This window comes from Arvicanthis niloticus, chromosome 1 (assembly GCF_011762505.2).
Source record: "Arvicanthis niloticus isolate mArvNil1 chromosome 1, mArvNil1.pat.X, whole genome shotgun sequence".
Taxonomy (NCBI): domain Eukaryota; kingdom Metazoa; phylum Chordata; class Mammalia; order Rodentia; family Muridae; genus Arvicanthis; species Arvicanthis niloticus.
This window is the reverse complement of record NC_047658.1, coordinates 143,481,256-143,603,151: the sequence shown is the minus strand read 5'-3', so window position 1 is coordinate 143,603,151 and position 121,896 is coordinate 143,481,256. Positions and strand designations below refer to the sequence as shown.

The window sequence follows — 121,896 nt, the reverse complement described above, 5'->3', positions numbered from 1 at the left end:
CTTCAAAAGTGAGACTTAGGGATACTTGTACCATCACTCTCTTCTTATGGAACACTGAGGGCTAATTACATACAAGTCATTAGCATATGGAAATATAAAATACACTACTTTTTTTCCTTTTAGAGAAAAAAAATACGACTAACTGGAATTTGGAAACTTAACAAGAATGTTTTTATGACATAGAAAACAAAAATATATTTCTCTTTGTAAGTTAAGCAGACTGATTTTCATGAATGAATTTTAAGGACTACCAAAGTCATACTGGATGGTGTAGACACCCAAACACATCTTACCTTCATCATGAATCATCTGAGCAAGTATGGCCACAACACTCAACATTTTACATTTATGCTGCACCCTGTCACAATTGTAGACTCAACACTACACTGTTCTCTTGCAATTACGATTTACTGTAATCTCAATGAATTACCATGCTACCCAGAAAACAAGTAAACAGTTTATTAAGAATTAAGTGAGGGCATGGAATGTGATACAAGTAGACACTCAGATGGGCAGAATACTACACACACATACACACAAATTAAATTTCACTTCAAAAAAAAAAAATCACAAGGCAAAATAAAAAGCAATTCCATCATTATAAAGTAAGATATTTCATGCAAAGCACTAAACCACACCCCCAAACTCCCAGCTCCCAATAAACATTGCCATGCCAGCATACTGACCACAGTGGAAACACACATAAGCAATGGGTTAGGAAGTAACACAGCTTATAACCAGACCATGATTTTACATGAAAAACAACTCCAGATCCACACAGAGTAACATAGGCCAAACTCTGAGAAGTTCGTAAATACAAATCCCATGAATTTCATTACCATAACTATAAAACCCAGAAGCTTACAGAACCTGAAAGTTTTATATAAAATTTGGCATACTCCTTTTATGCTCAAGAAATGATTTTAGGATGATATCTGTAGTTAGCAGAGAGCTGTATAAAAGCATTTCCAGGTCAGGATTTGACCTCTTAACCCTTGACCACAATTCACATCTTAGGAACAACTACAGACACACACCTCTCTTAACTCATAGGATGGGAAACTTAATTTCCGAGCAACTTTATGTACATGTTTCTATAAAGGACCAGGTAAAATTAAGAGAACAAATAAAATGTAAAACAAAGATAAAGTGATACAGAGAGTGAAGAGGACATCTTCATTTACAAAAACTTAAGTGGATAAAAATCTCTCCTTGATTTCTGAATGTACTTCTGAGTGTACTCTTACTGCCATGCAGTAAGGCAGGCCTTCTCTGCAATGCAAGACGCTAAGTGTAAGGCTTACATTAGAGATACATTAGAGAATAGTAAAATGGCCTTTCATGGAAAGTAATCTCTTCCACAGCTGCCATACTGAATTTAAGCCCGTGACAATGTTTTTCCAACTGGGCAGAATGCCTTGACAGAAGGAGGAAGCACTGGGCTTGCCCATTCTAGAGGCTACCCACAGACACATACACTCACATCTATGGTTTTACATTGTGTTTACTCATGATAAATACACTGGCTATAAATATAACCATAAGATCAAGAAAAACTTAAAATAAAAAAAATTTATCCACTCCGACTTGCTATGTCTTCATTTTAGATTTAAGGTAATTAGATCTGACTGGGAAATTATCCATGATTGCCTTCCCAAGTCTGAAATGTAACTTCCACTTACAGTTCACGATTGGAGCACTAAGTGTTCAAAAGCTGGGGCTTAGCATCTTCAAAACCTGGAGGGAGCTCTGCTCTGATGTTGAGAACATCAGAGTCCACTCTAAAGCAAGACCCAGAGTTTAAGGCCATTGAAAAGCTTCTCTAGACACAAGTCCCCCATCACTTCACACAGAGCTCTCTGGAATGTGTGCCTTGTAGACACAAAGGCATCACCAATTAAATTCCCAGAGTATTCGTAAAATTCTTAAATGAGAAAGATTTCTATTGATAGAGAAATGCTCCCATCAGCAAATTAAATTTGGTAAGTCAATATTTCACCCACTAACTCTCTATTAGCAACCGAGCAGCCTCTGGAATCAAACGTAGCGATCACTCAGGTGATGACAGATGAAACACAGATGAGCAACACATATGAAAATACTCTGTAAACCGCTGCAGCTCTAGAACAGTTTATAGTACAAAGCAATGTAAATAAATATTGGGCTAGTACAAAAGCTCTTATTTACATTTTACAAGTGAAACTGTATTCAGTGTAAATGCTGTGTTTTAAAGAACACAGTACTGATTAGTAAAATGAGTTCTGTTGAGGGATTACCATTTTTGTTAGAATCAAATGCATGACGTATAAAAGATTCAAGTTAACTGTTTATAATTTAGGACAGACAAGCCCAGTTGAACCTGGAATGGCATCTGTTAAAGTGCTGAGAACAGGGAACACTCAGAAACACTGTACACTGTTAAAGCTTCATCAAGTCACAATGTTAGGCTTCTTTCACATTTTATCGTTTTGCCACAGGCCTGTAATCAGGATGAATTTTTTTCCCGCCAAGGAGTGAAACTTCAGAGGCTATCAGCTGCTTCAGGACATGATGTTTGGGGAAACTGGTTTCAGCCATCAACCATACCTTCAGGCCTTACAATCTGGTAAGTAATTAGATATTCAGGGTAAGCCTGGAAAAGAAAAGATTAGTTCAAATATTGGCAAGTGTGTTTTAGTGGGTGTTAAAAGACGCCCTTGAATAAGCATTCCTCCCCTTGAGCCCTGTATACCGCAACTACCTAGGACATTTCTCTAACTCTTCCCTGCTTGACTCCCACCTTCCAGTTCTCTTCAAACCCTCATTAGCAGGCAGGTGAGATTTAAATACAAGTTTGTCTGTTGTCAGTAACTGAAGGAATTCTGCCAACTACTTTGACTTAGAATGCTAACTTACACTCGCTTTTTATTAGGTCTTTGTCAATTACTGAAGGAAAAAAAAAATTACACAGCATTGCTATGTTTTACAGAAAAAAAAAAAAAGAAAGAAAGATCCAGTATTGACTAAAAAATTGAATAGGTTAGATATATCAATGGTTCTTTTCTGATTTTGAAAATATTCTTTAAGATGATTTATTTATTTATTTATTTATTTATAGTTTATGCACATCGATGTTTTCCCTACATGCATGTCTGTATGAGGGTATTAGATCCCCTGGAACTGGAGTTACAGAGAGCTGTGAGCTGCGTGTGGGTGTTGGGAATTTAACCTGGGTAATCTGGAAGAACATCTAGTGCTCTTGACCAATGAACATCTCTCCAGTCTGATTTTGAAAATCTTATGATAAACATGTTATTTGTAAACTTTCAAGCCTGAAATTACCCCAATCCCTACCCACCCAAATTTAGTTAAGGCAACACGTCCTGTCCATGTAAGAGCCATGTACTGTCAAAGACGAACAAATATAAGTGAATTACCTGTTCTCCTCTGTAAATAACATATTCAGCTAATGCTAGGCCATTTACACTGGGCCGGCCAGTGACCGAGTGATGGCCAGGAGGAGAATGAGCCATTTTCATTGCGCTGAACTGCAGGAAAGACTTTCCTAAGGTCACTCGACAAAAGAGCAGCTGCCTAAAACATGAAAAGGGAAATTTCACCCTGAAAACAGATGACACAGAAACCCAGAACATCAAAGCTTTACGTTCATAACATATTTCCAGACAATAATAGCTTAGGGGAAATATAAGAACATTGCTTATTACTAATAATCTTAGCCACAGAAGACAAGTAAAATTTAAGTATTCAATTTATAGAATTTGAAACTCTGTAGCCCCCCAAATAGTACAGATTTGTGACTCAAAACAGAAATGGTAGTAATTCATACCCAGAAGGGATTTCCTAATATAATACACAAGCCTAAACTTACTGGGAAAATAAAAGACATTAAGAATAAAACAAGTTGGGCATAGTGAATCCTAGCACTCAGGAGGCCAAGGCAGGAGGATCACTTCATGTTTGAGGCCAGCTTGGGCGACACACTGAGTTCCAAGACAGCCTTGGACAGTGTGTCTCCACACTCCCCAAACCCCTGCACACCAGGTTCGTGCATGGGAGAGACAGACAGAGACAAGATAGGGAGGAAGAGTACTGGGACTAAAGGCATGTTCCACCACGCCTGGCTGTTTCCTCCTGCTGGAGATAGGGTTTAGGTGTGCTGTCTAGGTCCCCTCTCTTCTGTCAACATAACCAGGCAGTAGTAGTTGCACACTATCTTCCTGGCTCTCCTTAGCATTCTTTATGGAGAACCAAGTAATCAAAAGGAAGTTGTATTAAACAAATCAAGTGCTCAGAATCATGCTGGCCCATTCAGATCCTCTGGTAAACATTTAGCTTTATTGTAACTTGTGAGGAGACAAAGTTTAATCTGCATCCCTCAAGTTGTCAGGTATGCCTCGCCCTCCATGTTTCTCAAATATGTAATTAGTTCTGATCTAATTATTACTGAAACAAGTAATAAACAATCTCTCACCTGTGACAAATATAACATGATCTATCTTTGTGAATTGGACATCCAGTGCCACCTCCAATTCCATATACATATTGATTGCTTTTGGAAGAATTCTCAGCAAAATAAATTCCAGCTCCAAACATGCCACCTATGTATGCATGCCTTTCATCAAAGCCCTTATGGATAATTGCATTCACAAAAGGAGACCCTGAAATACAAACATGGGCAACATCAATTCAAAAACAAAACCAAAGGTTCTAAGAAGTTAATTTTAGCTTGCCATTGTTTTTAGACAGGGTTCACTGTGTAGTCCTGGCTGTCCTAGAACTCACAGATCTGTCTGCCTCTGCCTTCTCAGTGATGGGATTAAAGGCATGTGCCACCATTGATTGGTTGCCATTTTTTAATTAAAATAAAATTACGTAATTCTGTATTTCTGTGTGGTGTTCTGTGCAGGTGTCCACAGAGTCAGAAATTACAGGTGGTTTGAACCGCCCAATGTGGGTGTTGGAAACCTAACTGCAGTCTTATACCACAGCAGTGCTTGCTCTCCCCCCCACCCCCAAATCAACTCTGCAGATCCTAGCTTGCTATTTTTAGAGCTAAGAATTCCTTGTGTTAATTAATGATTCCAATAGGGTGGTGGTTCAGATGCCAAAGGATAGACTCAATTAGAAAAACAATAGATTTTTTGAAATTCTAATACAAAACTTAATGCATTTCAGAGTCAAATACATACAAACCCAGGACCAAGGGCTTCACAGCTCACTGCATATAGCACTAAAGACATCAGGTCTTGCACCCTTGCTTTATCCCCATTGTCAGAAGTACCCAAGCAGCCTGCCTCTTCTTCTTTTCCTTGTACCTCTTCTTTTCGTCTGCTTCTCTTTCATCATCTGCTATAGAAGATTCCAAGGGCAAATACTGCCCCTCTGCTGTCTTTGCTAAGAGAGGCTTAGCCAAAACTGCACTGAGCCCGTGTAGAAAGTGTGTGGGGAGTGTGAAGTGTGCCACCATTTCAGAACTTACTTCTCTCCTTCCATCATAGATTTTGGGGATGGAACTCAGGCCATCAGGTTTATGTGGCAAGGCTTTTACAAGCCTAAGCCATTTCACTAGCCACCAACAAGGTAATCTTAATTTACAAAAATGTTCGTTTGAAGGTATATTAAAACAAAAGAAACAGGATATGAACACAAATGTAAAAGTTACAAAAGTGTTATCTTTATTAAGAGGAGAAAAGCTATACTCTTACACAGGGCAGTGTGAAAAACCTACCATGAAATAACATCCTTTCATTCGCATGGTTGTGGTTTTCTTCAGAAACTTCTTTTCTCCGGTGTGTGTATCTTTCCCACAATTTCTTGTTACAAACCTTCTGAATCTATAAAAAAACAGAAAATTTAAATAATACCTTTTATCTTACCAAAACAACAAAACAACCCACAGGACTGAAAAGATAATCAACTCCCATAAGTTGTCCTTAGACCTCCACATGTGGTTGTGCACATGCAATTTGTGTCTAGACGAGTTTATACACATGTAACAATATTTTTTTTTCAAAGAGAAAGACTACATGTGGCCAGAAGGGACATGAATACTTGAAAGTTTCATGAAATACTTCAATTTTAAAATTACTTAAAATAGGAAGTTAAATAAAAGTCACCATTAAGTCATTACTAAAATACCTCAGCCATGCTAAATTTTGTAGAAGCATGAGACAGAGCACCAGCACCCGGTTCTCCTGACTATCCAACTCAAAATACCATAAACATGACTTGAAATAATCTCCCACCACACATTCTTTTCCTATTACTCTCTTTCCCTTCCAATCCCCACTTTTGTCTGGAGAAGACCTAAAGATGAAAGCTGGTCATTTGGATATCACTATGGTCCAAATGGATGTTTCTAGTGCTAAGTGCTACAGCCCCCTGGTGGTCCCTAAGAGGATGCATGAGAGTTTCGGTTTTAGTATTGGCTCAAACAAACAAAAAACCTCCACAAAATGACTCAAAATATGGGTAACACATGTAATCAAGAACCATAACTGGCATAAACAAACTTTTATGTATAAAATACAGCAAAAATAAAGCTATTCTAGTGCGTGTGTGCACACACACAATCACTAAATATTGTACTGAAATGGATTCTTTTCATATTGAACATAGAAATTTAGGAATCAGCCTCTTCATTCCCTGCTTAAGTGACTCCTGCTGCCTGAGAGTAGATGGCAGTAGATACTGCCACAGCACACAGGGAAGACTTGGTGTGCAGTAACCTAAAGAGCGAGCGCATCACTTCATGCTATCAATAATTTTTATTTCTTCTTCTTCTTCTTTTTTTGAGTTTCTCTGTGTAGCCCTGGCTGTCCTGGAACTTGCACTATAGACCAGGTTGTACCCAAATCCAGAGATCTGCTTACCTCTGCTTCCCCAGTGTTGAGATTAAAAGCATGAGCTAACATGTTTAACCTAAAAATAGATGAATCTTTAAAAGGTGGGCATGGTGGCCCACGGCTCTGCTCATAGCCCCATGGCCTAGGAAGGCTGAGGCAAGAGATTCTAGACTAGCCTGTGCAGACAGTGAGATTCTTCCCCCAAAATGAACAGAGTTTTTGAGAATTCAAATTGTGGAGGAGAGTCTCCCCCTCCACAGTCGCTGAAGCCACGTCACAAAGCTACTGTGCTAGACATCACTATGTTCTCATCAATCTTACTTAAGACTTTGGGCTGTGGAAATAACAGTCTTGGGAAACCTGCTTTCAGTCATTTGTTACCTTGAGAATATTGTATCTGTTGAAGATGCCGCCTGCGTGACCTCCATCTCTGTGCTCTCGAACAGTACTTTGCATCTGATGGAAAGTAATTTAAAACATACACATTAGTTTTGTCTTTTCTGACTCATTTTTTGTTGTGTTAAATTCATTTGATACTATTTCTGAGAATTCAAAATAGGTTTTAATATTTTTCTTGAAAGGACATAATTCTATAAATTTACTACCTTTTTTCTTCTTTTGAGGCAGGGTTCTTCTGTGTAGCCCTGGCTGTCCTGAAACTTGCTCTGTAGACCAGGATGACCCTAAACTCAAAGATCCATCCACCTGCCTCTGCCTCCTAAATATTGAGTTTACCATGAGTATATCTAGAGAAATTTATAGCTTATAGTTTAAAACATGTTTATAGCTGAAGTTATATTATATAAACTAATAACAAAGAGAGTGTAAAATATGTTAAAACAAAAGCAAAACAAGGATTCAATTGTGCTAACATTAGCCTAACAAACGCAACATATTTTCTTGGACTTATGAGTTTAAAAACTAAGTCTTACTCAATTTTGTATCTGTGTTTAATTCATACAAATAAGTACATAAATCAAAGTGTAAAGTGTACAGCTGGTTGTAATGGTGTACAACTTTTAATAAAAACCACCAAGGCAGAGGCAGGTGGATTTCTGAGTTTGAGGCCAACATGGTCTACATAGTGAGTTCCGGGACAGACATGGCTATATAGGGAGACTTTGTTTCAATAAAACCTCAAGAGGGGGTTAGGGGGTGGGGGGCTGGATTGGGAGGGCACTCTTCAAAGATTTCAGTGGACTGAAGAATTTTTTTGGAATAAAATTTCTCATGCAAGTATTATCTAAATGTTGAGTCCTGCCTGAGATTCCTCATGCTCTAATTGCCTTCAGAGGGAGTGAACACTAGCACATTTTCAAATGACAGCAACCTTCTTTCCAACAGAATTCTGGTTCAATATGAACTGAAACAGCAATATAAATTATCTAAATAAGGTCAGCTGAGAGCCGCATTATAAATACTTTCAAATTTTCAAGGTGGTGAAAAGACATTTTAAAAAACAAAATGCATGTCCAAATAGATCTGCAAAATTCTAGGAAAGAGCAGCGGAGCCAACAACATGGTGGTTAGATCCATCTTCTTATCCATTTATTTAAGTGTGATGAACATACCTCTTCTTCCACAGACTGAAATTCTTTATCATCAGGAGACAGATCTATGAGAATTGTTCCACTACCAGAGTTGTTTAGAGTTAAATATGGATTAAGACCTATGAAATGAAATTTACAAGTAAAAACACTGCCAATAAATCAGCCCCGAGCCAAAATAATCAGATGATCTATTGGATACTATCAGTTCCCCAAAATCTTAGCTTCATCCTGACTTAGACTTATAGGAATGTAAAAGTGTAGGCAGTCCAGGCACACATCACCCACGTTTCTCAGGAGTGCGCAGGACTCTAATATAGGCTTCACATGTACCAGTTGTTCCTATTAATGCCCCTTTCTCTATCAGGATCAAACCCATGATATTCAGACTACTAGTGTGTGTCTATGTGCCTGTGTACACAGAAGCCAGAGGTATCTTCAGTTCCCTCAGAGTTGCGTTAGAGGCAATCATCTAGCTTTTTACTGTTATAAGGGTTCTGATATATGAACTCTGGTTCTCATCAGTGTGCAACAAGTACTTGTACACACGAAACCATTTGCCCTCTGTACACTAATTTTTAAGATTCTTTAAGAACCCCCCCAAAACAAAAACAATAACATATTTATCTATTTACTTATGAGTACAATATAGCTGTCCTCAGACACATCAGAAGAGGGCATCAGATCTATTACAATGGTTGTGAGCCACCATGTGGTTGCTGGGAATTGAACTCAGGACCTTTGGAAGAGCAGTCAGTGCTCTTAACCACTGAGCCATCTCTCCAGCCCAAGATTCATTTTATGTGTATTTTTGTTTGCATGTTTGTGTGTACAACATGTGAATCCCTTCAGAGGCCAGAAAAGGACATTCTGAAACTGCCATGGGTACAGGGACCCTAACCAAGGTCTTCTATTGTTCCAAAGTATCTGACACTCTCATCTGACTTTCTCCAGTATTGAATGCAGATGGTGGTGCTCACTCATACATACAAAACAACAATTTTGAGCCCTATTCTTGGCCATACATATATCCCCCACACCCTGAAAACTCTTCATTATACAAATAGAATTTTTTTCAACTCCACTTGCATACCTCCTATTTTAAGATATTAAAAAAGATTATTCCTCTTTAGATTGGCAAACCAAGTGACAGGTTCTATCCCAGACCTTCATAAGCATGCACTGTCACACATTCCTTTCCTCACCTCACTCCTTTCCTGTCCCTCCTCCTGCTGCTCTTTCCTTCTTCCAGTCTCACTTTCTGTTTTGTTTTCCCCCTTCTTTCTTTTTCTTTTTTGCAGGTGAGTGTGGGGTGTTAGTTTTTCAAGATGGAGTTTCTCTGTGTAGTCCTGGCTGTTGTTGAACTCAAGAGATGTGCCTGCCTCTGCTTCCCAAGTGCTGGGATTAAAGGTGTGCACCACTATTGCCCACTTCCTTTCTAATTTTATGTAACACATTTTCCACTACCCCTCTTGTTCCTCCCCCTTCCCATCATCCTTTTCCTACTTCCATGCCACACACACAGATTTAAATCTGTGCTCCACATGAGAAAACAAATGGTATTTAACTGTGTCTGGCTTATTTTAAGTTAATAACCTTCAGTGTGACCTATTTTCTGCAAATGTCATAATTTCATTTACTATAGCTGACTAGAATTCCATTGTTTGCATGTATATGTATGTATGTACACATTTTGTCTATTCACCTGTTAATGAACATATAAGCTGGCCCATTTCCTAGTTCTTGTGAATTGTGTAGCTATAAATATGGATGCAGCTCTCTGTTGTGTCTCGGTTTGGGTTTCTTTAATTATATACCCAGTGGTGGTCATGGTCAATCATAATGGTCTTTAGCTTTACTGATGTGCACAGTGGCTGCACTAGCTCACACCCCTATGAGTGCTGTATCAGCATTTCAGCAAATCACCATTCCTGTTTAATAATAAAGGTAAAACGTGAGTTGACTCAAGTAATTCACAATTTTTACCTAACTTTAGTACACACAAGTGCTAACATCTGTTACGTGAATGTAATTTGCATTTTCCTTTAGCTAAGTGTTATAAAATATTATTCTTTTTTAGGACTTTTGCCCAGGCTGTTGTAAATTTAGCTTTGGAAAACATTACTTTATCTTGTGGACTGTCACTTAATCATTCCTAGCATGTGAATATGAGAAAGAGACACCTATGGCCCAGATCTTTTAAAATCAGAATACTTGCCAGGCAGTGGTGGTGCACGCCTTTAATCCCAGCACTTGGGAGGCAGAGGCAGGCGGATTTCTGAGTACAAGGCCAGCCTGGTCTACAGAGTGAGTTCCAGGACAGCCAGGGCTACACAGAGAAACCCTGTCTCGAAAACCAAAAACCAAAAACCAAAAAAAAAAAAAAAAAAAAAAAAAAAAAAAAAAAAAAAAAAAAAAATCAGAATACTTTCATCAGGAAGTTTTAAGTATTAGCAACCCTACTAGTACGTTTCCCATTAAAGAAACTTTTCATAGACTTCTAAAGTATTATACTGAGGGTTGCCCTTATATAAACAAACTCAACCAGTTATTAAAATGAAGTACCTTGTTGTCCAGAGATCAGTCTTTCAACCCCTTTAATTAGCTTGTGCCGATGTCCATAAGCATTGATTCCAATCTCTTTCAGCTCCTTGTGGCCCATCTCAACTAGTACATCCAAGGTAATCTTACAAAAGAAGATGAACTATTCAGGATGCTTACTCATTTGGTAGATATTCATATATTGATAGCCTCAAAATATTCATGTTTATTTCACATTATTTTCTTTTAAGATATATTTTATTATATGAAAGTTTGTCTGTCTGTGCACGCTATACCCTTTGGCCAAAAAAGGGCATCACAACCCCCACCCCAATGACATTATTAGAAGACAGTTGTTACCCACCATGTGGGTTCTGGGAATCAAATCCCATGCTACCTCAACAGCCTCATTTCACATTATTTTAAATAACCTTTATAGAAAACAAGTCATTAAACTAAAAAAGTTGGAATAAAATAAGTTGGGTCATAAATGTCCTTTCAAACTCATCTTTCTACTGTACTTTTCATCGTTCCACATCTAATCCTTACACAGTGTCTTGCATGGTTCCTCCAGAACCTCTGCATCACTGTTCAAACTCTTACCTCAATTATTTTACCATCATGAAATTGAAATAATTAATCCTGTTTCATTTATACAGCTTCTATAAAGCCATTCCTAATAGTGTCCAGTTAAGAGTCAACTTTTCCTTCTTTAGCTTTACTAGAATCTTTGTAAGACGGAAATGTCTCGTGTTTCTCTCCTACCTCCCTAACTAGATTGCAGGTTATGCAGGTTCAAGTTTACAGAACTCATTTTCTGTGAACAATGAAGACAGCAATGGCAACAACGTAAATACTGTAGGGGCCAGTGAGAGAGTTAAGAACACTGCTCTGTCAGAGGATTGGGGTTTGGTTTCCAGTACCCACATGGTGGCTTTCAACCATTCATAACCCTAGTTCCCAGGAATCTGAGAGCCTCTTCTGACCTACACAGCACCAGGCATGCATGTGGCACACATTCATGCAGGCAAACACTTATACACATTAACAAAATTTTAGGATGAATAAATACATGTATTCTGACAGAATACTTTAAACTGGGGCTACTCAGAAAAGCTCAAATATATGGCTGGCACATTTCCCTTCTTGTCCATAGTAGGTAGCAAAGGACTGAATCAGGAACTATGTTATTAAGGAGGATGCTCTATTTCTACACATTGGTCAATTTTTACATAATGTGCTTATTAGCAAGACTCCAAGGTCAAGCCATATGAGGAAGTGACTGATTTCCAGTCTCTTAACTCTCAGAGCTATAGTAGACAGAACACTATTACACTGTACACACAGCATCCAGGAAGCCCAGGGTTCAGTGCCCAGCACTAAACATAACAGACACCCTTCAAAAAAATTTCCCAATAGCTTAGAAGGTTTAATTAATTTTAAGCATTTTCTAGATTTTTCTATTAAACACTAAACTAAACAATCGAATTACCTACTCACCTGTTCTCGCTCAAATATATCCATTAAATGCTCAAGTCCAAGGTTCCTTATGAACTGAGTTATACTGAAATCTATTCCTGAATCTGGGAGGAATAAAATTTCACATCAGAGTATTGTACAATGACACTGTAAATATAAAAGACCCACGGTGCTACAGCACAGCAAGAGTACTCACAGCCATTTACGTAATACTAAAACTAGCAAGAGTCCTACGAGCTGTGCAGCCCAGGCTAGCCTGGAACTTGATGCTTGCCATTCCGGCCTCAAATTCAGACATCCACTGTACAGGCGTGTGCTCTCATGCTCAGCTTAAACAGTTAACTGGCTGTGGGCTTTCTCAAGTTTAAACATTTCTTGTTTTGTTTTCATCTAAAAATTTACTTTTCGCTTCATCTTTAAAAAAATGAGTCTTTCAAGACCAAGTCTTTAAACTGATGAAAAAGGTTTTACGATGTTGTATGGAGTACAAAGAATGTGGCAGGTAAAGGCTGACGTCTAGAATGGGTCAGGGCTGGTAAGATAGCTCAGTGGGTAAGGCACTTGCTATGCAATGCTGACAACCTGAGTTCAGTCACTGGGAAGGAAGGACAGAGCGATTTCCAGGACAGTCAGGGATAAACTGTCTCAAAAAAAACAAAAACAAAAACAAAAAAACAAACAAACAAACAAACCCAAAGAGAAAACAAATGAAGAACCTTTGACACAGAGTTGTCATCTAATTTCCACATACATGGCACAGTACAAGTTTGGATATATGCATGTGCACGCACACAAAATAGCAAACAATAAATAAATAAATAAATAAATAAATAAATATCAGCACCACATTCATGAGTTTGTGATTTGAAAGGCGTTTCTGTAGGAATTCCATTTATATTATTAATAGATGAAAATAAAAGGTGACTATTCCCAGGCTATTTTAACTTATTTCATATAAAGAGTTGTATTTAAGAGTTAAAGGACAATTTCCTACCACTATGACAAACATGAGCTACAATGTGAGTTACAGTTATTTATAAAAACTCACCCTCTTTTCTCTCCAAACTGGCAGCACCTTCTGTTGTACTTGAACTAACTACTGAAGACAGTTCAGAAAAACTCCCAGATAAGTTGTCAAGACTGCTGGCTGCAGAAAGGCTGGATGGACTGGATGGACCTGAGGACAGAGCATCTGCAGTGGCTCCGGGGCTCCTTACACCACTGAGCACTTGAGGTTTATAGCACGTAGGCAGAGCAGAGGGTGGCATGGCTGCTGTCAAGAGAGCGCTGACATCATCTGCCTAGGATACAGTACAAGGAGATGAAATCTGTCATAAACATGGTTTATAATTCTTCTATGCCTGATAAGATGCAATAAAAATAGGATAAAACCTAGCAAATTCACACCAAGTCTATTACCATTCAACACTGAGAAATACTAGAAAATCTTAAACGTGAAACAAATAGGCTGATACCCAGCTAGCTAAATTGTCACTAAATATAAAACACAATTCAGAACACCCTTTCTAGATTACCATTAAACAAAGAAACTGGCGAATGTTGCCAAGTGTGAGGAACAAAATGCCAATTCTGAGATCACAACTGAAATGCACTGAAATTACAGAACTACTATCTAAAAAATCAACCCTATTATAATTAACTCTGACATTAGCAATTCAATCTATACAGAACTTTAGCAAACAGACCCATTTGTATTTTTTTAGAAAACAGTGATTTATTACTCAAAACCAAGAAAATCCTGTTTTTTTGTTTTGTTTTTTAAAGATAATTTTAGTCAAACTGTTAGGATGAAAAAGCCTCTATATTCAGTGTTATATCCACTTTACTAATGACATGCAATTATTTACAATGCTCAAATAAGAAACTAAGTAATGGGCTGGAGAGATGTCTCAGTGGAAAGGGACTGCCCGACGGCCTGAGTTTAATCCCTGGTACCTACAAGGTGTAGAGACCAGACCTCCCACAGTTACCCTTGACTTTTATAGGAACACTGAAACACATTCCAATCTCCTCTCTCTAATAAAAAATAATGTTAAAAAGAAGCTAAGTAATCACTAACAGAGATGTTTCTGGGTTATTCATTTAGTATCTACCCCCTTATCTTTCTCTTTCTCCTTATCTTTTGACCCTATGGTTTGTGTATAGTATTTGTTGACATATTTAAAAGACCATTTATTGGGTACATTTTGATATGTGAAGCTATTTAAAGGCTTTAGATATTATTACAATGCTTGCTTCTCTAATTAATCTCTTGTAGATGTTACTTCTAAACTTTAGAGGCTAGGCAACTAGAAAGACTGTAACTTGAAGTGGTGGAGGTTGGAGCAGGTCACACTCATTTCACTCTGAAGCTCATGCGTGCTTTCACTCTCTCAAAACCTTCTTGAAAATTTTATTCTGTGGGTATATATGATATATATACATATATAGGTATATATATAGGTATACGTATATATCTCATATATATAATATGATTTGTATATGTGTATGAGTGTGCAAATCAGTGCATGTGGAGGTTAAAGAAGGCTTAGGTGTGGATCCTCACTTTTGAGTTCTCATGCTTGTGCAACAAGTGCTTTACTCAGTGGTTCATCTCCTCAGGCTCTGTGCATATTGTCTACAGCTTTCTATCTTCCTTGACACTAATTCTATTGAATGAATCAATGTTTTGGGAGGAATAAATCTATATGCTTACTTCTAAACCAGCCTGGAACCAAAGAGACATTTCCAAGAAACCCCCATGCAAATATGATATGGTTAGTCTGCCTGGAAACATCGCTTTACATCTGAATGCAGACAAAATCAGTTTCATTACTCCAATTGGTTGGAATAAAGTAATCTCTCTCCATAGAACACGCTATCTTTTCTAACTCAAAATGTTTCTGGCAGGGTGTGGTGGCACGTGACTGTCATCCCAGCACACTCAGGAGGTAGGCAAGAGATGCATGCCAACTGCTGGAGATGGGTCAGCAGTTAAGAATAAATGCTTTTCTTCCAGAGGACTCAGATTTAGTTTCCAAGAAGAACATCAACTGGTTTACAACCTTCTGTAACTGTAACTCCAGTTACAGAGTATGTGACACTCTTGGCCTCTGCTGGTACCAGCATGCAAGTGGTACACACACACACACACACACACACACACACACATTAAAAAAAAAAAAAGGGGGGGGGATAGGTATGAGACTCCAGGCCAGCCGTATAAACAACAAGTTCCAGGCCAGCCAGGACTTCATAATGAGATCTTGTCTCAAAGACCCAGGGAGGACAAAACTTTGCTTCCTTTCACTTTACTGCTCTGGTTAATGACCTAAGTGGCAGAGGCAAGAAAGCACTCCTATTCCAGTGATTGACAGATTTGGGAACTACAAAGGAGGCTCTGTTATAAGCAGCCATGAAAAAAGAAACACCTATAGCTTATTTTACAAACCTTAAAAACCTTTTATGCATTAATTTTATTTATTTTGTGTACATGTAATGTGTATAGCTTTATGTGTGCCAAGATGCATGTGTAGAGGTCAGAAGACAACTTATGGAAGGCAGCTCTTTCTTCTATCAGGTGGGTCCAGAAATTGAACTCAGGCCTGTTAGGCTTAGCAGCAAGCGCCTTTGCCAACTGAACCATCTAGCAGGCTCCCACGGACAGCTCTTATAGGGTAAGCAATAGCCAGTGGGAAGAAGCAGTGCGTTAGGAAAGAGGATTTGAGACTATACCTTGAAGGCAATGCCCTTAACCGAGGAAGTTGGTTAAGACCTTCAGTCTAGAATGTCATGCATTGGAACAGCATTTACAGAGGATCTGGGCCTGTTGTTTCCCAACTGCTGTTTGTTTTCAGATACCCAAAGTATTATTTAGAATACAAAACTGATTAATAACTCTATTATCTACATATCACAATAACAAACAATTCCTAAATTTAAATTTGGGCTAAAACCATATTCACTATGCAGACATTTTATACATGTCATGTGAACTTTCTAATTTTTCAAAGAGCCCATCACTTACTGAAACTAAATCTAAAGGTGTTTGTCCTTCTTGGTTTTTAAGAGTAGGATCAGCTCCATGGGCCAACAATAAAGCACAAAGCTGTGTCCGTCCCTTTTGGGCTGCTTCGTGTAGCGGTGTGAAAGCCCACTTGTCCGTGGCATTGACACACGCATTGTACTTTATCAGTAAAGCTGCTACGTCTACATGCTGTAAAAGAAAACACTACTGTTACAGGAGGAAGTAGTTTATGAAACTTTACTTCTTAAGAAACTGGTTCTGACAGGAGGAGGGGAGATGGAATTGGGATTCCTGGGTTGGGGGGAAATGGGGAAAACATCTGAAATGTAAATAAAATATCCAATTTAAAAAAAAAAGAAAGAAAGAAAGAAAGAAAGAAACTGGTTCTGAGCTGGGTGTGCACTCAGGAGGCAGAGACAGGCAGATATCTGAGTTCAAAGCCAGCCTGGTCTACTACACACAGTGAGTTCCAGGACAGCCAGAGCTATGTAGAGAGGCCCTGTCTCAATCAAACAAAAGAAAACAAAACAAAACCCGGCTCTGTACCTACTCTTTTATTTTCAAATGTACTCTGGAAATGAAAAGGAAAGCTATTTCTACTCAGCACTGTAATTTATGGGTAGTTGCTTCAAAATTACAGTTCAGCATTCAATGGTTTTTAACTAATTCAGTATACAACTCCATTACTTCTAACTGATTCTTGTAGTATAACTGATGAATATCAATTTACAAAAACTAGCAGCCTTCCTTAGTTACTCAAACTAGACCCCTGACAATGGCCAGTGCTGATCAGAACCTCAGGGTTGCTGGGAATCAGTAAAAAAAAATTATCTGAATCTCTAAAGATTCTTATGAAACCTATGGGTTTTCTGACAAACACACACAGACACACACAGACACACAGCCCAGTATTTCATCAAATAAGAGCCAGGTGCCAAGTATACTCCAGTGGAAGACAGAGATAGACTGCCATGTCACAGGCCATGCTTATACAGATTAATAATTAAAACATCTATGTTGTATAATGTCTTATTTCTTTGTGAAACAAGGAGCCACACCAAATTCCATGTGAACCGTGTGACACCCACTTTGAAAACCATTTAGGTTTTTCAAGATAACCCAGAACTTACTCCATATGATGCTGCATTATGTAAAGGAATGAGTCCTCCTTTGTCCTGGGCATTCACATCAGCTCCATGTTGTAACAAATACTCAGCAACTTCCAAATTATTGTAACCAGCTAATTCAGGGGAAAAAAAAACAACATCATTTTCACTTGTAAATGTAGGAAAAAAAAAAATCACATACCACCCATATATCTAAATATTTATAAATAGATATTAATACATTTTGTGTAAATCTCATTATTAGTATTTTACATTCTGGAAAAAAATCTTCCATTGGACTAAACTATTAGAAGCTTCTGTTGTTGTTAGCCATTGGTTCTGGAGACCTACCAAGTTACAGAAAGATTTGCCTATTTTTCCATTTAAAATTTTCCTACTAAAGGCCTTGTCTTTATGGTTGTTACATATAACATGCTAAACTCAAGTGTATGATCCAAGGGTAAAAAACCACAGGCACCCAATCATCTATGTGCAATCAGGAAGCATCCTTTCTCAGGAGGCTGTAGAGACAAGCTTAGGAGATCTTGCTCCCTCTCTGCAGGTCAGTAGAGTAAGTTCAGCACTGCTAACTAAAAATCAAAGAATAAGCTTACTACTTTGAAAGCATGACACAATCTATTACCTGTCAGTCAGCTCAGCAAGCTCTCTTATGACAAATTGTCTCTAGATACATAATTAGATAGAAAGTTTGTAATTCTCTAATATAAAAATGATAATGGTTTTAAAAGTTTTATCATGCTAATTTTAATGCATGTCATCCCTCTGAAGGATTTGTGTGTGTATATATATGGGTAAGTCATGGAAGTGAAAGGTAAATACAGTGTTTGCCCTATTGCTCTTCACTTTGTTTGTTTGTTTTTGAGGCAAGTTTTCTCTGTGCAGCTTCTAGTAAAATTTTTTTTTTCCTAGCCTGGGATCAAAGGCGTGCGATACACACAGCTGTTCTTACTGAAATAATCAGTACTGCAGGAAGTGAAATTCAGCTAATGGCTTAATGCGCGAACATACATACTAGGATAGAATGACAGCTTTGACAGATAATTTGACTTGCATCTTTTAAATTCACTTAGAGGAAATATTTTAAACAAGAATAAAAATAAATTATAGGCCTGCTAAAATGTCTCAGCATGTAAATGTGCCTGCTGCCAAGCCTGACAACCTGAATCTAACCCCTGGAACCCACATAACTCTAGCAAGCTGTTCTCTGACCATAGACACCATACCAAGCCCCACCAAAAAAGTAAATAAAATAAAAATTAAAGTAATCTTAGATGTCATCTTCTTAAATCTAGTTTCCCGAATTTACCTGCCAAATGTAAAGGTGTAGAATGTCGACCTTGGGTATCACGGCAATTTACATTATCAGGTGAAGACAATTTCTTTACTCTGGCTAAACAACCCTTCTTGGCAGCATCTAGCAAAGCTGCATCACCTCTAAGTAGATCTTGAATATCTGTATCTCCATCTTTAACGAGATCCAAAGGAGTATTACCATCTCTGTTTTTCTTTGTAGGATCCGCACCATGCTAGGCATGAGAAAAGAGGGGGAAGAGGGATGGTAGGAAGTACTTAGTGTTTTGTCAATGAGAAAATAGTGAGAGCAAAGATTGCTATTGTTATTATTATTAATGCTTAAATACCAGAGGCACCAGGAACCCATTAGTAAGTAAGTATATCTAAGAACAAAATCTACAGTGAAAGTTTATAGCTATACAATTTTAAATTTAATCATTATTCTCTTTGACAGTCTCATGTATCCCAGATTGGTCTGAAATTTGCTCTATGGTTGAAGATGACCTTGACCCATTGACCTTCCTGGCTCTACCTCCTACACAATGGTTTATGTGGTGCTGGAAATACATCCCAGGGCCTGTGCATGTTAAAGAGGCACTCTACCAACTCAGATACATCTGAAGCCCCCATATTACAATTTTATGTGACCACTGACAAACATGTCCATTGTTGACTGAATTACCATACAATGAGAGGTTGCAATTTTCCTTTTTTAAAAAACAGGGTCTTAACTGTGCAACCTTGGCTAGCCTCTTGGAAACTAACTCACTCTGTGGGCCAGGCTGGACTTGAACTCACAGACTCAGCACTCACCTACTCTGCCTCCCAGGTTTTAAGGTGCACACCATCACATGTAGCTGCATTTTTCCTTTCTACAAATATTGTAATTTGCTGTAATATTTACAGCAAAGTATCAGTATCTATTAGACCAGCACCATCACTTCATAGAAGGTTAAACAAATTGAGCTTAAAAACCACATAATGAATCAAGTAATTTGAGGTCAGATTACCAAACAGCAACTAGAACTATCACATGATAGGTGGCTATTAAATAAATCCCATGCTGATAAATATACATGTAGATTAAAATATTAAAATGTTCATGACTTTTTTCGAATTTAGATTTTGAAATCTAGTTTTAGTATTAGAAAACTTTCTTTTTCTATTTTCATTGGTTTAAGACTCCTATTAGTATTATCTGAAAGACAATCTGAGGATTTTAGGCAACTGCACTGTTCATAGCAAGTACTTAAGCTTACCTGGAGCAGAAGTTTGCATATTTCATATTTTCCTTTTGCCGCAGCTTCATGTAAAGGTGTGAACTTCCACAAATCAGCCACATTAACTACTGCTCCATGCTTGACAAGAAGCTCTGCAACTTCATAGTGTCCATAGGAGCATGCATTGTGCAAAGGGACAAGACCTCTGAAAAGTTAGGCAAGTGGATTAATTTCAGTAGTTAGACTAACCAAAGACATTTATTTCTTGAACTAGGTGAGAGTATTCTGGTCATACTCTGTAAAGCTTAAGTCTACGGAAAGCAGAAGACTTTTTGGGGGGTGGGGTGGTCAAAATGTCTTAAACACAGAGAAAATGATAAACATTCACATATAGTATTGTGTATTTTTTAAAAAGTAATTTCAAAATGAACAAAAAATTTAGCATAACCTCAATGAACAATGAAAACTTTCAGTATGAAAGTCACAAAAATGAATTTCCCATGGCAAATATAAAATAACAAGACATAATACAAGTTAATTTTAATGTAAATTTGAACCATCTGCATGTTTTTTTGTTGTTGTTTTTTAAAAGAAAGGGTCTCATACTGAGCCAATACCAGTCTCAAACTTCCTCAGTGCTTGGAGTTTAGGTGTGTACCACCATGTTCAGCATAAACTATTAACTGAAGTTAATAAGTTATCATTGACCCAATTTTAGAAAATAAATTATATGTTAAAAAAATGAAGTAGTTTTACAATTTATCATAAAAGTTTTCTTGTACTTTGCCAAAAAGGTCCAATAAAGGTATGGTAGAGACACATGGCAGGTGTTCCTCACCCTTTGTCTTTAGCATGCACATCAGCTCCATGCTGCAGCAGATACTCTACCACAGACACTCTGTTGTACCCAGCTGCAAAATGAAGTGGTGTTGACTGGCGTCCTTCAATGTCTCTGCAGTTGACACTCTGAACAGTACAGAGTTTCTGTAGGATTGAACACAGCATACACATTCATTTCTCATGTTTTGTTTTAACATAATTTAACAGAAAATTTAAATGTCTGCCTTATTTTCTTATTAAATAAGTATTTCAGAAACTATTCTTAGTCCAGCTTTTCATTTACTGAGATTTCTTCTGGTCCTCTCATGTATGATTACATTTTCTACTTTTTTTTGAAAGGTAGTAAACTTTACTACTTACACCCTGATAACCTAGCTTCAAAGACTAACTGTAACTTCCATTTGGTGGTAAACACAGGTGGTAGTAGCACATTAGATCTCAGCAGCACAGAAAAGAAAAATTCAGAGTCCCATATCCACATCTATAGTCGGAATCTGCATCCTAAGCCAGGTGTGGTAGTATATACCTGTTATTCCAGCATTGGAAGATGAAGGCAGGAGGGTTATGAGTTCAAAGCCAGCCTGGACTCCATAATACTTTCCAACAAATAAATAAAACCTCACAGCAAATCTACATTTTAATAAGATCTATCTATAAGCATATTAAAAGTTTGAGATGTCATAATACTGTAGACCAGTGGGTCTCAATTTTGATGTACACTGGCCTAATCTCCACATTTTGTTAAGTCTGTGTTTGGGGTTGTAAATTTGCACCCCACCAAGTTTCTAGGTGACTTAGTGGTCAAGGGACCACATCTAAGTCAATGACTCATGCTGCACTATAGATAGTGAACAAAGGAAATATTTCTGCTTATATGTGATCTTGAAGAACTAAGGAAATAGTCACGAAAATTATTTTGCTGTGTTCTTTGGTTCAGATGAGTAAGTCTAGCTCAATCAAAAGTAATACCCCAAATATTCTTGAGAATTATGCAAAGGATTTGTGAGAATATAGTTAACAGACCACAATGCTTAAAGAGTCAAAAGAATATCAACATAAAAACAAAACAAAATAAAAACCAGGTAAGTTCAGTAAGCCCCACTAGTAGGTTTATCCCAAAGGGAACCACTGAACTGGCAAAGCCCTTGAGTCTATAAAACACATTTGCTAGGTTTGATGAATGAGGTTCCGGTTCCAAAGCAATGTTTTAGTGGGTCTGAGTGTTCTCACTGTGAACCAGCTGTTGGCCTATGTGGTTAGTTACTAAAGATCATTTTAATACCCTTCACTTTACTTTGTCCACTTAATACAGTCAGGTTGCATGAGTTAACATCACCTAGGAGACAAACCTTTGGCATGCCTCTGGGGGAATTATTTAGACTATGTTAATCAAGGTAATTAGACCCACTTTAACTGTGCATGATACCATTCTATGGGCTAATGAATCCTAGATTGAATAAAAAGAGAAAAATGAACTAAAAATCCACATTCTTTGGTCTCTGCTTCCTGACTGCAGATGTAATGTGAGAAGCTATCTCAGGCTCCTGCTGTCATGCTGAACTAAACTGTAAGCTGAAATAAACCCTCCTTTCTTAAGTTGTGTTTGTGAGGTATTATAGGTATCCAGAAAATAAGGTAATGGATGTCTTCCTTAATACAATGGCATCATTTTGTTTTCTGAGTCCAATTTGTATTTTAAATTTATGTCTTCTTCTAGGCTCCTTCTCAGAGGAATAACTTTGAAAACAAAGTTCATACTTTTCAAAACAAACAAACAACACTTAAAGTAAAACCAGAACCACCACCTAAAACAACAAAAGGGGAAACAAAGCTGGTCTCAAACTAACGATCTTCCACTCAGCCCCCCAAATGCTATGGAGAAGCCACCACTACTGTTAACATTTAGTCTTATGCTTGTTAAATACATTATGTTCTGTAAGTAAATGAACATTTACAATTCACCAGTCTCTTTACTCTCACACACATAAAATCATCTAGTTTAAGCCGGGCAGTAGTGGCGCACACCTTTAATCCCAGCACTTGGGAGGCAGAGGCAGGCGAATTTCTGAGTTCGAGGCCAGCCTGGTCTACAGAGTGAGTTCCAGGACAGCCAGGGCTACACAGAGAAACCCTGTCTCGAAAAACCAAAACCAAACAAACAAAATCATCTAGTTTAAAATCAATGCCTCTAATTTTATACCACACAAATCACTTGACTCATGAAAAACAAAATCAGAAAGCCTTGTTACATGTGATATCTGTGTTATTTGCATGTGAGTATCACGTGTACTCCTAAGAAGAAATTTCAATAAATAAATTCAGGGCTGGCAAGATGGCTCAGCTGGTACAGGTGTAAGCTTGGAAACCTGAGGATGGTCACTGGAACCTCTGTAAAGCTTGAAGGAGAGAAAGCACAGCATGATCCTCGCAACACTGAACCCATTTAAAATGTCAGTGAATAAACTTTCAGAGCTCTAGAATGAGTCCAGTATTTTAAGTCTTTTTTATCATTGTTGAGACAGAGTCTCATTGTGTAATGCTGACAGACCAATTATGTGGACCAGGATGGCCTTAAACTCATTCACGCCCCAGAGTGCTGGGATTAAAGGCTTGTCTAGCTTATATATCTAGACAAGCTTTTTAATATCTTTTAGGAAAGATATTAAAAAAGAAATCTATATAAACCTATAGAAAATCTACTAAGTAGAAATTCAACAAAATTATTTCAAATAGCCATTCTACCACACAATATAAAACTTAGTACATACAAGTGCTCTCTCAAATTTAGAGTAGTCTAGTTTTGAAAAGTCTTTAAAGAGGAAAAAAAAAAAAAAAGGCTTTCTCCCCTGCTAATTTTAAAAACTGAAACATTTAATGCAGCATTAAAGATTATTTAGTTCATGAAATAGATAAATCAAATTCTGGTTTATATTACTTGAATTTTAGTCTTGCTCTTTCAAAACATCAGGCTTTTGGGTTATTTCCCTAGACAGACATTTCTGTACAGAACATGAACACACAGTACTAGCAGTAAGACACCAATGTGTGTACAGCACAAGTCTAAACAGTATCTGAGGGAAGGTGGCTCTGGGGAGACTGCTGCTGGGATGGGACAGACAAGAAACTGGATGTTCTGTGGGAGAAAAGAAATTTCCAGCCCAGCTGGGCATGACCGCTTGCTCTGAGCAGCACCAACACTGTGCTCACACAGTACAAACAACTGCTCCACAGGCAGATGGGTGGTGGAATGAGTGAGTCAGAAGGAGCCTGTGCACAGAAGGGTACTTGGCTCCTTTTGTTTGTGTGTCAAATATAAACAGTAGTAGAGAGCAACACAACACACTTTCTTTTTTCTCCTGGTATTGCTTTTAGACAGGATCTTCCTAGATAGCTCAGGCTGTCTTTTTAACTCTTAAACCTCCTGTCTCGGCCTCCTTAGTATTTGGAAAATAGGTGTATACTAATATGACTAGTACATATTTCTCCTTAAAATGTCTTTATTAACAACAAAAAAAGGTTATTTTATGTGTATGTCTGTGCTCCACACCCTGTGTGCCCAATGCCCATGAAGGTCAGAAGAGCGTGTTGCATCCCTGGAACCAGAGTTATGGTAAGGCTGATTATAAGCCACCATGTGGTTGCTAGGAACTGAACAAAGGGCCTCTCCAAGGGCTTTAGTGCTTCTAAATTCTGAATGTTTTCTCCAGCTCCTCATTCTCCTGTTATAGGGACAAGGGAGTTCTTTAAGACAATTGCATTTGATACTACACAAAGAACATTAAATTTATGAATGTGCTTATCTTCTAAAATGTATATGAAATATTCCCCCATATAAACTAATGCCCCCCTCATTGGTGTTTATTTCTTACTGTAGAGGAATTGGTATTTTTATCCTTTAATAAAGCTCTTTGCTGTAACAGCACAGATTAAACAATGCCAAAAAACCCAACTAAAAATTAACAAAAAACTGATTGTATCTTACCTTTACAGTCTCTACATCACCAGCCTTTGCAGCCTCTAGCAGCTGTCTGTCTGCCTCTGAGTGACCTAGTGAGACACCCTCTGAAAAGAAAGAAGAGTGGTCAATTTCCATGTAGAAGAAAGAGCAAACTTCAAGGGTCATCTTTTACAAAAGCATTTTTTTGAGTTTGCTTGCTTACATAGTATTATCACAGGGAAAAACACTAACTAATGCTAACAAAACTTTTGAGAATACAGACTGAGCCAAAGATATACATATGCTAACTATAAAATGTCATTTAAGCCATATAAAGAAACATAACCAAAATGAACGGTTCACCTGCTTTATAACCAAGCCATGTGTAAGCATTGGCAGAAATCTAAATATGGTTCTGCCATTAACTTGTTTTCTGAATCAGCACAAATCACTTTAATTTCCTGACCCTCAGACATTTTTCAAATTTAAAGAGTGAAGTTGGATTAGCAAGTAGCTAGTCATTTTCAGTTAAAAATTCTGGAGTATGCACAACAAAGGAAGTTCCAGGTAAAGATTTAATTATAAAAATTCAACCTCGAAAGAACTAAAAGAAAGCAGAGATAAATCTTTACATCTTAAGATAAACATGTAGAACAGCATATCAAAAAAGAACCAATGGCAAAACTCCTATAAAAAAATAAAATAAATAAAGCCAGAAGCAAAATGCAAAGACTCACACTGTTAACATGACATCAGAAGAAGCACACATACCCAAGGTCTAAAAATAGAATAAAGCAGGCCCAGTGTTTAGAAGAAGTATCACCAGGACTGCTACAGTTAAAAAAAAAAAAAAAAAAAAAAAAATCCTATCTTTTAATGTTTTCCCTGCTCTAAAAAACAGCTATTAACAACTCCCCCACCCCACTTTGGTATGGTGGGTGTGCATTGCATATCCAAGGGAGCAAGCACTGAGCTTATAACCTTTCAACCTCAGCCTCTCCAATGCTGCTATTAGCAGCTTCTCAATGCTCAGCTTCTTAGACTTGAAAGAAAGAGCAGGGTGGGAGTGGGGGTGTGGGAGGAGAAAAGGAAAGGAAAGGAAAGGAAAGGAAAGGAAAGGAAAGGAAAGGAAAGGAAAGGAAAGAGGGAAAGGAAAAGAAAAGAAAAAAAGACGAGACAGGGTCTATGTAACCCTGTCTGTCCTAGAACTCAGAGTTGTGCCTGCCTCCGTGACCCAAGCACTAGAGTTAAAGGTGTGTATCACCATGCCTGGCAAATCAGCTTTATAAACGTTAAAACTTGAGTGCCCTATATTTATACAGAGAAACTGGGCAGAATATGCTACTGAACAAAAGTCATAATTATAATTTAATGACATTTAAGTATCAATACAATGAGCTAAGAATAAGTTAAGAAAGCTAACAATTCTCAAAAACTTTATTACCAACTCTTACACAGCACACCTGCTATGTGAAGAATCTCAAAGGTTAATCTTTACCACAGAATGTCACGGAAGCTCTTATTACCTTGAAGCAGCTGTTGCACATTTTCATTTCCCATTTGCAAGGCGGTGAAACCCTGAAGGGATATGATGTTTGGATCACACCCATAGCTCAGGAGCAGGCGGCAAGTCTGTAGATGACCACAGTGTGCAGCTCTGTGTAATGATGTCTGTCCAAGACTGTCCAAAGCATTAACCTTAACAGACAGAAAGCACTGAAATTAGCATTGTGGTGCACCACCTAAAATCATCCAGTTGTTTACTTAATATTTACTACTAAAAGTCTCATTAAAAAAAAAAACAAACAAACAAATCAACTGTCTAGTGCCAAAGTAGGCATTTTTTTCTCAGAACTAGAGTACAAATTCACCATTCCATGAAGACTGGTATCAGAATGAAGATCCAACTTAGAATGTGGGTTGTCAAGTATAATAAGCTTATATTTAAGAAAGTTTAAGTTATGTTTAGGATTAAAGTGTTTATAACATTGCCCTATTTAGAACTAGACATTAAATGAAAAAGCTTCATCCATGAAATTTTATGGGTCATTGAGGTACAGAATTTTTATGATTGACTCCAAGTTAAGCAACAGCCAGGGACAAACAAGTCCAGAGCTAAGTATTGAAATGCATCATGTAGAATATTTATTATGTGAATAGCATACTGTATACCCACACCAGAATACTTGCCAGCAATACAAAGGCACTGTTGACATGGTGATCAATCTCCAAATCACTAACCTTACACCAGAGAGTACACATCTGTGACAGATAAACATCAGAATAGCTGTGACTGTTAGGAGTAGAGACTGTCTGTGATGAAGCACTGCTGTGGGTTGAATTCAGGGCCTTACACATCGAGACACTCTACCATCCAGCTCTCCACCACTTGTTTCCTCCTTAGCCTGTCTCCTTAGCCTGTCCTTTAATAGGTTTGGGTGCACCACTGCACACATTTGTTACAATTCAGCAAATATACAACCAAGACTTGCATATTTCACCCCATATAAATTTTGTACTTAAAAAAAAATAACTGTATATAATCATCCAACTCAAGTGATGTATATACACGGAGTATTTAGTATGTGCACAGTAATCTTCAAATGTGTCAAGAATAAGACATGTTGATGGATATATGACACAGCTTGTGAAAATATCCATGTACTGGGCACATAACTATTTTTTTGTAAAATTCTTTCAATTTGACTATATCTTGAAACTCTTCACAGTAAGATAAGATTACCTCTAAAACCATCATTTCCACTCTGCCTCCATACCATGAAAATAATTATTTAATAATTAACCAATCCTATGTTCACCAGTGTCTTTTGAGACACTGGACAACTAATATTCATTCATGCCATCAGAGAATCCTTAAAGTGGATGCAGCAAGAGCTCAGTGAGCACAGAGCTAGAATACGGGAGTCTGTGATAACAGAACTGAAGCCTATCACAAACACTCAGGGCAACCTTTACTCACATTCCAAATCATATTTTTAAGTAATACACATTAGGGTGAATAACATTTGTTGGTTTGCCTGGGACCTCCTCAGTCTTCACACTATGATACTGTCTCAGTAAGTCTAACTACTTGGATTCAAGGTGTGTCTGTATACTCTTCAAAAGTAATGTGCCATACGTAAGACAAAAGCAGCCGACAGGAAGGCACAGAGCAGACAAATGAGGATGCCAAGCAGTCAAGCAGAAATGAACTTTATTTTATTCAGTAACTTACAGTAGGAAAAAAAAAATCACGGTTATACATTAACAAGAACTTCCCGAAATTAGAGATTAGGACACTAAAGGTAACAGAAAAAGAAACTGAAAATGCTAAGTGACTCCTTGAGTGGGTAGAAATCCAAGGAAGGACAAGAAAGAAAACTGACCTGCAGAATCCAGCGAGGAAAAGGCCCCAGGCCACTCAGGGCCTCTGTTCTTTCTTTTCCCTCACTCACAGCAGCTCCATTTCTGTACTATACTAAACTTTCACTAAAATTTTTCTTTGAGGAATGTAAAAGTCTTTGGATTAAAAACTGGAAACTATTAACTGTCATTTCTGCCATGTATTCCTATTAAATAATATTAAATAATAATAATAATAATAACATTATTATTATTATTATTATTTGTGTGTGTATGTGTGTGTGTGTGTGTGGGAATATGAGTGAGTGTGTATGAGTGGATGGAAGCATGTGTAAGTCAGAGGACATCTTTTGGGACTGAGTTCTCACCTGTACCTCTGCTAGCTGGCTGTTGATCTGGCCAATTTCCAGTCTGTCTCCCATGTAACAGGAGGAACTGAGATAACACATGCAGGCCACCACATATGGCTTTTCACATGGATTTTAGGTGATCCATTAAGGTAGTTAGGTTTGAACAGCAAGCGTTTTGCACACTAGACTATTTCTCTGGACTCATTACTAATTATATTTTAAAGTTACTGGGTAAAAAAATGACTTACAGCTTTGATGCAGTGTTATTCAAGGAGTAAAGTGCTCTGTATACAAATGCCAATTAAAGAATGTTAATTTATCAGCATGGTTACATATGTTGTTTTTAGTCAAATTATTTATTTGCATTCATTCAAGTTCTTTGTCTTAGTTACAGAAATGGTCAAAGTGCAAACTCTGTACTGGTAAGTAAGAGGGGTTAGCATATTACCCAAGGAATTTCAGATGTGATCAGAAAAGCAAATTAGGGTAACACTGGTTTCATGTTGAGATAAGAGGTGTCTGATTGTGTAATGTTAAGAAAAAGTCAAGGATAACTTCGTTTAGTGGATTAGAAGTGGAAAGAAGGAGGGACATAACAGAAATAATGTACATATGAATAAATGCATACATTTTCTAACAGTAACAAAAACTGGGTTTGGTCCACAGGATTTTTTTAGTCTGTCTCTGTGTATTGAGACATGCATTCGTGCATATATATACACCCCCCCCCACACACACACACTTATGTAAAAGTCAAGAGTATAGCCTGGGGTATGTAGCTCCTCACCCTCTACCTTGTTTGAGACAGGTTCAGTACTGCACACACCAGGCTAGCTGTCCTGCAAGAGTTTTATCTCTGCCTCCCATCTTGTTACTACCTCCTGCTTCCTGGGTTCTGGGGATCTGAACTCGGGTTCTTACAACTGCATAGTAAGTACTTTACTCCCCAGCCTGGGACTGTTTTAAAATGTAAACTAAGAGGAAAAAAAAAAAGATTTTTGATAGCGTGACTAATTTAAGGAGCTAAACATCCACTACACAGAAAGTAACTCACTGGATTACCAAAGATGACCAGAAATGGTGTATACCTTTGCTTCATGTTTCACCACCACTTCAACAACATCATTGTGAGCATTCTCAGAAGCCACGTGCAGAGGAGTCAAGAATCTTAAAGACAAAAGCCAGCCACACAATAAGTATGTTTTATGTACCCTAAATAAACAAACAAATAAAATAATAAACAGAACTATCTACTGGGTAAAAGTGTACTTACTCTTTTGTCTTTTCGTTGGTGTTTGCTCCCTTTCTTAGCAGCAGTTCACATATTTGCTTTCTTTTGGGATATGGAGACGCAGCAGCACAATGCTAAACAATTCAAATTGTAGCATTAATCAAGGACCACACAGAACCATTTTCACTTTAACAACACTTGTGCTTCCAATCAAAGATAATAAACACAATGTAATTTCTTTATTTTACCCGAATTTGCTCCTGAAATATTTTCTATTGGAGAAATCTGTAGTAACTACAAATTCCAGCATGGCAGAAAAATCCTTCAGCTCAAATAATATGCTATTAAATATTCTGGTTATACTTTGTCCTGTATTTTTGAAAAAGCCACTACTGATAGGATAAAAAATGTTACATCTAAAAGGTTAAGATTCAAGTGTTGGCATTTCTTCTTCTAGTGCTAAAGAGCGAATCCACGGCTTCAGAGATGGTAGACAAGTGCTCTACCACTGGACTGATAATCCTAGTCCTGGGTTTGTGCTGTTACATGAAGACAGCTCCCCCAACTGTTTTGTTCTGAATTTTGCTGGTTGAACAGCACAGATGATATAGCTGCTGAACTGAGGATCTTCCTAATCTAGTTGCCTCAGCAGAACAAGGAGTTTCAATTACCTGTTTGGTACAACCTGAATGGTTTGTGGCTGCAGCACTTCTGAGTATCAAGGAGGGAAAGAGACAGGAGGATTTGCCTTTTATTATCTATGGTTATGGCACAAATTTTTACAGTCTTAACATCCAGAAAAATACTCGAGTATAACAGGTATTCTGTCTGATTGCTAACTGAGTAAATCAATGTACACAATTTGTTAGAACCAAAATCTGAAAATTGTGGGTTACAAATTCTGGTTAAAAATTTAAAGCAAAGTTGTTCTATACATTTAAGTATATATAGTGATCGTGAAATCTGTTCTCCTGTTATTAGTTGTGAACTGTCAGTTTCTCATAATTGTATTCCTGATTCATTTTTTGATATTGCTGCAGTCACCAAAAGCATTCCTTTACCATCAAAAGAAAACCCCAAGTCTAACTGGTACACAACAGTTCTTTTGACACACTAAGGGTACTAATCCAAGGACATTTATTCTGAGTACAAAACCTAGAGATTGTTTATTTCTAAGAAGTCTCTATTACATACACCACAAATGAAACCCCTACTCTTCTGTATATCCTAGGGAAGGGCCTGCAATCTCTAGAGTCCAAGAGACTGCCCCTGCACAACTACCATGAACACTTGAATCTTAGCATGTTTTAAGGTTGAAGACATGATGTTTTATAGCAGGATACTTAGAGGAAACAACATACAGTACAACATTCTTTTATCTGTACTGTTTTGCTTTTATACCCGAGGCCAACTATGATCTGATATTATACAGCAAAGTTCTAGAAATAAACATGATTCTGAGGAGTGTGATACAATCCTGTACAGTTACACTGGGATGTGAACCACATCTCTGTCCCAGTACATACAGGCTATGTATGCTGCCCATGCCTTAGTAACGGTACAGCTGTTTGTTATCACTGGATCAACTGAAAAGTAACAGTGTTTGTGTTCAAGAAATGCTTATTCTACTTAGTGCCTCTAAAGTACAGGGGTTGCTGGCAATTATGGTATGCCAAGAAGCTGTAATCATTTGTTTTAACTGAAAAGTTTCAACTTAGTAAAAACAGATACTGTATGCGGAGGTTTACTAAGAGCTACTGGTATGATTGTTAATCTTACTGTACATAATAAATAAACTACTGCAAATATGGATGTGGAAGAAAAAAATGATTTAAGTAGGGTTTCTGTGATTTTGGGCAATGACTGGGGAGTTGCAAGATATCTTCCGCAGATACAAATGTATTAGACTTTCACACTAGAAAGTTTTCCATGTTAATCTTTTTGAGCTTCCCCATACCATTTTAATACTGCTATGGTTTTAAGTTTTTGGTTAACATTTTTATTAGTCTAGAGCTTTATTTTCTTTGGTAAGTGGCAAATTTCAGTTTATATTAAGACATAGGAAAGAAGTAAGTTATTTACCAGACAACCTAATTCACTTATTTCCTTCTATCTAAGGAACATTCTTTAGTTTATACAACAGAGTTTTACTATTTTCTGTTGGAATTGCTACTCTTAGGGTAGCCTGTGCCTTCCCTGTATTTCACCACCGATCTCTGATAGCTCTGAGACTTCACTAGTCACAACTACTTTATTAGTTTCAGAGGTCACTTCCCTCACCCTATCCCTGCCTGTTTAATTTTTGAGTATTGCTAGTGTGGTTCAGGCTGGCTTCAAATATGTGGTCCTTCTACTGTAGCTTCCTGAATCCTGGGATTACAGGCACACACTATCACCCCTAGTTTGTTAATGAAAATAACTCTTACTTGATTCAAACTTGTGGAAAACCACAAATGACCAATTATATCTTACATCAATAATAAAAATTTATATAAAACATGCAAAGACATGGACAATTTTTTTCTCTAGATGGGTTCCTAAATTACTAATATGTGTTTTTTGGAGAGATGAGGTTGTCTATTTTACTACATGACTTAAATTCTTGTTCTTTATAGATGGGTAACTGATTTTAGTTCAATGTGGTAACAAATGCTTATTTCAACATTTGACAGGCTAAGGCAGGACTATCACATATACAAGACCAATTTCAGCTAATATAGTAAGATACCAGACTCAAAAATCCAAAACAACAACAAAAACATCAATCAGCAAACCAAAAAACAAAGGAGTATTTTAAAAACAGTGCCATCGCTAAAGTCAGACATTATGACTACTTTTGGGTTATTGTATTTTAAAAGCTTAAGTTTGAAACATTACCAGTGCTGTTTCATGTGTTTGAGGATGTTTGAAATTCACCATTTCCAGAGAAAGATGTTTTTTGATTCTTGTAACATCAGCTTCCCGTGCAGCTTGCAGCAACGAATGGCCTTTAAATTCATCTAAACAAAGAAGCATTTACATCTACATGAAACTTGTAGTAATAAGGCTTGCCTTGAGCAATACTAATATTTTTGTAATTATTTTCAAATAATCTCCAAATATCCAGATTAAGTCTCAAAATTAGTAGTATCATTACTGATAACAATAATTAATAACAGACACAATGGCATTCTAGTTCCCCTTAATTTATTCTCAAGTATACATAAGCCATGATGGATCCATGGTCTGTTGATATTTTCTAATTGGATTAGAGACATCATCACTGTTACCATCTATTCCCAGAGTATTCTGAAACTTTACAAAAGGCGACCATAACCCCATTAGTATACAGTGGTAGAAGACAGTCTTGCTTATACCGATAAGATAACTGCAGATCAAACACATTGGCTTGTCAAGTTTTTCACAGGATGAACAAAATTAAAGAATGTATTTCCTCAAAGTTTCTCTGTTACTTATCTGACTTGTGAAAACCTAATTATCATTACTGCTGTAGAAGATTTAAGTTTAGATCACGCTGCTCATTTATTTATATTTAAGAATACTACATCTGAATCAAGTGCTTATTTCTTCTCTTTTTTTTCTTTTCTTTTCTTTCTTTCTTTTTTTTTGGTTTTTCGAGACAGGGTTTCTCTGTGTAGCCCTGGCTGTCCTGGAACTCACTCTGTAGACCAGGCTGGCCTCAAACTCAGAAATCCGCCTGCCTCTGCTGCCCAAGTGCTGGGATTAAAGGCATGCGCCACCACTGCCTGGCTAATTGCTTATTTCTTATCGTATTTACTTTAGCTACACAGGAAAACCACACAATTTGGACAAAGCAGTGAACAATATTCTATGTCACAACCCACAGACTGTATTTACAAGACAACAAACCATTCTCTGAACAGAAACTAGAAAGTTCAAAACATATGAGTAAAATTCAAGGGGTATAATTTACAGTTCTTAAATGGAAAAAACTAGCAAATATATTTTTACACAGTATCTAAATTATTAATTATACTAAAAAGAAGCAGATACCCATCTATAAAGAACTTATTTTACTCTTTAAACATTTTCAAAAGTAAAACTAGAAAGGAAAAAAAAAAAAGCTGAGTCATTTATCTTAGCTGAGTATCAAACTTTTTCAAGACCGGACGAAGCCTGGACTGCCCTTGAAGTCATCTGTATCTGCGTCTAAGTGCTGCCAAAGGTGTGTGCCACCACACTCATCTTGTGACTCACTCTTATACTTACACGATAATCTTTCCTTCAACTGTGCCGTGGGGGCCAGGTCTATAGCACTTTTATTGTGACAGTTCAGCAGGGTTGGATCTGCCCCGTAACTGAGGAGAAGAGAACACACTTCAACCCTGTTCTTAGAAGCTGCCTCATGAAGAGGGGTAAACTGCCACAAATCCATTGCATTTACACAGGCACCATGCTGGGGAAGAAAAGACATAGTTACTGTTCAATTCTTAAGGGAATTTAGACTTACTAACACTGTGTAGTTCAACAATATGCAGGCTGAAAAGGGTCTTCTGAAAGAAAACTCCCTATCTCTTGGGAAGTGTAATTTAAAAACAGAAGCTCAACTCTTAATGAAATAACTTAGTGAATTTTGACAAATATATATCCATTCTATTACATAAGATTTTTATGTTACCACAAAGTGTTTGCTATGTTTCTTTCATTGGCAATTTTTGCCCCATTCTTTTAGTATCTCATTTATGTGTTCCTGAATTTTATAAAAGTAAAAGACAGTAGACCATTCACATTCAGCTTCTTTCACATCAATGTCCCTGAGACTCACACTGTATCACTAGTTTGGATTGCTGGTAAGCTTGTCATTACACTGTAATTTCCTTAGCCTGTTACTGGACAACTGGATTGTTTCTGGGAGAGGGAATGACAAGCCTAAGGCAACAGGGAGAAAGACGGCCTGAAATAACAAGATTCCTTAATGTGGTTTATACTTCCATTAGTACAGAATTAAAATAATTTTAAAAATAGTTAACATCTGGGACCCCCAGACAGTTATTAAATTTAACAAGCTGGCAAGCCAAGGACAGGTAAGATTCTGCATAAAGCCTTACCAATGTAAGACAGAAGTACATTGCTTTTGATAATGCATTCTTGTCAGAATGACCTAAGACAGGCTCAGTCTTCTTTATGCAATTAAAGAGGGGGAGATGTGGAGAGCTTTTGAGGCTGCCTGGCAAGAATCTGACATTGGCCAAGGACAAGGAAATGGGCTACAGGCAGGAATCTTAAATCTTAGGCTAGAACAAAGAAGTAATTACAGGCAGAAATCTTAAATCTTAGGCTAGAAATAAGAATTAGGCTTCAGGCATGTTTGGACTAGGACAGGAAGGTAGGCGCGGATATTTTGGTCATTCTGATAAGCCCTTAGAAATAATGATTAATGGGAGTGATCACAGGACTCTGTTTACTGCCTTGCTTGTTCTTTGACTATGTGCGTCTATCGTATTGCTAGTTCCTCAACCTAGAACTGACCTTAATACTTGCATAAAATTAAAATGGTATAAAAGCAAAAAGGAGGAGGAGAGATGGGATGGGGGGAACTGGGGAAAGAAGATAACATCTGAAATGTAAATAAATAAAATATCCAAATAAGAAAAAGAAAGAAAATGCCGGGCGGTGGTGGCGCACGCCTTTAATCCCAGCACTTGGGAGGCAGGCGGATTTCTGAGTTTGAGGCCAGCCTGGTCTACAGAGTGAGTTCCAGGACAGCCAGGGCTACACAGAGAAACCCTGTCTCGAAAAACCAAAAAAAAAAAAAAAAAAAAGAAAAAGGAAGAAAGAAAAAGAGAAAGAAAAAGAAAAGTTAACATCATACATTGTATTTAGGCAACTTAAAAGTTTTAGAGGTTTTTTTTTTTGGGAGAGGAGTGGGTAAATTTAAAAATATGTGTTTTAATTATGTGTCTCTGCATGTGTCTGTGTGTGGGCACTCGTATCAGTACAAAGGCCCCAGATGCCTAAAGAGGTACTCAGATCCCCTGAAGCTGGAGTTAAAAGGCTGTTTGGTGGTGCCCAATGTGGGTTCTGGTTTCCAAACTCTGGTTTCTCTAAGACTGTGTACGCTCTTAACCCCAACCATCTCTCAAGCCCCCAAACTCTAGAATTTTTAAAACCTAAATTAGACACCACATCTTTTGTAGTATTTTTGTGAACTTAGGTCTTTTTTGCTGATTAGATATTGGCTATATTAGCTATTAGCACAAATATATTTTTACACAGTATCTAAATTATTAACTATACTAAAAAGAAACATATATTAGGTTATATTAGATATATATTATATCAACTGTATATTATACATTAGATATATCAATATTAGATATTGATAATATTGGCTTCAACTGAAGCTTGCTCATATTTATTCTTATAATTTTCATGTTAATCTGCCAATTTTTTAGATACCCTTTTCCAATTTTTTTATGTTCAGAACTTTACTGTAAATAGCTCACAAATAACATTATTCAGTGAAACTAGCCAGACCCAAACCCATAGTCTCAGTGATCTACAGTTAGAATGCCCGTTCTGAAGCTATGGAGCTTCACAATGGACTTTATACTTTCACCACCAATTATATTTTTATGTACATAACCGTCCCTTCCACACACATAAAGAAAAATGAACAACAGAATTAAAACCAGAAAAACAATTAGCTTTATGTCCTCTAATTCTGTGTCAAGCCAACATTAAAATCAGGATCACAATAAAGTTACAGACAGAACATTCTGGAGTCTATAAGACTTTCTGACATTTCCTCCCAAGCAAAAAAAAAAAAAAAAAAAAAAAAAAAGCAGTCAATACTTGGGTAGAGTTGTTTAATTATGAATCTCACAGAATTTTCCCCTCCTCAGATCAGACTACTTGCTTTCTTGCACTTGGAGGCTATGCAGATCAAAGGTGAGAAAAATGTCTTGCTATACTTCAAAAAATATTTTTTGTTTGCAGTACTTTGATATACTACATATACCTGGCTGGCCCCAAACTCATAGAGATCCATTTGTCTCTCCTCTATAATGCTGGGATTAAAGGCTTGTGCCAATCTTGTTACTCTTCAAAAAATTTTTACAAGTACATTTATTGTAAAATGTGTGCGTGCGCACACACACACCTCACAGTACACATGTACAAGTCAGAAGACAACTTAGGAGTTAATTTTCCCCAACCATGAACCTAGAAGTTGAACTGAGGTAATCAGGCATGGCAGCAAGGGGCTTTAAGCACTGAGAGATCTTGCTAGCCCCTCCTTGCTATCTCTGTGTTTGCTGGTGTCATACTTCCTCAATTAACTCAGGGATGTGATTTGTTACCCTTTGCTTTTGGGTATAGCAAGTGTTTTGGTCGTGGAATGCAGTCACTGAATAAATGTCTTCTAGCCACTCTTAAGCAAGGGATGTCAACCTGGTGTTTGCCTAGGATCTTTGTACATATTTTCAATCTTATTCTAGTAAGCCCTTGCTCCCTAACCTCAGGTAACAGTCTGTCCCCCCTCACCCCCTTTGGTTTTTCAAGATGGGGTTTCTCTGTGTAGCCCTGGCTGTACTGAAACCCACTCTGAATACCAAGCTTGGCTTGAGCTCACAGAGATCCACCTGTCTTTGCCTCCCAAGTGCTGAGGTTAAAGTTAAAGGTGTGCCCCACCATGCCCAGCTTAGATACACCTTTGTATGACCTCTTCAGTGCTACTACTTTATATTTAACATTGTATAGTACCTAAAAAATCTGAAGGAAGCCAAATGCTAGCTTATCAATAATCTGCATTATGGTTATAACTATCCCACTTTCTATCAAGAATAAACTGGACACACTATACATTTCAAATCATTTTATGTACTTATAAGAAGTAATTAGGCACAAAAGAACTAACCTTGACCAGAAGTTCAGTTACTTCATAATGACCGTAAGAGCAGGCATTGTGTAATGGCACCAGGTCACTACGATGATGAGAAAAGAAAGCCTGTTATTACAGAGTCCCTAAGTCTAGAGCAATCTACAATTGTAATTCCTGAGTCTCTTTCAAACTCTTATTTCTTTTCTCCCTACTACTACTGATTACTTATTTGGGTCTATATAATGTTACTAAACTCTATACTTCTGAAACAACCTCTAAACCAATTTATTCTCTAAGCTCTAGCCAAACATTACAAAAATAAATCCTTTATAGGTATTTTTGTTTTAATACTATTGTTCTTCTTTGCTTTTAAGAGATGGTTCTAACTTTTTAATTTTTCTCACTGTGCATCCTTGGTTAGTCTGGAACTCACTATGTAGACCAGGCTGGTCTTGAACTCACAGACATCCACCTACTTCTGTCTACTTAGTGCTGGGATTAAAGGTGTGCCTGGTTCTAAGTTAACATGACACACACAAGTATCTGAGCTTCTCTCTGGTCTTATAATTCCTTGTATATTGGAGCATATACTGTTCCCAGGTATAGACTTTCTTCTCTTGTTTGGCATGGCTCATATTTATATGTTTTCCAGATTGATTCTGAATACTAGTTAGGTCTTCTTTGAAACATCTTTTGAAACTCTGTAAGGGAAATGCTATAATCCTCAATAAACTGAAATCAAATTCTTTCGTAATGTAATAGGACTCCTACAGAGCAGAACCTTGAAAGTCTGGCTTCCACCTTTATGCTTGTTCCTCTCCCCTTCTTGGAGATCAGCGTTATTAACTGGTACAACCACCCCAGAGCAGCCTCTGCTCACACACAGCTCTTTCCTTGCCTGAATACCAATCTCACTGCCATTCACTAAATACTTCTGCTTGAGTTTCCACATATTCTCATAAAACCAAGAATTCTAAAGGTCAGCACAATGTCTTCTGCCAAACCACTTCCCCTCCTGTGCTTCAGTCTAACTCACTTAGTTTCAGATATAAAGGTTTTCCTTTCTTTATTGCTCTCTTGTGCTTCACTTCCAGATTTCACTATTTCTACTCTTCCAGTACAGCACCCATCCACACGCTCCTTTTCATTTTCTCTGCAATCACCGTTACAGATCTTAGCTCACAAAAGCTCACAGTATTCAGTCTTAGATAGTGCCCTTCTTAGTCTCCTCTTTCCCCAACTAATCCAACATGTATTATCCCAGAATGCACTCCTCCTTAAGCTCCTTTGAGGATTAACCAATCATCATTCCTCATCTCAGATCATTAAATGCTTACAACTGCAGAACGCTGAATTTCTTATGTCAATACACCAAAACTTCTAAAACTTGTGGAATTCTTGTTTGTTTACATGTTCTCTAATTCTCTTATTTGTCCCATGTGAATCATCTGCTTTATCCAATTTAGTTTGGTGTATATGTGAATAGTAACTAAACCTAGGCCTCTGTGCATGCTAAGCAAATGTCTGACCACTGAGCTACAATCTCTTCCTTTCACAAGAGGCGAGGAGGGATATGAATATCTTACTAAGTTGTCTAGAACTTGTGATCTCCCTCCTTCACCCTTGCAGAAGCTGGGATTTTAAGCCTGTGTCAAAGTCAGCTTGGTTACTACATCTTTTTTTTTTTTTTTTTTTTTTTTTTTTTGGTTTTTCGAGACAGGGTTTCTCTGTGTAGCCTTGGCTGTCCTGGAACTCACTCGGTAGACCAGGTTGGCCTGGAACTCAGAAATCCGCCTACCTCTGCCTCCCAAGTGCTGGGATTAAAGGTGTGCGCCACCACTGCCCGGCTGGTTACTACATCTTAAATGTACTATAATTTCCTATAGAATAATGTTCCCAAAACTCTTGCTTTCTGTTTGTCTGCTGGTTTATTTTTGAGTCTGGCTTCCACAGAGCCTCAAACTGCTTTGTAGTTGAAGATGACCTTCAACTCCTAAGCCTCCCAACTATACCTATCCAAGTTATATGATTATAGGCATATAGTATTACACCCTGCCCTGAACTCTGCTGTCTTGAAGTGAACACTGCCTTAAATTCAAGCATACATCCTAAAGGATTTTTCAATAACTCCACCCATCAGTCTCTACTTATCAAATATGAGGCATATTTCATAAGCTATGTATTGTATTATATTGTATGAGTGGTAGGCCTACTGTGTTATAATTCCTTATGGCCTGCAGGACAACCTGCCTGTGCTCAATAAATACCAACAGTTTAGCAACAGAAAAATGCTTTATAAAGGTAAGTGTACCACAAGGACCCTAACAAGGCCTGACTTGTTCAAAGCTTACCCTTTATCTTTAGCATGGACATCAGCTCCATGTTGCAGTAACAGTTGCACAATTTTTACTCTGTTGTATCCTGCCGCCAAATGTAACGGAGTTGACTGAAACAGTAACCAAATAAACTAATGAAATTCACATAATGGCCAGATAAAATGTCTGAAAAGGTAAAAACCCAAACATAAAACAAGAAAATCTAACCATGTGTTCATTAAACAATCAATTTGGTTTTATAAGATTAACATACCATATCAGAAAGCATAACATAAAGAAAACACCAGAATTCTCTTGAAATGTTCCAACTTATACAATCCCATTACCAGATGATATAAAATCAATCACAAAGCAGTACCTTTCTGCCATCACTTGCATGGCAGTTGACATTCAATGGTGTAAGCAGAGCCATCATTTTTTCCTCATTGCCACTCCTAGAAACACATTGAAAAAAATGTTATCAGTAGTTTATACTCTGTATTGTGACCATCAAAACAAACTCTTCTCTTAAAGTATGCTTATGGCATTTTTTTAGATGAGGTCTTCTACATTCTGTAGCACAGATTGTCCTGGAACTCTCTTGTCTAGGCCAAGTTACCCTGAACTCATAGTAGGCTTACTGCCTCTGCCTCTCATGTGTGGAGATTGGAGATTACAAGCATGGGTTACTACACTTCTTTTTAAGTGTGTGTGTGTGTGTGTGTGTGAGAGAGAGAGAGAGAGAGAGAGAGAGAGAGATCAAAAGTATCAGATGCTCCTGGAACTGAAGTTAAGAATAGTTTTAAGCCTTTGCAAGTGCTTCTAATCACCAACTCACCTCTTCGTACCCTCAAAGAGATCCATCTGCCTTTGCTTCCACAATGTTGGGATTAAAGGTATGCACCACTATGTCTAGAAAAAAATTTGGGCTTTTTTTTTTTTTTTTTTTAATGTGTATGAGTAATCTGTCTGTGTGTGCACATGTACATGCATGCCTGGAACCTAAGGTTTTAGGAACCATTGGAACTAGAGTTACAGATGGTTGTGAGCTGCCATATGAGTGCTGGGAACCACTGGGTCCTCTGCACTAAGTGCGCCTTATCACTGAGCCATCTCTCTGTCCTCTCACTGTCAAGTTTTCACAGCACATATATGTAACAGTAGTACATACCTGGCACTTTCCAAGAGTTCATCTTTCTTATAGTCACCTGTGAATTGGGGGAGGAGAGCATAATCAGAAATTTTCAAAAAAAAAAATTCAGTGATAGTTTTATGACTACAGCAACTATAAAAACAGCATACATAAATAAAGCAAGGTCCAAAATGAGGTATTAACAAAGCAGATGCAGAGTTAGGCTACCAGTAAACTTGCCTTTCCCCCTAAACTAAGTATATTATGCTAACTAGGGGTGGGGCACAATCTACTACTTCATTCAAAATCCAAATGAGAAAGTGTAACTCAACAGTATAATAGGAGAAAACCCACCTGTACACATGAGCTCTGGGTTCAACCCCAGCACCAGTTCAAACCCAATTCAAACAAAATCCCCACCCCACACCATAACCTTACATAGCTTAAAATTACTTTATAATAAATATTTAAAAATATTAATTATAATAATACTTTATGGGGATAGTTTTTATATTTACAAATGAATACAAACAGAACTATAAAAAATTCAATAACTTGCTAAAAGAATATCCAAGCTGAAGACTACACTGAATTTATATTGACTTGCTCAAGTCAAAGAATAGCAGAATAGGAAAGAAAGAAAGAAAGAAACAGAGGATTGACAATTACAATGACAACATGCTTTCCACAAGTCTTCAGGGACTAAATTTTCTTAGCAATGCCAGAAGTAACACAAAATGTAAGCACAAAGGCTAACAGTAGACCCTCAGGCCTTTGCCTTTTAGATCAGACATAATACTAACAGTATGCAACAGGTAAGAATCCAATAAATATGGCTGGAGGGATGGCTCAGTGGTAAAGAATGCTTTCTTTGTTGTAGAAGACTCAAATTTGGCTTTGAGCACCCAGTATAACATAGTCCCAGGGCTCTGACACCCACTCTGATAGCCTTGGGCACTGCACACACATGTGGACATACATATTCATTCTCTATCTCTCAGACTTCAATAAATAAATGTTTGTAAAAAGAATCCATAATGATATGGCAATTGCTTAAATGGATAGCATACTGGATAAAGGCAAAATCACAAGAGATAGGTACAGTTCAAACTAAGCCTGCCATCTAACCAGATCTGTACTCATGTCAACAGATTCCAAGGAAATGAATTATAGCTATAACAATCATACCCTTGGCACTGAAATGTGTCCCAAATCTCGATTTAAAATGACTAGAAGAAAACTAGTGCTTTTTTAAAGGATCCATTAAAAAAAGATTACACTAAAAGTAAAATAGTATATAAAGGGGTACATATTGTCTGAAAAACTTAGGAGTATTTTAAAAATTTCCTGAATACCTGAAGCAACACATGATTATCATACCCTGCCCATGAAAACAATGGCAACTTTAAAAAAAAAAAATTAAAAAAAAAAAAAAAAAAGAAAAGAAAAGAAAAACTTTATCTCTCTCTTTTGGGGGAAGAGGTGGTAAAGAATTACTTATATATATTTTGTATACAAGGTATAGTATAGCTGTCTTCAGACACACCAGAAGAGGGTATCCAATCCCATTACAGATGGTTGTGAGCCACCATGTAGTTGCTAGAATTGAACTCAGGACCTTTGGAAGAGCAGTACGTACTCTTAAACACTGAGCCATCTCTCCAGCACCAAGTTTTACCCTTTTAAGGCAAGATTCAAATTCAGCTGTTGAGACAGCAAAATAATAAGTGAACTGACAACTGTTTAAAAATTCTGCTTGAGGTCATTAATTGCAAGAGGCAGTCTGTCTACCTAGCCCATCTAGGTATTTTCATTCTTCCTGAAATAATCAAAGAGCACACATACTTACCAGTCAGAACAGCTTTGGCTGATGGGTCTGCTAAATCCAACGCTGTCCGGCCATCTGTATTTCGGATGGTAGGCTCAGCTCCATGCTGTAAAAGCACTACAAAAAAACAGCAACACTACTTTTTAAAATGGTTTCTTAATAGAAACCAGTAAGATGTCTCAGTGAGTAAAAGCATTCGCTGTGTAAACCTCATAATCCATCTAAAGGTAGGAGAGAACCAAGTCCATAGGGTTGTTCTCTGACTCCATACACGCCCTCCATATCATATAGACACATATAATAACAACAACAACAATAATAATGATAACAACAACAACTACTACTTAAAACAAAAGTCTCAGTACAGAATTCTCAAACTTTTTTTATCTTAATAATATGGTAGGGGCTGGAGAGATGGCTCAGTGGTTAAGAGCACTGACTGCTCTTCCAGAGGTCCTGAGTTCAATTCCTAGCAACTACATGGTGGCTCACAATCATCTGTAATGGGATCTGATGCCTTCAGTGTACTCATATAAATAAAGTAAATCTTAAAAAAATATATATACATATATATATATATATATATATATATATATATATATATATATATATGGTAAGTTTTTAAATTTAAGAAAATATAATGGTGGTGGTGCCTTGAAGCTCAGATTTGGGAGGCAGAGACAGGCAGATCTCTGATTTTGAGGCCATACTGGTCTATAGAGTGAATTCCAGGATAGCCAAAGCCACACAGAGAAACAGTGTATTGAAAAATAAAAATTAAAAAATAAATACATAAAATAATCAATTATTTAATGCATTTAAAACATGGCAAATTTTCTCCATTCAACGGAAGGTTGTTCTTGACTGTACATTTTGCTGGTGACACGTGATGAAGGATGGTAAGAAGTATGCCAGGGGAAAAGGGAAAACTGGTTTAAAAGCTTTTCTAATTTCTAGGAGCCCTGTCTACACTAGACTCTTGTATCATGAAATGCCTAATGCTATATATACACCAAGCACAGAGGTATTGGATTTAAAAACTATGTGAATACAAAAGCATGCATTGTGTGCACACACAGAAGCAAAGAAAAAAAAGAAAGGTTGTTGACTGTGGTGGTGGTATACACGTTTAATACCGGCACTCGGGAGGCAGAGTCAGCTAGGTCTGTGAGTCAGAAGCCAGCCTAACTTACAGTGAGTGCCAGGCAGTCCAGGCTACATAGTTGTTTTTTGTTTTCTTTTGTTTTTTAAAGAAAGAAGATGGGATAGCAATATTATTCTTCCAACTGATCCTGCAAGGTCATTAGTTAGCTTTCTACTTGTTAAAAATACTAACTTAACCAACAGTATGAAGATCTCAGAGCTGGCCATTACTGGCACCATACACTTCAAGGTACACTAGTTAGCCATAGGCATCAAGTAGCTAAGAAGACATAACCAAGCTTAGTATAAAATATTCTTTGCCAGCAATTTTTCTTCAGAAATACCTGAACAGAAGGATATATGACTGTCAGCTGAGGTTTTGGTTTGTTGTTGGTTTTTTTTTTTTTTTTTTTTTTTTTTTAAGGTTAATTACATTGAATTTTGAGTTCAAATACCAACTCTATAGCCTTGGTTGGCTCCAATCTCAGAGATCTGCCTGCCTTTGCATCCTGAGTGCTGGCATCAAAGGCACTAACATATCTAGCTACAGACACTCGAGAAAGGAGCCTAATGCTAGCATAGTCTACTGTTACTAGTATATAAAGATATGCCAAGACTTCTACTTATAAATGAGGAGCTGGTGGAAAACAGGCAAACCTATCAGGAATTCCTCCATTCCTGTTTGCATATGGGAAAATATATACACATATAGTGCAGTGGTGACTGAACCCCGGGTCCCTTTCGTGCTGGGCAGCACTCCACCACTAAACTGCTAGTTTACCCTGACCCCATTTTCACCCCTGCTCTTTGATAAGGTTAATTTGTAGTTCTTGCTACACTGTAACTCAAGAGAAATGGTAACATGTAACTTTAAGCTTTCTACTAGCTATACTAAAAACTTTAACATAGTTAACCCAGTATAGCCAAAATCTTCAGTATCCTCATTATAATCAGCATAAAATTGAAACATTTGACATCTTTTTGTACCAAGACTTTGACTACAGCATGAATTTTTCTTCTTATAGTACACCTCAATTTGAACCAGCTACACTCTTAAGTCCTCAGCTACTATAATGGACTCTATAGCTCTATAAACTGTATTTAGAAACTATGTATTACAAAATTAAAGCTAAAAATGTGTGAGTCTGCTGAGCAAACGTTAATCCCAGCACTTGGGAGGCAGAGGCAGGTGAATTTCTGAGTTCAAGGCCAGCCTGGTCTACAGAGTGAGTTCCAGGACATCCAAGGCTATACAGAGAAACCCTGTCTCAAAAAAGAAAAACAAAGAAAGAAAATAAAAGTGTAGGTCTGAGACTGAGGTACCAGGAATGTGGTTCAAAGAACAGACTGAGCACAGGACAGTAATTGGCTACAGTAACAACACAGAACAAAGCAAAAGTTTTCCATTAAATGCTTCTTTACTGGGTTGTCTTACCCAGGTTATTTTCTATCTTCTTACTAGTCTTCCTGACCTATCCACCCCACCTAATCCATATCAATATTACTGTGAGCTGCATGTAATCATTCAGACCAGTAACCTCAGCTTCTTTGAAAGGTGGAGGCAGAAGAATGGCAAGGTCAAAGCTGGTCTGAGCAACTTATATATTCCTATATAGTAACAACAAGACTTTCAAACCACAACTGGAGTTCTCATAAAGTCCCTTCCTGTTTTCCTACCTTTTCTCCAGTACAAAGATGCCAGAAAGTTGAGCCTTGAGGCCTGAATCTGGTTAATTATTCTAATTAGGTTTTTGTTACTGAGATAAAACGATGACCAAAAGAAACCTGGTCTTTGGAAGAAAGGGTTTATTGGGCTTACGGATTACACTCTATCATCAAGAGAAGCTGAGGCACAAACCTGGAAGCAGAAACCTAAAGGCAAGAACTGAAGCAGAGACCATAAAGGAACACTTGCTCACTGTCTTGCTTAGCTACTTTTCTTACAAAGCCCAGACTCACCTGCCATAGCGGGCTTCCTGCCTCCATCTACCACGCCTTTACTTGGTTCTTTTGTCTGTTTGATTGATGTTTGGAGACAGGGTTTCTCTATGTAGCTCTAGCTGACCCTGAACACAGATATCCACCAGTCTCTGCTTCCCAAGTGTTAAAAAATAAAGACATCCACTCCCATGCTCAGCTACCTTTATTTGCTTCTTTATGCATCTTACCTCTCAAGAAAACACAGGTTTCTAGAGGATGATTTTTTTTTCTATTTCTCAGAATTTTAAGATTTTAAAAACAGACAATAAAATGGTTAGATTGAGGGCTAGAGAAAAAAAAAAGGTTAGATTAAATCATAAACTTAAACTTACATAAACTTAAATGTAAGTTCAGCCTGGTAAAAAGATGACACTAGATTCAGAATAGTTATAATTTCTATAAAATTCTGAAAAAGAAGTAAAGGCTTACCAATGCAAACATCAATTTTTCCTTTAATTGCAGCTTCATGGAGAGGAGTATAATTCCAATTATCACGAGCATTTGGGTCTGCACCATGTTGCAAAAGAAGATTGACTACTTCAGCATGACCAAAAGAGCATGCGTTATGAAGAGGAATAAGCCCCCCATCATCACGTGCTTGCACATTTGCACCATTCTGAAGCAGATATTCAACTACATCCTTCCGTCCAAAACCTACAAGAAAACAAATTTACCAAGAAAAATATTTTAGAATGGGAAATAACAAGTTTAACAATTTAAGAACTGTTGAAAATGTGATCTGAAATATATACAACTAACCTTAATGTTTCAGCCAAAGGTCTCTCCCTCTAAGTAACCACCACATCTTAGTGTTCTTAGTTGCTGCTGCTACTAACATCAGAGAAACTTCCAAAGCGGGCCAAAACCTCAAACCCCAAATGATTCCAAACTACATAACATTTCTAATTGTAAATACCAAGCTCTGCATATTAAATGTGCACACATTTTCAGACACTTCATGTATATAACAAGTATCTTTTAAGTCTTGTAGATCGAACCCCTTTCTGCTCCAGCAAGAGACCTTGACACACAACAAAGCAAGATAAGACCAGCTTATGCTCCTAAGACAAAGGTGTTGTTTATGTGGTAAGACTAAGGTGAAATGTATGTCTTTATTTTGCTATTTACACAACAAAAAAACTCTTTCTAGGTAGAGGTTCTTCTTTAGATAGGTACTAGTCTGCTCAAACACTCCCCAAACCAAATGAAGCAAAAAGTCTGGTAACAATTATTCTGTTTTGCAGATTTAGTGCCAATGAAATACTATTTATCATCCTCATACTATTAATACTCAATACCTTTAAAAATTATTTGTGAAATGAAAGGATTTGGGGCATATGCTAAAGCATGTGAGGAAGTGTAAGTGTGTGTGTGTGTGTGTGTGTGTGTGTGTGTGCGTGTGTGTGATGTATGTGCCTGTCAAGACAGGGAGAAAAACCTAAATTCCTCTGTCTTCTAAAATTTCTCCATAATATTTTCAGAATCATCGAGTCTGAATGTAATCCTTTTACATGATGTAGACAAAAGAATTGCATGATCTTTCCAGGTTGATAGGAAACTGAATGCAAATGGAAGAAACAGGGCTGAGGAGATCAGCTATTTATTTGGGGGGAGGGGCAGCAGGGAGAAAGCAGAGGGAGTTTTCCAGTATTTTTTTGCAGGGAAAATGAGTATCATGTGTCTTTTTGAGCACGCCCACCTCCCACAGATACACTCTCTGGTGAGCACAATCAAACACACCATCATGCTCCCACACATGCACAAATGGAGTTCAGGACACTTCTCTCTTTATTTCCCTAAGCTGAGCTAGTGATCAGCCAGCCCAGCCACCCTCCTCTGCTCCCCTACTCAGTGCTGCCTGTTTCTCTTTTTAAATTGGAATGCTGGGATCTAAACTTTGGTTCTCTCATGCTTGAACAGTAAGTGCTTCTACCACTGAGCCATCTATCTTCCTAGCCTCCCCCAACTCCTTTGGCTTTTATAGCCCAGTCTAACCTTGACTTTGCTATGTAACCAAATATGAATTTAAACTTCTGATTCTTTCATCCTTCCAAGTGCACCACCATGCCCTGTTTGTGTGAGGCTGGGAATCAAACCCAGAGCTTTCTAAATGCTAGAGAACTAAGCTACAGTCTCAGTCTTGTCTTCGTTGCTAGATTCTCCTCTCTCAACAAGGACACAAGCTTGAGGAAAACACATTGTTGTGCAAGAAGAAACCAAAAGTATCTGGTTTTAGAGATAAAAGAGCAAATCCTCATGACAGTGATGATATATACCAACTAAGTAATCAGAGGGCAGTTTAAAAAGACCCACATGACTCACAAGGTAGTGTTTATAGTCTGTCCTATAGACTTGTATTTTTCAGACAGCAGATTTCAGTGAAATCTTATCTATGAGTCCAGTAACTTTATACCATGTTTACTGTCAAATACCCAATGGTGGCACATAGCTGGCACTTTTTTAATGAAAGAATGAAAATTAAAAGAAAATACTGTATATTGGAGCCCCTTGAGAAAGTCTGAACGATACTATTATAGCCTATCACTAGCACTGAAGTTTGTTCAGGGCAATCACTATGGGGGTATGCAATAAATGCAAACAGTACAGAAAACAGGAGATAGCCAAGTCAAGATTTGCCATGGCTACTGTCCCAACCACATGGCATGAGCTGAGTGCCCACAGTAAGACAGGGTAAGTGGTTAGGCTAGGTTGCATTCACACACTATGAGGCTTTCCTCCCATTCACTTTCCCAGCCTCTCACATATTCTTTTGATTATTGCTTTTTGCACGTATTTTTACTTATATCCCAACATTATTTTTAAAAAAGATGTTATTTACATATTCCTTTTTTTCTTTTATTTAAGGTCTATTAATATTTTAGAAATTATCATCCATTACTAAACACTTTCTTTACTGGAATATCAAAGTTTAACTAGTTCCACCATGATCTGAAAAAGTTGGGTAATTTCCCAATCTTTTTACTATTGCATACAACACTATAAATAACTAAAAAGAGAAGAAAGAGAAAGTCAATAGATTCCACTGGCTAATCTGATTTGAGATACAGAATAAAACAGGGTTTGTGGGGTGTGCTAGCTAGCTGGTTTTGCTGTTGCTGTTTTGTCACCTTGAGAAACGCTAGAATCATCTGAAAGGAAGAAACTTCAACCAAGGAACTGCCTCAGTAAGACCTGGCTGTGGGCTTGTAGGGCAGATTCTCAGTGATTGATGTGGGAGGGTCCAGCCCATTGGAGGTAGTGCCACTTGCCTGAGAGCTCACGGTCCTTGGTGCTATAAAAAGCAAGTTGAGCAAACCAGTAAGCACACTCCTTCAGTTCCTGCCTCCAGATTCCTGCTGTTTAAATTTCTGTCCTGACTTTCTTCAGTAATCAACTGTGGTATCAAAGTATAAATAAAATAAAGCCTTTCCTTCCCAAATTGTTTTTGGTCATGGTGTTTTATCACAGTTATAACCCTAACTGAAAACAGTAGGTAAGATTTGATTCTGGAAATGCTTAATTAGAAGTGCTCATGGGATAAATGCCCAGTCAGTAGCAGTTTCTGTGGATCCTAAACTCAGGAAACTGGTCCAGGCTGGAGATAGTTATTCTGGAGTACTAGCTATAAAGCCAGACATGAATATTACTGAAGCTAATTAGAGAACACTGATATTTTGTTATATTGTGGGAAGTCTACCTAAGTCCTTCCTCACTTTCTCGGACCTTTGCTCTCCCTGTCCTCCATCAATCTCTACAATCTATCTCTGTTAGAGAATTCCCTGGAGTCCATCCAAACACTCATTTCTTCCACTCACAGAAAGTCTTCCTCCTGAACTCACATTCTCAGCTCTGCTCCTCCATAACCCATCGGTGAGGTTTATCTCCTCTTTTCTCAAATCCAGACAGCTTCTCCTTCCTTCTCACAGCTGCTTTAGACAAGGTCCCTTACAAAGGCCAGTCCCAAATCCAAAGGACACTGTATTTGACTAGACACGTCAGCAATATTCAACAGCTCACTACTTCTTCTGCCTGAAATACTTTCTCTAAAAAGTCTGAGGAGTCAGGATCCTGGCCTTCCTGTCCCATTTAAATATTTAACAAATTGTAAGAAAATATCAACTATGTTAGATACTTTTCTGGTATATATCATAAACCAATAAGTAAACTAAATCTTTGCTTAAAATATATTTTATGTATGTATGTGTGTGTGTCCCTATATATATATATGTACACCATATACATACAAGAGCCCATGGAAAATGGAGGAGGGCATTAGATTCTCTACAACTGGCATTATAGATGGTTGTAAGCCACCTCATGGGTCCTCTCAAAGAACATCAAGTGCTCTTAACTGCAAAACCATCTCACTAGCTCAACAAATTTCTGCTTTTGAGGAGTTTCTTTTTTATAGGTATAGGAAATAAACATAAAAAAATAAGTAATGCTAAGGGGTAATGAAAACAGAGTAGGATGGGTAGTGCTTAAAGTATGTATGTGGGAGAAGACTGTAAAGTTAACCGCTGTCTCTGTAGCTATCACTAAGATGTTGATGAAAGACTCAGACATACTGTAACAGTGGGTGCAGTAGCGAGACAGCAATAATATAATAAGAGTTAGGGTAGCGGGGAAGGACAGATAAAAACACCAGGTGAATGACAGGGTGAAGCCTAGCACCAGGGAGGCAGAGGCAGGTGGATCTGAGTTTGTGGCCAGCCTGGACTACAAAGTGAGTTCCAGGCCAGCCAAAGCTACACAGAGAAACTCTGACTTGAAAATAACAAACCAAACAAAACCCAAAGAAACAAAAAAAAAAGATACCAGGTGAAGACTTGAAGACCACACAAGTTTGACCTTTAAAAAAAATACTGTGGAAAGTGGGAGTGACTACAGGGTTTTAAGCTGTTAAGTTATAAGACATGTCCTACTCCTCTGGCTGCTGTGTTGAGGGTTAAGTAGGTAAAGTAGATGACAGATATGATGGCTTGTATTATAACCTGAGAGAGCTGCTCGGAGTGATGAATGTCATATTCTGGATACTCTAAGGTAGAGGCAGCACAGCTTCCTAATGGGTGAGATGCGGGGTGAGAAAGACTAAAGGTGAGTGAGACTGGGAGAGGAGTCATACATGACCATGAGGTTCAGCCTGAGTAACGGGGGTGAGGGTGGGTAGGTAGGGGGAGGTCATCAACTGAGATGTGGGAAAGCTCTCTAGTGTGACAGGGATAAAGAGTTGATGCTCTGGGTGTTGGAGAGATGGCTCAGCAGTTAAGAGCACTGGCTATTCTTCCAAAGGACCTAGGTTCAGTTCCCAGAGCCCACATGGTGGCTTAGAACCATCTGTAACTCCAGTTCCAGGGGCTCTGACTCCCTCTGCAGCACACCTGTTGCACAGACACACACTTAGCAAAACACCTATACAAGATCCCTCCACCCCCCACCCCCCACCCCCCAAAAAAACCCTTAACATCTCAGAGGCTTGCTGTCTCCTCTTCCCAATATCTAAATACTAGGATTCTGTGAGATTCAAGTTTTCTATCCCCCTTTTAGATGATTGTATCTATTTTATGGCCTGCATATCACCTATATATATAGTCCTTAAATTGAAATTTGCAGTCTAGACTTGTTACCTAAGTTCTAGAATGTTTCAACTCCATCCTTCAAAAGCATCTTTAACTCAACACCTCAGCTTTTCTACTCTTCACCGACACTGCCCTACTCCAACCACCCCAACTTCCAGCCTTCAACAGTTTCTTTCAGAAATGGCCCTCTCATTTCTACTCTCAACAACCTTTATAAAACAAACACCATAGGCCAGATGTGGCAGCACACACCATTCTTTTATAGATTTTCTTCTTTGTCTCTTTTCTAACAGTATAACTGTTAGACATCACATACTATGAAGGACACTTCGTATTGCTGGTTAGTTTTTTGTCATGTTGACACAAGGTAGACACATCTGGAAATCAAAGAAAATGTGTTCATCAGACTGGCTTATAGAGTGTGGAGGGCATTTTCTTATTTTAATTTTTTTTCCTTCCTTTCTTTTTTGGATGTTCCAGACAGGGTTTCTCTGTGTAGCCCTGGCTGGCCTGGAACTTGATCTGTAGACCAGGCTGGCCTTGAATTCAGAGCTCTGCTTGCCTCTGTCTTCCAAGTGCTGGGATTAAAGGCATATACAACCACTGCCCAGTTGGTAGGGTATTTTCTTGATTGATGGTTCAGGGCCCAGCCCATTTGGGTATGTGGTTCTGGGTAATTTAAGAAAGCTAGCTGGATGAGCCATATAGAGCAAGCTAGTAAGCAGCATACCTATAGTGTCTGCTTTAGTTCTTGCCCTCACTTCCCTTCTTGATCAACTGCGATATAGAAGTTGAAGCCAAATAAATCCTTTCCTTCCCAAGTTGCTTTTGGTCACGATATTTTATCACAGCAACAGAAAGCAAACCAGAATGCTGGAGAAATGGTGATAAACAAAGATATTTATTCATGATTCTTTCACTTCAAAGAATTAAGAGTCCTGGATCTCAGTGCTGTGTTACATGTAATCTCTGTCCTCCGGAAGTTTAAGGTAGAAGGATTACAAATATAAAGGTAGCCTGTTCTTAGTGAGACTATGCAAATCAAAATCCCCACCATAAATACCACCATCCACAAAAACAAAACAAACCAACAAAACAAACAATAACCCCATCATATTATGTCATAGTTTTACTTACTCCCCATGGATACCGAGGCTAAAACTCAAATAATTCACAGTGAATTATACAGAATGCTGGATGAACTGGCCTTTGGCACTGTTTCATGCTCTCTTCTCTGTCCTAATTGTGATCCAGTTTCCTTTGAGTTTGTCAAGTATATCAGGACTTTGAGAAGTGCTGTCCTACTCAGAATGTTCTTCCAATGTACATCCTTCATTTATTGTTGTCTATTTAAAAGTCACCATCCAAACAGGGCCACCTCTAACCAGCCATTTGGCCTACCTGTTACCACCTAACACTGTCTGTCTCTCTTTGCTAAGATGAATGTACCAAAAGAACAGGGCTGTGTCTTTGCTGTGTTTTGGCATTTACTAAAATCTGTAAACTAATACATGTTTACTCATCTCCTAGTCTGTATCATTCGTCTTTCTTTCTGTACAGTGTCTCAGCGTCTGGCTAGCTTTAAATTCAATCTCTTCCTACCTAGCCTCCTAGGACTGATTACCAACATGAACTACCAAAACTAGTTTCTGGATGCTAATCCCATAAGGGACGAGGACTGTGAATGTCTTAGTTTATCATTTGTTTCCTGGAGTCCTTCAGAGGATGAGATGTTTAACAGTTTGTTGACGTTTGCTTAATATACCACCATACGAGAAAGAAAGCTAAGAATGAAAACTAAGAATGGTTCTAATAAGCCAAGAAGGAAAATTTCAAAGAGACAGAAAATTTACTGCTATGAGGTCTGGCCTTCTCTCACCATCACCTCTTGGCATTATGGGTACTTTGTTCTACTACTGCTCCCCTGCTATATTTTAGTACCCACCTGAAGGAAATACTTTTAGAAAAGGCGTTCTAAATTGGAGAGTAAAAGAAGAGTCAGAATAAGAGAAAATTAGTTTAGTATCCCTCTTCATTGTAAAGTCATTTAATATATGTACTTTTAGAAGAATGATTCTTATTTCTTCACTGGTAACAGACATTCATAAATATGGTTACATAAAGGCCAATTCGCACCAAAAGAAGAACTTAGTGAAAAAGAAAAGAATCAATTCATATCCTTATCTGTGTAGTTGGAGGCAAGAAAAAGAGATGGAAAAGGAAATCTGTTCTGTGTAATTGTTTCCTTAGAAAGGTTTCTTAAAGATCATATCTATCAGAAGTACATAACCTAGTCCAATAATAAAAGGCAGCTAACAGAAGAAAAACACCTGTTTGTGCAATTTCTTTATCACTAATGGAACTTAATTCCCATAAGGACTGACAACTGATTGACTAAATTAAGGTTGTTTTTAAAAAGTTTTTGGAAGGGGTGGAAATACAAAACCCTTTTTCATTTTCTGTAGCATGAACACATCTTATTCCTACTGACAAATCTCGAAACTCCTTAATTAAACCTCTAAATTTAACTGGCTATTTTAATAATTTTTTTCTCTAAAAGAATGAATTTGTTTCTCTAACCCTATAAAATAACAACACAAGTAACTGCTTGGTCAGGCAATTATCAAGTACCACCACTTACAGATGAAGATCCAAAAGCATGCTTACATAAACACAAATGCTAACTCACAGAGAAAATGCTGGTGGGCATATTTACTTAAAAATAAACACGGCTGACTGAGAACATAGCTCAGCAAGTGCACATGTGTCTAGTAGAGCCAAGGTTCTGGGTTCCATACCCAGAAAAGGAAAGAATTCATTAGTGCCTCATTAATCTAATAATTTGTATTTTAAAATGTGCAAGGCCATCTTTTTAAAAGCTCCTTATTTTTTTATGCAGGGTTTAAATGTAGGACTTTTAAAACTGTGACGTAATATCAATTCTTCAGTGACTATCTTAGTACTCTGTGTGTATGGTAGGTTAGGGGTGTGTGTGTGTGTGTGTGTGTGTGTGTGTGTGTGTCCGCGCGCGCATGGGCGCACCAGGCATCTTCATCTATGGCTCTCCATCTTATTTTTGAGACAGGGTCATTGCACTGACCCTGGGGCTCATGGCTTTAGCAAATAAGCCCCAAGGATCCTTCTGGTTCCACCTCCTAGTGCTGGGATTATAGGCATGCATCAATACAACTGCCTTTTTATGTGGGTGCTAGGGATCTGAACTCAGGTCCTCCTGTTGGCAAGGCAAGCAAGTACTTCTCCCTAGCCTCTTAGTAATTATTTTACGATTTCCTTTTTACATTTTAGTTTCTTAATCTTACAACCTGTAACTAGCAATATAGGTGAATTTTTGAGTGGCGAATTTCTCTCTATATTTAATTTCCCATTTCAAGCTCAACAAACAATATAAATTACATGTAAACTATTCTTTGCTATGTTGAGGCAGGGGTAGGGGCTAATCTACCTCATTCAGAGGTAGAACACTTGTCCAGCATGTGTAAGGTCTTAGATTCCATCCGAGTGGGTGGGGGAAGGGTATGCTGGGGCAGAGCTGAGGGTGGGATGGTGTGGGAGCAACAAGGTCACATCATAAACCTGCACCTCAAAATACTACTATTTTCAGACATGAACTCACTAATACATCAAATTCTTGAAAGGTGGCAACTAAGAACGACCTTGGCTATTTTTATCAAGGGAACATAATCTAAGTAACATTACCCCTTTGGATTATCTAGCAGTTGGTTGTGACCATTTGCCAAATAGGTTGGCTAAATGGTCAAGCAAGACAATTCAAATTAGCTGAAGAAAGGCAACACTGCTAACAGAGATTTGACTTCATGCTCTCACTTCTCGCTGCCACAGGCCGTTTCTAGTCCGCCCAACTGTGGCTTTCCCAAACTTTTCCCTTTGGAAATCAATTAAGGAAGCATGATTCCTGACATCACATACATTTTAAAATAGGGACAGGTCAAAGAAAACACACCTACTTACAATTAGTAGAACTTTAAAATCAATGTCTGTAAACAACAACAAAAAAAATCTGTTTCATGTTCTTTTGTCATTCCTGCCCCAAAGGAACACAAGAAACTAAAATGTTTCTTTTTATAAAGAACTGCTAAACAATAATGATGCACACTGTGGCAAACGTTACCAAGCTATGAGGACCTTATTTGATCATGAGGTTAAAAAGTTACCAACTGACTTTATTAACATGAATAATCAATAAGCTGGTTCCCATCCCTGGCTGTTTCAAATACCTCAACAAACAAACTTTAACACTCTGATATCGTAAAGAGAACCCAGTAGTTAAAAGTAATTCCAAACTATCTACAATAATCTCAGGATGACTCAAAATGAGTCTCAAAACCCTAGATCCAAGCTTAACTACTTGTTCTGTCTTGTCTCTCACCTTACTTTCCACCCCAACAACTTGTGCGGGAATGTGGCAGAGGCCACCCACATTCAGGCTAAGTACATCTCAGGTCTCCCAAATTTGCCTATTTCCGGTTTTAGTCTCTCCAGAAACCTAATCCAATTAACCCTAATGAGCCAGTAGCCAATAAAATAACTCCTAAATTAAAAATTCGGTTTACGATGGCCGCTAGAACTTAAGGGATTACTAAAGAGTTCCGATGCAACTTGCAAAGATAGGTCGATTTTTGAGATTAATTACTCTTTCAAATCACAAGATCTACTAAGCCTTTCTTGTGTGAGAGGCCCTTCAGGGTAGCAAGACCGGAAGTCGGTGCAGGTATTGTTGATACAGTAAAACAAAACAAAGCTCGCCCCCTCCCAGCACACAAGCAAACAAACAAACAAACAAAAACCCACCCCCCCCCCATCATAACCTCAAAAACAACTTCCCGAGAGCACGCTCTCCCCACCCTCATCACCATCCCCGAGAGCGGGTGGCCAGGGTGAGTCCCGGGGAAAGGTCGGAGACAGGGCAGCGCCGCGCGGCTTGCGGCCTGCAAGCCCGAGCCTGCAGGTGGGGCGTGCGGGAGGGGACGCGGGGCCGGCCTTTACCTGCCGCGAAGTGGAGCGGGGTGGACTTCCGGCCCGCCGTGTCGCGGCTGTTCACCTTCTCGGGCGTCACCAGCCTCTTCACTCGCTCCACGTCCCCGTTGCGGCAAGCCTCGAACAGCTCGCGGGCGGACGGCTCTACGGCCTCGGCCACCGCGCTCGCGCAGGCCGCGCCCCCGCCGGCGCAGCGGCGGCCAGACATGATCCGGGCCGCCGCCGCCGCCAGCAGCAGCGCCAGCAAAGGCAGCAGGAGCCCCGGCCCCGCGAGCAGGAGGGCGAGGCCCCCCGCAGGAGACGCGCTCAGGGCCCGGGCCGCTCCGCTCCCCGCTGTCACCAGAGCAGGCGCAGTCCCATGGCCGCGTCGCCGCGCGCCCCCCGCTCGGCTCCGTGAGCCCCGGCTGCCCCACCGCAGCGGAGGCAGCGCGAACCCGCTCGCCGAGCCCCGAAGCGACGCAACGGCGGAAGCAGCCGAGACCACTCCTGCCAGCTCTGTCGGGTCCTGGGAGCGCGCGTGACGTCGGCTCGCGCGTGCGCAGTGGCTGCACTCCGGCCGGGCCAGTCTGGGCAAGCGGGGCCGCGCGGAGGGGTTTGTGGGAAATGTGCAGCGAGAGCCTTTGGTTGCGGAAAGAGAAGGGGCTTCGGCCCACCGCCATCTTTACGGAGCCTCTGCCGAGAACGAGAGGGCTTGCTGCCTTCTCTTTTTATTAAAGCCTGGACTTCTCAAGATGAGTTTCATTGTTCATACACTGAAGACGAATCTTTGGAAGTTTTGTTCTGCTTATGCATTTTCTTTTGCAAGTTTTAGCGTGGAAAATGTCTGTAATTTTCCTTCCATACCTTCCCCTGGGAGATTTCTCTCCCTTCCCCCTCCCGTCATCTTTACAGTGTCTCTTCCCTTAACCCTCCGCATCTGCTTTTGTTTTGTTTTTCTTATAAGCCTCTTTTCAGAAATGAATCCGTTACTCTTACTGAGAAGTTTGGATGAACGGCCCCAAGATAAATCAAGAAAGCGAAGAAAGTTAATCTCCATTCTAAAGCAACAACTGGGGGGGGGCGGGGCTGATTAGCTACATTTCCCATAGAAAAGTATTAGCTCAGTGCTGACTAGAGGATCTATACATAAATCAGTGTTGTACCGGATGTGGCCGAGGTGCTGGTACACTGAGCATGCACATCAAGAAAGTTTTCTGAACTTTTTCACTTTCTCCCTGTGATCAAAGAATACAAGCGCACAGTTCTTTCGTGTTTATTGTGTTTTATAAAAAGCCATGGATGTGTTTTGTAGAGCCAGGTATGGGGAGGTGGGAGGGGTGCCTCGGCAGGCCCATGTTGAGGCATCCCTTCCCACCGAGATACCAGCCCTGCGGGTATAGTGTAGAACAGAGTTTATTTAAGGGATGGGAAGGGGAGTTGAGAAAGGATAGAGGCAGAGAAGGACAGAGAAAGAGAAAAAGAAGAAGAGAGGCCAGCCAGGAACACGTGGAGGGGGTGGGGTGGGGAGAGAGGGAGAACGGAGTTAGGAAAAGAAGTGGATAAACAGCCAGGCCTACCTGGCTATTGCCAGGTAACTGTTGGGCAGATCCTAGAAAAAATGCTAAAAGTGTCTAAGGTAGTGACATCTTTGTGTATGATCTTGTTTCAGGAACCCAAAGGAGAGGAATATAGAGATTTTGCTTTCAAGAAAGTGCTGGCTTTTGGCACGCTGACAAGCATTTCCCCTGTGAATTGACTTAACCTGTTTTTCAGGAAATCCAGTTTTTGTTAGGGAGTGTTGACTCACTTCTGTGGGAGAAAAGCAGGGGCAGTTTTTGAGCATTTTAGTAAATGAACATTCTTATACGTTCATTCTATTATGTTCTTAGACAAGTGTACATTTAAATTGATGCCTACTAATAAATAACTATTCATGAACATACCTAATGATTAGAACATTACTAGTATGATTGCCTCATTTTTCTTCATTTCATCGACTTGCCAAATGTATTCCCAATTTTTATTATTTTTATTTAGTTATTTCTGCTTATGTATTTTCTTCCAATATGTGTATCTAAATAACATCATACAGCAAAAATTTACTCACTGGTCCATCTCCCCAACCCTAACTTTAAAAAAAAAAAAAAAAAAACAAAAACCACATGATTACCAGAGAAATGCAGTTAAAAACAGATTGGGATGGCTATTCTAAAGCAAGCCAACAGCAAATAACAAATGTTGGTGAGACAGGACAAACTAGAATCATTTTGGACTCTTGATGGGACCATAAATTATATATTTATTATAGAAAACATTTGGTAGTTCCTCACAAAACTAAACATATTTGAACTGGAGAGATGGCCTAGTGGTCAAGAGCACTGTCTACTCTTAGGACCTGAGTTCAATTCCCAGCACCCACGAGGTAGTACACAATCATACAGCTCCAGTCCTGGTATCTGTCACCCTCACCAGGCACAAACATGGTACAGACAAAACACTCAACATAAAATTAATTAAAAATTAATTAATTAAGAATTTCAACATAGCTTCTCCCGTGTGACTCTGCCCGAGTCTCATGGGGGAAAAAAAAAAAAGAATTTCAACATAAAGCTACCATCTTATCTACTTCTGGGTATATATAATCAAACAATTTGAAACTGGGATCTCAAATCGTTCCACAGTCATGTTCATAATACCATTCTCACAAAGGCAAGGAGATATGAACAATCTAACTGTTCCATGAGTGGATGACTTTAAAGTGTGGTAAATGCATATCATGGAATAACATTCAGCCTTCAGAAGAAAGAGGAATCTTATCATGTGCCCCGACGTAAGTGATTACTGAGGACATAATGTTAAGTAAGATAAGACAGTAAACAAAGACAAAACTGGTTCACTAGTATTCATGCAGAGAGCTGCCTTAGCAAAACACCACAAAATAAATGGTTTAAATTCCCTTAAAAAAAAAAAAGTTGATCAAGATGTTGGTTTGGTTTCCTCAAAACCCTTTTCCTTGGCTTATAGATGGCTACCCCTCACTGTACCTCACATGATCTTTCTTATAGATGGCTTTCTTATAGATGGCTACCCCTCACTGTACCTCACATGATCTTTCTTATAGATGGCTACCCCTCACTGTACCTCACATGATCTTTCTACTACATGCACATCTTGTTTTCTGAGCACATTGAAGCTTCATTTTTTTTTTAAAGATTTATTTATTTTATGTATGTGAGCACACTGTAGCTGTCTTCATACACACCAGAAGAGGGCATTGGATCCCATTATAGATGACTGTGAGCCACCATGTGGTTGCTGGGAATTGAACTCAGGACCTCTGGATGATGCTCTTAACTGCTGAGCCATCTCTCTAGCCTGAAGCTTCTTCATTGTTTAAGGCTCCCAGTCAGCTTGGATTGTAGCTTACCTTGCATGACTTTTATAGTTGTCCTGGCTATAAGCAGTTAGAAATAACAGATATAGCTGTTGTGTAACAATTTCCTCAAAACAAAACATCCGGTCTTAGAAGGATGCCCCTCAAGACACGGGATATAAAACATTCCATCCTTTAGAAAAACTCCTTAAACTCAGGAAGTTCAGGACACATAATTGGTTATCTTCAGGAAGTATCTGAAACGGATTAGATTCACTAGGCTCCTCCCTTCCCCAAACATAAAAAAGTTGTAGAGACAATGTGGTGGTTTGAATAAGAATGGCCCCAAATAGGCTCATATATTTGAATGCTTAGTCATCAGAGAGTGGCACTACTTGAAGGGTTAGGAGATATGACCTTGTTGGAGTAGATGTGACGTTGTTGGAGGAAGAGTGTCACTGGGGGTGGGTTTCGAGGCTTCAAAAGTCCATACCTGGCTCGGTGTCCTTTCTTCCAGCTTCCTGTGGATCCAGATGTAGAACTTTCAGCTACTTCTCTAGCACCTGTCTTCCTGCATGCTGTCATGCTGTCCACCATCATAAAAATGGACCAAACCTCTGAAACTGTAAGCCAGTGCCAATTAAATGCTTTCTTTGACAATATTTGCTATGGTCATGGTGTCTCTTCACAGCAATAGAACACTAAGATAGACATGTTGCCTGGGAGAGGCTCAGGCCACTGGGGCTGTTTGAAAGATACTTTCTAACCTGTTGAGCAGCCTAAACATTGTCCAGTGAGCTTCAGATCTCCAGCTTTCATGAGCTGTCACCCATGCTTGGGTGGAATTTTGGTGACGTAACCATCTTTGAGTTATTTCCTCTCCTGTAAATGACCTCTCACCCACATTCCTATAAGTAACTCTCTCTTGTTGGCTTGCCAAGTTTGATTTTGGTAGGACCTTTATTTTGGTCTGTGTGTTCATGTCTTCCTGGGAATGGTGTCACACCATAGTAGCTCCACTGTTAAGTGTGTTTGCCTAGCACGCATGGACCCCTGTGTTCAATGTCTAGCACTAAACAAAGTGTGACAGTGTCTGTCTAAATCAGATAAGAAATTCAGAAGTTCAAGGGTTTCTGAAGCTACACCACAAGTTAGGTGCTAGCCTCGGATGCACCATATGGCATTTAAAAAACAACAAAGAAATAACTTTATTTAAAGACATTTCCCCAAATATAGTCACATTCTGAAGCTGTCAAGATTAGGGTTTCAACATAGATGGGGAAGGAACACTGTTGGAGTGCACTGTGTGCAGGTTGTCTCTGTATATTCAGTTGTTGACTGCTGTACCTGCAGAGAGCTGAGTACTGGCCGGATTTTGGTATTGTTACTCTTATGGCTCATCACCTGCCTCAGTATTTTGTAAACACTCTTCCTTCCTTACCTGTTGATTGACTTGATAAAGAACTGACAGCTGATAGCTAGGCAGGAAAGGGAAGGCAGGACTTCCAGGCGAGAGAGTGTCTCTGAGAGAAGAATCAAGGAGCTGGGTATTTTGCCAGCAGACATGAAGATTGTCAAATGTACCAGGACTGAGAGACGGGTGGGTCTAGGATAGTAAAATTAAGTTAGATAAGCTAGCTGGGAGGTAGCCCAAGCTAAAGGCCTAGGCTTTTAATAAGTATTTAATAAGTATTAATAAGTTGTCTTGTTCTTGCCTTCTTGTTCCCACTCTGTCCTCTCGCCCCTTTCCCCTCTCTTTCCATTTCCCTTCCTGCCCCCCTTTCCATGCTCATGGCTGGCCTCTACTTCTCTACTCTTTCTCTTTGCCTTTCTCTGTCTCTACTTCCCTCCCAACTCCCCTCCCTGAATAAACTCTATACTGTAAAAAAAAAAGTATTAATAAGTCTGTGTGTCATTATTTAACTGCTAGTGGGTTCAAAATATCCTGTTATAGAGCATGATTCATAACATAAGATTATAAAGAGGCCAAATTGACGGAATAATTGTTAGGCACTAGGGAAGGGATGAAATGGGAATATTTAATGGCCATAGAGCATTTTACTTAGGGTTCCTATTGTTTCAACGAAATACCATGACCAAAAAGCAAGTTGGGGAGGAAAGGGTTTATTCAGCTTATACTTCCACATTGCTGCTCATCACAAAAGGAAGTCAGGACAGGAACTCACACAGGGCAGTATCCTGGAGGCAGAAGCTGTTGTAGAGACCATAGCAGGGTGATGCTTACTGACTTGCTTTACCTGGCTTGCTCAGCCTGCTTTCTTATAGAACCCAGGACCACCAGCCCAGGGATGGCACCACCCACCATGGGCTGGGCTCTTCCCCATCAGTCACTAGTTGAGAAAATGCCTTACAGCTGGATCTTATGGAGGCATTTCCCCAACTAAGGCTCCTTCCTCTCTCATGACTCTACCTTGTGTTAAGTTGGTACGCAAAACCAGCTAGCACATAGAGTTTCAGTTTTATAAGATGAAAAGGTTCTGGAGGGCAACAGATTGCATAACAATACTATTAAAGTATATGCTATATAATTTGGTGAAGATGGGGGGCAATAAAGTTGAATACATCAGTCTATTTATGAATACTCTAGTGTGAGGCTCTGATTTTGATCCTTAGAAGAGGGAAGAGGAAACGTAGGGGGCAGGGAGGAAGAGAGATGAAAGAGAGAGAGGGAGAAAGAGAGAATGAAAATGTACTAAAGATGTAGTACTTCATTGTAGGCTCATGTCAGCTCTGCTTGGGGTGGCAGGAGGGGGAGGCTCCACCGTGGTGCCAGGGCGGGTGCTGGGTCATAAGAAAGCACCAAGACACCACTCCTGGGGTATCTTTGGTGTGGGCAAGCTGGAGCTGGTTCAGTGGTCCCCAGGCCTGTGACAAAGTTGGGGTCATGGGATTCTCAGATTCTTGGACATCCAGGTGCCACTAGGAGTCTCAGAAGAGCAGAGAATGGAGATGGGGGGGGGATACCCCTGTGGGCTGGGGATAGTGTCTAGCCTGGGGCCTGGGGAAAAGGGAAGCTCCGGCTTGTCCCACAGGGATGTTTGTCCTTAGCTTGGCGGAGGCAGGCTTGGTGATGGTCATGGCTGGAAGTGCAGAGAGGTCTTCTACGGGAGCTTGGTAGTCGAAGGCCTTTTTCATGTCTCCCCACAGTGGAGCTTGATGAAAAGAGACAGTCCATGGTTCTAAACAGTTTATTGTCATGACAGAAAATGGATGCATAAAACCATACTTCACTTCTCAGTGTGAGCCTGAGATTAAATACCTTTTGCCGGAGGGATGTCTGGGAAGGGAGGCTTATTGGCTAAGCCCTCCAGGCCTCTAGGTACCTCATTAACATGGAAAACTCTGTTTTGAGCCTACATGACCATAGGATATGTTTCTTTTATGTGAGAAGCATGGCACATGTTCCAAGTCAAGAGTCTGGCAGGGAGCTGGGAGTCACCTAAGTCTCAGATGTGTGCCCACTGAGTCTCCAGGTCTCCACCTACTCTACCTTACCAAACTACCTGGCATAGTTTTATGTCCCACACTTCATAAACATTGACTCTTACAGCTTACAGTTCTGGGCAGTGGGAAGTCTCAGACGAGGGTACTGGGAGACATGGCGTCTATCCCCTGAGGTCTGCTCTCTATTTCTGTCATGTCATCTTGTTATGTAATCTAGAGAGGAGCAATACCAAACTTCAGTGTGCTCACAGGAAAGAAGGGTTTCAAGGCCATCCCAGCCTCTGTGAACAAATATGTGGTGGAAAGGTGGGAAAGATGGAAAAGCGGCCAGTGTGTGCACTATGGAGAGAGTCGGAACTGGAGAGGTGGTGGTGGTGACAGGTGAGAGAGAGAGAGAGAGAGAGAGAGAGAGAGAGAGAGAGACAGAGAGAGACAGAGACAGAGAAAGACTGAGAGAGAAAGACAGATGGAGACAGAGAAAGACTGAGAGAGAAAGACAGAGAGACAGAGGGAGACAGATAGAGAGAGACACAGAGAGAAAGACATAAAGCATAAAGACAGAGAGACAGAGAGACAAACAGCACTGAGGGGTGGGATAGTGTATAGCAGCCTGGAGATAATGCAGACTCAGACTTAGCTCCTGAACCTGCCACTGGTCTCAGGATCCCCCTGGCTCTGGGCAATGATGGAGGTCCACGATGAGGAAAGATTCACTTCCTAGATCGGATCTCCTCAAAGGGCCGTTCCAATCCTTGATGCCACTGGAGGCCATATTGGTGTCTATGCTCCGTGCTGCTTCAGACTGCCATGAAGCTTGAGGTCCATGTGGGCTTATTCAATCTGTGCTGATGACTGTGCCCTGGTGATGTCCTCAGGCATTCCTGCCTCCAGGCCCATGCTGATATGACTGGCATGTGTAGCCACCTGAGGCCATGGTGAAGTCTACAGCTCTTACTGGCCTCCATGCAGCCAGTAAGAGCCAGTGCCGTGATGAACCTGACCATGTGGTTCTTGGGCATTTGGAACTGGTTTGCTGAAGGAATTGGAAGACTGTGGAACTTGGTAAGAAAGAACCTAGAAGTCTGTGAGCAGAGCTTAATGAGTCATTCTGCTCCTGTAAGTGACCCTTTTACCCTGTGAGAATTCAGATTTATTGGAAAGGACAGAGCCTGAACTGAGAATGCAGCTATCAGGGTTCCCTGCTCAAAATCAACCACCTAGGAAAGCAACCTTGAAAATTCAGCCAAACAAAGCATACAGAGACCCCTACAGCAGTGGTCCCAGGGGCTAGCCTCTGCCCCAAACTAGAAAGAACTATGGCACTGGTTTTTCAGGCATGGATGACACATGATTGGGGGTATAGTGAAGCCTTCTTCCAAGGTTCCTGAGAGTGTCTGTGACCATGCAGTGCATGTCAGTGTCAGGGCTCCTAAAAGGAGGCCCCGGGACCCACTGGGTAAACCTGGAAAGGACAAGTTGAGATTGCAACAGAGATGCCAGGATGGAACAGATGCCAGCATCATGGACCATCTACTGAGGAAAGCTGTAGGCACAGTGAAGGTTGCCTGAGAGAGGCTGTGGGTGGCCCAGCTGGAGGAAGGAGCCTCCCATGCCTTTAGAACTCAGTTGATCATTAAACCCAGGCTGTTGGATGTAGAGCTACAGAATTCGGACTTTGCTCTGCTGGCTTTTGTTCTTGTTCTGCCTAGCTTTCCCTTGTCATGTTCCATTGCTCCAGGCTAGAACAGGAATGCTTACTGTATGGCGTTGTGTATTGGAGCTTTGCAACTTACCTTTTAATGTTATAGTGGCTCACAGTCAAGAAATCGCACTGGGTGTCGTAAGAGACCCGTCTCAAAACTTTTGATTAGTGTTAGGACTTTTAAAGTCCCCAGGAGTGAGTTTGGATTTGAATACATCTTGCACCATGGCCATAAGGCTATAGGTACCAGGGAGTTATGCTTTGAATGTGAAATGTCCTTCAAAGGCTTATGAATTTAAACATCTGATCTCCTGCTAATGGTTAGTGCGGATGGTGGAGGTGGGTCACTGGGGGTGGCCTTGAGGTCATATAGTGGCCCTACTTCCTGGCCTTTCTCTGCTTCCTGTGTGACCAGCTGCCTCTGGTTATGGCTGTCATGCTTTCCCCATCTCAGTGGACTATATCCCTTCAAACAATAGGCAAAAACAAGCCCTTGCTCCCTTAAATTATTTTGTTTTTACAGTGTATAATAATTTTATTAATTTTTGAGAATTTTATACAGCATACAGAGTGAGAATTTTATATATGCATACAGAGTACTTTGCTGTACTTACCCTTCAGTCCTAGCTCCTCCTGAAGGTCTCTCCTAACCAAATCCAACTTTGTGTGCTCTTTTGTTTTGCTTTTTAATGTTTTAAAAATAGTTTTAGGTTATAATATAATTACATCATTTCTCCCTTCCCTTTCCTCGCTCCAAACTCTCCCATAAACTCCTGTTCTTGCTTCCTCTCAAATTCATGGTCTTTATTTCTTTAATTGCTGTTATATTTCTGTGTTTCTGTGTGTGTGTGCGCGCACACACGTGTTCATAAATACATAAATAACATCCTCTCAGCCTGTATATTATTTCTTGTATGTATATGTTGTGTCTTTTTAAATTAATTATTTTATTTATTTATATCCCAAATATCGTGCCCCCTTCCCTGTCTCCCCTCACAGTTCTTTCCTGAGAGGGTGCCCACCCTGGGCATCCCCCTTCCCTGGGCATCCAGTCTCTACAGGATTAGGTACATCCTCTCTCACTCAGGCCAGACAAGGCAGTTCTCCACTACATATGTGCCAGAGGCCTCAGAGCAGCCTGTGCATGCTCTTTGGTTGGTGGTTTAGTCTCTGGGAGCTCCCAGAGGTTTGGGTTTATTGATACTATTCATCTTCCTATAGGATTGCCATCCCCTTCAGCTCCTTCAATCCTTTCCCTAACTCTTCCATAGGGGTCTCCAACCTCAGTCTAATGCTTGAGTATCTACATCTGTCTCAGTCAGCTGCTGGTAGAGCCTCACAGAGAACAGCCATGTTAGGCTCCTGTCATATATGTCTTTGGATCTGGGTTATGTCCATCAGGATGATATTTTCTAGTTTCATCCATTTGCCTGCAAAATTCATGATGTCTTTTTTTTTTTAGTAGCAGAATAATATTCCATTGTATAATAGAACCACATTTTCTGTGTCTATTCTTCAGTTGAGGAACATCTGGGTTGCTTCCAGTTTCTGGCTATTACGTACAAATAAGACTGCTAGGTACATAGTGGAGCATGTGTCCTGGAGATACTGTGGAGCATCTTTATGGTATATGCCTCGGAGAGGTATAGCTGGGTCTTCGGGTGGATCTATTCCCAATTTTCTGAGGAACCGCCGGATTGATTTCCATAGTGGTTATACCAGTTTGCAATTCCACCAGCAATGAAGGAGTGTTCTTTTTCTGCATTCTTGCCAGCATCTGCTGTCAATTGAGTTTTTGATCTTAGCCATTCTGATTGGTGTAAGGTGGAATCTCAGGGTCGTTTCGATTTGCCTTTCCCTGATGATTAAAGATGTTGAACATTTCTTTAAGTGCTTCTCAGCCATTCGAGTTTCCTATGTTGAATATTCTCTGTTTAGCTCTTTACCCCATTTTTAATTGGGCTATTTGATGTTTGGAGTCTAACTTCTTGAGTTCTTTATATATTTTGGATATTAGCCCTCTATTGGATGTAGGGTTAGTGAATATACTGGCTGGTTTTGTGTCAACTTGACACAAGCTGGAGTTATCACAGAGAAAGGAGCTTCAGTTGAGAAAATGCCTCCATGAGATCTAGCTGTAAGGCATTCTCAATTAGTGATAAAGTGGGGAGGGCCCCTTGTGGGTGGTACCATCCCTGGGCACCTGGTAGTCTTGGGTTCTTTAAGAAAGCAAGCTGAGCAAGCCAGGGGAAGCAAGCCAGTAAGTAACATCCCTCCATGGCCTCTGCATCAGCTCCTGCTTCCTGACCTGCTTGAGTTCCTGTCCTGCCTTCCTTTGGTGATGAACAGCAATGAGGAATGTGTAAGCTGGATAAACCCTTTCCTCCCCAACTTGCTTCTTGGTCATGATGTTTGTGCAGGAATAGAAACCCTGACTAAGACAGTGAAGATCTTTTCCCAATCTGTAGGTTGCCATTTTGTCCTATTAACAGTGTCCTATCTATTATAGAAGTTTTTTAGTTTCAAGAGGTCCCATTTATCAATGGTTGATCTTAAAACCTGAACCAGTGATGTTCTGTTTAGGAAAATTTCCCCTGTACTAATGCATTTGAGGCTATTTCCTATTTTCTCTTCTATTAGATTTAGTGTATCCAGTTTTATATTGAAGTCCTTGATTCACTTGGATTTGAATTTTGTGTAGGGTGATAAATATGGATCTATTTGCATTCTTCTACTTGCAGACATCCAGGTAGACCAGCACCATTTGTTGAAAAAGCTTTTTTTTTTTTTTCTCCACTGTATAGTTTTGGCTTTCTTTGTCAAAGATCAAGTGTCTGTAGGTGTGGGGGCTTATTTTGGGTCTTCTATTCCATTGATCAATGTTCCTGTTTCTGTATCAATACCATATGTGTGGTTTTTTTTCTTCTGTAGCACAGTTTGAGGTCAGGGATAGTGATTACTCCAGAATTTTTTTTTATTGTTCAGAATTGTTTTGGCTATCCTGGGTTTTTTGTTTTATCATATGAAATTGAGAATCAGTCTTTCCATGTTTGTGCAGAATTGTGTTGAAATTTTGATGGGAATTGCATTGAATCTGTAGATTTCTTTTTATACCACACCTACCAGTCCAGTTTGTGTTGCCTATATACTCATGGGTGTGAGATCATCTGCTGGAGTGGTGGCTGACGTAACAGGGAGGCTCACTATTTTAAAGAAAACTCCATTCCCAGAAGCCACGAGTCATCAATAGCACCTCAGCTAGAGTTGGGGTTTGTGAGCCTCTCCCTTTTCCATGTGGCTGTTGACTTCCAGTTTCCAGTTGACTGGTTTATCTTGGGTAGGTCTTCTGCAGGCAAGAAATTGACTAACTATGAGAAAAAAAAAAAAAAAGCTTTTTCAACAAATGGTGCTGGTCTACCTGGATGTCTGCAAGTAGAAGAATGCAAATAGATCCATATTTATCACCCTACACAAAATTCAAATCCAAATCTACTGTGAATTCAAGGATACAGAAGTCTTGTCATGTATAAAGACACTGGCTGCAGTCCTGCTTGACCTTCCAGTCTTCAAGTTTTTCTGCTCCCTCCTCTGTAGTGGGAATTTTGGTTTCTTTTAAAACCCAATTATAAGGCTGGAGATGTGACTCAGCGGTTAAGAGCACTGATTGCTCTTCCAGAGGTCCTGAGTTCAATTCCCAGCAACCACATGGTGGCTCACAACCATCTGTAATGGGATCTGATACCCTCTTCTGGTGTGTGTCTGAAGACTGTGACAATGTACTCACATACATAAAAAATAAATAAATCTTTTTTTAAAACCCCAGTTATATTATGCAACTATGTTTTTGTTTTAATCCCAGGTGTGGGATATGGGGCTGCTTCAGATTATTCATCACCGCTAACTATGATTTGTCTCATGCTCTAGAAGGGATGTACGTTTTGCCAGCTGCAGATAGTTTACATTTGGAATTCTGAGGACTCCTGAGAGGATATAAATTTGAGAGCCCTGAGAGGGCTGGAGGAGGCTGCTGTTCTCAGTGTTGCTGTGGTTTCTCAAGTGTTTGTGAGCAAAGAGATGAGAAGAAATTGGATGCCTTGATGATGAAGATTGGACTTGCCCCGAGGAACTTCAGGCTCCTCATCAGTAGGAAGCAGTCTAACAAGATCAATGCCCCTTTCCCCTCTAACCTTCTTTCTCACCTACCTGGTGTTGGTGAGTTGGAAGGGATTGGAGTGGAGAAGGGTGGTAGGTAAAAGAATCCAAAAATGTAGCTAAAAAGTATGGTTATACTCCTCCATGGTGTTTCCTGAACCTGAGGAGAGGAAATGTAATATGGACGTCTCATTTGGGGCTAAGCACCCCTCAGATTCTTTTGCTCAGCACTTTGATCAGTTGTAAGTTTCTAAATTAGCTACCATCCACCACAAAAGGAAAAATCTCTGATGAGGTTTGATAGCTGCACTACACTATGGGAATAGAAATGCAAATTTAGAGGGCAGTGGGATACTGTGTCCATTTAGCAAAATAATAGTAGTAGATTCAACCCTGGGGCCTGTGAGCTCCCCAACTATAGGTTCTTGGCCAGCTTTACAGTCCCATGAGTGTGTTTCCTTCTATACAATAGACCTTAAATCTAAGCAGAAAGTAGTTGGGGTTACTCCTACGACATAATGCCACTGTTGTACCTATGGGCATACTTTTCCATGCTGCTCATTATTGTAGCTCATAGGCTTTACAGCTGGATAAGACTGTTGATTCCCACTCCCTAATATCTGGCATAGCATCATCCAGCATTATGAAAGCAGGAAGGAAGCTTCTTGGTCAGTACCAACTTGATTTCTTCATACCCTGTGACTGAAGTGTGTGGTGTCTTTGGTGTCTTCAAATAGGGTCATACAGTCATGCTCTGGTGGGAAACCAACACCAATAGCAATAGCTGTGTTACTTGGCGGGGGGTGGGGGGGAAGGAGTATCTCTGGGACACCCCCCCTTAAATTGCTTCTTGTCAAATATTTTATCACAGCAATGGGAAAAGTAACTAAAGAACCCTCATGTCTTAACTCTCCAAATGACCCATTGTATTGTTGCATTGAGGATTAAGTTTCAGCATGAATTTTGGAGCTGATATCATCGTTCAGATCGCAGCAGCATCTTTCCCTATATTTACAGTCTCTTTACAGTTATTTAGTAAAATGCCTGTTTGTATCCTGGCCATTGTTTATTGTGTTTGCTGTTTGTAGAAATTCTTCAAGTAATTCGGATACTAATCCTTCATCAGTTATATTTGTGGAAAATAAATTTTCCAAAATTTTTCATTTATTCTTTATTCACGTTCCCATTGAAAAGATGTCTCAGTTTTTAATGTAGTTAGGCTTATAATATTTTCTTGTAGAATTTGTGCCTCTGTTAAGGTGTCTCCGTTACTCCAAGGTCATAAAGATACAATTCTTTTGGAATGGAACTCCAAGGTCATAATGATTTCATTTCCTTCTGGACTGGCAAAACGGCTCCATGGGTAAAGGCTTTTACAGCCAAGCCTGAGAACTTGAGTTTAATCCTCAAGTGGGAGGAGAGAACCATCTCCTACAAGCTCTCCCCTGACTTGTTTACTTGCATTGTGGCACACACGTATGCCCTTACCTCTCAAATAGCTGAGCAAACAAATAAAAAAAATGTTTTAAAAAGATTTAAAAATATTGCTAAGAGCTCTAATTTTTCCCTAGAAGTTAAAGTTTCCCCTTTTATACTTAAGTTATTAACCATTATGGACTTGATTTTGGAGTATAATATGAAATAAGTATTCATTTTCTTTACTTTCCCCTCACAATAATAGAAAATCTCCTAGCACCACTTATCAAGTGCTCCCATCTTAAGAGTGCTACAGTCCCACATCAGACTTCCAAAGATGCAGGACTCTGTTCCAGATGGCTCCATTAGTTGTGCATCACACCCTCTGCCAATACCACATCAACTTAATATTTAATAGCTGCCACTGACCACTAATCCTTAGTAACACCGGTAACAGTGATAAAATTTTTAAATTTAAATGAAAAGTAAGCAAGTAAATATTTTTTTCTGAACAAGATGACTAATATTTTTTTTTCATCAAAGATCAAGGCATTAGACACTAAGTAACAAAACTTTGGACTGGGAAGAAACAATTGTATCACCTGGTGAATTCCATTCAATAGACTTTTTTTTATCTTTACATACCTTTGCTGTTGGAGATAATATATAATCAAAATGCCAACTATGAGACACAGTAGCCAATCTCTTCTAAGTATTAAAACAATTTTTATAAACCAATGCTTTTCCCACACCCTTGCTTATTGCTGTTCTATTTACTACAATGAGGAAATGGAACATATATGTCTATCAATGGATGAATGGAAAATGAAAAAAATGGTACATAGATTGTGTTCAGTTTAAAAAAAATTAAATCCCTCAAATTTTCAGGAAAATGGATGTTCTTAGAAAGAATAATATTAAATGAGGTCACTCAAAATTAGGAGAAAAAGAAAGAACCACATGTTGTTCTTACGAAGATCCTACCATATATTTATGGATATGTGTGTGTCTGTAAATGTGGACACAGTAAAACATTCAGAATGGAGACCAAGAAAGGATGATATTGGGTAATGAAGATGGAACACAGGCCAAAGAACACATGAGGAGCAAAAAGGGATAGGAGGCAGGTCAGCTGTCATTTTTTTCCTTTTAAGGTTATTTTCATTTTATGTGTCTGAATGTTTTGCTTGCATGTATGCTTGCTCATCATGTGTGTATAGTGCCGAAGGAGGCCAGAAGAGAGGGCATTAGATCCCCAGGAACTGGAGTTACAGACCATTGTCCATTGTGAATCCCCACGTGGGTGCTGAGAATGAAACCCAAGTCCTCTGGAAGAGCAGCCAGTGCTCTTAACTGCTGAGCCAGTGCCCTGGATTCATCCTATGCATTTTTCTTTCTTTTTCTTTTGGAGTGGGTAAAAGTATAATCCATAGTGAAAGTGTAAACTGTAAGTGACACTCCATGGCTTCATCTAACTTTATAGAAGTGTTTATTTGAGTGGCTACCTTAATCTAGTTCCATGATGTCATATATATAAAATGTATGATATATATCTGTCAAAAATTATAAGTATATATGTATATAAGGTATATATATGCCTTAAAATTTTTTATTTTATGTGCTTGTGTGTGTACTTGTGTGCATGTCTGTGTGCCATGTGTGTGCAGGTGCCAGCAGAGGTCAGAAGAGGGCATTGGAGCCTGGAACTGGAGGTGCCGGTGGTTGTGCACCAGGAGGCTGCTGAAACTGAGCCTGATCCTCTGCAAGATCTGCAAGATCCGTGCGCATCCTTAACTTCTAAACCATCTTTTCAAGCTCCAAGAACAAGTGCTTTTTGATTTGACAATATAAACTGTTACCCAAAGATGATTTAAAAATATTACCTGCCGTTTACGGATCTTCTGGTTATAACCTCATACTTTACTTTCTATTTTTAATTTTTTAGTTGGAATTCTTTTAATATTTAAATACAAAAAGTGAGCGCTGACTTCTTTTTTTTATACACATGCAGGTCTGAGAGCCGAGGAAATGAGTGCCCGCTCTGTCCACAGTCCCCCTATGGCTAAAGGTACAGCCAGCCTCTCTTCTCTCCTGGCACACATAGGATTCCCAGTAACTGGTTTGTGCTGTAGCTGTAATGAATTTTATCAGTCCCACATTGTTTACACGTCCTAGCATTTCCATTCTTTAAAAAAAAAAAAAGTCCTTAATGGTCAGGGATGTTTACTTCTTTCCCACAATGGGCTTGTAAGAACTTCCTTAGGAGCGATTTACTAAAGGAACAGAGTGGAATAACCTCCACATGGCTGTACTCCAGCTTCGGAGTGAGAACAGGAAGTAAGTGATGGCGTTAGGAAGGGCACAGGTGCACCTGGGGTCTCTCTGTGAGAAACGGAGAAAATTCCCACCAGGTTCAAATAGATCGATGTGCCAAGGTTAAAAAAAGAAGAATAAAAAGTTCAAACAACCAGCAGTTCAAACACAAATGAATTTCAATCTTCTCCTACCAGGACAAATACCACAGCAACAATCTAGATCTTTCCGGGAAGTGGAGGTAGAGCCCCTAGCATTCCTCCTGACAGCCCTGTGTTAGGCCCCAAAAATATCAGTAACTTTTCTGTTTCAAGAACAACAGAGAAACCAGGATCAAGAAGGAAGTGGTCCTAATGCGCAAAGCTGCCCTGGAAAATCTGTACATCTTCTGAGCCACAAAGATTGAGAGATCAAAGGTGGTTTCAGCGATTGATCAGACTCTCAGGAAACATATCTCCGTCAGACCACAGAGTCTCTCCGACAGCAGCGGCATGGCTGTAGACCTGTTTGTTGTTGTTTTGTTTGTTTGTTTGTTTGTTTTGCTTTTTTGTTTTGTTTTTCGAGACAGGGTTTCTCTGTGTAGCCCTGGCTGTCCTGGAACTCACTCTGTAGACCAGACTGGTCTTGAACTCAGAAATCTGCCTGCCTCTGCCTTCCAAGTGCTGGGATTGATTAAAGGCATGTACCACCACTGCCCGGCTGTTTTTAATTTTTTCAAGTTAGGGTCTTAGCCATGATGAAATATCTGACAAGAACAACTTAAGGGAGAGAGGATTTGTTTTGGCTCATAGTTCAAGAGAAGTCCATCATGGCAGTGAAGCAGAGGCAGCCGGTCACATTGCATCCACGGTCAAGAGGCAGAGAGTAAGAAATGCATGCTGCGCGCGTGCGTGCGTGCGTGCGTGCGTGCGTGTGTGCGTGTGTGTGTGTGTGTGTGTGTGTGTGTGTCCGCGCCCGCGCGTGCGCATGTAGAACACAAGCATGCGGGTGCCCACGGAGGCTGGAAGAGACTGTCAGATCCCCTGAAGCTTGAAGTTATAGACAGCTGGGGAGCCTCCTGATAATGGGAGCAAGTCTGACTGTTGAGTCCCTACTCAGCTCCTGTTCTTCCTTTGGAGGGTCCAGGAAGTCCCTCCCACAATTAAGATGGGTCTTCCCACGTCAATTAACAGTAAGCACTTCCTGCAGACATCCTCAGTGGCCGGTGTCTTCACACATGTGTGCATTAGACATTGTTCTCATTTATTTCTTCCTCCACTGCTTTTCCTTGTGCCCCCTCCCTGTGCAGCCGCCCGCCTGCCTTCCAGTTAGTCACCCTTTCTGCTTTCCATCACTTCAGTGTTTCTCATCTTCCTTAAGATCTCTTCTTCCCCTCTTCTCAACCCCTTTCTAGTTTTGTGACCTGCAAACATACATAACACACATACATTTAGGTCCCATAGATGACAGAAAATGGGATTTTTTTTTTCTGAGTCTGTCATATTTTACTGAACATAATGATTCTCAGCTGCATCGTTTTTTCAAATGATTTAATTTTCTTACAGCTGCTTAAGATTCGATTGCATATGTATTATCACATTGCCTCGTCTACTTCCTGAATGTTGTGAATAGTGCAATTGTAAACACTGAGTGCAAGTGTCTTATGGTGTGTGGACTTAGTAAAAGTCCTTTGGGAATCTGTCCAAGGGTGGAATAGATGAATACTTCACATTTCTTTCTTTAAACATTTTATTTATTTAATGTATATGAGTACACTGTAGCTGTCTTCATACACACCAGAAGAGGGCATCAGATCCCATTATAGATAATTGTGAGCCACCATGTGGTTGCTGGGAATTGAACTCAGTACCTCTGGAAGAGTAGTCAGTGCTCTTAACTGCTGAGCCATCTCTCCAGCCCTCTTTTTAAAATTTTAAAGATTTCTTTAAAATTGTTTACTCGTTTATTCATGCATCCATTTATTTTGTGTGTGTGTGCATGCGTATGTTATACATGTGCTGACAGAGGCTCAAGGAGGGTGTCAGATCCCCTGGAGCTGGGGTTGCACACAGTTGGGGGGCCTCCTGACATGGGAGCCAGATCAACAAACAGTTTTTAATTACTGAGCCATTTCTCCAACCCCTTCAGCTCCTACTTTACATTTCCTTAAGAAAAATTTCAGGGGACTGGAAAGATGGTTTGGTGGTGTAGAGAATTTGTTGACTTAGGTTTGGTTCCCAGCATCTGCATGTCTTATAAAGTGATTCACATTTTTTCCTGACCTCCATGGGTACCAGACATGCATGTGGGCACATATGTACCTGCACAAAAAAATACTCCTATAAATTAAATAAACAAATCCAAAACAGAAAGAAAAAAGGAAAGATAGATTGATTTCAGGGGCTAGAGAGAGGGCTCAACAGTTAAGTTTAACTGTTAACATAAACAGTTAAGTTTATGTTCTTGCTGAGGACCCAGGTTCAGTTCTCAGCATCCATGTCAAGAAGCTTGTAACTGCCTGTAAAGCCAGCTCCAGGGGTCTGACACCCTCTTATGGCCTCCAAGGGCACTTGCATGTGCATGGAGCATGTAGGCACACACAGACACATACACAAATACATATATACACATACACAACACACACACATATACATACACACATACACAAACACAAACACACACACATACACACATATACATCAATAAAAAATACATTTAAAATATTTTCAATTTCAAACAGAAATTCTCTTTCCTATTTTTGAGGGCACATTTAAACATATTGCCATTCTCTCCAAGGATGAAGGTATAAAAGAGAAGCACAGGTTGATACTTGCATGAGAATGTCTGTTAAATAAATGACTATAAAATGCAAGGTTGACGATTTCAAATTACCAGAAGCCAGCATAGCCCTGACAATTCTTGGTGAAGACAGCCACCTAGTGGAAGTAGCTCTACAAGTATTTGAGGATCAGCAAATAAAAAGAATCTGAGGTCTCAGCCCAACCGCAAACTGCAATGTTGATTTAAGGCTGTTAAAGGGCTGGGCTGGGCTGGGCTGGGTATGGTGGCAACTTTACTCAGCACTCAGGAGACAGAGGAAGGAGGCCTCTGTGAGTTCAGGGCCAGCCTGGCCTATATAGTGAGTGCTAGGCCAGACAGAGCTATATACCTTGTCTCAACAAAACAATAAAAAGAAAGGCTTGGAGATGTACCTGAGCAGAAAAGTGGTTGCCTAGTATGCACGAGGCCTTTGGTTCAGTCTCTAGTACTAATAAGCCCCAACCCCAAAGCAGTAACCGCCCCCCCCCCGCGCGCGCACACACACACACACACACACCCCGAAAAAAAAAAAAGACAAAATCCACATTCAGATACTGCTTATCTTATGTCTGGATCAGAAAGCAGCGAGAGGGTGGGGCGGGGCGGGGCGGGGCGGGGCGGGGCGGGGCGGGGCGGGGCGGGGCGGGGCGGGGCGGGCATTCGCCTTTATACCCTGGTTCCAGGAGTAGACTGCCTTTAGATTAGAGAACAGTAAACTCACATGCATTGCTTCCGGTCTGCCTTGAGGAGATGGGTCTGTGGCGGTGTTTAGAGTAGCTTGTTTACATCATTTACAGTGGTAGTGGTTGAAGCCATGGTGTGACACATTCTAGGTCAGTGGATCTCAACCTTCCTAATGCTGTGTGACCCTTTAATACAGTTCCTCATGTTGTAGTGACCCCAACCATAACATTTTTGTTGCTACTTCCTAACTGTAATGTTGCTATTGTTATGAATCATAATGTAAATATCTGTGTTTTCTGATGACTCCCATGGGGTAGCGACCCACAGGTTGAGAACTGCTGTTTTAAGCAGCTGCTCTCTGCCAGCAAAGTACATTCCCAGCCACCGTTAATGTTCAACTGCTGAGGTCCATTCATCAGTCACTGGGTTTTTAGAATGTATGGATTCTTCAACTTTAGACTTAAAACTTTATTAGCAGTTTAATAACAAAGGCTATTAAAATTATAAATAATACGATAGTTTGATTATAGGTGCTTGAGCTAGGTCAGATTTTGTTAGCAGGTTTTTTATTTACTTCTAAATTAGAACGAATTCACAATTATGAGTCATCAGAAATTGGGGGTGGGGTGGGGCATGGCTTTCAGTGGTAGAACCCTCACCTAGAATACTCAAAATCCTGGGGTTTGTTCCTAATACTAAAAACGAAAGGGTTACAAATTTTGACAAGCTTTGATAGTTTGGGGCTTTTGGATTGAATGTGAGTCCAGAAATTTGGGAGAGATTTCTTCCTGAGTAGCACATCTGGTTCTGTCAGGACAGATGCTGGCACTTCAAATATCTGGCTGTGTGTAGCTCTAAGAAAGAATTTTGATGTTATGCTGCAGGGTTTGACTGTATTTTCAATTAGCATTCTTATTATGATCACGTATAATTTGTTCATTTTGGCATATGCAATTCAGCCCACTTCTGGAGCCTGAGGATAACTTCATAGAGGCCTTCTGCCTTTGCAAGGGTCCCTGAGATTGAACTCAGGACAGTAGGCCTACAAGACAAACATGTCCCCCATTGAAGGAAGGATCTTAGTGGCCCTGGTCATAGTTTTAAAATAGGCCTCATGTACTGCGGAGTTTTTCCTTACAGAATGAAGTATTTGTCTGTTGAGAGAGAGTTTAAAAATGGCGGCACTCAAGCTTGCTTGTTCTTAAACTGCTGCCATCTTCCCGACTAGCCTAGGCCTGTAGCCACAAGCTGCTGTGGCAGAGTATTCTTGCACCCCCGGCTCAGGCCGCCAGCTCAGGCAACCAGAGACACTGGCCCTGCCACCCATGAGATGCCAGCGTGGGAGATGGCTCTGCCAATCTTCCACGATGTCTCCACACGGCTGTGCTGAGCCCATACCATCCCGCCATCTGCATGGCCCGGTAGGAAAATGAGACTCTAATGCTTAATGATTATCCAAAGGCTTTATATGTTTCATAATGCTCAATAACAAGATGCCCACACAATTGGAGGTGTTTCCCAATTAACTAACCTAGATATAAGTTGTTACCCAGGACTGCTCTCGATCCAAGCATGGTTCTCCATCCTCCTACATCTGTCTAGATCCTCCTCTTTCTTCTCCTCTTCCTCTCCTTACTCCTCCTCTTCTTACTCCTCCCACCTTAGCTCCTCCCAACTTGCAGAGAAAATATGCCGCTACATTTGTCTCTTGAAAAAATTTTGTAATCATGTGCATCACCTGTCAATTAAAAAAAAAAAAAAAAAACCAAACCTATGGCCTATAGGAAAAGGTAGAAAAGAAGGTAGATCATCCAGGAGGCAGAAAGAATTCTGGGATACAGCCAGGTGCAGGAGATTCCCCCAAGAAGATGTGGGGAGTCAGATGCATGATACCTGAGCACAGGTAACCAGAGTGTGGCAGAATGTAGATTCCAATCAATGGGTTAATCTATGTTATAAACTAGTCAGAGAAAAACCTAGCTATATGGCCAAGGTATTTGTAAATATATTCTGAGTCTGAGTCTTATTTCTGGGAGCATGAGGCTGGGAGGAAGAACCAGGACTTAACTTCTACAGTAACGTTTTTGTTTTTTGTTTTCTTTTTTTTTTTTTTTAATGAAATCTTAACCCTTTAAGTGATTACAGATAAATATCTTGAGCTATATTAATATATAAAAAAAGATGTGCAAGCCATCCCCATCGACATTTTAATGAAAGCCTCAGAGTTCCAGGTTAAATTGCTGGCTCCCTGAGGTTTTGGTGGATGAGAGTTGCTCTACTTAGGTTTCTATTGTTGTGGTAAACAACATAACCAAAAGCAACCTGAGGAAATCATTTATTTGGCTTAAATGTTCCAATCACAGTCCGCTATTGAGAGGGAAGCTGTCTTGGGGTTTCTATTGTTGTGATAGAACACCATGACCAAAATAGCAAGTTGGGGAGGATAGGGTTTATTTGCCTTACACTTTCATAATTGCTGTTCATCATTGAAGGAAGTCAGGACAGTAACAGGGCAGGAACTTGGGGGTAGGAGCTAACGCAGAGCCCATGGAAGAGTGCTGCTTACTGGCTTGCTCCTCATAGTCCAGGTAGCTCTCATTCCCATCAGCTGGGCCTGTGAGCAAGGCCAGCTCAGGCAGAACTAATTCTGAGTGCTGTGCCTGCTGCCCACGAGGGAAAGGCTGTACTACAGAACAGCCTGGAGAAGCAGCGTGTGCGCATCTGCTCACCTAGAGATAATTTGTCTAATGTAGAGACTTCTTACGTAGCATCTTACTCATTTCCTTTACCTTGAAAAACAAACCAAACAGGTATGAGAGAGGGAGGGAGAGGGACAGAGAGAATGAGTGTGTGTCATGGGGGCACATACTTCTATCTCCAGTACTAGAGAGGTTAATTCAGGGAGATTTGAGGTCAGCCCCAGCTATACTGGAAAACTCCAAAGTCTTTAAAAACAAAAAACAAACAAAACAAAACCAAGACAGTAGAAAGTAGAGGTCCATTGTTGAAGACAGAAAGAAAACACTGTGATTGAGACTCTGTGACACTAAATGTAGAGGTTTTGGTAACAATTAAAAGCAAGTCAATTTTTTTTAAATTTGTTTTTTGAAGACAGATCAGACAACCCAGGTGATAACTTGGAAGCCCAAGTGTTACTTTTATACTTTTAAGTGGAAAATTGAGAATGATTTTCAAAATTCATATAATCCTTAAAAAGCATTCCTAAGAATGGAAATGCATACATGTGTGTATGTGCATCTGGAGCTACATATGGTTGGAATGCTTAAGGGTTTTTTTTTTGTCTGTTTTTATTGATGTGTACTTTATGATATGCCTTAAAATGGAGCTGTGGACCTGGTTCAGTGGTAAAGCACTTGTCTGGTTTGTACAGGCCTTGGCTCAAACTCTAGCACAGATACACACACTACACACGCACAATTTACATACAGTAAAATACATGAATCTTGGAGCCTGGAGAAATGGCTCAGTGGTTAAGAGCACTGCTGTTGTTGCCGGGGACCCAAGTTCCACTCCCAGCACTGACCCTGTGTGGTTTACAGCTACCTATACTTAAGTCCAGGGGATTTGATGTCGTCTTCTGGCCTTCACAGTTGCTGTATCTATGCGGTGCACATACAGACATGACAGGCACACACATGTACACAAATATGTCAAGACTGTATAGCAGGCAAAAGTGCTTGCTGCCAAATCTAATGACCCGAGTTCAATCCCCAGACTGGGTCTGTTCCTGGCAGGCAGAATCAGCAGTCTCAGAGGAAAGACCCATGTACTGACATGTTTTCTCATGAAATTGGTTGTTCATGTGGAAATTTACACAAGAATTATCCACTTTTTTGCATTATTTATGGTGGTCGCTGTTTGGATGGTGTCTCGGGTGTTCTCTTGGAAAGTGGCTAGGTAAAATGTGGAGGTTGGTTTCCATAGGAACAAGACAAGAATTAGAAGCAGCTAAGTAGATTTATATACACGGGCTATAAATGAATGTACAAGCATGGTGTGGGATGAAAAATTATCTTTATGCAAAAATAATATATTTTACAAGGACACATTCAAGCAAGTATTCCTTTTGCTCTTTGGCACAGTTGCCTGTGGGAGGGTGGATGGGGATGAGATTTAAAAAGGGTGAATAATTGAAAAACAAACAAACAAACAAAGAAAAACCAGGGTGAATAAATAAAATATGGTTGAAGCCTGGCACAGGTTGAAATGATGACTGACCCAGATCGGAAGACCCGGAGCTCCGCCCTCCACCCCCCAAGGCCTGGAGCTCCACCCTCCCCGCCCCCACCCCGCCCCCAAGGTTCACACAAGTAAGCTGCCCTCTTTCATCACCTTTGCTTGGCCTTTATATCTAATCTCTTTAAATAAAGGTGTTTCAAACAAGTTTGGGAATACCTACCTGACTTATAAAAGTCTCACTTTTAATTTTGCCTTGTTAAGGAGCTGTGAAGGTCTTATAGCTGGCTTTATAGTCTTTCCAAGCTACAAGAAGAAAAAACCCCAAGCCCCAGTTAAAAAACAACAACAACAACAACAATAACATAGACAGCATTTGGGAAATGACGGCAGGAGGATCAAGAGTTCAAGACTCATTTATATACTGAGTTAAGGGCTAGCCTGGGCCACATGATTCCATGTTTCTAGAAACAAAACAAACCAGAGTATGAAGTTCAGTGAGAGACTTTTACTGTCTTTAGAACAATATATTTCATAAGACCATGTATCAGTAAAAACTATTCAATGCAATGCAGCTGAGTCATGGGAGGGACATTCATATTCGCATGTATTCTTCCTGGTGTGTACAACCGCAAGAACAGAAGTTTAAATCCAGCATGTCGTAAATGAATGTGAAAGAAATCCAGTGGATTTTAGGCAGTGAATGAAACGCTTCATGCAGATTAGGGAAAGGTTAAAAAGAAGCCTTGGATGTGCTTGACTCCCCTTGACCTAGTCCTCATCAGACGCCCAAGGCGTAAACACTCCAGCGTTTTGTGCAAGTGTGAGGAACTTAGAATTTCACTGGTCCTCTGCAGCAATTAAGGAAAAAAAATCAAACCCAGAACCTGAAAGCAGGTAAGCTGTAACTGAATCATTTCTTGTTTTATAATTCTCCCAGCTATGTGGTGCTTTTCCATGGCCTTGAGAAAAACCTATCTGTTACTCTTTAACTGTGTTAAAAGTAGAAGAATTAGTGGTCTGGTCAATGCCTCTCTCACTGCAACCAAATGTGGATCTTTCTCTTCAGCTGGTTACTCATTAAATGGGACAGACGCTGAGAGCTGGCACTGCGATTGGTTGAAGCTGGAGCCCTGGATTGCCTGGGGAACTCCTGCCATCGATTCTAGTAGAGATTCATTTTTATTACTTATTAAAGTGCAATATTGACATGATGCAATAACTTCTAAGGAAGGTTTCTTATGGAAGAAATTAAATTTCTTAAAATCGTTTCATAATGAACATTAAGCACATCTGCATTCAGGTTTGTAAGAAATAAGTTACCCAATGAATCACATTTTGTTCATGTTATTTTTATATATTTAACTTAAAATTCAATTTTAAATCACCCACAAATTAGATTCATTTTTAGAAGTCTCTTATTTAGGTGGAGGGCAAGAAAATGCAAATGAGAAAAACAGTGGTTGTGGGAGATAAAATAATTCCTTTACTTCAGTAGAAGGGAAAGAGAACAGACAAGAGAGAGAAGTAAAAAGAGGGTTACTTGCTACTGGGCAGGGACAGAAGGGAGCATGAACATGGTGTGTGTGTGTGTGTGTGTGTGTAAACTGAGAAACAATGAGGACTTTGGCCTTTCATTTTGGTTATTGCTTCTCCAAGGCTACAAACCCATCTTGAGAAAGGGATTATGCTACACATTCCTTGTCAAGAAAATAAGCTCATAACTACAAAAAAAAAAAAAAAAAAAAAAAAAGGGGGGGGGTGGGGGAAACAGTCACTGTTCATGTTAGGAGAAAAACATGTCTTCCCTTATGTCATATACCAGGGAGCCACGGTTCCTGCCTCTTTCCTTCAGCATACTGTAAGCTGCTCTTGGCCCTGACTTCTTGGTAGGGAGGGAGTATATCTGGTTTACCAGCACTGTACAGGAAGGACCCTTCTGGCTTCCAAGTTTTGTCACTGAGAGAGGGGGCCAACTGTTAGGGCTGCAGAGGGAGAAAAGTGTCCCCAATTCTTCACATCTGTAGTCCAAGAGGAGAGGCAGGATAACTACAAAGCTTGTGGTATCTTCCAGGACTTTGTCTTTTTATTTGAGAATGGATCTTTCTTATTAAGCTGCCTCTTATTTCTCATCTACAGAATGAAATTGTGTACCTATTGCATGATAATGAATGGTAAGATAGAGCAGTATTGTCATGGCTGGGTTAGACTCGTCCCTGGGACTGCGTAAATCAATGGTTCTAGTCTCACATGAGTAATAGGATGATTACGACTACTACTATTATTATTATAATAATTATTATTTAATATCCCAAATGCTGCCCCCTCTCCTGGTCCCCCTCCTCTTCTCCTCTGGAAGGGTGGGACCCCCCCCACCCCCCCCCCCCCCCCCATAGCTCCCCACCTTGGCTCATCAAGTCTTTGCAGGATTAGGCATATACTAATCCTGAGGTCAGACAAGGCAACCCTGTTGGGGAACAAATACCACAGCTCACCACAGCTTTAGGGAGGGCCTCTCTGGTCCAGTTGTTGGGTGACTCAATGGGGGCAGACCTGCTCATCTGCTACATATGTCCCGGGGGCCTTGGGCCCAGCCTATATGTGCTCTTTGGCTGGTGGCTCAGTCTCTGAGAGCCCCAGGGGTCCAGGTTAGTTGACTGTCGGTCTTCCTGTGGGGCTCCTATCCCCTTCAAGTCCTTCAATCCTTCAGGATTTTATTATTATAAAAATAAGATAAGAGGCTCCTGTGTAAGCAAGGGATACAGCTTACCACCACAATAACTTAGAAAAGGTAGAGGAAGCAGTGAAGAACGGCAAGAGAGTATAACTTCAGTTCGGGATAGCTCTCTATGAAGCTTATTAACTCAACGAATACAATCATTAAGCCCACACTTTGTGTGAGGAATTTTAAAAGGGAAGTAGTGGTAAATAAAATTATGTGCATTCTTGGCATTTCTGTTAGAACAATAAATAACTTATCAAGTGCATAGTTAGTGTAAGGTCTAATTATGAAGTGTGCAGCAGAGGGCTGGTGAGAGGCAGGACGTGATAGCATCCTTCTATTTTATAAAAAGCATCTGGAGCAGTAATCTCCAGCAGGGTAGTATTTACGTAGAGATAACAAATTATCTGGAATAGTAATCTCCAGTAGGGTGGTATTTGCATAGAGATACAAGTAAGTAAGGGAAATGTGTCTGAGGGAGGGGTGATCCAGGAAAAGAGAGGCCCTGCTGGCTATGTGTTTGACATGCTTGAGTGACGGCCAAAGGACAGCAATGATGAAGGGTGGGTAAAAGACAATAGGTAGGTCACCAGTGTGGATGAGGCCAGAACACAGCACAGCTTTGCACAGCTTTGTAAATTGTTAAGGAGTTTGTATTTAGTTACAATAAAAACAATTGGTGGGGCTGGAGAGCCGGCTCTGTAGCTAAGAGCACTGTCTTCTCCTCTTACAGAGGATCAGGGTTATGTTCCCAACATCCACACAGCAGCTCACAGCTACCTCTAACTCCAATCCCAGAGGATCCAGTGCCCTCTTCTGAGCTCCTTGGTCACCAGCCATGCATGGGATACACACATACAGGCAAAACACACATACACAAACATGAAATACAATCTTGAAAAATAAAGTAGCCCTCAAGCCCCCACCAAAGACATTGGGAGCCAGATGTGGTGACTTATAGCTGCAAACCCAGCACTCAAGACACCAAGGCAGCAAGGTTGTGGGTTTGAAGCTAGCCTGGGCTATATAAAAAGTGCCAGGCCAACTTGGGTTATATAGCAAGAGCCAGTCTCAACCAAACCAAACCAAACCAAACCAAACCAAACCAAACCAAACCAAACCACATTGGAATATTTGAGGAAAAAAGTGATATAACGAATTTCCTACTTTAAAAAGGATTATTCCAGTTGTTCCTTGAAAATCAGACCATAGGAAGGAAAAGATGAAGCAAGCAGGCAACTATTGCAGTGGCTCAGACACGTAGATCTCTGGCTGAGACCAAGCCAGAAGAGAAATAATGGGATTCAGAATATATTAAGAGGCTGGAGCAAGCAGCATTTGCTAATTGATCAAATGTGGCATGTGGGAGAGAAAAGGAGTCAAGAATAACTTTTTGAAAGACACAAACAATTAGGAAAATGAAAATGCCATTTAGTTAAAACTATCACTGGGAACAAACAGTTTGGGAGAGAAAAAAATCAAGTGTTTGGTTTTGTGCGTTTAAATTTTGAAATGTACTTTTGATAAATACCAATGTCCACAAAGTTCTTTAAATTACATTTATTTGTTCTCTCTCCCTTCCTCTCCTCTTCTCCCTCCCCCTCTTCCTTTCCTTCCTCCTCCTCCCTCACCTCTCTTCCTCGATCTGTGACCACGCATGTGCTACAGTACACATGTGGAGACCAGAGGATAACTCTAAGGATAACTTGTCTCTCCTTCTATGGGGCTTTAGGAATTCATTCAAGTCACCAGGCTTGGTAGCAGGCACTTTCCCAGGCTGAGACAAGTCTCTGGCCCCACAACTTTCTTTTTACATCTCTATTTTCATCTACTTATAAAATGTCTCTCCTGAGTCCTAGTAGCTTGAAGAAGTAAAATACAGGGAAGTAAGAAGGTTGGAGAAGGCTGGATGGTGGTGGCGCACGCCTTTAATCAATCCCAGCACTTGGGAGACAGAGGCCAGCCTGGTCTACAGAGTGAGTTCCAGGACAGCCAGGACTACACAGAGAAACCCTGTCTCGAAAAACCAAAAAAAAAAAAAAAAAAAAAAGGTTCCAAGAGGTGAAATAATAAAAACTGAGCAGGCAGTAAAGGTCAGAAGGCAGGGATGAGAACCTGTGCAGTCGTGGGCTGCAGGTGGGGGAATAAAATAATTCCCATCTCCCATCTCCAGCAGCTTCCCTCGATACTAGAGCGAGGCTTCTGGCTTTGGACAGTATTTTAGTACGCCCACTGCAGACACAGTGTTAACACAGAAGTAGAAACATTTTTGCTCTAAGAATAGTGGCTTGCTCAGGGAGGGTTGAGCTTTCTTATGTAACAGAAAGATCAAGTCAGCAGTGCAGGTTAGGCCATTAGCTATAGGTCTTCCAGACTCATCCTCCTTCTTGGCTTGTTGCCTCACAGCAACATGGTGGCTACTACTGATCCAGCCATCACATCCGCAGTGCAGCCTGAACGACAGAAGGGTGCTGCTAGTTAAAACACTGGCTTTGTCAGGAAACACTTTCCAAGTTTTCTTATTGAACACAAACTACACTTTTAACTACTCCTACCTGCAAGAACGATGGGGTAAAACTACTCAGCTTCGTTGCATCCATAGTATAGCATGACAAGAAAGACAAGATTATCTAATTGTGAAACAGTGGTGCTTGCCATACCACTGGTGCCTGAGTCCTGCCAGCATATGTCGGGGCTTCCCCACCAGATGGACTGTGATCGCCGTCTATTTGAGTAGTGCTCGTGAACGCCTCTTCTGGTTTCTTTCCCTCGGTGACTTAAACCCATTGCCAATTTTATATTTGCCCAGTGTGTATTGGCTAATCAATTGATTTCTGGATGTTCTTGAAGCTGCCATTTTGAGAAAGCCAGTCTTTCTGTGTGGGAAGCTGGGAGACATTTCTCTGCTCCTCGGTGGGAGAAAGAATTAAATTATTAGTGTCTTCAGGTGCAAAGTGTGGTCAGAAAACCAGTGGGCGGCCATTTTAGAATTTCCAACCATGTCTGCCATAGGGAAAGGTGTAGACAACCGTGGCTCGCTAGAAAGAAAAACATACAAACACCTTGAAGTGGGAGGGCTTTGATATTTTTTGAAGATTTTAAAGACTAGCTAGCTGCTGGAGAGAAACAGGAAGTCAAGGAGAGAGGCGGTGAGGTTGAGTGGGGTGAGAAGCTTGATCCTGTACGATAGCGGTAAAGATCCTGGGTTTTTATTCTAATTTTACTTTTGCTTTATTTTTGGTTTTGTAGCCCAGGCTGGTCTCGAGTTTGCAGCAATTGCCCTGCTTCCAGTTTCCTGAGTGCTGGGATTACAGCTGTGTACTTCCACATCTGGATTTATTTCAGTTTCAATGAACAGTGGTGATCAGATTCACTTTGTAAGACTATTTCTCTCTAGCTCCTGTGAGATGGATTGGGAGGAGTGAGGAGTAGAGTCGAGATTCAGGGAAGGGCTATTTATTACGATGTTGTGGAGGAAATAAAGTGGCTTTGGATGGGGCCAAAACGGCAGAGGAAATATCATTATGAGTTTGAGATATATTTTGGAGGCAGAATTGGCAAACACTGGTGCTGAGTTAGATTTGGGCGGCAGGAAGTGGGGGCCATAAGTGTTTATTTCCAGGTTTCTGGTTTGTGTAACTTGTCTGATGGAGGTGTCATCTGCTGAACTTTACAAGATGGCAACCGGTTTGGATGGGAGAGAGCAGACCAAAGTTTCTTTGTTAATATACTTAATAAGGAATCCTTATTTAAAAAAAACTTACTGAAGGACTAGAAAGATGTCTGCGCAATTAAGAACATTAGCTGCTCCTTCAGAGAACCTGGGTTCAATTCCCAGCACCCACCTGACCATCCATAATGTATAACTCCAGATCCAGGGAATTTTCTGCCCTCTTCTGGCAGCTATAGGTACTGCATGCACATGCAGGGAAAACACCCATACCCATACAATAAAAGTCAATCTTTTTGTTTTGTTTTGTTTTGTTTTGTTTTTCGAGACAGGGTTTCACTGTGTAGTCCTGGCTGTCCTGGAACTCACTCTGTAGACCAGGCTGGCCTTGAACTCAGAAATCTGCCTGCCTCTGCCTCCCAAGTGCTGGGATTAAAGGCGTGCGCCGCCGCCGCCGCCGCCACCACCACCACCACCACCACCACCACCACCACCACCACCACCATCATCATCATCATCATCATCAATCTTAAAAATTGATCAAAGCTCTATATAGTACATTCTGGCCTTGAAGTCACCATGTAGCCTAACTTGTCCTCAAATGTTATCTGTCTACCTCAGCCACTGTGTAGCACCACATACGGCTTTTCAACTTTTTAATTTTTTTTCCTGAGACAGGGTTTCTTTGTGTAGCTTTGGTTGTCCTGGAACTTGCTCTGTACACCACCTGAGTGTTTTTCTACTTTCTATTCTTTTGTTCTTATACTGTTTTATTGGACAAGTTCGCCTTGCTAAAATCCCACTGTGAAGATTAAATGAGACAATACATTGTGTCATACAGTTTCTGGAACATAATAGTAGATTCTTGCTACATTTATAATTCACCATTATAATCTAAATTTAAATCTATTTGCTTATATCTCCTTCATAGCCGCATGTGTCCCTCCAAGGTAGAAACTTTGTCTTCTCTATTTTTATATTTTTCAAAATCAGGTATAATTGACTATTCTCCCAACACACTACACCTCCGGAATCTGACCACATGAACCTCCTGGCTTCCATAACTGCCCTGGTGAATATTTAGCCTCTGGCTCAAACTGCTTGCAGCATGCTTAAAAGGCTCTGTAGTTTTTCTAGAGTTCAGCAGTTCAAAATTAGGTTTGGGGGCCTTCAAAATAGCTGGAAATGTTTATTTTCCATTTTGAACATATAATTTGTAGTAACATACAATTAAATCCATGGAAAGCTGTAGCATGGCTTATCTAATTATTGGCAGGGATAGCTGAGGAGCACAGAATAGGTCGTGGACATGGCTTCTTTACGAAAGGCTCTATTTTGGAACAAATTATACATTTGGCATTTTCTCCCCCAGACAAAGACGAAGCCACTGAGTACTAGTCTGACCCTGTTCTTGGCCTTTGTTTCTCCCTCCATATTCAATAACAATGAAGGCAGCAATAACAGAATAACTGTTGCTGTGTGCTTGTGTCTACTGTGCTAGACACTGAGTTAGCACCTTGTGTTTGTGGGATTTGTTAGCATAACAACCCAGGAAGACATGTGCCATCTCTGCTTAACAGATGATAAAACTAAGCTTAGCGGATGTATTAGCCTCTGTTAACAAATGATCACAGCCACAGTTATAGAGACCAGAAATCCAAACTCAGGCTCTCAGGAGGGCTGATTCTTTTGGAGGCTCCCCTTCCAGCATGGGAGATATTGCATTTTTTAGTTTGTGGCTGAGCCACTCCAGTCTCTCTCTTTCTCTAGCATGTACAGTGAAAGTCCTGACTGGCAGTGCCCACAGGTAAGGCTTGGCCAACCATCCCAACATGCCAGTTAAAGAGAGGATCGATGAGGTCTTGCTTAGCATGGGTGAGACCCCTCATCATGGGGGCCGGGGAAGAACAGATAAAGGAGTCCAGTGACCCCAAGTCTATTTGGGGTTACTGGCATTAGCTTTAGGTTTAAGCAGAGAAAGAATTAAGGGACAAAGCTAGAATTTTGCATAATTAAGCAATCCTGGTCAAAGTGTAGTTTGCTTGATCATTGTGTCAGCTCAGGCTCTGCAGAGTGGTCAGAAGTCCTGACTGCTGCCATAGTTTAAAGGGACCCAGGCACTTTCTACAAGAGCATCTCATCAGTGCCAGGGTGCAGCCTGGCCAGCATGGGTATTATCTTCATCTGGAGATGGAGCACGGTCTGTCCTGGGAAGTTTATGACTCATCTCTGCTTTCAGCCTTGAGGGGATGAGAAAGGTTGGGCAGGCACTCCTTGAGTGATTAAACAGAGCAGAGGTCTGACCAAAGAACGGGAGAAAGTCATGAAATGAAGGTAGATGCCAGGATTCCTGCTTTCAATTCCTTTGAGTCATTGCTCCTTGGCAAAGCAGCTTCTAGGTGCCCACTACACACACCCTCATTTCTCCTCCTTGATGTTCGTGGCGTTGACTCACCTTCTGTTTTAAGGGCTTTGGTGATGGCATTGAGACCCCACGTGGAAACATAAGGATCATTTCTTTGCTTCAAGGTCCTTCCTTAATCACTTAAAAAAAAAAAAAAAAGAAAAGAAAAAAAAAAAAAAAAACAAAAAACAAAAAAAACCAAGGCTGTATAAGGGAGTCGGTCCAGGCTCCACGGCCTCAGGCTTGGACACTGCCGTGGAGCCATTACTAGTGTACCTCAGCAGTAGTCAGCAACTTGACCAAAGCGTGTGACTGTCAGTGGCACAAAGTGTCAGAGCTGATTGCCCATGGCTTGACTCACTGTTTGTCCTCAAAGTCGACATTTGCAAGCTAGCTCCCTTGTCAGAAAGTCATAGCAAGGAAGGAAGCAGGGATGTGGGACTCACCAAGCAGGAGGGAAGGCTACAGAGTTTAACTCTGTTCAGTTTCTTCACCCAACCAATACTGCAGCATAGACTTGGTTGCTGGATACAGGAGACTGTGGCCCAAGGAGGGGACAAAGTGCTCTAGGGAGGTTTCTAGGTGTTTTTAAAAGAGCCAAGTGACAGTGGCAAGGTAGGCATGCTCCATGAGGGCAGCATTTAGCATTGAGGGGTGCTGAGTGTCACTAAGGAAGCACCTTGTCACCGCGGAGGCTGAAACAGCATAAATGAATTTTCTTTCTGTTCTCACATTTTTGTTTTCTGTAAGGAACACTTGGCCCTGAGGGTAGCTAAATGGGACTGAAGGAAAAAAAAAATCTGTGAGGGACAAAGATACTACCAGTTTCTCCTCTAGCCTACTTTGTGTTATGATTTAAAACAGACCCCTGCCTCTCCTGTCACCCTGCCTCCCTTCCATTCTGGAAAGCCAAGGGTTTCCTGTGGTCTGGCTACTGTCTTGGTCTGCTCAGTGTCAGTGGCAGTCGTAGAGCAGACAGATTTAGAACCCTTTTAACATTCCAAGTAGTTTGTCACAACTTCTGTAAGACATAGTTTAGAAATCTATACTGTGAAGAAAGTAAAAATTTGGCAAATTATATTAAGCATCAGGTAATAAAATTATTCAAAGGAAAACAATTTGGAAAGTCACAGCTGTCAGTTTTAGATAATGTTAACTTAAATAATGGCATTAAAAAAAAAATTCCTGAAAAGGGGAACATATGCCTCTATATCTATATCTATCTATATCTCCTTTAAAAATTCACATCCCCTTTTCAAACAGGAATAGAAAGGTCACAATCAAGTGGAAAGTTACTGTATATTTTTTGGCTGGAAAGAAGCAGGAAGGAAATTTTCATCTTACCATTGCCAAGGACTACATTTGGGTTAATCGTTCTTCTCCTGTATAATTTGAATGCCAAATCTGAAGAGCTTGTTAGAAAAATCGATACACAGTTTTTATCATCTGGAAGCTGATGTCAAAGAGCGCACACAAAGCAAGAAATGAGCTTGAAGATAACGCATAGCCCTTTGTGTTGTTGTTTTTAAGACGTTGCCTCCCAGTCTGGCCCAGCTCGGCCTTGGATTCCTGATTTGGCTCTTTATTAACTCTTTGTCCAGTTGATTACAATTTCTTCATAATCCCGAGTGCTGGGATTACAGGCATGTGCCACAACACTTGGCAATTTACAAATGTTTAATATTTAAACATTTATATGATAAACATTATTTTAAAATATTTTATTATGAAGGCTTTAAAAAAGTATACACAAAAGCTAAAAGAAATGGTTTGAGCTGGGCAGTGATGGTGCATGCCTTTAATCCCAGCCCTTGGGAGGCAGAGGCAGGTAGATTTCTGAGTTCAAGGCCAGCCTGGTCTACAGAGTGAGCTCCAGGACAGCCAGGGCTACACAGAGAAACCCTGTCTTGAAAAATCAACAAAACCCAAAAACCAAAACCAACCAAACAAAAAAACCCAAAAAACAAAAAAACCAAAGAATTGGTTGGAGTCTCTTAGTACATTTCAACTCGGCTTGAAAAAATGCTAAAAGAATTGTATAATGAACATTTATGTACTGACCATTTACACCAGATGTTGGCAGGCCACAGTACAGGGGCCAGACCTAATTTCTGGGTCTCTTTTGTAAATAACATTTTATTGGAGCACGTTCATATCATGGTATATCTGTTCCTTTGGGCTTGACAGAGAAACTTTGGTGGCCTGCAGAAGACCTTCAGCCGTAGTCCTGGCAATGAACTGAGAAGCACAGTGACACATCAGTAGCTAGGTCTCTGGCAATGACGGCAATGAGGCTGTTGCTTGGTTTGCAGGGAGCTAGAGTGAGGAGGAGGGAGAAGGCTGACTGGGATTTGTGCCTCTTGGTGGTGTAGTCGCCCTGAAGTTGCCCAAAGGACTTCTCAGGGGTACAGCTGTGTGTGAGTGGCCTGTGCTCCTCCAAGTACCCCCAATAAATTCATCTATTTGTGTGATACAATAGCAAATCTGAGTAGCTCAAACAGAAAATGTAAAGCCTAAAGTTCACGCTATGTAAATCTTCATTACATATCCAACCATCAACCCACTATAGACTCGTGAGTGGATTTCAGGTCCATATTTGCCCATATAACTTCCAAAAGCCCATACCAAGAGATAACACTGAAACAAGTAACCACTTAGCTAATATCAAACTCTCTGTAGTGGCTCTTCTGGGACACAGGGCACGTGACATTCCCACAGTAAAAAGTGCAATCCGGTAAGGGAGTGGGTGGGCAGTACTTCTTGAGGGAGAGTGAGCAGAGCAGATGAGGAATCATTAATCCACTAATCAGAGATCGGCAAGCTGAAGGATTCTAAAGTATGTTTACCATGATCAAGTAGATAAAGGGAGCCCCGTGACCACTCAGGCTGGAACATCAGAGCAGCCTTCCTCTGGAGGCGAGCCTTACCCACGGGACTCCAGTCACCTATTCAGTCTGAGTGCTGATTCGATAAACAGAAGGTGCAGCCCTTTGAAGAGACTAGAGAGAGACACACACAGAGAGACACGCAGAGGGACACACAGAGGGACACAGAGAGACAGAGACACACACACACGGGGTGGGGGGGGGAGACACAGAGAGAAACAGAGAGAGACACACACACAGAAAGAAAAAGAGAGGGAGGGAGAGGGAAAGACAGAGAGACACAGAGACAAAGAGAGGCAGAGACAGAGACAGACAGAGAGACACAGAGAGGCAGAGAGAGGCTGTTAATACTTATAAACTCCTTCAGAGGGAATCACTTGCCTTTTCAAAAGACATTGAAGGAAAGCATATGGCTACACTTTAAGCTCCCTGGAAAGGCCTTTATCTAATAGACAGTTAGTAATACTGTCTGACCCACAGTTCTTCAGTGCTTTAGACGAGAACACTTGAAATGTTTAGACAAATCCCCACATGCAGAATGTTATTCCTAAGGTAGCTTGACTTTGGAGGGTTTTTTGTTTGTTTTGTTTTTTGTTTTTGTTTTTGTTGTCATTGGGTGGATATCACCATAAACAACCTTGTCCTCGGGCTGGGGTATCGTCCTGGAGAGACTATGTTCCTTTTGTCCAATGGTATCAGTTCCTTGAACTTGGTGAGCCTCGCACTTTTCCAGGTAGAATTCAAGAACTCTGAAGAAGAGTACAAAATAATCCACTTGAAAAACTCCAGGCCTATTTAACAGGACAAGAGCTACCTCGACAAAAAAAAAAAAAAAAAAAAAAAGTAACAAAATAACAAACTGGGAGATAAAAGTTAGCTTATCAAAAACACTTATCAGTCACTAAAGCATTTTTCCCTTGGTAACTCATGTGATTTGTTCATGGAGTCCATCAGCTGTGCTCTCGTGCATGGTCCAGATTCCACACAGATCGTACTGTGATTGGTGCAGATAGAGAAGATGTAATGTGAACAAGAAAAGCATCTAAGTACTAACAGGGTGAAGTGGTATGAGTGGAGAGGAAGAAGAAAAAGATGTGGAAGTTGCTGTTTTAAGAAGGCTGCTCACCGCAGGCCCTATAGAGGTGAGGGAAGGAGGCAGTGAGTGTCTGAGGAAGCGTATTCCAGACAGAGAACCGCAGAGTACAAGATCCGGGTACAGAAAGCTCTGTGTGGGTTAAAGAACACCAGAGGATACAGGAGAACGTTCCCCTCCCCTCCTGCAGCCCTCTCTCCTCTTCAATTGTCTCTGTGCTCAGTTTGCTGGTTCCCTCAGGCCTCTGATTCACAGGCTCATGCAGCGCCATCTTGACTGCTCTGCTTTACGTGGAACCCGTCAATCTCCTGCGTCAGATTACGGATTTAGCTCACACATCGTGCCTTCTCGCCTTATTCCTCCCAGTGTCTGTTACACGCGAGTTTCAGTCACAGCACCGGCTAGCAGTATATATTTACCACGTGAGACCTGTTTCTAGGTCTATCAATTTTGTGAAGAAAGAGTTGTTGGAACTGGGAAGCACAGACAGATTACAGGGCTGGGCAAAGGTTAGAAGTCTGGATGTGGCACGAAGTCCAGAGGTTTTGAAAGGTTTAAAGCTGATTTGTCAAGATCAGTCTTCCTAGGCAGAGATGATGAAATAGCCATTCCAGTGTCTGAAGTGTAAACAGAGATTAAGATGCCAGTGCACGTGGGTCTGGCCTGGTGTGGTGTGGCTCTTGGAAAGAATAGAGTTTAAAGACATTACATTTGAACGGTTAAAGAAACTGAGGTGCCAGGTTCTTTCCCATGGGCAGAGAAAGAATGACTTCTCTTTCTTAGGCACAGTTCTCATTGCTGGGATACTGTGCCACACACACACACACACACACACACACACACACACACACACACACACAGCCTGAGAGCTGTGAGACTCCATACCCATCCCTTCCTCTTCAGCCACCAAGGAGACTGCCTCAGGCATCTTTCACAATCTTCTTTGGCATCATCTGGCTTCTAGTCTCATTTCACCTCTGGGATGCTTGTGGAGAGAATATCTTGTGTATTGTCTGGATGTGTCACTTGTCCATTAAAAAACAAAACAACCTATGGACTATAAGAAAGGGTAAAATAGAAGGTGGGACATCTGGGAGGCAGAAAGGATTCTGGGATAGATCAAGGCATGGGATATTCACTCAGGAAGATGTGAAGAGACAGATGCATGGTCTCTGAGCACAGGTAACCAGCATGTGGCAGAATGTAGATTAAAATAAATGGGTTATTTAAAACTATGATCTAGTCAGAGAAGAGCCTAGCTATATGGCCAAGGTATTTGTAAATATACTTTGACTCTGAGTTTTATTTCTGGGAGCATGGGGTTGAGAGGAAGAACCAGACCTAACTTTGCAGGTGCCCAGGAGGGAGGTTGATATTCTGTCTCCCATTTCTCTGCTGTAGGTGGTATCTTGAGTTTCCAGCCCCACTCTAATACCCTGGCTTTTGGCTTTTACTAAGGTGGTCATAGCTAACTCATGTTTACCCTCAGTATCCAGTATCCAGTGTCTCAGTATCCAGTGTTTATCCCAAGTTCACTTTAAGACTGGTTTCCTACATGAACTCATATGCATTTGACATATGAGTTATGTCAAATAACTTGGACAGGGGCTATATTTTATCTAATGAACCTGATGAATGCATGCTTTGATACTGAAGTAATAAACCAATTGGTTCCTAACTATTGAACAAAAATAGTACTGGGTTTCACACAGTATTTTTAAATCCCAAACTCTCTTTCAGCACTGAAAGTTCTCTTATGCATCTAGAATGTTCTCACAAATGTGATTGTATCACGTGAGAATTCTTCAAGGATGGCTGTCTCCTTGAGTCATCACCTCTGCAGGCCACTCAAGTCCTTCCCCCTTCGGCATGGGCTCTTCTGCAAGCTTGTCTCCTAGTGCTGTCCCACCAAACCTGCCTTTGTGCCAGGCTGAGCGTCTCATAGCCCCTCAGCTTTTTGCACTATGTGTAAGCATGCACACTACTTTTTGTGCACAAACTGTCTTCCCGTCTTTACCCTTGGGTTGGCCCAACTCAGTTTATCTGTGTTTGGGTGTTTTGACTGCATGTGTGTCTGTGTATCATGTACACGCCTGATGTCTTTGGAGGCCGAGAGAGACCATAGGAGCCCCTGGAACTGGAGTTACAGACAGTTGTGAACCACCATGAGGGTGCTGGAAATCACACTGAGGTCCTCTGGGAGAACAGCGCTCTTACCTGCTGAGCCATCCAGCCTCCCACTCAGTTGTAAAGACCGAGCCAGCCACTTTCCTCAGAAAAGGCTTTCCTGCACCATGTTTCTCACACCCTCAGTCTCTTTTGGGTTAAGTACTGCTGGGACTGTCTAGCGCTGTTATAATAGATGAGATCACACCCTTGGACAATGGAAAACTCTGTCTTTTGTGTGCATACAAAATAGCCTTTGAAAACAATGGTAGGAAGCAGGCACCTTGCCTCTGAATTGGAATTATTTATAAGAAATTTGATTAAAAAAATCACACCTTAAACATTTTTTTTTTTAAATAAAAAAATTTTGAGACACTGTCTCACTATGTTACCCTGGCTGGTTGAGAACTTGCTATGTAGAACAGGCTGGCCTCACACTCACAGAGTGCAGTGATTAAAGGTATGTCTACCTTGTCCAATTGGTTTCAAAGGCTTAAAAAAAATCACATTTATTTATTTATTACGCGTGAGTGTACATGTGCCACATTATGTTTGCGAAGATCAGAGGATGACTTGAGAGATTTGGTCCAAGGGACTGAACTCATGTTATCTGGCTTGGTGGCTAGCAACTTTATATGCTAGCCTATCTCGTTGGCCTCTAACATCGGCTCTTAAAGGGTATCTTAGTGGGGTTTAGTGGCAAGCAAATTTAGTCCCAGGTCCTCAAGGAAGCTCCTCCAGGTGGGGACATTGCTTGAGCTCAGGAGTTTGAAGCCAGCTCAGGGAAGCTAGGAGCAGCAGCAGCAGTAATAAAAAATATAGGGTACATGAGTACCAGAACAGCAAAAGACAGTGAGTCAGAAAACGACCAGACAGAAAACAAGTTGGTTTTTGTCTTTTAACACTTTTTCAAAGGGCATTGAACATTCTCATAGGCTCGGCTTAGTACTTGGCAGAAGCTTGGTCCGAGGCTGAGACGTTAATAATCTGTGAGGTAGCAGCAAGGGCAGAAATGACTCACCGCCGGAATCGAGGAACTTGGACAAGAAGGTCAACCACGTAGGCGTGAGTCACGTAGACTGTGGAGGGCGTGGTTTTTACTCTGAACCCAAGAGAAGGAGGTGGCTGTTGTTCTGGTGCAGCCAGTAAGAGATGGAGTGTGGAGCTTTGGATGGGGGACCATGGGACTAGTATAACGTAGGAACCAGAGTTTCATTCTCTTACTTGTCTTAAACAGTTTACGATACAGTACAATTAACGTACTGCATTAGTTAAGTCTGGATCTGTGTTGCCTGTATCCCAAGGATGCTAGAATCTGCTTTGCCTACCTCTCAAAAGTCTATCAAATGAGGAAAACATCTATGAAAGAGCTTTGAAAACCATGAAATCTGAGCTCAAGGCATGTGTTGGCGAGGAGGGTCCGCCCTATAAGGGCGAGCGCTGGGAATGCGGCCTTCTTGGGCCTGTAGCGGCAGGCAGGGAAGGGTTGCTCTCGGACAGAAGGAGGAGGTGGGCAGATTCAGGTAAAGATATCCTCAAAATGATCTAATGAGGCTGGAAGCAGTCCAGGGTGGTTCACTAAGTGGTGAAGGGAGGGGGAGGGAGCAGGCTCTGAGAACAGAGACACCAAAGAGGGACTGCTCCCCTGTGAGAGGACAGTGGAGGCAGAAGACGTTGTTTAAACCAGACGGCAAGGCAGAATAAAGTAATAAGTAAAATAAGTGAAATTGGAGGGTATGGATACTCATGCACTGGAAAGCTGAAATGGATTGTTTATTTTTATGTACATATTTGTGTGAGCAGGTCTTGGGGCCCATGCATGTGTGTGCGTGGGGAGGCCAGAGGATACCGGTTTTTTGTTTGTTTTTTTTTGAGACAGTGTTTCTCAGTGTCCTGGAACACACCAAGTAGTTTAGGCTGGCAGGCCGGGGAGTCCCAGGGATTCTGTGTTTACCTCACTGGTCTGAGGGTCACAGAAGAAGCATCCACATGTAGCTTCTTCAAAAGGGTTCTGGAGATACAAATTATGTCCTTGTACTCCCAAACAAGTGGTTTACCAATGGAGCTATCTCTTCAGCCCTGAAATTAGTTTTTGAGCAGCTCTGAGGACATTTGGAGTAAACTACCACCACCACCACCACGACGGAGTGAGCACTGCAAAGAGTTCCTGAGGTCTTCCAGAATAAACCTACTCAGGAGAATGGGCTAGCCCACTCAGGAGAATGGGCTAGCCCACTCAGGAGAATGGGCTAAATAGTACCTAAGTCTGGCTCCTACTCAGATTCTCTTCATGAGACAACTAAGTGGGGAAGCGGGAGAAACGTTTCTTTTCTCCATCGACAGGGCTCTTCTGTAGTGTTCATCCAGCGTTATCTGTAGTCCATGCTATGGTGACTGTAATCCCTGCTCTGTGGGAAGCTGTGTGAGGACAGATTAATTGGCTTCCTTGATAGCTGGACCCCTAGCATCTGGCATAGTTTCTGGGAAATACTAGCCCTATGTTAATTGAACGGTGAATGCTGTTTGCCTAAGAGTAGGTAATGGGGGGTGTCTTCTTGACCAATTGTCCTCATACAGAGGGAGAAAATGAGTCCTCTGGTGTTCTTTCTGGTGAGAGCATTAATTTCACCATGGGGCACCCACTTTCATGAAATCACCTAGCTCAGGGGTTCTCAACCTGTGGGCCATGACTCCTTGGTGGGGGTGTGTGTCTTTTTCACAGGGGTGGTATATCAGATATCCTGCATCTCAGATTCATATCTGATTAGTATTCATAACAGTAGCAAAATTACAGTTATGCAGTAGCAGTGAAAATAATTTTGTGGCTGCTGTCATCACACCATGAGAAAGTGTATTAAAGGGTCCCAGCGTTAGGAAGGAGGTTGAGAAGCACTGCTCAATTCCTGATGCTCTCTCAAGGGCTCCATTTCTAACTACTACATGGAGGTTAAAGTTTCAACATAAGTTCGGGGTTCAAGCCATAGCAACACCGTCCATAACATTGGTGGCCTGCTTCCTTGGGACTCTCTTTTAACCATTGCATGTCTCATGCCCAGTTAAATACCGTAAACCCTAAGAACCAAGCATCAATCCCAGGTTTGGAGATCTTGTCTTTTCTCTGGCCTTGGGGAGCAAATGGGTTGGAGCCAGCTGGGCATTCTCTTCAGTATGTATTCTCTTCAGTATTCTCTTCAGTACCCCAGGGGTACCTGAGTAGCAAGGAGGGGAAAATGAACAAAACCTAAGTCAGTCTGAATTCTTTGCTGGAGGAAAAGAACTGCCTCAGAACAGTACACTTGCTGAGGCAGTGAAGGCTTCTGGAACTGACATTTGTTCTAGGTTAGGCTGTCCTTGTAACCTGCTGCTACAAGAGTCCCTGTGAGATCTAGAAATCACTGTGGGCCTTCAGGTAGCCTGAGGGTAGAATTTTTAGCATCCTCATCTATAGAGCCAGGAAGTTGGATATTGTTCCTCCCCTGCAGGGACCCCACACGGGTGAAAGCTATGAGGAATGGCCAGCCAATGTCTTCCACACTGAGTGTAGCCGAGGCTGGTCTCAGCCCAACCAAATTGCACCGGAGTGCTTGACTCACAGCATATGACTTGGTTCAAGCAAAACCATCCCCTTTTTAGTTCTGGGAGCACTTGGCAGACCCTTCTCAGATGGGCTGGCATGTATCCTGCAGTCTCTGGTGGGAAATAAGGTTGGCAGCTGTTTCATTCCGGTCTCTTAGTCAAAGGCTGAGCTTTCTGGCCCTAAGCAGCCTACAGACATGGCTTGGGTCCCAGGTTACTCTGATGGATTTATTTCTGAGTCATTAGGAAACTTTATGGCCTGAGGCTTCAGTAAGTTTTATCTCTGAGGATGCCAGTGGGAGGAGACCCTTGCAGAGAACACAGACAGCAGCCCAGCAGTGCCTTTGGCCTCTGTATCTGCCCACATGGTGACAGCCTGTGGAGGTTGAATAACCTCCAAAATTAGAAAGAGAACATTTAGCAAACATTTCCTTCTGTTATGCAGCAGGGCTTCTTATACTTAGCATTCTACAGTAGGCAGTAGGATGCTCCATTTTAAAGGAGAGAAAACTGAGGCACAGAGTGGCTAAGGAACTGTCAAGGGGAACCAGGGTATCTCCTGGTCTTCGCCACTGCACCACATGTCCTGGTAGAGTTGCACTCTGACCCTGCTCCCAGACCCTCATTTTTCTCCCTCTTTATTGGGTCGATTTTCTTGGGCTATCCTGCTACATATAACCACTGTCTTAGTTGGGGTTTTATTGCTGTGAAGAGACACTGTGACCGTGGCAACTCTTAGAAAGGAAACCTTTAACTGGCTTACAGTTTCAGAGGTTTAGCCCATTATCAACATGGTGGGAAACATGGCAGTGTGCAGGGAGGCATGGCGCTGGAGGAGTCAAGAGTTCTACCTATTTCTTGATTCACAGGCAGAAGGAGACTGTGTCACCAGACATAACTTGAGCATTGAAGACCTCAAAGTCTGCCCGCACAGTGACACACTTCAACAAGACCACACCTATTCCAAGACGACCATACCTTCTAATAGTGCCTGCCACTCCTTGTGGGCCAAGCATTCAAACTGTGGAGTCCGTTCCCATTCAAACCAACACAACCACTTTCACAGGAACTCAGAAATGTCTGCATTTAACAAGATTGGACTGGGCTCCTGGAACATAGCTTTTTCTCTGGTTACTGCAGAGGGCACTACGATGATAGACCTGACGTCAGGTGGTGAGCTGGGCTGTGGCTGTAGGAACCCCTGACCATCCTACTTTAGTGCTGGACTGACTAGCTCAAGGCTGACAAGGATTCTTTACCTCATCAAGGTTGTGACATCTGAGATGTCAAGGGTACCTGTTCACAGCCTGTATGTGAACATTAGTCAAGGCTCAAATTTGCTTCCATCTCCAGAATGCCAGGAATTTAGATCTGTTTCAGGTGGTGATGGATATCAAGCCCAGGGCCTCTTGCACGTTAGGGAAGTACTCTACCCACAGAACTGTGTCCCCAGCCCTGGGTGTGAGCATTTTTAACAGTCTTGTTATATCTTGCCTGATTTCCTAGCAGAACAGGTCTGTCTTCCTGTCAGTGGTGTATGAAAGAACCTCTCTTATTAAGTACTTTACTAGGATACAATGTACGGATCTCTGCAGACACCAGGGACAGTAGATTAATAATCCTCAAAAGGCAAGAAGGAAACCTGACTCAGTGAGACTCAATAGATGGTGTTGGTTCAAACTTCTAGGGTCTGACCCTGGGGTAGTTTATTTTAAGACATATTTACGTACAACACAACTTTGGAAAAAAGCTTCCTTGGTGACGATGATCACAATCAAGCTGCTTAGGGCATAACTACACTAAAACTCTTTTGCAAAGTACACGTGATTTCTTCCTTAAGAACAGGCTCTATAGCTTAGGCACCTGGGGAAGATCTAGACGTGTGGCATCTCTCCTAAGGATGAATTTTATTGACTGTGAAACAGTGCTCAAGATAAGAGTCTTGGGAAGATGAGTCTGGGATAAACATAATAGTCTGGGGTATTTGGGTTTGCCCTGGCCCTGTAGATAGCACAGATTACCAGGCTGTAAACTACAAACATTCCCAGCTTTCTGGGAAGAAACAGGAATCCATCTCTTCCCTTGAAGAGACAAGGTTGCGTGTTTAATGTTTCTGTCTTCCCTAGTGGCTTCCCTAGTGTTTCTGTGAGCTCAGGATCTCATGCCTGTTACAACAATGTTATGGTTTTTACCTTTAGCAAGTATTTTGATTCACATCTCTTTATTTGTGGGATTAAACATTTTTCATGCTTGTTTATAACTCTTATCTTCCTGTATTGACTTTTATATTTACATTATTTGCACTTTTCTTACTTTTAGGTTTTTATATATTAAGAATAATGCTGCAAATATCTTTCTAGTTTGTTATTTGGCCCTTTTAATGATGTGATTTTTTTTGAAGTATAGAAATGTAAATAATACATCTTTTTTAAAAATATTTGTATCTATTGTTATAGTTATATAAATTATATAAACCATCTTCCATCTAGCAATATAATAACATTTTATCCCTATTAAGTCGCTTTCAGTGTTATTCTTAAACACATAATAGATTATCTGTTCATGAATTAAGAGTCTAAGTCAACTTTTACCCAAATAGTTTTTTGATTGTCACGTACTTATTAGTTATTTGTAGATTTATATTTGATTTAAATTATGTGTATCTGTGTGTGTCATGTGTGGGTCTGTGAACTTGTGAGCACAGAAGCCTGTAAATCAGAAGCGAGTATCAGATTGCCTGAAGTTGGGGTGATTATGAACTATCCACTATGGGTGCTTGGCACCGAACCCAGGTCCTCTGGAATAGCAGCAAATGATTTTAACTGCTGGTCCATCTTTCTGGCTTCTTGCCATGTACTTAAATAAAAATTTCTTCCTATTTGTTTATCATAATTTTTTATATGGTAAAATAGATATTGCTGTATATAACATATATAATGACATATTTTGACCGTTTAATTGAGCTGTGATAATTCTTGTGGCTGGACCTTGTTAACAATATTATGTCAGCTTCATAATATGTTTGCATCACTAGAAAGGCAAGAGCTCTTTAACTACCTCTATCTTAAAATTAAAAAGTATTTAAAACAAAGTATTTATTTTTATGTATATGAGTATTTTGTTTGCATGTATGTCTGTGTACCAGGTGCATGCCTGGCACCCATAGAGTCCAGAAGAGGGAATCAGATCCCCTGAGATGGGAGTTATAGACAGTTGGGAGCCATCTTGTGGGTTCTGAGAACGAAACTCAGGTCATTTAAATTTAAGTGCTCTTAATTGCTGAGTCATCTCTGGTGCCCACTTTAAAAGTTTTGAAGTTTATTTTCTGCCTTAAATATGTTTGTCAAGAATAAAATAAGTTTTGATTGCAAATAGGAAAGGAACTGGTGTCTATTGTAACCAGAGATAGTGTACATTTGAAAAATCAGCTGTTTTACGTGTCAGTTAATGGTTTTTATTTACAAAACTTTTGCACAAGATAATGAAGCAATGATGGCTTCCTGAATTTCTAAATGGAGTTGGAGACAAATGTTTTATTGCCTATAATAAACTGCTTGGAGAATCAGATTCTGTGCTGCATCTCACCTTTTTTTTTTTTTTTTTTTTTTTTTTTTTTTTTTTTTTGAGAAAGCTAGGCGCTTCCTCTCCCACTGAGGCCAGACAAGGCAACCCAGCTAGAAGAACATAACCCACATATAGGCAACAGCTTTTGGGATAGCCCCTACTCCAGAAGTCAACAAATTAGATACCAACAACCCAAATAACCCAATTAAAGATGGGATACAGAGCTAAACAGAGAATTCTCAATAGAGGAATCTCACATGGCTGAGAAGCACTTAAAGAAATGTTCAAAGTCCTTAGTCATCAGGAAAATGCAAATCAAAACAACTCTGAGATTCCATCTTATACTGTTAGAATGGCTAAGATCAAAAACTCAAGTGACATCACATGTTGGGGAGGATGTGGAGAAAGAGGAACACTCCTCCATTGCTGGTGGGAGTGCAAACTTGTATAACTGTGTTGGAAATCAATCTGGAGGTTTCTCAGAAAGTTGGAAATTGTTTTATCTCAAGACCCAACTATACCTCTCGTGGGTACCCAAAAGATGCTTCAACATACCACAGGAACACACGATCCACTATGTTCATAGCATCTTTATTTGTAATAGCCAGAAACTAGAAACAGCCTAGATGTCCCTCAACTGAAGAATGGATAAAGAAAATGTGGTACATCTACACAATGGAATACTATTCAGCTATTCAAAACAAAGACATCATGAATTTTACAAGCAGTTGGATGGATCTTGAGAATATCATCCTGAGTGAGGATCTCACTCTCTTTAAGCACTTATTTTTCCAGATTTTTTTGACTGACCTGTACCTTGCTCTGTTTGCTTATGACTCCCAAGATCACCATTCTGTTGCTCATTTCCTATTGTCACAGACCCCAGTCCCCTGGATGGTCCTGGCTCTCCCAATCCCAGTGCAGAATACTCTCCCGATTGTGTTTGTAGCTCTCAAGTTTGCTTATACATTCATGAAGTATCTTGGGTTATGGTTTTTCAACCTCTTAACCAGGCATCAAAGTCATCCACGTATATTTTGTTATGTGGACACTCAGACACTGTGCTTGGAACTCACACGTATACTTGAATAGAGTCACCTGAACCAACACAAAGTGCAAGTTGTGATTCTGACCTTTTAGAATTGATGTCTCAGTGAATGCCTGCATTTCTAGTTTCTTCCAGTAGGAGGTGCTGATGCCATCTATTCTAGCCTTAGTTTATCCCTCCACTCAGGGTAGAGTTAATATTCCTGTCATAAATCTGAGATCTCTCCAATGTATATAAAGCAAAACAACAACAAAACCAAACTTCTTATGTCCTGATCTAGTTCATCGACTATTTTCTATCCCTTTGTCTTGGCATCCAAAAGAGATAATAGATACGTTATTCACAGTGTGTGTTGAATTCTAAATGTGTAAGAGGTAGCTCACAAGTGTGGAAATTTATCTATTTAACCAGCCAAACAATGTGTTGTGAGATGTGAGGATGCAGGGCAATGGTTCTTACTACAGATCATTTATTGTTGGTACAGGAGACAGGGAGTTTTGTGAGAACCTGTAGGTTAAGGCAGTGAATTAGTCACTTTGCACCACTCCTGAAAGCATCTGAGATAGATGCCATAAGGGAGGAGAGATGCATTTGGGTTCATGACTTGGGGGGGGGTTGTTTATTGAAGGCTTACTCCATTGTGCTGTGTAGGCTGTCGACCGGACTCGGCTGGCCAAGATGGCGCTGGCCTCGGCCTCTGGTACCAGCTACTAGTGCACTGCACATGCACAACTCAGTTTTGGCACCAACCCCTCCCGAACAGGGTATGCTAATGAGGCACCACAATCGAGCAGGGTATGCTAATGGGGTACCACGATCCTGACCAATCACCCTCTCCTGGGCGGGGTATGCTAATGTGGTATGCTAATGAGGCACTGCAATTCTGACCAATCGCGCACTTCCACGCACTTCCCCCCCCCACACCCAGGGTTGAGGGTATATAAGCAGCTCGCCCTGGGCATTCTAGGTCTCTCCCTGAAAACTTAAAGAGCGCTTCTACAATAAAGGCTGTTGAGAAGGATCCGGTTGTTCTCGTCTTCCTTGCTGGTCGAGTGGGCGTGACAGTGCTGTGCCTGCAGTGAAGCAAAGTACCACGGTGATAGAAGGACCTGGTACAGTGGAGTTGCCTATGCCCTGGTAACCAGGAAGCAGAGAAAAAGGAAAAGTCTCAAAACAAGATACCTTCCAGCACCCCTGGCAATGGGCGAAGAGACACCTTGTTGGTAATGTTCTTATATCAGTCAGGGGCAGAGCAGATGACAGTCCTTTGTTAATCTTAGCTTGATGCCTGGGATGGTGGCCAAAACTGTTTTATGCCTAGGACATATAAAAAAAAATCAAGTCAAATCTAGGCAGCACAGCATGGGAGGAGGAAGACAGACAGAGTCCTGCTGAATGCCATGCCACCCACGGACTTACCCTCCAGCGCATGGCACAGGGGAGCTGTACACACCTACTTGCCAGGATGTCACCCAGGGGCTCGCCACAATGAGCCAGCTTCATGGCCAGCCTGCAGCTGGAGCCTCCAGTGTGCATGTTTGTGGTGGACAGATGGAAGAGAATGAGAACTGGAGACTCGAGGGTGGAGAGGAATAGCCTGATGTGAGTTGCCAGCCCCACCACCTGGGGTCATAGTGAGGCCCCAGGCTGAGTTGCCACATAGGGCCAAGTCTAGGTCTGGGGCTACACAGCAGAAAAAGTTGGTGTTGATGTTCATGGTTCATATTACCACTAGAGAACATGGGGACATCCCTGGTTGGGGCAGTTGTTGTGGACCAGATGGATGTCCTAGGGCTGTGCAGAACTGGCCCCGCCCCTCATTGGCTTTTGTGCTCTGGAGAGTTAGCCCCACCTTTCACAGGCAGCACTGGGCCCTGTACCTCACCTAGACACAGACACACACAGACACACACACACAGAGACACACACAGACACACACACACACAGACACACACACACACACACACACACACACACACACACACACATATATATATATATATATATATATATATATATATATATATATATATATGTCTAGGCGAGGATCAGGTGTGTATATATAGGTGTGTATACACACACACACATACACACACACTCTGGGACACTCTGTAGCTTCCATGATAAGATGTTTTCTATGCTTTGGGTTTTTCCTTGTTTGTTGTTTATTTGTTTGTGCATTTTTAATTTTGGGTGGGGAGGTTGCAAGGATAAAGGATGGATATAAAGGGATGGGGGACTGGGCAGGACTGGGGTGCATAATGTAAAACTCACAAAGAAAAAGTTAAATAAAAAGAGATACCTTCCAAATTGATGCTCCCAGCGACCTACAGGCCTCGTCTAAAAGCCAGATGAGGTTAACACACCCAAGATGTAATCATCTTTCAATCACATCCTCAACCATGAGCCACGGGCCAAGCCTTCTACAGGGGAGCCTTCTTGTGTGGGTAATATCTCACACCTGAACCATCACAGGAGCAGAAGAAAAGTCCTGTAAGGTAGTAAGAGAGCCCAGTGAGCTCAGATTACTTCCAAACAAGGTGATGCAGCAGTTTCATGGGATAGGTGCCAGGAGCATTGAGACTTCAGGGATGAGGATTCAGGAAAGCAGCAGGAACAGCTTGGTGTGATCTGGTTAGACTGAGGGGAGGTGGGAAATAAGCCTGGGAAGACAGGCAAGTTGATAGCTGATGGGTAAAGTCTAAGTAAAAGCTCAGACTTTGTTTTAGCCTTCGGCTTAAACATCTGACACTGCAGAGATGTATTTGCTCTGTCGGAAAGTCCTCGGAAGGTCAGAACAAGGGGCCACATCTGAATCGTTCTTGAGCTATTTCAAGGAGAGCCAGCTCTCCACTTCTATGTCCATGAATGACGAATGCCAGATATGTCATCTTAGCTACTTGCAAACAAAAAGCAAAGAGTGGTTGAAATCTTTGTCCAAACAGAGAAAAAAGTGAAAATAATGCCAAGGGAAAGATGAAAAGCTGTAGTGATCTGTGGTTTGTTCTTAGATTGAAATAGCCCAATCGTATGTAATGGTTTGTTCTTAGATTGGGACAGCCCAATGGTATGACACTTGGATGGCATGAGGATAGAGACCAGAGCCATTCACAAACCAGCCTTTTAAACCAAATATTGTATTGAAAAAAGTGGTTAATGGCAGCTCACTATGATGGCTTTGTACACACAGTTTTTTTTAAAATGACTTATTTATTTATTTTATGTATGTAAGTTCACCATTGCTCTCTTCAGACACACCAGAAGAGGGCATCAGACCCCATTATAGATGGTTGTGAGCCACCATGTGGTTGCTGGGAATTGAACTCAGGACCTCTGAAAGAACAGTCAGTGCTCTTAACCACTGAGCCATCTCTCCAGCCCATATACACATTTTTAATGTAATTACTTTATTCTGGAGAGTTACATGACATTTTAAAGCTCTTTGTTTTCAATTTAATCTTAAATTCTCTGGAATTTCTAGGAAGAGTGAGCAAAGATAATGAAAAAATTCTGAGAAATAAGGACATAATGGAAGTGGAGAAACTAAGTCGGACTTGGTGAGTAGGCTAGGTTGTTCCTCTAACTGCTGAGTCAGATGATTGATTATGTCACATGAGAAATGCTAGAAAGACAGTGGGGAGAAAGGCCTGGAAGATTTGAAGGACTTTGGGATTTCTGTGATTACTGTAATTACTCATGTTAAAATATGGATACATTATGTTAAATATCTGAATGCTCCAAGGGGTGGTAATGAATAGAGCACTCACACTGTGTCACTTACTGTTCATTCTCTTTGGGAACAATAAAAGGAAGCTCATCTTTTATATTCTTGTCATTTGCTTTTTTTTTTTTTTTTTTTGCTGTGGCTAGATGAAAACATCATAGAAGACAACAATAGATCATCTGGCGAATATATATAGATTCATTAATTGCATGCATGATTATTGTGCACTGACATTAATGGTATGTCCATTAGAATATAGTTATGAGATGCAGGTTCACATCACTGAAGAGACCTGGAGAGCACAGATCCTCCAGTATAAGGTAAGTAAGAAGATACATCAATATATAAACCATGAATCCTCTTATGTCATGAAGAATGGTTCGCTTCTTCTGACGTGTAGGCAGGAGAGATCAGAATGTGAATGGACGTCCAGGAAGGTCCATGATGGCAGAACCGGCGGCTTATGTCTATAGCTTGTGTCTGCTTTAATGTAGACTCTGCCTTTTGCTTTTTTGGCAGTCTGTAAGGATACAGGGTTGATAACCCTATATCTTGGTTGATTTCTAAGAGCAGGTGGGAAAAGAAGTTCACTGGATAGAAGTGTGCTATGTGTTAAGGTCTCAGAAAAACAGAGAAGAGACCCAATGACCTTTTAGAGGTCATTGTCCCATTCTGGAGACAATGTGTGATGTAATCCTTAGCAATCTATAGTGTGATGTAATCCTTAGCAATAGAATATGTGTATGGGGGTGTAGAAGGTGAAGCGGGGCTGGTGATTTTTTTGTTTTTGCTTCCTCCCTGGAATCCCTGTGAGAGCCCCTCTGATCTCTTGGTTTAGACAGGGCTGTTTGTCAGCCTTTGGATCAGGCAAAGGGAAGTATTATTATGAATGGAAGGATCCGACAGTTGAGAAATCTCCCAACTCTGTACAGTTCTGTAAAAGAAGAATGAAATTGTGTTCACTAACAGCTGGAGCTTTTACTAGTGCACACGGTGACTCTGCAAAAAGATGGTTTTAAGAACACAGGGACTTAAGGTAGCTCTTGGCTTATAGCCCAAGCGCGTGACAGACAAGAGTTCAAAGTTCTTAAGTGTGTGCCGATGTACCCATCAGGAATCAGGTCACAATACCCTTTGCTGTAGATTGTATCCCCAGCACTCCATAAACACGGATTCTTATTTTTAACAGGCACAAGCACTATGTTAAATACCACGATAGAAATGTTCTTGTCTTGGTTATGGAGCTATTGGCGAGGTCTTTGGTTTGTCTGCCCTTTCTCTGTCCTTGTGGACTCTTGCAGCTAGATTTGATCACAGCCAATAAACCACCAGATGAACTAGAGTTACCTTTAAACCAAACACAGCTTCTTATGTTAGGCAATCTGTTATTTAGGTGACTTTTTAAGTGCTTGGACAACTTTAGGCATGGCTAAAGTTCCAGTGAGATTCCAAACTCATTAGTTGGGTCTTAAACCTAGTACAGATGAGCGTAATTCAATTTTTAAAACATTTGTCATGATAAGCAGTAGCAATTATTTTTCTAAGGAAGGCAACTGAAATGAGTAGAGTAAAAAGTCATCTGCTTCTGAGCAAGAGGTCAGATAAAATAGGGGTTTGGGTCTCTATATATTTCTAGACTTTTCGAGACAAAAATAATCTGCTCGTTTTGTGGAAGTAGAACCATGGTCTGGGATTAGTAAAAATTAGACTCACGTACCATCTGGGATTCCAACATGTCACATGAGTAGAATCGATCAACAGGCTCGTGTGAGGCACTCAAGCTGTGAAGTGCTACATTTGGTCAGCTGGGTTAGTCCTGATTTCCTCCCCGTGTCCTGATTGGCTCCCAGTTATGTTCTATCTCCAATGCTCTGTCATGTGTCTTTGCTAACATTGCAAGAGATGGTATATTCCTGATCCGTTGATGATGGCTTCGCCACATGACTTGTCTTGACTGGCGGCATGTTTGTATAAAGACAGAAGATCAAAAATGAAAACAAAATGTCCATACTTTAACAACTAGGTCATGACTTATTGTATACAAGCATCTGGAGCACAGCTAAGGACCTGTGGTACACAGGCTAAATGGCTAGTCTCAAGAAAGACAAGGAGTGTATTATTTACTACTTAATGAGATAGTGAGATGCCTGCCTACCTATCTAGATATGAATCTTTGAACAAATGGCCCATAAGATAAAACCAAGGATTTTCTTGGCTTTAATGGTTCTGCTTCTTCTCTGGGGTTTGGCTTTTGCCTTTTTACAATGAATTTCAACAAACTCTCTTTGTCATCTCATGCCCATGTTGCCATCTATGTCTCTGTCCTTACATTTGTTCAGGGAGATAAGAATGTAGAAATCCCAGTGGGTGTCCTTCTTACTGCAATTTACTTATAGCTAATGATCAAGTGGATATTAAAGCAGATATTAGGGTAGATGCTAAATGGTGCTGAAGGGGAACTAAGGACAGACCAAGGTAATGCTGGCTCCGGATCTACAACATTCCAACTCTCTACAGTCAGGCAGTTCTAGTTAGTCAACCAGTTTGAGTGTCTGTAGAATCTTAAAGTGTTTTCTTCTTATTTTTATTTTTATGTGATGGATGTTTTGTCTGAACATATGTTTGTGCATTACTTGCCAAAACCAGAAGACGGTGTTGGATCCTAAAGACTTAGAGTTAGAGATGGTTGTGAGCTGCCGTGTAGGTGCTGGAAACTGAATCGGGCCCTCTGCTCTTGACTGCTAGGCTATGTCAGTCCTTTCTGTAGAATCTGTATTATAGATGTATTAGTTGCTTTTCTTGTAGCTACAACAAAATATTGACAAAAGCAACTTTAGGACAAGAGAGTTTATTTTCCATTCATGTCTGGCCATTGCTGGATTAGTTGGACTGCAGCCCTCCACCCCCAATCAGTCTCAGTCTCTCTCTCTCTCTCTCTCTCTCTCTCTCTCTCTCTCTCTCTCTCTCTCTCTCTCTCTCATTCATTCCATAAGTTCTGTGATTCTAGAAAGCCCTGAATTGGAAAGTCAGTCGTATCAGATGGTGTTTTGCTTGCAAACACGTGAAGGAGTGTTTTCCTGAAGCAAACACAGGTGAAAGGATGTTTTGCTACAGGCAGACTCAGGAAGGAACGTTTTGCTGAAGCAGAAACAGGTGAAAGGATGTTAAAGCAAGTACTGAAAGGATGTGTGATAAAGGATTCTCTGCTGACGACACACATGTATGGGTCCGCCTCACATTGCATAGTTGAGCTCCATTTTTGGGGGGACTCCATAGAAAGAAATGCACCAAAAGACTTCTGATAGTGCACTGTGCCTCCTTGCTGCTTCTGTGGACTCAGGCCGGCTGGCAGAGTGATGTCAACTGATACAGAGTTACATGGAGTTTTGCTAAGATAGACTCACATGCTGAGGCAAGACCCATGAAAGACATGTGATGTTTGGAGGGAGGATAAATAGGACTCAAGGGACTGTGGCTTGCTGGTAAAGCTAGCTATGCAATGCTTCTTGGTCTCCAGTCTTCACTGAGAGAGGCAAAGAACTCCCGGCATCCCTGCTGGTCCTAATCCCTCCTGCTGACTTGTGCCGATTTGGCTGAGGCTTGGCTGTTTCTGTTAGGTCATGCCAACGCTGCTGCTATCCCAACACTACTGAACTGGACTGCTGGTGTATCTGTGAAGTGTTTTCCAGTGGATTGAGCTGCCACTGCTGACCTGTAAACTGAGCTGCTAATTTCCTGACAATGCAGGGTTTTGCTATCCTGGGTTTTGTTATTTCAGATAAATTCCAGAATTGCTCCTTCTATCTCTGTGAAGAATTGAGTTGGAATTTTGGTGGGGATTGCACTGAATCTGTAGATTGCTTTTGGTAAGATGGCCATTTTTACTATGTTTATATTCTGCCGATCCATGAGCATGGGAGATATTTCCATCTTCTGAGATCTTCTTCAACTTCTTTCTTCAGAGACTTGAAGTTCTTGTCATACAGATCTTTCACTTGCTTGGTCAGCGTTACACCAAGATATTTTATATTATTTGTAACTACTGTAAAGGGTGTCATTTCCTTAATTTTTTTTCTCAGCTCATGTATCCTTTGAGTAGAGGAAAGCTACTAATTTGTTAGAGTTAATTTTGTATCCAGCCACTTTGCTGAAGTTGTTTATCCACTGAACTGGGGGTAGCCACTAGAAAGTCCCAGATGCCAGGGACTCAAGAGGTTCCTAGGACCCAATAGAGAGGACATTAGCTGACATACCCAACAAAAGGGAGATAGAACCTGTAGAGACCATATCCAGTGGATAGACATGGTCCCTGGTTGAGGGATGGGGCCACCCACCCACCTCAAAAATATTAATCCAGAATTCCTCCTGTCAAAAGGAAATACAGGGACAAAGAGTGGAGCAGAGACTGAAGGAAAGGCCATCCAAAGACTGCCCCACCTAGGGATCCAACCCATCTGCAGACAGCAAACCCAGACACTACTGCTGATGCCAAGAAGAGCTTGCTGACAGGAGTCTGGTATAGATGTCCACTGAGAGGCTTTGCCAGAGCCTGACCAATACAGATGCAGATGCATGAAGCCAAACATTGGACTGAGCATAGGAACCCCAGTGAAGGAGTTAGGACAAAGACTGAAGGAGCTGAAGAGGTTTGCAACCCCATAGGAAGAACAACAATATCAGCCAATCAGATCCCTCAAAGCCCCCAGGGACTAAACCACCAATCAAAGAGTACATATGGGGGGAACCCATGGCTCCAGATAGATATGTAGCAGAGGATGGCCTTATCGGGCATTACTGGGAGGGAAGTCCCTTAGTCCTGTGGTGGCTCAATGACCCGGGGAAGGGGAACGCTAGTGCATTGAGGCAGAATTGGGTGGGTGGGTGGGAGAGCACCTTAATAGAGGCAGGGGGAGAGGGAGGGGATAGGGGGTTTGTGGAGGGGAAACTGGGAAGGGGAGGTAACATTTGAAATGTAAATAAATAAAATAACCAATAAAAAAAATAGAAAAATAAGAGATTTAAATAGCTCAAGAAAAAAAGAGTAGGCTTTGAAACTGTAAGCAGCGGGATTCATACAGACGCTGAATAGGAGTTGCGTTTGTTGAAAGGAGGATGCTGGCAGGTTGGCTGGTGTCTGGGGCCTGCCCTTACCCCTGTGTTCCTGCAGCTGGCTTGTCCTTTGCCCAGCTCTCTTGGCTTCACTAAGTCAGCATAGCTTTGTTCTTATTGGCTGACTGCAGATGGTAGCTCCTCAAACTCCCTGTGTAAGGACTTGTCCTGAGGCTTCCATGGCATCAGTCCATGGTGTGGCCTGCTTTACAGCCGCACTGTACTTCAGGGTGGAGCTGCAGGCTCTTGGGTGTTGGGCTCTGATGTATCTGATTTATCTCAAGTGCCACAGTTACAACCATGATGCCTTTCCCTGGAAGGTTAGAAAGCATGGTTTTATATTTTTATTAGTATTAAGTGTTCTCTTTAGCATTTACATACATGTGTATTATCTATTTTGAGCATATTCACCTCTCAATTACTCTCTATTTTCTCCTCTCACCCCATGGTTGTTGGTTTTTTTTTTTTTTGGGGTCTCTTCCTGTCCCCCAGATAGCTTACTATCTTTTTTTCATGACTTTTACTTTCATGACTTAAAAAACAAACTAACAAACAAAATAACAAAACAAAACCCAAACCAACTAGATTCTCCATGTGAAAGAATGCATGCAGTTGTGTGTTTCTGAGTCTGGTTGTTTTGCTTAACATGGGTGATCTCCAGCTCCATCAATTTTTCTGCAAAACACACAGTTTCATCTCTGTATAGGTGAATTATGATCCGCAGTATTACACACTATATGTTCTTTCTCTAGCTTAAGCTGATCCCATGGCTGACCAGTGAGAACAGAGCCACAGAACTCGTGTGTGTACAGTGACTTCTGTTGAATGCTGCCTTTAATTCTCTTGGATATATATCCAGCAGGAACATATAGTAATTACAGTTTTAGTTTTTTTGAGGAAGCTCCACACTGATTTTCTTAGTGGCTTTGACTAATGCATATTCCTGTATACCGTAGAAGGTATGTTTCGAGCAAAAAATTATGTCCATACTTGTACACAATGTTCCCCTCTGGAGTACTTGGGATCTTATTTCTAATAGATTTTTCCTATTTGATTGCCAACTCTTAAGAGCCACCTTTTCATTTTATAGGTCAGTTAGTGCTGACATTGGGCAACATCTCCCAGTGCCTTGGCCAGTGCCTGGCACTGTCCTGTGCCACCGCTCCACTGGCAGGCCTTCCAGCCTCAGTTGTTAGGAAGCCCACTTGCTCCTTAACTTGAGAAATCTGAGATGCGGGCCTGACATGGTCAGCGAGAAGCGTTTCACAGTCCCGAGTAGACTCACTCACAATGTTCTAAAATCCTCATCCAGAGGCATCACTCTTCTCTAGACCAGCAGTTCTTGTGAGAAAGAAAGGCAGGTCCTAGTTTTCCCCAGGGCCTTTTAGAGACTCAGAGAATATTAAAGAAAGGCTTTGGGCTGGAGAGATGGCTCAGTGGTTAAGAGCACTAGCTACTCTTCCAGAGGACCTGGGTTTAATTCCTAGCACTCACACAGTAGCTCAGGACTGTAATACCAGCTCCAGGGGAGCTTGGGTTCAAATCCTGGTCCAGGCTTAATCAGCTGTGTGATGGCTACATGTGCTTCTGTGCCTCAGGCTCTAATCAATAAAATGGGTATCATGGTACTTCCTTATTGGGTTTTGTGAGATTAAATATATCACAGGAAAGCACTTTGATTCTTAGAGCATTGTGATGGTTTGTATATGCTTGGCCCAGGGAGTGCCACTACTAGAAGGTGTGGCCCTTTTGGAGTAGGTATGGTACTGTGCTTAACCCAAATGTCTGGGCCCAGACTTAGCTACATACTATGCAGTAATTGTTTTTGTAAAAAAAAAATTAATTAATAAAAACCCAAACATATTGCAATTTTACAAGCTAAAGCAGTATCAAAACCTTTCTTTTTATTTTTAAATGACTTTTTAAAAAATTTTACATACCTTGGTGTTTTGCCTGCATATATATCTGCACAAGGGTATCAGATCCCCTGGAGCTAGTATTACAGTCCTGAGCTACTGTGTGAGTGCTGGGAATTAAACCCAGGTCCTCATCCTAGCTGCCTGGAAGCCAGTATTCTAGCAGCCTTCAGATGAAGATGTAAAACTCGCAGCTCCTCCTGCACCATTCCTGCTTGGATGCTGCCATACTCCCACCTTGATGATAATGGACTGAACCTCTGAACCTGTAAGTCAGCCCCAATTAAATGTTGTCGTTTATAAGACTTGCTTTGGTCATGGTGTCTGTTCACAGCAGTAAAACCCTAATTAAGACAAGCATCGTGCACCATGCAAGAGTCACTACTTTCTCATCTCTGGCTCTTTTCATTGGGCTCCAAGTGCTGTCCTCTGCTAATAGTGTGGGGCTTATTTAAGTTTTAATCTTAAATGCCATTTGTCTTAACAGCGTCAGCTATATACAAGGCTTCTTCTGCAGATAATTAGAAATTTCTAAATTAAAGGACCCGCCAACTCATGCCCAGAACAGACGGTGCCTTGGCAGTCTCTGTGAGACAGTATGTCTCCACTGAAAACTTTCTACCCACAGGAGGGGGCCTTCCTAGCACCCAATGTCCCACACTCAGCTTCAGGACTAGGTTGGTGCCTCAGCTTCCATGCTGACAGCCGAATGAGTGCAGGGGCTTCAGACACACAGGATGCTATCTCTAATCAAGGAGCCATTTGGCTGACCAAGTTAGCTCTCTCTTTCCCTTTAAATCTCAGATTTTGTTTCCCTATGTGACTGTGTTTCCAGTTGGCATGGCACATGTTGCTAATAGTCTCCTTTTCCCTGGCACAATGAAACGGGACTATGTGCCAGTACCCACCGTACCCATGGAGGATTGTGCTAATCTCACTCCCTAAATATAGTTGTGACTGTCACCACCCAACCTGTGGGTGATGTGGGCTTACCACCTGCATACCTTACCAACTTCACGTGTCATCTAATACCTTCCTGCTGTTGCCCTAGCAAGACCTTGGGGTTTAGGATAAATGACCTAAAAGTGCCATGGAAGCTGGGTAGATAGGAGGCAGGGTGCAGGCAGGCAGGATGTCCTGCTTTGAGGTCATAGGGAGCTTTGTGGGGGCCTTGCCTGTTACCCTTGGCCAGAATTCAGATAATGGTACCAATGTCTTGATATGAAAAACCCATTTTGCATTTTGCATTCTACTCAATCTTGGCCATATTTTAGGACCACTAGTTGTCTCTTGCCTAGCAGTGGTGAGGTGTCAGACACAACATACAGGTGCGGGGACTGTCGCTCTGTGCTTCTGGGTTTGTGCTGCTTTGTAGCATGACTGCAAAGTCTCTGACTGACTACCTAGTAGCAGAGGAAGCAGCACCAGCACCTTGCGTGGTTTAGAGGCATGATGTGCAAATGGGAGGAGGCGGCTTGTTTTCAGCAAAACATTAAATCATTGTGATGACTATGAGGAGACCTTTACCAAGGCATTCTGGGGGCACTGGTGTGCATCACTGAGTGCGGGGAAGCACAGAAGCACACTATACCTGGTGGGGTTGGGCATAGGATGCCCGTTGATTCAATTATTTGTAGGGCAATTGTTTTTCTAGTTTTTCTTTTGCAGGAAGAAATTACCCATGCCACTTGCTTGTTTGAACAATCTCTATATATCTAATTTTCATGTGTGTGTGGGGTGTGTGTGAGGAAATGGGGGTGCATGCATACATATGTGTCCATGTGAAGGACAAAGGACAACCTTGGATATTGTACCTCAGGAACCATTCACCTTGTTGTTGCCTAGTTTGTTTAATATTTATTTTGAAACACCAGTGAACCCTGGGAATTCAGCTGAGCCTGCCTTCCAAGTGCTGGGATTACAAGGCTATGTCACTATGCCCAAGTTTTCACTTGGTTTCTGGGTATCAGAATAAGGTCTTCTGCTTACTTGGCAAGCACCATACTGACTGAGTTACCTCTTGAATCAGTGTACTGTTTTGTCTTAGTTTTTGACATTTTAAGACAAGGTTTCATAATGGCCTGGCCTGGAACGCCTATGGAGATCAGGTTAGCTTCAGCTTGTGGTGACTTCAGAGTGCTAAGATTACTAGTCTGTCATTATACTTGGATTTCTTGTGTCTTAGACCAGACAATGAACCTGACTTTTTATTGGAAGGGAAAGAGGATGAAAGCTACTCAACACTGGGCATCCAGGCAATTGGCTTTGAAATCCTCAAATTTTATCAGCAAGAGAGAGAAAAATGTTTAACGATTTTATTAAGAATTTTGGTAAAGACTTAAATTATAATAGCATCTATCTATCTATTTTTCTATTTGTCTATCTCTTTGTGTGTGTGTGTGTGTGTGTGTGTGTGTGTGTGTGTGTGTGTGTGTGTTTGTATGCATGAGTGAGCACACATGCCATGGAACTATCAGAAGCCAGATGAAAACTTTATAGGAATAAATTCTATCCTTTATTGTGGGTCCTGGGGATCTAACTCAGGTTGGTGGCAGGTGCCTTTATCAGATGAACCTTCTTGCTATCTGTAAAATTTAAAATTTTTGTGCATAGGTGTTTTGTCAGGCTGTGTGTACTATGTGTGTACCTGATGCCAACAGAGGCCAGAAGCTGCTGTCAGATCCTCTGGAACTGGAATTATAGGTAGTTATAAGCTACCATGTGGGTGTAGGGAATTGAACCCCATTTCTCTAGAATAGCATCCAGTGCTCCTAATCATTGAGTCATCTCTCCAGTCCCATAAATCACCTTTCATCTAGTACTTCTACTCTGTCAAGGTCCAGGCTTGACACCCAGGTCCCGAGGTGGGGCACAGAGGCAGATGAAGGCTAGAAGCTGATGGTGTCTGGCTATTTACTTCTCTTTTGCTATTCTGAAGCCAAAGGCTGATGGCTTATAGAAATTGACTCCTGTTGATAGTAGCATGGGATTAAAAAAAAAAAATTTAGTTATCTGGGATCTTTACTGTTTAACTTAGGGGCCTCTTGCTGGCTAGGTGAGTGGCTCAAGACAGGAGAGGGGCTTGGAGTTTGTTAACCCTTTGTGAGCCAGAGAGAATAGAAAAGAAAGTCACACACACACACACACACACACACACACACACACACACACGAAACGGAAAAGGGCTACACTGTCATTTTATTATTGTTTTTAGTTTTTATACCTTTTCAGATAAAAATTACTTCATGGCAATTATTAGCTACAGCAGAATCATTGATTACATGGTTTTCTAAACACTTTTACATTCATAAATTCATAGTAAGTTTAAGGCAATAGTTCATGTCATAGGCTGATAAGGTTTAAGGAGTTAACAGCAAAATTGTTTACATTATTATTATTATTATTATTATTATTATTATTATTATTATGGCCAGTACCTGAGGGCTGGAGAGATGGCTCAGCAGTTAAGAGTACTGACTGATCTCCCAGAAGTTCTGAGTTCAATTCCCAGCAACCACATGGTGGCTCATAACCATCTGTAATGGTATCTGATGCCCTCTTCTGGTGTGTCTGAAGAAAGCTACAGTGTACTCATATAAATAATAAAATAATAATAAAAAAAGACCAGTACCTGAATAGACATTCCTTATATATTTCTTAGCTCTGGCAATAGTTTTTATGTCATAAGTTAACAAGGTTTTGTCAAGAGACAAATCATCGGTCTTATGTCTTATTTTGAAGTCTTGTATAGATAAACTAATCAATCATTTATTTTCTGTCTTTTCACCTAGAATAAATTGTCCACTCCCAGTTTATGACCTTTATGACCAAGATTAGTGGCCTTATTCCTAACCTAGAAGAAATGTTTTCCTTGACTGTAAATTTTTCCAAGCCTATATTCTTTTCCTAGAGAATTAGCTCATGACACAGAACTCTATTTGCAGCCTTTTATTCTACAGGGGGCTTAAGATTACTTGAATCAATCCAGTAGTTCTATAAATCATTATCAGGAATTATAAAATCATCAAGTTATCTAAACAGCATTATTACATTAAAGTCCATCTTCATATTGATCTGCAGGAAATTTGCCCAAAAGGGTGGGCTGCTGCCCAGGATTCATTAGGCTCTGTAATAATGGCAGGAAAGGCATAGCAGCAGCAAGAAGCAATCCTGGCATGAAGTCTCTGGGTCTGTGCCTCTCAGAGTGCACCCATTGCAGCCATGCAAAGTGGTGGGTCAGCTCCAGAAAGCTTACCTGCTTGTAATAGCCTTTCCTACATGGCTCTTGTCACGACCCTATACACAATTATATATATAAAAAATTAGAAACATGATTTCCAAACCACAGTTTTTAAACAAAGGAACTTCCCCCCACCATAGGAAGTCTTATGCTAGATATCAGTAAGTCTAGAATAGCAACACTTCCCAAGAGCATGTGTGAACCACTCTTCCTGACATGACCTTTGTTCAATGAACCACCTATTCCATTTTAAGGTGGCCCTTAGTGTTTCTATAAGTATTTCCAAACAATGAGGACTGACGAGGACGCTAAGCAATCTGCCTCGGAGGAGTGACAGGCTTGAACAGCCACTTAAAACACTGCAACCTTCGTCATGTGGAAATTCATTTGTTCCCAGGAGTCTGTGCATTCTTATTCCTTATCCTGCATGGGATCCCCATCTAGGGCAAGAGTCCCCGGAGTATGGCCTCTGAATCTAGCATCAGTGAGAGCTTGTACAGTTCAGACTCTTCAGACCTAGGCACGTGGAAGTACACTGGATGTTTTGATGGTTTCTAGAACATACTGCTGCAAGTGGAAGTTTCAGAACTGCGAGCTTACACTATAATTCTCTTGCCAAGTAGATCATCATCCCCAGGAGGTGTTTTCAGTAGTTATTTTTCTTTTTAATTAAAAAAAAATGGCCTTCATGTTTAATGCTATATACCATCAAGGGAGTGTATGAAAAAACTTTTACCTTTTAAGTTATAACTGAGTGTGATACTACATTTCTTACTAGTTTTTTTTTTTTTTTTTAAAGATTTATGTGTATGTGTGTGCGCTCTTGAGTGTATGTATGTGTACCGTGTGAATGCAGGCATCCAGGAGAACTCTTGAGCTGGAGTTACAGGAGCTTGTGAGTCACCCGATGTGGGTGCTGAACTGAAGTGCAAGAGCAGCAGGTGTCCATACCCTCTGTGCCATCTCTCCAGTCTCTTGCTAGCTTTTAAGTGACTAACAGTGAAAACAGGAGAATTTTGAAATAATATTAAAATATGAGGGGTTGGAGTCTGTTCTTTGGAGGAGGAGGATGATCAACGGGATCACGTGTATCTGAAACTGACCTAGAACTCACTATGTAGTAAAGGGTGACCTTGAACTTTGAGTCCTTCTGCTTCATCTCCATAATGGCAGGATTACAGCCAGGCGTCTGGGTTATACAATACTGGGGATCGAACCCAGAGCTTTATGCTTGCTTGGCGAACATTCAACCACCTGACCTAGTTTTCATGGCTCACTGGCTGCTGAGGTCTGTCTCTTGGCTTTCAGAAATCTTTTTGGAAGAAGCTTTGCTGGGATCAGCCAATCTGCCCACATTGCACTTGTTTACTCTGGTGATTGCCTGGCCTTCCTGCTGGCCACAGGCAGCTTCTGCTCCCTCTCCTTTCTCTTTACACCCGAGTGGCATGCTTTACTGACCCAGACAGCTGTTCCTACTTCCCTAGTTTGAGTCTATGTGAGCACTTTCATGCTGTAAGGCTTCTCCATATCCCTAATCCATTAAAAGTGCACGCTATATTACAAACACCCAACTCAATTCTTCTCTCCAGGCAGACTCCACAGTCCCATTGCTGAAGTTCATGCATGGTAACACAGTCAGTCAACAGCAGTAGAGAAATGTTTGGTCCTGTCCATCACTAAATGTGGACTTGGAACCCTTGGAAGACACCAGGCACGCCAACAGTGGGCCAGGTTCCTCACTTTTGAGCCAACATTCCTCAACTCCACATTGCCGACTGCAGAACTCTGAGTATCTTCAAGGTTCTTTTTTTTTTTTCCCTTCTGGATAAAACAGTAGAAATCAATTTTCTTGCAGTTCTGGGATCTGGAAGTTCCATGATTCATCTACCACTGGGTGTTGGATTCTGGAGAGGTCTTTCTTCCAGTCTTCCAGATAAGATGGCTGTCTTCTTGCTGAGTCCCACACAGCCTCTGCTCTGTGCACACTTGTAGGGAAAGCTGGCATCTTTTCCTTATTATTTCTTTAACTGTTTGTTTTAAATCGAGAAGTAAAAACTGCACAGTTGTATATTTATCCTGTACAACATGATGTTTTGAGATATTTATATACTATGTGATGGCTAAATTGGTCTAGTCCAAGGATGTGTTAAGTCACATACTTAAATCTGCTGAGATGAGAGTTCTTCTTGAATCTGTTTTATCCCTCTGTCCAGTGTTGCACCATTCCCCTCAAGTTTCCTAACTGCTGATGGGAAGTGATGGCTCCCATCCTCCTCTCCTGTCAGCAGGCCCTTTCATCTTTTGGGGCAGGGATTAGGTATCATGGGTAGGGTGGGGGTGATATATTAGTGGATCTGAAAACTGATGCCTGCCCCATCCATCTCTTGCATGATTTGGCACTGATGTGTACAGCATCATATATAGTTTATAAAACACCTTCAGACTTCATCATTACAAAGCTCTTCAGCCAGTCTGAGAAAGGAGTTCTCATTACTGCTGTTTGACTGATAAAGTAACAGATCTGTAAGATGACCATCTTCCCACAGGCTGAAAGAATGAAATGCAAAGTGGACGAATCTGGGCTTGTGTTAACTTTGCCTGTACGTTACCAAGTCTCTTTTGCTAAATGGATATAGTCTCACAACAATACAGCCTAAGGGACAGCTCAGTGGCTTTGGTCAGTGAAGATTCAACTTCACCTTTGTATTGACTTTACAAGTAGCACTTCAAATCATTACTTTTGTGCAGACTTTTATTATTCTTGTTTTATAAATAAGAGAACAGTTTGGATAGAGTAACTTGGTCAAGGTTACATGGGTGGCATAGCTAATTGCCCCTTGGGTTCTCTGACGGAACCCCTGTTTCCTACGTACAAATCCTCTCCACTATAAGAAAAGATATGAAACAAGTCAGCTGGAGATTTTCAAGCCTTTTCTAATGAGAACTACAGACAGTTGGATTTCTCTCATACTATTCTGTGGGTTCTGCCAGACTCTAGGGATGCGGACAAGGACTCTGGAGATTCTTCCAAGTGGCTGATGCTTAGGAACTGCTGCATCTGGG

The 121,896-nt window shown here is 40.7% G+C and overlaps 1 protein-coding gene, 1 long non-coding RNA gene and 1 other non-coding gene across 4 annotated transcripts; 1 reads left to right on the top strand and 2 right to left on the bottom strand.

Annotated features, from left to right (window-relative positions):
• Positions 1–437: 437 nt before the first annotated feature.
• Positions 438–57,145, bottom strand: Tnks2 (tankyrase 2). 2 transcript variants are annotated; one of them, XM_034498795.2, is made up of 27 exons: positions 56,646–57,145; positions 46,471–46,695; positions 42,940–43,035; positions 41,130–41,166; positions 40,338–40,413; positions 39,995–40,089; positions 37,680–37,746; positions 34,031–34,217; positions 32,678–32,799; positions 29,843–29,934; positions 29,658–29,736; positions 26,383–26,554; positions 24,902–24,981; positions 20,918–21,063; positions 20,119–20,284; positions 18,873–19,092; positions 17,570–17,679; positions 16,440–16,628; positions 13,461–13,713; positions 12,434–12,516; positions 10,958–11,078; positions 8,417–8,514; positions 7,227–7,301; positions 5,729–5,834; positions 4,472–4,658; positions 3,417–3,573; positions 438–2,632 (listed from the first exon to the last, which is right to left on the bottom strand). In XM_034498795.2, the coding sequence occupies exons 1-27, from the start codon at positions 56,842–56,844 to the stop codon at positions 2,570–2,572; spliced, it is 3,501 nt and encodes a 1,166-aa protein (XP_034354686.1). In that variant the 5' UTR covers positions 56,845–57,145; the 3' UTR covers positions 438–2,569. The 2 variants fall into 2 exon arrangements, with proteins under 2 accessions (XP_034354686.1, XP_034354694.1); XM_034498803.2 differs by lacking the exon at positions 16,440–16,628.
• Positions 57,146–85,465: 28,320 nt separating this feature from the next.
• LOC143441157 (uncharacterized) lies at positions 85,466–89,678 on the bottom strand. Its single transcript, XR_013108382.1, has 3 exons — positions 89,564–89,678; positions 85,994–86,476; positions 85,466–85,891 (listed from the first exon to the last, which is right to left on the bottom strand). It is a non-coding gene; the product is annotated as an uncharacterized LOC143441157 (long non-coding RNA).
• Positions 89,679–105,033: 15,355 nt separating this feature from the next.
• LOC117701489 (small nucleolar RNA SNORA48) lies at positions 105,034–105,174 on the top strand. Its single transcript, XR_004605746.1, has one exon. It is a non-coding gene; the product is annotated as a small nucleolar RNA SNORA48 (small nucleolar RNA).
• The last annotated feature ends 16,722 nt before the right edge of the window (positions 105,175–121,896 follow it).

Bases quoted from the DNA above. Each gene is read 5' to 3' on its own strand.
- Tnks2 (XM_034498795.2), bottom strand. From the start codon at position 56,844: ATGTCTGGCCGCCGCTGCGCCGGCGGGGGCGCGGCCTGCGCGAGCGCG. The intron at 41,167-42,939 runs GTAAGTATGTGT...CCCAATTCACAG, and splicing joins AGCCAAAGCTGTTCTGACTG to GTGACTATAAGAAAGATGAA. The intron at 2,633-3,416 runs GTAATTCACTTA...TTTCTTTTCCAG, and splicing joins TTATTTACAGAGGAGAACAG to GCTTACCCTGAATATCTAAT.